Below are 144179 nucleotides of genomic sequence, written 5' to 3'. Positions count from 1 at the left end.
ATCATCTTCAGACGAGAAAATACATCCCTGCGCCGCCTTTTCTCATCATCTAACCCCCATGGAACGGAACTATGACATCGGGAATAGGGAGTTACTAGCTGTCAAGTTGGCGCTGGAGGAGTGGCATCACTGGCTAGAGGGCGCGGAGTTTCCGTTTATGGTTTGGTCTGACCATAAGAATCTGGAGTACATCCAGATACCGCTAAGAGGATAAATTCTAGGCAGGCTCGCTGGGCATTATTTTTCGGATGTTTCAGGTTTACCATTTCTTATAGCCCTGGTCGCGTATCTCTGAGGCTGAGGCTAGTCCCACCCCCACTGTGGCTATTCTGCATCCCGAACGGGTTGTGGCGGCTGTCACCTGGGGGGTGGAGTCCAAGGTCCGCACGGCGCTATGCAACGCTAGGGTTCCCGTGGGGTGCCCAGAGAGTCTGCTGTTTGTGCCCGAGTCAGTCCGAACTAGCGTCCTACAGTGGGGCCACTCTTTTAGCCTAGCTTGCCACCCTGGAGCGACTCGTACTTATAGGTTAATCAAGCAGCGGTTTTGGTGGCCGTCCATGGCTCAGGATGCTCGACGGTTCATGTCGGCCTGTCCGATTTGTTCTGCGGGTAAGGGTTCCAATCGACCCCCAGCAGGGTTACTTGCCGTTGTCGGTCCCTTCGCGACCCTGGTCATACATAGCGATTGACTTTGTTACTGACTTGCCTCCATCCATCTAATGGCAAGACGGTAATCCTCACTGTGGTGGACAGGTTCTCGAAGGCGACCCATTTTATTCCCCTTTTTTAGGCCATTTTATAGCCTATCCTCCGGATATCACCCGCAGACTAACGGTCAGGCTGAGCGTGCCAACCAGGATTTGGAGAGGGTTCTGCGTTGTGTGGCGTCTGCTGAACCGTCATCTTGGAGTTCCAGGTTAACCATGGTTGAGTACGCGCATAACTCCCTCCCGGTCTCGTCTACGGGTTTATCTCCCTTCCAGTGCTGTTTAGGCTACCAGCCACCTTTATTCCCCTCTCAAGAATCCGATGCCGTTGTTCCTTCCGCGCATGCGTTTATTCAGAGATGCCTCCGTACTTGGAGGATCGCCAGAGAAGCCCTCACTCGGACTAGCGAGAGAAACAAGGCGTCGGCGGACCGTCACCGTACCAAGCCCCCACTTTGCGTGTGTGGTCAGAAGGTCTGGTTGTCTTCTAAGGACATTAACTCCCGCACGTAAACTGGGACCCAAATTTGTTGGACCGTTTGTTATTGCTAAGGTGCTCAGTCTGGTGATGGTGCGGCTCAAATTAACCCCACAGTTTAAGAAGATCCACCCGGTTTTCCATGTTTCCAAGATCAAGCCCATCTTTCGCTCCTCCCTCCAGGCCCTGATCTCCGCCCCTCCGCCTCCCAGACTCATCGAGGGGTCGCCAGCCTATACTGTGCGGCAACTCATTGATGTGAGGTGTAGGGGTAGAGGTTACCAATACCTGGTAGACTGGGAGGGTTATGGTCCGGAGGAGAGATGCTGGATTCCGGCTCGCGACATTCTGGACCACGCTCTCATTGATCAGTTTCATCAGCGTTGTGGTGAGTCCTCCGGGGACGCCAGGAGGCGTCCCTGAGGTGGGAGGTACTGTCACGGTTCAGGGTGCCTTCTCGGCTCCTCTTGCTGTCTGTGTTGTCCTGTCATGTTCGGCAGCTCGTGGTCTGGGCAATCAGTGCTGATCGTGCAGCGGAAGTGCACGGATCACAAGCTGACTCTCCCCCACCTGTCGCTTATTCCCCCACTCCCAGATATGTCCCTGTTTTCTGTTCCTCGTTGTGAGTAGATTGTTTTGTCCTTGCTCGTGTTCTGTGTAAGAATCACGCATCATTATTCTGACCCTCTGTACCTTTGTGCTGCAGGACTCGTAGCACGGAGATCCAGCAGCTTGTGTGGTCCGCAGACTCTGCCGTCCAGCTCTGGAATCTCCGCTTCCCTAAGCGGCTGTTAAATATTGTTTATGTTATTTTGTGTTTTGTAGTGAGAATAAAGGTTTCTCCTTTCTCTAACTCTGTGTCTGAGTCCTCTATCACCCACACCCTGACAAGAATCAGAAACTAACGTAGAACAAACAGAAGAGAAATGCTGATTGAATGATTGAGCAATAGATAAAGAGTCATGTAATATAATATTGTTAACTCTAATTTGATTAATTAAATGTTTAACTGAAGCACTGAACATGATTTTAATTGTATTCCAAAAATACTTAGGGTTCTTACCATACTGAAAAAAACATTCTTTATAATAAGTAGATTTCACATTTCGTACTTTTGTCTTGTTCAAATTTCTCAAGTGCCTATATACTTCCCAATCAGCATTGCTTCTTGTCTGACAAAATGCTGACCATGCTTTATCCCTTAGCCTAAAAAGACTAATAAGTTCAGAATTAATCCAAAGGGAGATGATTAGCCCTAACCCTAATAGTTTTCCAGGGAGCATGCTTGTCCACAACATTAATGAATTCTGTATAAAGAAAATCCCAAGCATCTTGTACATTAGGAATTAAATTCAATCTATCGCAATTAATAGAAATCAAATCATTAATAAATGAATTTAGATTAAGTTTTTTATATTGTCTGATTTTAATTAATTTAGATGGGGATTTAGGTAATTTAATTTTCCATACACAAAATATAATAGAGTGATCACTAAAGCAGTCAGACATAACACCTGCCCTTAAAAATCTGTTAGGATGTGAAACAAGTATCCAATCAAGGAGAGACTGAGATCGAGCAGTAACTCTAGTAGGCTCAGTAATTAGTTGGGTAAGATTTAAACTATTAAAAAATAATAATTTCTTTATCAGATGATTTATCTAACCAATTTTTGTTCAAATCACCAAGTAATATAATTTCATTTTCACCAAAAATAGAATTAATAGTGGATATCAGATATTTAAATTTTAAAATAAATTTATTTAATTCTAAGTAAATCTATTTATCTAACATATTTACTGACATATTGCTTGAAACGTACTGATATAAAAATTCAAATTAAACTTTATTTGGATTACTACTAGTGCACAATGTACATTTCTTAATATTAAGCCTAAATGTGTTTTAATGTCACTATTGATGAGGATTGTATGATCTTTGAATAATATCGATCTTTAAATGCAAGATATTTAATGCAAGCTATTTAAAGTGTACTTGAAGTACAAAACAAATTCCGGAAATGTTTGGACGTTTTTTTAAATTTGAATAAAATGAAAACTAAAAGACTTTCAAATCACATGAGCCAATATTTTATTCACAATAGAAAATAGAGAACATTTAGAACAATAGAGAAATTTTACACTTTTATCCACTAAATGAGCTCATTTCAAATTTGAACATTATAGACAAATGTGTGGGTCACTTACATGCTATGAAGTTATGCATAGAAATGATTAGCTGCTCATAAGTCCTTTTAAGATGATTTTAGGTGCATATGGAAAAGGCAGTTTCTGTGCCATTCTGCAGACATGAGAATTTGTTCTGTGAAGACCAAAGAGGTTAAAAGGTCTCATAAGGAATTTCAGTTTGGTTCTTGTCCTCTAGGTGGGGGAAACCAATCTGAGGAAGCTCATGATTTCTATCATGCATTTACATGTGATGGTCATGCGGTGCATCTCTTTGACCATCAATTTTGGTTACTTGCCTCAAATTTGACAATCTCCTTCCTGAGTTGGGATTATCAATAAGTGTTCTTTTGTGTTAATGTTGTAAGCTGTTCTGTGAAAGAATTGTTGGTTAGGCTTATGTAACCACCTTTACCCTCACCGCCATAAACACCACAAATGGCATAGCATCTAGGGTGAAAGATATTAAGGGTAAAGTAGACCAGTGCTCTAGATTCTTATGGAGCCAAATGGGACAGATAAATGAACAGACAGACAAGGTAAGTATGAATGATGAAGAAAGTGTTTATATTAAAAAAAAATGGATGTATGAACTGGTTAACTTGCTTTTTGGTTTCAAGAGACAGATGCGTGAAAAACAAGAAAACAAGAAAAATAAAATACAATACTCTGATTCACAATGAAGAGAAATAAAATGAAATAAACTAAATTAAGCAAACTTCCTGTTTTTGATCTCTTTGTTTCACTGCAACATTTCACGTGTTTCACTTGTTAGGGCTTAATTTCCTTCTATATTTCCTTTTATTTTTCTAAAGTTTTTTCAGTAAAGCTAAATTGACTTTGGATTAGTGCTTCCTAAATTTTTAATCTGTTATTTATTTTTATAATCTTGCAATGTTTTATTAATTTGGCGAAAATAAACTTAACTGACTGATCCTATTTTGTTTCCTACTTGGACTCTAAAGTTTAACACACTCTTTGAATTACCCTTAACGTTATATTTGACTGGATTATTCAAATCAACAGCTCAATTCACAAACCCCAAAAAAACATTGAAATTTCAAATACAAAACAAATTCAGCTCGTTGTCTTTGGAAGTACAATGTTATAGTAAATAAACAAAAACAACCAATAATTGAAATTCAGTCAGTTCACAGTTTAAATTTGTGGGTCCAGCTCAACAGAACAGTCTATGAATTTGCAAGAATCGATCTCCGATTTGAAAATGAACAACCATCGGCATCCTGTGTAATGCGTGCGATCATGAATTGCAATAGTTCAGGCCTACCGTCCTGATGAACAAAGCAACAAGCAACAACACGAATGCTGAGGGAAAGGGTCACATCAATTCGCTCCGTTTTCCAGTACATTTGTTTTCCTCCATACGGGGAAAACTCGAACAACGGATCCGTCCCGTTTCTGTCTGCGTTTTAGAAGTGTTCGAGACTCAGTGGGTGGCTCGCCATCTTGATCCATGTGAAGATGAACTCCATGTCATCGCCTGTTTCGCGTCAATCTCTTGTAACACAAAAGACTCCAGTTTAAACAAAATAAACGTTTTACCAAACTTTCCGTTTAGTTTAACTCAAAGTTTCTCTTATTTTATCTCAAAATATCTCCGCCGATCTGTCCGTGCTCACTCATCTCCTTCCCCTCTCATCTCGATCCTTTCGTCATCACGGTGCGAGCGTTGTCTTCACCTGATTGGTCAACAGTGCGTTCCTCACGTTTTTCTTAAAGGCAACACTCCATATTTCACATGCATTTCATGTCAGAGGAAATGAACATAACAATTGACAGAAAAATAACAAGTACACATTTTATTACATCCATAATATTAAAAAAAATGAAATAAAATGCACTTTAATTTGAGCACCGTAGATTGAATATTAAACCTTTTAATATAATAGCAAAGAACTTCATTTTAAACCAACTTTTGTGTTTTTAGTAACCCCAATATAGTTTACCATTTATTTATTATCTATAGTTGTTTTTTGTTTTGTTTTTCCTAGGGGTTACACCCTCCCCTGTTAATTCTATGCACGTCCCTGTGCATGCAACTAACAGGCTGTGAGACTACAGGTTCAAGTGAGTTGGTAACACTGCTTTCAATGATGGAGTCAGTCACGGCTGTACTAAGGCTCTTGAAAAGAGACTGTACTATTGAGACCAAAGGATTACCCAATTCAGGGTAAGTGAACATCCGTGGTTTCTGCCTAACTCTATTAGACTTCCTGATGGCATTTCCATCATTTTCCATTTTCTCCTTTGCAGTTTCATGCTCACAGACTATTTCTCCTTCCTCTGCAGGTATCCTCTGATCAACCCACGTGTCAGAAGTGTCTGCAGGTAAGTTTTCATTAGCCTCAAACTCTACAACCTCTGGATCATCAACAGGTACCAGATTCAAGGTAGGTGTACTGTCTATTTTAGAATCCTGTGACTCAGGCAAACATTTGACAGGACTGTCTGCTGAGACAGATAAGTCATCGGTTGAATTGCGATCAACAGTGTCCTGCATTACTGGAATCAAGGGAACACCATTCTGCGACCTTGTTCCAGTTTCATAGACCTTAGTGAATCTGGTGTTCTTCTGAACTGGAAGATCTCTGTATGTCAACTCTAAGCAGCTATCATCATCGGAGTCAAAATCTGGCTGCTCTTGCACCTCATTACTCGGATTTCTACGGGCTGGAGGACGGTTCCGGGTCTTGGGCAAATCAACTACTTCCTCAGGTAACTGCAGCAAATCGCAAGGCAATAAAAGATCTCGGTGAAGAGTTATTAAGGGACCTTCTTTATCTTCTGGCCTAACAGTGTACACTGGAAGATTTCCCGCCCTTTTCACAACAACATATATAAGTGATTCCCACTTGTCTGCCCATTTGTGTTTACCTCTCAAGCATACAACTCAAGAACATGCTTATCAAAACGAGCTTTGTTCCTTTCTCCAACTTTAGCAGCACTTTTCATTGCCAGGTCATAAATTTTCTGCAATCTAGACTTCAGATTACGCACATACTGCAAATGAGTTTTGAACTCCTCTTTGTTGTGCAGAACATCAAAAGCCAGATCTATAGGTAACCGCGGCTGCCTTCCAAACATTAATTCATATGGGCTAAACCCAGTAGAATCATGTTTGGTGCAGTTATACGCGTGAACAAGAGGTTTGACAAAACTACTCCAATGTACTTTATCGCACTCTTTCAAACTTGCTTCAGACGGGCTGGTGCTAGGGATCTAATTTATGACGTTGTCTTGTTATCCTGGGCCTCTGTGGAATTTGGCTCTTTTTGTTTCGAAGTTCTGATCGAATCTTAAATTGTCTGATTTGCTCTGATATCTTACACCTGTGACATTACCTGTGAATTACCTGTGGTAATTCAATCCTCTTCTGTTCAGAGCTCATTATTTCAGGTTGAGATTTCATAGAGGCTAGCAATAGCAAGCTAGCTTTGAAATCATAAGATCTCACCCTCCCTGCAAAACACTCTCCAAAGCCACACCTCATCCAAAACACATGAACACACGCAGGCAGACCAGAGGCTAACCAGCGACACAATGAGAGATGGCGTTGGTGGAGGATTGAATGCTGTCAGATTAGCTCATGTCTCATTCACCGGTGAGAAAACATTAAATTAGCACATAATATTAAAGTGCATAATATTACAATAATAACCAGAGCCGATTATTCACGTTCATCTGTGTCAGGAAATAGGCTGGATTCAGATGTGGGTACAACAGAGGCTTTATTGAGCAGACAATAATAATAACAGGCGAGGAGCGCTCCCGCAGACAGCTTGCGTGGATGTGGGATCTCCTACCACACAGATGGGTGGATGGTAGCGGCTGGAGCAAGCCACAACAGCGGCAGTGGAGAAGAAGCCGGCAAGGCAGCTCGCTAATCCGAGCGAGAGGTTGAGCGATCCACTAACGAGTCTGCAGAGACCCAGGAACGGCGGAAGCCAAAGGGAGCCCACAGGTATCTGAGACTAGGTGCAGGATAACAAACTAGCAGCAACGAGCACTGGAGCCTGAACGGAACAAGACAGGACAGGTAACGATACAAACTCGAGACAGTCAGAGCAATGGAAATAACCACAACAGTCTGACAAAAGACAGAGTAACACAGGGAGCTATAAAGGGGACGCTAATGAGATGACTAGAACCTGGTGTGAAACAAGATGAGCTAACAAGCAGAGAAAGAAGGAGGGCGGGGAAACAATCATGCTGACAATGCGCACGTGGCGAGCTGTCAAAACAAAGCCACGTACACAACACCTGAACACAGAGACAGCAAACCCAGGTGATCAGACCCGAGACCCGACAGTACCCCCCCTCCCAGGAGCGCCACCAGGTGCCCCAGGAGGAGGCCTACCTCGTCGCCGACAGAAGTCCTCGATCAACGAACGGTCCAAAATTTCCCGGGACGGCACCCAGCATCTTTCCTCTGGACCATAACCCTCCCAGTCCACGAGATACTGAAAACCTCTCCCGCGATGCCGCTCGTCGAGTAATCTCCTAACCGTATAGGTAGGGGAGCCATCCACAAGACGAGGGGGCGGAGCGATCGCCGGCAGGGTTAAGGGGAGAAGAAAACACAGGTTTAACCCTAGAGACATGAAACACAGGGTGAACCCGACCAAGAGTGGGAGGGAGCTTGAGCCTGATAGCCACCAGATTAACCACCTTGGTGATACGGTACGGCCCAATGAATCTGGGCGCCAGCTTACGAGAAGGCGCCTGGAGAGGCAGATCCTTGGTAGAAAGCCATACCCGTTGACCGCACACATAGGTTGGAGGAGAGGACCGGCGACGATCGGCTGCTGCCTTGGTTCGTCCTGAGGTTCGGACCAAAACCCTCCTGACTTTCTCCCAGGTGCGGCGGCAGCGCTGAACGAAAGCCAGGGCGGACGGAACTGCAGCATCGGGTTCCTGTGATGGGAACAGAGGCAGTTTATAATCCACAGAGCACTCAAAAGGGGACATACCTGAAGCCGCCACTGGAAGGGAGTTACGAGCGTATTCTATCCAGGAGAGCTGTTGGCACCAGGAACTCGGATTGTTGGATGTCAGACAGCGGAGCATTCTTTCGAGATCCGCTCGCATTGCCCATTGGTCTGAGGATGGAAACCAGAAGACAGACTCGCAGAGGCCCCGATCTGTCTACAGAACTCTTTCCAAAACTGGGAGGCGAACTGAGGACCCCTATCTGAAACCACATCAACCGGCAATCCGTGGAGGCGGAAGAAGTGGGCACATGTGGGGCAGGCCAACACGAACTGTCTGACATCTGCGGCCAGTGTGGGCCACCAGAAGCGTTGACGGATGGCAAACAACATTCTCCGAATCCCTGGATGGCAGACCAGCTTGGACGCATGACCCCACTGAAATACTTCAGGACCCAGCACAGCCGGAACCGGCAACCTGCCCACCGGGCACCCTCCTGGCACTTGCACCCCTCGACCGGCCTCCTCTACTCGCCGCTCGATACCCCAAGAAAGAGCCCCGACCACCACCCCTTCAGGAAGGATGGCTTCGGCCATAAGCTCCCCCTCTGGGGCCCCGAACAGGCGGGAGAGAGCGTCGGGCTTGACATTCTTGGACCCCGGCCGGTACAAGAGGGTGAAGTTAAATCGGCCGAAGGTGCAGGTGCAGAGACGAAACGGGACTTTAATGTGTCAAAGGCTACCTGAGCATCCTGGTTCCACCTGAAGGACACCTTGGTGGAGGTTAAAGCTGTGAGCGGTGCAGCGATCTGACCAAAGTTCCTGATGTAGCGCCGATAGAAGTTGGCAAAACCCAGGAAATGCTGCAGAACCTTACGGGAGTCGGGGACTGGGCACTTGGCGACAGCCTCTATCTTAGAAGGGTCTGGTTTGATCCCCCTGGTAGAGATGATATGGCCAAGGAACGTAACGGACTCGGCGTGGAATTCGCACTTCTCCGCCTTGACGAACAACTGGCTTGAAAAAGCCAACTAACTGAAATCCATCTTAAACTTCTTCTTCTTCTTCTTCTAAAGGCAAGGCATCACTATTCTGCCGTACAAAGGCAAAAGACCTTAACTTCAATTTTGGTCAAAATGAGTTATTGCCTTTTTTGGAACAATGGACATCAGTTTTATCATGTGGAAAAATATCTTAAGTCAATTTTGTTATTTTCTGCTGAAAACAGGATGCTGTTTTTGCCATAACTTCCAAAAGCAGAGGGAAAGCAAAGGCAGAAACCCTTAACATCAGTTACAGTCTTTTAGCTTTGTTCCGCTGCACTCTAGAACGCTGGAATTCAGTTACGCTGGAGTTAAGGCACTCTGCCTTTGTTTTACCAACGTTAAGATTTTTGCCGCGCTGAAGTTACGGTGTTATGCACAAATGTATTGAAGCACTTTTGACACACCCATTAACTTAAATAAAGTGAAAATAAAATTGTTGCAGTGGTTGTTTTTTATCTAGCATAAAGAATGGCCTATTCTCGTGGGAAAATTATGTTGGACATGGCTTTGAAACGCAAACACGAAGATCAAGGTAAGGATATATGGATACATTACGTTTTTTTTTTTTAGATAAAATCTACTTCAGATTTTGTGCAATTCAGCTAGGATACTGGTAGCCTAGTTAGCTAGTTAGCGATGCAAACTTGGGCTAAGATAGGCTACTTGACACAAACAGACTACATGATATGGTGTGCCAGTTGTAAAACACAATAAATCAAAGCCTGGATATATCCAGCCAATCTGACAGAAAACAGCGCGAGTGGGTTGGGGACGCCTCACGACACACCTCCCCTGGCGAGGAGAAAACATTACACACAGACCAACCCAGCAGATATAACTTAGATCGCAGCTTACCTTTTTTTATTAAACATCCACTGAGAAGACAAATCCATTGTTTAAATCCATCATACGCCGACGGGCTAGCCTAATCTATCAAAGTGCAAAGATGTCCGGAGTTTGACATTCAATTTTAAGTGTCGCTGTGGGTGGGCTATTAGTAGGGTGACGTCCGGTTTATACCAACCACTATGAAATTGTCCCGGTTAAACAGTTAAAATGCTGACAGCTAAACTGTGTAAAAGTGTGACTGTATTGTAGAGGATTCCAACAGCGGACGCATAACTGCCGCTAAAGCTACTGTATGAGCTAAAAGACACAAACTAGCTAGCACTTGGTCACTCACTGCTGTTGTCGATAAAACAACACAGACGTGTCACGTGAATAAAGGTTGTGTTTGATCCAGTAGAGTTGTAGCCTTCTCATCATTTTTTATTTTGTAATATTCTATTGATGTAATATTAAGCCTTACTATACAGAACTCACTAAATGTTATTTTAAGGCTTTCATTGTTATCATATAAATGTTTGTATAGAGTGATAAAAGTCAAAATGATCAATAAATTATAAATTACGGTATTTTGCCTTGGTATGACCCATTATTGTTTTGCAGATAATACAAAGGCAGAATACATTAACTTCCGAATAAGGGTCAAAGGTCAAGTTTGAGCTCAATTTTTTTTTATGTAGATAAATATATTAATTATGACAACTACTTGGCAAATTTTCAGTGTCCTACCTGTCATACAATTGGCTGGACAACAAAAAAAACTTTAAAGTCATTTTTCTCAGTTTCACACTTTGGTGAGTTAAGGTCTTTTGCCTTTGTAGGGCAGAATTGTTATCTTGCATACTTATTATTCTTCTGCTTATTCTTATTCTTCTTCTGGACAAAACTTCGGTTCGCTACTCCTCCTGCACCGTTCGTCACAGACCCATGAAAGAGGCGTCAAATCGAGCAGCTTATTGAGGAATGGTGTGCTATATCTTTTATAAGCGATCGGGCGTACGATAATCGTACAGTGGGCAAAAAATCGGCCGAAAAATCCCATAGGCTTAACATTGCGGCCAACTTTGACGAGTCTCAGCTCAGAGCGAGAATTTCGTAGAAACATATGAATCACCACATTTAGAGAGGCTATCAAGCTGTGCGAGAACATACCCCGCAATGGGGTATAAGTTGTACCTCTGGGGCACAAGAGCGCCCCAAAATTGCCCCATTAACATTCTATGGTGAGGGACGGCCCATGAAACAGCACACGTTTTTCCTACTACGGTAAGTTACATAGGAATTTTGCATTGAACATAACTCTGCATCACAATATCACAGAGACATGGGGGTGGGCTCATTTTACTCAGCCAACCAATCAGACTCTCAGGATCATTATGAAGCTATCAAGCCACGCCCTAGCAACCATTTATAGCACCCTAGCAAGTGATCCCATAGACTGCCATATTAAAAGCCCAGACGGATATCTTTGGATCACGGTGTCATAGAGACATGGGGGTGGGCTCATTTGACTCGGGGCAGCAAACAGCCAATCATGAATCACCATAGACACTTCCTAGCCACTCCCTAGCAACCAATGTCGAGTACCCTAGCAACCCAAACCCAAACAGGCATATCTTCAAATCTGAATGTCATAGAGACATGTGGGTGGGCTCGTTTGACTCGGGGCAGCAAACAGCCAATCGTGAATCACCATAGACACTTCCTAGCCACTCCCTAGCAACCAATGTCGAGTACCCTAACAACCCAAACAGGCATATCTTCAAATCTGAATGTCATAGAGACATGGGGGTTGGTTTATATTATTCATACTGGCAAACAGCCTTTGGAGTATCATCACTGGCAGCTGCCAAGCCACTTCCTAACAACCAAACAGACCCTAGCAACCATTTATCAAGTCCTATATCTTTGCATCAGAATATCGTATAGACTTGGGAGTTGGATCTTTTGACTCATGCTAACAAATAGGACTTCCAAATATGCTACACATGCTAGCAGTGAATAGCTACATGCTAATAAGTGATTAGCTAAGTGCTAATTCAAACTAAGAACTCTATAAAACTCCATATTAACGATCAGTGACAACTAGTAACTGCCTAGCAACACCCTAGCAACCACCCCAGGTACCCTAGCAACCAACCCATTTACCTTAGCAACCACCCTGGGTACCCTAGCAACGGCCCTAGCAACCATCCTGGGTAACTTAGCAACCACCCCGAGTACCCTAGCAACCGCATAGCAACACCCTAGCAACCACCCCAAGTACCCTAGCAACCACATAGTAACATCCTAGCAACCACCCTGAGTACCCTAGAAACCGCATAGCAACACCCTAGCAACCACCCTAGAAACCACATAGTAACATCCTAGCAACCACCCTGAGTACCCTAGCAACCACATAGCAACACCTTAGCAACCACCCTGATTACCCTAGCAACCGCATAGCAACAACCTAGCAACCACCCTGGGTACCCTAGCAACCACCCCGTGTGCCCTAGCAACTGCCTAGCAGTGCCGTGGAAAACACTCAATGCCGACCTAGCAACCGAGTGCTGAGTTTTGCCACTGCAAGCACCACTCACATTTTCATCAGGAAATGTGCATTCTAGTTAGTGGTGCTTGCCAAAGGCAAGGCATCACTATTGTTATCTTGCATACTTATTATTATTCTGCTTCTTCTTCTTCTTCTAGACAAAACTTCGGTTCGCTACTCCTCCTGCACCGTTCATCACAGACCCATGAATGAGGCGTCAAATCGTGCGGCTTATTGAGGAATGGTGTGCTATATCTTTTATAAGCGATCGGGCATACGATAATCGTACAGTGGGCGAAAAATCCCATAGACTTAACATTGCGGCCAACTTTGACGAGTCGTAGCTCAAAGCGAGAATTTCGTATAAACAGATGAATCACCATATTTAGAGAGGCTATCAAGCTGTGCGAGAACATACCCCAATGGGGTATAAGTTGTACCCCTGGGGCACAAGAGCCCCCCAAAATTGTGCCATTGACATACTATTTTACTCATTTTACTCAGCCAACCAAAATAAATGAAATCTGAATGTCATAGAGACACGGGGGTTGGTTTATACTATTCATACTGGCAAACAGCCTTTGGAGTATCATCATTGGCAGCTGCCAAGCCACTCCCTAACAACCAAACAGAGTAGCCTAGCAACCATTTATCAAGTCCTATATCTTTGCATCAGAATGGCGTATGGACTTGGGAGTTGGTTCTTTTGACTCATGCTAACAAATAGGACTTCCAAACATGCTACACATGCTAGCACTGAATAGCTACATGCCAATAGTGATTAGCTAAGTGCTAATTCAAACTAATAACTCTATAAAACTCCATAGTAACGATCTGTGACAACTAGTAACTGCCTAGCAATACCCTAGCAACCACCCCAGGTACCCTAGGAACCACCCCAAGTACCATAGCAACCGCATAGCAACACCCTAGAAACCACCCCAAGTACCTTAGCAACCACATAGTAACATCCTAGCAACCACCCTGGGTACCCTAGCAACCACCCTGATTACCCTAGCAACCACATAGGAACACCTTAGCAACCACCCTGATTACCCTAGCAACCGCATAGCAACAACCTAGCAACCACCCCAAGTGCCCTAGCAACCTCATGGCAGTGCCGTGGAAAACACTCATGCCGACCTAGCAACCGAGTGCTGAGTTTTGCCACTGCAAGCACCACTCACATTTTCTTCAGGAAATGTACATTCTAGTTATTCTTAGACTAAATTTCTGAATGCATCTCCTCCTAGAGCTTTAACTCTACAGACTCCAAACTCAGCCCAGATCTTCAGACTGATCTGGCCGGGTGTGCTATGTCTTTTCTAACTGATCAGACTTATGGTTTTCATAAAACCGAAGATTAAAAATCATAAAAATCCCATAGACTTACATTGACGGAATGTTCAAATGAGCCAAGACTATTCAAACTCCAACTGTCAAAATTCAAACTTAAACTCCCAGAATCCTTTGAGACTCAATCAAGCTTCCCTTCTATGTACTATTTCTAACCCATTCAAACTCAATCTCATCTATCTAATATTTCTAATTTATCTATCTATCCTAGAAACATGCTAATAATGCTATAAACATGCTAGCGTCATGCTAAAAACATGCTAGTCACTTGCTAATCATGCTAAAAACATACTAATCATGCTAGAACCATGTCCGCGACATACTAGTCACTTGCTAATCATGCTAGCAACATGTTAATCATGCTAGCAACATGCTAGCAAAATGCTAATCATGCTAGAAACATGCAAGCGACATGCTAGTAACTTGCTAATCATTCTAGCAACATGCTAGTGGAATGCTAATCATGCTAGCAACATGCTAATCATGCTAGAAACATGCTAGCAACATGCTAGTCACTTGCTATTCATCATCTCTGACAGACTGTATTGCCTTTAAAACATTCAAACTTTAAGCTTTTAAAACTACTTTAAACTTCAAACTATTTCAGACTGAAAACCATCAAACTTAAAACTTTTTTAAACTTCTTAAACTTTTCAAACTTTTCTGGTCCGGCTTTCTCAAGCCAACTTAAAGTTTGTCTCGACAAACTTTTTTATCTAGTTGTTCTTAAAATATCAAGAGAGTTTTTTTCTATTGCAGCAGTTAGAGATCCATCCATGCTGGATACGTCCGGGTCGCTTCATGCATTTAGGGTTAAAACAGTCCATGTGACATCAGTGGCTCAACTTCAGTTTTGCGAGCTATGAGAATACTTTTTGAGCGCAAAGAAAACAAAAATAACAATTTATTCAACAATTCTTCTCCCCCGAGTTACGTCTTCCGCCACAACGCATACGCACGCTTTCCCCTAAGCGTAAACAATGCTGATTATGCAGATTACGGTCTGTAATCCGTAATTACAGGATTACAGACCCCCCAGTAAACTACACTGATTACATCGATTACGCTCTTGGGTACTCTCCAAAATGGCGGAAGACGTAACTCGGGGGGAAAAGAATTTAATAAATTATGTTATTATTGTTTTCTTTGCACTTAAATATTATTCTCGTAGCTTCGCAAAAATGAAGCGTTAACGTTAGTTCTGGCAGGTCACGTGAGTCAAGCTTGCATCAGCTGATTCTCAGCTGATCGTATCTACCTATAGGAATACAACACCTATCGCGGCATTCCTATATAAGCTCTCTTCCGTATCAATCAGCAGCTTTTTCCGCTTGCTCAGGAGCAAATCACCCTCCTCCATCCCCAACTCCTCCTTTCGCAGTCAGGACTTGTCTTCTGATATTCCTTGCTGAATCATACTTAAATACACTTAAATATCATTATGTACATTTAATGATATCTGCTTGTTCTGTTCTGTTTACCCTAGGGGGTTATTATTGTTGCTCTCCCTGCTCATTCATGACAGGCTGCATGGATGGGCAGGGAGTTTTTGCACAGAACAGAACCATACCGCCAAACCAAAACCTTATGCTAAGTATCTATCTTTTGACGATAGTGGTCCTGACAGAACTGAAGTTGAGTCACTGATGTCACATGGGCTGTTTTAACTATGTCCTTACTACATTTCTTGACCTGGGAACATTTCAGTTGTGTTGCTATGGAGGGTCAGAGAGCTCTCACATTTCATCAAAAATATCTTAATTTGTGTTCCGAAGATGAATGAAGGTCTTACGGGTTTGGAAGGGTGAGTAACTAATAAAGGCCATCTGCCTCAAACAAACAGTATTTTAAAGTTGGGAGACAAGGATGTACAGATTGTGAAACTCAACTTTGACTTTCTTATCTTATCTTCTTATCTTAATATCCACGTAAACACGCACATTCACGCACAAAATGGACGTGGCATTGCTGCTGGTGGCACTGTATACTGTACAAATGGTTGTCAAAAGATTACTGGAGTATGTTTTACAAGAAAATACTGTTTCTATCTTTCTACTTCAAAATTCATATTTAATTCAATGTGTCACTTGCCATTTTTTTGTAATTATTTGTGAAATTTTCTAGCATTTACGCTGAAAATTCACCTCTAAATTTTGTACTAATCATTGCAGGACACGAGAAAATAGTGAATTGTTTCATGAATTGTGTGTTAGCAAATGAGAAAAACTGTAAATCTTGACTGGGAGCTGTGTTTTTCCAAGGGGGAGTAGAGATGGGACAATGTTGTGAAACAGTAAGTTCTGACTATCTTTGCTTGGTATAATTACACTGACTGAAAATGTGCTGATCAGATAAATTCAGAATGACCACAGACAATGCAAGATTTTTGAGTATAGATCCAACCAGTACTGTTGCTGTTCAGACTGCTGCCCTTGCAGAATTGCGTGAGTTTTCGGCATTTTTATGAAAATGGAAAGACCTGTTAGAGTTTAATGTTTAGTTATTTTGAACATTTAAAATAATATTTATCTTACCCTAAATAACATACTTCAAGTCTTTAATGTGCAAATATTTATTGTAGATGTTCAAAATCTACCATCAATGTATTTAATGGGTTTATGCATTGAGACACCTTCCAGTTCAATAGCTTTCCAAAGGAGAGTCACACCGCTCCAAAACAAGGTGCAAAATATTATTTTGACCCTAAAGAACATACTTCAAATGTGTAATGTAGAAGTATTTACTCTAGATGTTCAAAAAGTACCATCAATGTATTCTATGAGTTTCTGCATTGACACATATTCTGGTTCAATAGCTTTCCAAAGGAGGGTCACACCACTCCAAAAGAAGTTGCAAAATGTTTATCTGACCCTAAAGAACATACTTCAAGTCTTTAATGTATAATTATTTGCTCTTTATGTTAAATATGTACCATCACTCTATTCTATGGGGTTCTTCAATAGCACACCATCCAGTTCAATAACTTTCCAACGGAGGGTCACACCACTCCAAAACAAGTTGCAGAATATTTATTTGACCCTATAGAAGTCTTTAATGTAGAAGTATTTACAATAGAAACAATTATGAGCAAAGTACAGTTTCACCTTATACCTTCAATGTGACGGTAATGGTAGAAAATGGTAGAAATTGAACATATAGAGTAAATAAATGTACATCAAAGACTTGGTCAGATAAATATTTTGCAACTTGTTTTGAAGTGGTGTTACCCTTCTTTGGAAAACTATTGAACTGGAAGGTGTGCCATTGAAGAACCCCATTGAATACAATGTTGGTACAAATTTAACATAAAGAGCAAGTAATTGTAAATTAAAGACTTGCAGTATGTGTTTATAACACCTCTCCACCCTACTTCAACCCTCCTATGGCACATTCGAATTTGAAAGCTTGAAAATTGGTAAAACTATTTATTTCTTCTTGAAATTATGCGAAAAAAATTATTTTTTTTCATTTAGGGTCATGAATGTGCATGCAAAGCTTTGACACAGATGTATTTTGAAAAGGCTTTTGTGCATCGCAAGCATGCATCAGTTTCCATGAAATTTGCCAAAACTCAACACAGGTAAAAAAAAAAATACAAAAAAATAAAATACAGAAAACCTTTATTGTAGCTTGTCAATAAACTTTAGAAAAATCATTTTCATAACTTCCAGGCTTCCATAATTTCCTTCTTGTAAACTCTGATCTGATATAATGTCTGATAAAACGTCCAACTGTATAACATTTAGTTGCAAATCATTTAGAACACTATCACTAAAATGGACTTTGTGCTTTGTGGTATGCTTATTTCATAAAGTCATCTGCTGACACAATGCCTTGTATGTTAGCAGGTACTGATACATACTGGTTTGCTGCTAAATATTTTATAGCCTTGCATGTTCAAAATTCAACAACAGCTGAGGTAATTGTGTGAACGTGTGTGGGTTGGGGTTGACAGTGGTTAGGGAGGAGCGCTTGTATCTCTTTAAATCATAGCGAGCCCTGCTTTCCGGCCCCTTTGCTTGGTGCCAGTGCGCTAGTGACCACATCTTCAACCTCTTCGTCATAAATCAGTTAAGCTGTTAGTCTATAACATGCCTGCTGAATTTGAACTTTGTCCTGGAAGAAAAATCGGGGGCTGCAACCCCTGTTTTATCATCGCTGAGATTGGTCAGAACCATCAAGGAGACATAGAAATCGCCAAAAAAATGATCCAAATGGCTAAGGTAAAGTACTGCTTTATCAGATGTGAAGTCTGATACTTTTCTGTGGGGCTGTAAAAGTCACACATTGTATTACATCAAATTTAATTTTTTTCAGTTTCAGAAGGGAGACTCCACTTTTTATACACTCTTAAAGATAAAGGCACCAAAAGTGGGTTTTTGAAGTGACACCATAGAATAACCATTTCGGGTTCCCCACAGAACCTTTCCGTCAACAGTTCTTAAAATACCCATTTTTCTTAGTGTAAACAACATTTTAAAAATCTAAAGAACCTTCTGTTGGATTGAAAGGTTCCATGGATGTTAAAGGTTCTTCATGGAATCATTGATGCCAATAAAGAACCTTTATTCTTAAGTGTATAGTCAATTTGGTGACCGTACATTCTCTTTTTCCTGGCCGGGATTTCTAAATTGCCTAAAATGCTCTGGTTTTGACTTTATTTTCCATTGCTGAATGACCGAAAAGTAGTTTGACCAATAGCATGCAGGCATTGTATATAATTGGCAAATGGTGAAAAGATGGGCTCTACAGAGAACGAGCAATGCAAATACATGTAATGAAGGAAAACAAAGCGAAAATCTGGCTATTTTAGGCAATTTAGAAATCCCAGTTAGGACACATCAGGGGGAAAAAAGGATGTATGATCACCCTACTCACCAAATTCACCTCTACTTCCCCCTTTGTCCCCATGCAGGACTGTGGAGCTGATTGTGCCAAGTTTCAAAAGAGTGAGATCGAACACAGATTCACCAAACACGCTCTGGAGCGTCCCTACACGTCCCCTCATGCCTGGGGACCAACCTACGGGGCTCATAAGCACCATCTGGAGTTCAGTCACCAACAGTACAGAGAACTGCAGCAGTACGCCAATGACATCGGCATCTTCTTTACGGCATCAGGGATGGATGAGGTGATCAAATGCAGATCATTTATAATATATAGCAAGAAAATATGCAAATGTCCCTCAAAGACCAAGTAGATTGAAATGCATCTCATAACTTTTCCTCTTCCTATCTCGGTCAGATGGCCGTAGAATTTCTTCATGAAATCAATGTGCCGTTTTTCAAAGTTGCCTCAGCGGACACCAACAACATCCCTTACCTGGAGAAAACCGCCAAAAAAGGTAAAACTCACTAAAGTTGACACCCATTTGAAATGAAAAGTCCATTTTCAGAAGCAGTCCTTACAACAAAATCAATCAAGTGTGTTTGCTGAAAACTCGCTCTCCTCAGACAAATTAAATGGCACACAGTGACAAGAGTCCACCGAAAATCAAACCTGTTTGACATTTATCTATTTACATTCAATAGACGCTATCCAAATTGTGAAACTGGGGAAAGTATAAGCAGAACTGAGAACTGAATCTCAATAGCTTCCCATGTGCATTTGAAGTCAGTTATTCTGGAGTAGTCAACCAGAAAAAATAAAAATAAAATAGGTATTGACGGTGCTTATTGGCCAGAGAACAGAGAGAATAAAACAGAAATCCTGGTGTGGATTTTCTGGATTTTCATTCTTACTGCGGATGACTGCGTAGTTAAGGTCCGCAGAGAAATCAAAATCAATGTATTAATGACTAAAACGTCAACTTTACTTTCATCCAGAAGCAGCCATGTCTTGAAGCTCACATTTTGACTTGTTTTTGTAGGTTGTCCCATGGTGATATCTAGTGGAATGCAGTCGATGGAGACAATGCGTTGTGTTTACCAAACCGTCAAGAAGCACAATCCCAATTTTGCTTTCCTGCAGTGCACCAGCGCTTATCCACTGCCACTAGAGCACGTCAACCTCAGTCTGATTACTGTAAGACAAGCCACTTTAATCTTGTCAACTTTGTAAATTACTGGCCAAAATGTTACATAACGCGTTTTTTTGATTTAAAGAAAAATGTGCATGAAGACGATTGATTACATTTTCAATTTTGCTAAATTTTGATATGCTAAATTAATACCAAATGCTTGAATATTTATTTTACATTTTAAGGCTTAATTTAATTTGTAAGTTAAGAATTAATAATTGTTTGAATTGGTTATTTGAAATAAGCATTTCTTATTATAAAAGGCAACATTTCTCATTTAGTTTAAGTTGAAGTACTAAAATAACTAAAACTATATAAATATAACAAAATGACTAAAACTTAAAGTGAAAACATTAATTATTAAAACGAATAATTATTTATTATTAAAAATTTAAATTAAAACAGAAAATATAAAAATAAAAGCTAATTCAAAATATTAACAACTATAGTGTATTAACAATATAAAAATAACAATGGTATTTTGATATGCTAAATGAATATATAAAATGTTTGAATATTTGGTTAAATTTAGCAAAATTTATTGTTCAGTGTTATATTATTCATTCCAGGGTTATTGTCATTAACTAAAACCTAAAACCATACAAAATAAAATAAAATAAACTGAAATAAAATTAAATATAAAACGGGAATAGCTAAACTTAGTTTAGTACTTCAAGTACTAAAAAAGTTTACAAAAAAACTAATACTAAAATGTAATAAAAACTAAACAGAACTAAACAAAATTATGAAAACAACAAAATTACTAAAACTTGAACTAAAATAAAAATGAAAACAAAAAATATGAATATAAGAAAATATAAATATATAAATATTCATGTTCATTGTTTTATATATTTTTATAAACTAATTTTGACAAGCTAAATCCATATATAAATATATTGGGTTGATTTTGCAATTCTCATCTAAAATGTTATTTTGATATACTAAAGTTAGATTTTTAGATTTTAGTGACTAACAAGAGATATTTACTAAATTTAAAGCATATTTCATCAAAAACTATGACTAAAAGGCCCCTGCTGATCTTGTCCTCCTGTAGCAAGAATTGTAGGTATTTAATGAGTAGTTATGAATCTTTCTATTTCTCTTTATCTAAATCAGGAGTTCCAGAAGGAGTTTCCGGGCATTCCCATAGGATACTCTGGACATGAGACGGGCATCCATGTGTCTGTGGCTGCTGTGGCACTCGGGGCGAAGGTCCTGGAGCGTCATGTGACCCTGGATAAGAGCTGGAAAGGAAGTGACCATGCAGCATCACTGGAGCCGGCCGAGCTGGCGGAGCTGGTGAAAGCCATCAGGACGGTTGAGATGGCAATGGGCTCGCCAATCAAACAGATGCTGCCCTGTGAGGCTTCCTGTCACGGCAAGGTCAGATACAACGCTCATTTTGACAGATATAGCAATAGTGATCAAATGGAATTAAATCACTGTCCTTTCTTGCAGTTGGGTAAGTCAGTAGTGGCCCGGAAACCATTGCAGCAGGGAGAGATATTAACTCTTGACATGCTGGCAGTAAAAGTGGCCGAACCGCATGGTGTGAGACCAGAAAACATCTTCAAAATTGTTGGCAAGAAAATCACGGTGGACCTGGAAAAAGATGCCACCATCACCGATGCCATGATAAAAGGCTGATGATTATACACTCCATAACTAAAGGGGCAATGAAGGGATCTTATCATGCTAATATTAATACTAAGATCAGAAATATGTAAAGATAAAGCCTTGTATTGATTTTGCATATCTAATGTCATGTCATAAGTTTGCTTCTTCTTTTAACCTGAGAATAAACACTTTCGGTTTCACTTTATTTTGATGGTCCCTTTAACACATTCTATTGACTATAAGTAATGTTGCACCTACATTTCCACTGACTCTCATTAGATTGTTAGTAGTGTATTAGTTGACTGGCAGGGTTAGGGTTAGAATAAGGTGACACGTTCTTGCAAAGTTACTTATAGTCAGTAGAATATCTGTTGGGAGACCAAAACAATAAGGAGTTAGTAGATATGAAGCAGACAGTCTACTAATACTCTTATGAGAGTTTGTTGACATGTAGCTGCAACATTACTTAGTGTCAACAGAATGTTCAAAAGGGACCATCAAAATAAAGTGTTACCACACTTTCAAGTAAAATCTCGCTCTCAGTTGATTTCAACTCAACTTTGGACTTTTTATCTTTGTGAATGCAGAGAACACCTTCATGAAACGTTTGGTGTGTATGTAAATGTGGGTTTATTCCGTATTGCCGCAATGGAAAACATCTCTAAGCCACATGTGGTGTATTTGGAGAAATGTGATTTGTAATTACTTGATTGATTGTCTGGCATCTTATTGGTTCCTGATTTTAGAAGCCAGTATTTAAGTCATGTGATGTATTGTAGTGTTGACGTATGTATTCACCCAAGTAAAGAGTGTTGATGGAATTTTTGGTGGTTTGCCTCCTTAATATATAACATAAATTGGCGACGAGGAAAAGTTATGTGAAGAAGTATGGCCCAAATCGGAAGATTGGATGAGTATAAACCAGAAAATGAATCCTGGTCTGCATATATCGAGTGAGTGGAACTGTTCATGATTGCTAATGATGTGGATGATGCAAGGCAAGTAGCGACGTTGCTGAGTATTATGGGAGCTTCTACTTACGGAGTGGTATGGAATTTGGTTCAACCGCAAAAACCAAAGGATAAAACATTTAGAGAAATTGTCAGTATCCTGCAGGCCCATTTTGAACCAAAACCATTGATAATCGCTGAACGCTTCCGATTCCAGCATTGTGTACAAAAGCCCCATGAAACGGTGCTGAACTCAAACAATGTGCGTCGAAATGTGATTTTGGTGCAAATTTGGACGAATTTGGCCAGAATTGGAAATGTTCTCTCTGTTAAGTGACACTGAAAAACAAAGGTTCCAGGTGAATTTTACTGTGAATCAGCAGGATTTATTGATGGAAGTTGATACAGGAGCTGCTGTGAGTATTATGTCACATGCAAGGTAAGCACTTATTCGCTCATGTGCCACTGGAGGGAGCTCGAGTAAAGTTAAAAACGTATACAGGTGAAAACATTCCAGTTTTGGGCCAATTCACAGTTACTGTGCAATATGAAGATCAAGTAAATGAGTTACCATTAATTGTAGTGGGAGGAAATGGACCAAATTTGTGTGGAAGGAATTGGCTCCAGAAAATTAAGTTGAATTGGAAAGAAATTCGATTTGTGAGTCAAACTAAACAGCCTGGATCTATTCAAGAAGTGCTTGAGAAGTATAGTGAAGTTTTTAAGAATGAATTAGGCACTCTAAAGGATATTAAAGCTACCATTTCAGTGAAACCAGAGGTTCCGCCTAAATTTTATAAAAGTCGTCCTCTACCTTTTGCTATGAAAGAACGTGTGGAGAAAGAAATCGATCGATGGGAGGAAGCAAATATTATATCTCCAGTAAAATTCAGTGAGTGGGCTGCTCCAGTCGTCCCTGTGATTAAAAAAGATTCTACAATTCGTTTATGTCGGGATTATAAAGTTACCGTTAACCAAGCTGCCAATACGGAAGTGTATCCCTTACCACGAATGGAAGAAGTCTTATCCACTCTCAGTGGAGGAAAGGTGTTTTCTAAGATCGACTTAGCTCAAGCATATCAACAGGTTTTGCTGGATGATGATTCAAAGAAATATACAACAATTAATACACACAAGGGACTCTATGTTTATAATCGTCTGGCATTTGGCATTAGCTCAGCTCCTTCTATTTTCCAGCAGATTATGGAAAATTTGGTAAAAGACCTGAAAGTTGTTGTATATTTGGATGATTTGCTAATCTTGGGTAAAGATGAGCAAGAACATCTAGTAACTCTCTGCAAAGTTCTACAGCGTCTACAAGACTCAGGATTAAAAGTAAAAACATGTAAGTGTGCGTGGGGGCAGACACAAATTGAATATCTGGGTCATGTGATAGATGGAAGAGGAGTGTATCCAACAAAGGACAAGGTGAGGGCTATTCAAGATGCACCGGCACCTTCAAATGTGAAAGAACTGCGAGCCTTTTTAGGCCTGGTAAATTATTATGGACGTTTTGTACCACACCAGAGCACCGTGCTTGCACCACTGTATAGGCTGTTGAAAGAGCAAGTGGTTTGGCAGTGGGGAAAGAAAGAACAAGGTGCTTTTGATAAGTGCAAAAAACTGTTGACCAGTGACAAAGTGTTAGTACACTATGATCCTCGGTTATCTTTGAATTTAGCATGTGATGCTTCAGCTTACGGAATTGGCGCAGTGCTGCAGCATACGATGCCAAATGGTGAGGAACACCCTATTGCATATGCTTCCCGTACCTTGTCTCCTGCGGAAAATAAATATTCACAAATTGAGAAAGAAGCATTGAGTGTCATTTATGGAGTTAAGAAATTCCATCAATATCTGTGGGGAAGATCATTTAATCTGATGACTGATCACAGACCTTTAGTGACTTTGTTTGGGGAACATAAGCACTTCCCAATGATGGCTGCGGCTCGTATTCAGCGGTGGGCTATCATCTTGTCAGCTTATGATTATCACATTTGTTATCGTAAGGCAGAAAATCATGGAAATGCTGATGGCTTGTCAAGAGTTCCCTTGCCTGAAATCACGGATGCTGGCACAGAAGCCATTTCAGCACATATCAACTTTTTTCTGACTAATCATCTGCAAGAGGCTCCCCTTAATGCATCACAGATTGCCAGAGCGACTAGAACAGATCAAAAGCTTTCTAAAGTTTACCAGTATGTAATGGAAGGCTGGCCAAGTGAAGTGTCAGAGGATTTGAAAGTGTTTCATGCTAAAAATGATGAATTATCAGCAGAACAGGGGTGTGTGTTATGGGGCACACGAGTGATTCTCCCATTCAAATTTCAGAAATCAGGAACCAATAAGATGCCAGACAATCAATCAAGTAATTACAAATCACATTTCTCCAAATACACCACACCACATATGTTATTTTGTTTTAGATTTACACAGAGGTGGAAAGTAACGAATTACATTTACTCGCGTTACTGTAATTGAGTAGCTTTTTTGTGTACTTCTACTTTTTAAAGTAATTTTTAAAATCTGTAATTTTACTTTTACTCAAGTATATTTTGTTTGAAGTATTGTACTTTGCTACATTTTAAAACATTAATTACGGAGTAAAAAAAAACAATCTGGCACTAAAAATCACAAGAAAGATGCAGACGGACAAGACAGGCGTTAATGGTGCAGACCCAGCTGAAAACCAAACCCTGTGGTATTCTGCTGAAGTTGAACTCGAAGGAAATGAAGTGAACCCCTGGCCATATTTATGCTCTATTATGCAGTGTAAGCTGTGTTTGCCTAGGGAGACCAAACTAGAGGCTTATAAAATCTGGACATCAACCCTTCACAAGCATGTAGAGGTAAAGACTTCCATTGTTGCATTGGTGGTTAAAATGAAGCTTTGCCAGTTTAGCAAAAGGTTTTGCACAAATTAGCCAAAGAGACAGTGATGCAGGGTAGGGGTGGGCGGATCGATCCTAATATCGATAATATCGATACCAACGTTGGTATCAGTATCGGATCGATACTAGCCTGATTAGATCGATACTTTAGGTTAATTTTCTCTCCTCTACACTTAATATATTGCTTAATACATTCAACAAAGAATAGACATATCTGAGTGTTTATATACCGCTCTTTTCACGTCTTGTATGCAAACATTACTGCTCCTCCCTGCTTTAGTGTTTTGTTATGCCACCACGTGACTCAGCGGCTCCAAGCAAGCGGATATTATTGGCTACAGCGAGAGATGGAACGGTAGAAATTCGCTGCTGTGGCAACAGCACCAAACTTATTCACCTTTTTCAATGTGGAAGTAAGCTTTTTGCATAGACTGAATGTGCGAGACTTCCACTTCATTAGGCACGGTAGGGAAATCATGAGTAAAATTGTTTATGCTATCCACGTGTGTTTATAATTAAGATAATTCATTAAAATAATATGGTAAGAAACACCAGTTTGCACTACCAAGCAAGCAGCAAAACGAGCTGTTTTGTACAGTTAAAATTGCTGGAAGCGGATGAGACTGGAAGCCAGACCCATTAAATTTACGAATTTGGCCTTTTACAGTATTACTGTCTTCAACCATTAAGCCACGTTGTTGTTTTTTCTTTATAAAGGTTTTCTATCAGAGGAAAACACTTAACATGCATGCACTTTGCGTTCATATCATGGGCTGCTTGCCTGCATATAGTTTGCATCTTCAGTATACTGAGTTGGCCTTTCAATATTACTTTCTTAATGCATTAGGCTACGTTAAGTTTTTTTTTTTTCTTTATAACTCTTTTCTATGGGAGGAAAATGCTTAACACGAAACTTTATGCATTGCTTTCATATTCTGGGCTCCTCTGCTTGCCAATTCCTTTCAGAAAGGCAAATAATATCCACATAGCTTTAAGGTGAATGTAATATTTTAGTCATATCAACATAAGTTATTGTTAATTTTCAAAGTATAATTGGTCATTTAAATGTATGTTATTAAAAGGAAAAGTATCGGTATCGGTATCAGTATTGGCGATACTTGCCCTGTATTTACTTGGTATCGGATCGATACCAAAATTTGCAGTATCGCACACCCCTAATGCAGGGTGTGCGATATATATCGTCTGCGATAATATCCTAATTGTTGTTTTAACGATGCACGATTTGACATTATAAGTATTTTGCAAAAACCAAACAAAACACTCCTACAGAGTGCAGTGAAGTCTAGTAGATTAGACTAGTGCGCGCATTTAGAGTGCGTTCTTTCACTGCATGATTCAGTCTGTTAAAATGCATTTAGAATGATCACAAAATTGAAGATATAGGGCAGAAAATGTGTATATTTATATCATTTCATATAGTAAATCAATATCACACGAAGAGTACCATTTTTTTTTTCTCTCCAAAAATCAGCATGATTAGCCTACAAAAGTTCAATTAAACAATAAGTTCATTAATAGACTTGCCTTTTAGACACCATATTACCCGTTTTTGCTTTATTTCGACAACAAAAATAATTCCAAACAGCCACCATAGCACAGTTTTGTGTCTCTGAGCAATGACAGTGTTTCATTCCTGAATGAATCAACCGTTTAAATGATTCAATTCAATCGCAATGACACCTACACCTACTTTTACTCATTTAAAGTATGATTTGATTTTTTTATTTTATATAATATATATATATATACAGTGGGGCAAAAAAGTATTTAGTCAGCCACCAATTGTGCAAGTTCTCCCACTTAAAAAGATGAGAGAGGCCTGTAATTTTCATCATAGGTATACCTCAACTATGAGAGACAAAATAAGAAAAAAAAATCCAGAAAATCACATTGTAGGATTTTTAAAGAATTAATTGGTAAATTCCTCGGTAAAATAAGTATTTGGTCACCTACAAACAAGCAAGATTTCTGGCTCTCACAGACCTGTAACTTCTTCTTTAAGAGGCTCCTCTGTCCTCCACTCGTTACCTGTATTAATGGCATCTGTTTGAACTCGTTATCAGTATAAAAGACACCTGTCCACAACCTCAAACAGTCCAACTCCAAACTCCACCATGGCCAAGACCAAAGAGCTGTCAAAGGACACCAGAAACAAAATTGTAGACCTGCACCAGGCTGGGAAGACTGAATCTGCAATAGGTAAGCAGCTTGGTGTGAAGAAATCAACTGTGGGAGCAATTATTAGAAAATGGAAGACATACAAGACCACTGATAATCTCCCTCGATCTGGGTCTCCACGCAAGATCTCACCCCGTGTTGTCAAAATGATCACAAGAACTGTGAGCAAAAATCCCAGAACCACACGGGGGGACCTAGTGAATGACCTGCAGAGAGCTGGGACCAAAGTAACAAAGGCTACCATCAGTAACACACTGCGCCGCCAGGACTCAAATCCTGCAGTGCCAAACGTGTCCCCTGCTTAAGCCAGTACATGTCCGGGCCCGTCTGAAGTTTGCTAGAGAGCATTTGGATGATCATATGGTCAGATGAAACCAAAATAGAACTTTTGGTAAAAACTCAACTTGTCGTGTTTGGAGGAGAAAGAATGCTGAGTTGCATCCAAAGAACACCATACCTACTGTGAAGCATGGGGGTGGAAACATCATGCTTTGGGGCTGTTTTTCTGCAAAGGGACCAGGACGACTGATCCGTGTAAACGAAAGAATGAATGGGGCCATGTATTGTGAGATTTTGAGTGAAAACCACCTTCCATCAGCAAGGGCATTGAAGATGAAACGTGGCTGGGTCTTTCAGCATGACAATGATCCCAAACACACCGCCTGGCAACGAAGGAGTGGCTTCAGAAGAAGCATTTCAAGGTCCTGGAGTGGCCTAGCCAGTCTCCAGATCTCAACCCCATCGAAAATCTTTGGAGTCCGTGTTGCCCAGCGACAGCCCCAAAGCATTACTGCTCTAGAGGAGATCTGCATGGAAGAATGGGCCAAAATACCAGCAACAGTGTGTGAAAACCTTGTGAAGACTTACAGAAAACGTTTGACCTCTGTCATTGCCAACAAAGGGTATATAACAAAGTATTGAGATGAAATTTTGTTATTGACCAAATACTTATTTTACACCATAATTTGCAAATAAATTCTTTAAAAATCCTACAATGTGATTTTCTGGATTTTTTTTTCTCATTTTGTCTCTCATAGTTGCGGTATACCTATGATGAAAATTACAGGCCTCTCTCATCTTTTTAAGTGGGAGAACTTGCACAATTGGTGGCTGACTAAATACTTTTTTGCCCCACTGTATATGTATAATTTTAAATGAGTATTCAACATTTTATGTCTTACATATCAAACCACTTTTTTTGTGTCTTACATATCAAACCACTTTTTTCTGCATTTGTAACTGCAGGTTAAATTAATTCATGTCCTGCATTACACTGTGTAAATACATCTAAATGCCACTTCAGATGAAGCTTTTGTGTTTCCTCTGCATTGCAAAGATTAATTTTGTTGATACTGATTTAATTTGCCTGGTAACAGCCTAAATGTCTTATTATTCTAAATAACCAATTCCTTTAATTAAAAACAATTAGCTTGAGATTTATAGGCCTATCCCAGGGGTGTCAAACTCAGTTCCTGGAGAGCCGCAGCCCTGCAGAGTTTAGTTCTAACACACATACCATGTAGTTTTCAAATAAGCCTAACTGATTAGATTAGCTGGATCAGATGTGTTTAATTAGGGTTATATCTAAACTGTGCAGGGCTGCATGTGGCCGTCCAGGAACTGAGTTTGACACCCTTGGCCTATTCCATTTTTTTCCTCCCTCCCACTGTTAAAATGTAACTAAGTAATTTTTACCCCTAGTAAATTTTAAACAAGCTACTTTTTACTTTTACTTGAGTAGATTTTTAGACTGGTACTTTTACTTGTACTTACACTGTTAAAAGTGCTGGGTTATTTCTGTAAACACATTGTTGGGTTAATTGTGCTGGGTCATAATTCTGGGTTGTTTGCGGTACTGTAAGCACATAGTTGGGTTGTTAGTGCTGGGTCAAATGACTGCAAGGGGTTCTTTCACCACTGAACACCTGGGTTGGGTTATTTTGACCCAACCGGTTTGTTTATTTTTCCTCTTCATCGAATTTTCTGGGTTCTTCACTCGTCTCATCGTCAGACGGTCAAGCAACTCGCAGCAAGCAGGATTATAAGGTAAATTAATATGATAATATGATTATTTACCTCTATTTTTATAAGCTGTGGTGAGAGCACACTGATTTCACGGTTAATGTGGTATTTGATCTGTCGCTGTGCGGGTTAAAGTTAGCGTTATTCTGTGAATGAAGTAGCCGCCTACATTTTTTGTTGACAAAAAAGGCCTCAGCAATCTCTTTATAGTTATATAAAAGTTATAAATATAGGCTATATATTAGTTATGTGTGTGTGAGTGTGAGCAAGCGTGCGCGTGTGCAAAGTTTTATATTTTAACGCCTCATGAAAAAGGTATGAACTATCCTTAGGTCAGAAATACAGGGGTAAGTTCAGTTAACTTACTGTCTGTGTAACGTTTCTGTGTGGCTTTGTAATGTTTTGTCATAATTAGATCTTTTCGTACTAAAATTTATCTTTTAAGGTCTTTTTTTTTCCAAGTAAATGTCTGCGACGTGCCGAATCCAACAATAATTTATTTTCGCGCTCTTTTTTCCTCATTAGTTACCCTTAACGTTAAACCACAATATCGCAGGTATGTAATATTATTCTTAAATGGTATGTAATATTCTTAAATATTTTACTTAAAATGTTGTCTAAAGTTAGACTTAATTTCTCATGGTGTTTGAGGTCTTTCCTCTGTTTTAGTGAATGCTTTTGTTGCTTTAATCAGAACACAAGTTTATCCAGGTGAACCGTAAGTTAGAGAGGCTATGCCTGCGTCCCAAAGTGTATACTATCCATCCTAAATTCTATGTGATAGTAGTAATTTTCAATACTATTTAGGGCAGATAGGGTGGATAGTATGCACATTGGGATGCAGGGCATGTAATGTGTTCTTTATATGTTACTGTTAGAAATAACAATTTGTATTTGAGATTGATGAATAATAGGCAGATCACTGGATTTCCAGGCTGGCATACTGTATGGTTTTGCTAGCTTTTAACCCAGTTTTTCATCCTTATTTTACAGAATTTGTTTTGCCTCCCGAAAAAAATTGAGAAATGGTGGATTCGCAGCAATGGGTCTGCAAGCATCCCAGAAATCTTGAAGGAGTTCCCCAGGCTTCTAGAAAAACTTGGCATGGTAAGAAATAATTAAGATTTTATGGTTTCGTTTACAGAAATTTGAAATGGTTAAATTGTTAGTGGGGTTGTGCAGATAGACGATAGTATAGTGTATTGACGATAGTCAAGAGATATCGCTGAGAGCTGATGTCGATAGTCAAGGAGATATTACAGGAGCTGCCCCACATCTTTAAAATTTGAGCACATTGTTTTCTGTGAGTGTACACAGCAGCAGCACCTCTACCAGAACGTCACTAACATCTTTGATTGTGAGATCAGTTTCACAGCTTGCACTGTATTATTCTTATGGTTTAGATGCTAAAAGGGAGAGTGCTTTCAAAGTCCTGCCCACTCTGCTTCCCCAATCAATATACAAGAACGGAGGAAAGGTCTTCAGACCCACAACCAGAATCCTGGAAGTCATTCATTTGACGTACAACCTGTAAGTTTCTTTTACTTTTTCTACTCTATACACAGTAGGGTACAACGGGGCTAAAGGCCCACCTTAAGAAAAAATGTGGTATTCACTGCGCTGCGCAATTAAAATGTATAATTGCCAAAAAATATATATGTTGTATTGAACATTAATGGAGCAACGGATTTTGTGTGAAAATAAATCATTCAAGTTGTTTATTTTGTTTAAAAATCTTATAAATGTATGAGGTGACAAAGGGGGCCTTTTACCCCACACACGGGGCACACAGTATTGATACAAATACTTCAGCTAAAATAATGTTTTTTGTTTTTTTTAATAATGTCTAAGTTAATACTTGTTAAAAACAATCACTTTAGCAAAGTTTGTTCTGTTTTCTGCTTAATTTCAAAAAAGAAAAGAAAAAAGGTGTTCAATAAATATAGGCCTATTGTCATTAAAATATGTTAATATAAAAAATATATTTTAAAATACAGAAATAGTCATTTTAATAAGTAAAGATTCTGAAAGTATTGAAGGAGATTCAATAATTGAAAATATATTTACAGTAGTAGGCTAACAACAAATTATATTTTATTATATGATAAATATCATGTTTTTAAATATGATGGTTTAATTTTAAACATTGTGATTATCTTTAATATGGACACATACATAATATATATGATATTTATAACAACACAATATATGATATTTACCATCTGAATCTAACCATGTCATGTGAACAAATGGAAAAGTCAGCCATCTATTAATTATCATGTTAATTACTGTGTGCCTTTAGCCCCAACAGCAGGGGCGCTTTTTACCCCAAATACATACTTTTACATATTCTTTCTTTATTTAAAAACTGTTGCTTTAATTATCTTAAGCAAAACTGAAAACCATAAAGAAGGCCTTTGTCTCAAAATATATGCATTATTTTTAGCGATTCTCATTTGCTACTTAAATCTACAACATTTAAAAAAACATAAAATATAAGATCAAGTAAGCACAGAATCAACTTTGCACTGCTGCGCATGATCGCGTCAAAGATCAGACAAATAAAATGGTGCATGTTGAAAAGCGAATGTTTTGCAAAGTGCTACGCCACGTTTTTGTGCCATCTAGTGGTTTAGATGAAAATAATATCAAAGGCCACTAGTATTTTCAACAGTTAAAAATGGTTTTAAGTCAGTTATTTCTATCTTTTGCTGTAGTGTCAGTAGAAATATCAGTTTACATTTCCAAACATTCATTTTGTCATTAATTGTAATAATCCAGTGAATGTCTGACAACAGCCAGTGCTCCACACAGATCGGATCTGATCATCATCCAGTCTGTCTGGAATGACATGAAGAAACTGAGACAAACTAAATCCAAAAGAACTGTGGCAACATCTCCAAGACGCTTCAAGAACCTACCTGCAAACCTACAGTACTGTTAAAAGTTTTAGACACTTGTGAAAAAATGCTGTAAAATGAGGATGCTGTCAAAAATAATGTCATAAATAAATTTTCTTTATCAATTAACTTCTATTAACTAAATTAAATCAACATTTGGTGTGATCATCCTTTAAATTTAAAGCAGCTTTTGCCCTCGGTGCACTTGAGCAGAGTTTCTCATGAGCTTTGCAGGAGGTTTCTTGAAGCATTTTGGAGATGTTGCCACAGTTCTTCTGGATTTAGTCTGTCTCAGTTTATTCTGTTTCTTCATGTCATTCCAATCCAGACAGATTGGATGATGACCAGTTCAGATCAAACAAAAATGTCACTGAATTATTACAATTAATTGCAAAATGAATGTTTGGAAATGTAAACTGATATTTCCTACTGACACACTACAGCAAAAGATAGAAATAACTGACTTAAAACCATTTTTTTAAATACTAAAATACTAGTGGCCTAAAACTTTTGCACAGTACTATATATATATATATAGTATATATACCGGGGGCTTTAAATACCCCATAATTTATGCCATGTTGGTTGGATGAAATTTAGTTTGAGCAACCTTTACCAGACCCAGTTCACAGGAAAACTCAGATGGTTTGGCTGATTTCCATAAAATACACTTAAACGTTATTTATTTAAGTCAACTTAAATGTTACAACTTGTAAAAATGTAAGTTATGTTGCAAGACTAAGTGTTGTGTAATTAACCGGTGGGGACCAACATGGTGATGCATTCCTGTACATTTTGTGCCTTGGTGACGAGACAGCGACATCCCACACCTTCACCATTGTTTCGGGCCATGCCATTGAAATGGATTTGTTGCTTGAGGCTGTTTATCTTTTTCAAGTCCTTTTTTTGTGCTTGATGTTAGCTACTGTTACGACCCTGGTCTAGGGTCAGGGAAGCCAACATAAATAAAGAATTCTGAGATCTGATGTTACTTTGTATTGGTGAATTTATTTTCTTATTTTAAATCTCACTTGTAGTAACACAGTAAAAAGGCTCTCTCTTCGGGATTGGGCAAAGCCAAAACAACAAACAAAACGTAACACTAACTATACCCAGGGAGTCTAAATAATCTAAATAAAGAAAAAAGAAACAAATGACAGCATTCTTCCCTGACTCCCTACCTAAACCAAAAACAGGAGAAAACGTAGTTTACAATAAAGAAAAACGGCACCCAATCCCTACAGCCTTGTTAGTAAACAAAAGAAAAGTAAACTTAGTTAAACAGTCGAAACCACGAGACAATCAACACTGTAACAGAGATCAAAATAAACTCAGTTATACACTACACAAATTATCCACTCAGAAAACACCAATATTATGTCACCACAAAGATCAATTCACAACACACAACAATGCCAACAACTCTCTCTCCCATTTTCCACTTCCAACGTCCCACTATTTCAAAAGACGTTGGATTTCCCCAGGACGAATCAGCAGATGCGTCTTCATGTCCAATTAGGGCGGAGTCACCTAAGAGCGAGAGAGAGAGAAAAAAAGAGAGAGAGAAAGAACTACGTCCCCAGACGTAACACTACACTAACATCTTCCTTCCTGGGAATTTCTCCAGCATGCAGTATATCATATTGATGGACATGAGTCTTCATGTGTGAAGTATTTGAGGGCAACAGTTTTTTCTGGCCACTTGTAACGTTTTAATTTTTTGTCACATGTATTGTCTGTTGTAGGTCTCTTTGTTTGGCTTAGGTTTAATGGCACAATGTTTGGACTGATTCTCCTGTGGCAATAATCAATTTTATAGTGTTATGATGCTGCAATGTTGACAAAGAATAGGAATCTACAGTACCTAGTTTACAAAGTTTTGTTTTTTAAAGAAACTGATCTACAAAAAACATTTTATTTGTGTCTGTAGGGATTGGGTGTAATGTGTAACAGTATAGCACCCATTCAAAAAAATCTTTAAAAAGAAATGTGAAAACTCATTAAATTGATATTTACAGTTGCATATTTTGTGTTGTGTAATTGTATTACAGAAAAATAATAATTTTACATTTCTTTGTGATTGTTATTTATTATTATTATTAGTAATATTGGTAAATATAAACGTAGCAAGGCAATGAAACAACAAATAACCCAATGTTTGGGTAATGTTTAACCCAGCAACACAGTTAACCTGACCCACTAGTTGGGTTAAATAAACAACCCAGCATTCTGGGTCTAATGGCTCAACCCAGCACTTGGGTCAAAACAACCCACGTGTTCTGTCCCATAGTTACCCAGCGGCTGGGTTAAGGTTGGGTTATTTTTTAACCCAGCCTTTTTAGAGTGTAAGTCAAATTTAATTAATGTAATGGTACTTCTACTTGAGTAGAATATTTTCGTACTCTTTCCACCTCTGGTTTTACACAAAATAAATATTGTGAAAGGAGTGAGTGTGTGACAGCATAACGATCACCAAGGTTCTTCTAATTAATGAGAGATCTACAGTTTTGCTGCTTATAGTCGTATCACAGAAATAGGCGATATTTGGTGTCTCATTCTGCATCCCAGTGTGTCTACTTACTATGCCCTTAAAGTATGTACTCTTTTGGTGAAGAAAAAGTACACACTTTTGAGTGTGTAGTAGAATAGTAGGCAAGCTTTGGGACATACTATCACATCATACAATTGACCTATCGGTAAGCCCCTCCCCTCAAACACAGATGAGCCAATGGCAGTCGAGTATCAGTTGCACTGGAGGCGGAACTCTGACATATCTTTAGGTTTCAGGGGGCATTAAACAGTGGAAGATCCGAAGCTCACATCGGTTTGATGGTGTTTATGCTACAAAAAATGCAAAAACGATGTGCCCGTGGTACTTGTAACACTGATTCCAGGTATCCTGAGAGGATAGGCAATAGAATTAATTTTATTCTATAAATGTTTATTTTCTGGTTGTCATACACTCATTAAGTTACAATTTTCATCTGCTCGAGCAGAATAATGTCATCTTGTGCTTCAGAAAGGTATCTCGGACTAAAACTAGCTAACAGTAAAGTTAGTGCAGTGCTATTACAAACCAGAATAGGTGACTGTTTTGTTCTCTCATCATGTACAGTTTAGGCTAGGTCAAAAACAAATAAATGAAGGTCTACATTTCAGTGTCTCTCCATACTAAAATGGTTAAATGTAAATTAATTTAACCGTACCCTGCGGTACAAGAACAGAATTGATCCTGCATGTTGTCATGATCCATGATAGTGTTGACTGTAATAATCTCCCGCTTGCATTGTGATCTGTAAACCCTCACTTCGAGTTACCCACCGTATTTATTTTAAAATATTTTATAAATCCCCCCATGGAATATTTAATTCCCATTTGGTGGCCTTCTGTGTCCAAAACTGTGCAAAAACATTGTGTGACAATATATTCATTTTTGTGTTTCAGAGGAAAAATCAATGTTACGGACGGACATCTCTCCATAACGGACGTGACAGTTCTGAAAGCGGAATTATTCCGACTATGGAAATGCGTAGCTATAAAATGCTTTAAAAACTTTAACAGAGACGTCTAGTGGGTATTTAATAGGGCTGCCCCCCTAAAGCTAATAGGCCTAACCCAATGAACTTCAATATATTCCACGCTCAAGCACACGCATAAAGTTTGCCACCAAGCACAGGCAAAAGTCGCCTAATGACTATGAATGTGTCGGAAAAAAAGGATACATTTTAATTGTTTATTAATAAACTAGGGTTTATGAGTCCTTGTCGGCTGCAAAGATGAAATAGCCTACACAATAATGACTCATCTCCATACTGGATGCGCTTTTAGAGAGAAATGTAACCTACATAGGCTACAGATTGCAATAATCAGGGAATATTTGTTTGTGAATTGGTTGGTTTAAAAGTAGGCAGTTTAAAAGTTCTATAGATATATTTCACATGTCTGTGAGGCAGCCATACGCTGAGTTTCGGGGGTGGTTTGTAACGCACTCCAGATTCAGAGATGGCAGAAAGCGTGTCCTGTTTGTTTTCATTATTTTACAAAAGCAATGTTTTGTTGTTATGAGGTTACAGAAATAAAATCAGTTTCCAACTGATTTTAAGTTGTTTCATTGTCAGGAAAAAATGCAACTCCCTGTCATGCAGGTGCATTCCCTACTCCACACAAACAGGTTTATTAAAATAAATCTTCACAAGTCTATCAGAGACAGATGCAGTTATAACCTATAAATTGAAGGCTATTTGACATTTTAAAATGATTCAATGGACCTGCTCCAATTCGTTGATCATTGATGTCGCGCTTAAAAAACTTGTTTTAATGACTAATTTATGGATTAAATAATTAAGATACAAAACAGGTTAAGTAAAATAATATATTACAAATATTTTTTTAAATGCTAGCTTAGACTGCAGTTTCACATTTTGCGTCGGCATAGCAAAGTAAATTAGGCTATTTTCAACATGTGATAATATGAAATAAGACCAAACAATGTGTGCAATGAAGAATTTTCTTTGTGCAGTAAATGCTGCCAGTAAGTGGCATTACAAAATAAAGTGCAGAACAAATCTTGACTCCAACCGAAGTCTTACAAACACTTGCTAAAATTTCTTTTTCACCCCAAGTCAACACTTGATTGAGTAGAGCATTTACAAATTTTTGGCCAAAAACACTAACATGTCTACATGTCTGCCGGTTTCAGACATGAGCGCTCACATGTCACAACGTTTCCGCCAGCACTAAAGAGTCTCTCAGATGGAGAACTTGTGGCTGGTATACATAGGTATTTGCGAGCCAGTTTGCTCAGCCTTGGAAAGTTAACCCTATGTACCTTCCACCAAGCCAAGGGATCTTGCTCTCCATCAATAGCAGGAGTCATGAGGTAGCTGTTCAGCTCAGCTTCCATGGTGTCCTCTAACTGCACAGATGAAGCAGGGGGAACTGCGGTGCTCTTGAAGAAGCTTCCCAGTGACTGTTTCCCCTTCTTCACTGTGGATGTTGATGGTTCTGTCTCAGCTGCACTTTGATGCATGCCATCTGTGGTGCTAAGACGAGCCCTCTTCTCCTGAAAAACAGAGAACTGTATTTTAAAAAGAACACTATTTTATGTTATTTTCTCTTATAACATTAATCATATTTTGTTGCTGTTGCACATTGATGCACATAAAATAAAAAAAGTTACCTCTTGTTCCATTTCTAACATGACTCTTGCTCTGATATCTGGAATATTCTCTTGCCTTATGTAGCCCATTTTAAATCGTGGATCAAGGAATGAAGCTACATCAAGAATCTCCTGTATGGCTGGGTCACTGTATTTGTCCTCCATATAGCCAAGGGCCCTTGACTTTATGGCCTTTGTTAGGTCGGTGTCATCTTCCTTTTCAACCAGGGTTTCTGTTTTCAGGGGATGCAGGACTGGCTTCAGGTAGGATACGCTGACATATGTTTCACCAGAGAGGGCATCTGTGAAGTCCTGGAGGGGATGTAGGGCGGCATTGATAGACCCAAGGACTTCTGTGTCCTGCCAGGTGGGAACTAAGTGACGTGTCTTCCTGTCTTCAGAGAGAACCTGAGACAAGGCCTGACACTGCTCCAAGACCCTCGCAATCATCTTCTGTCTAGAGCCCCATCTTGTTGGACACTCTGTGATTAAGGAATGCTCTGGCAGATTCAGATGTTTTTGTGCCTCACTCAGTGCGTTTTTATTTTTCCAGCTGTGTGAGAAATGGCTAACCAGCTGCTTACAAAGTCCTGTTGCCCGATTTACCCTTGCATCACCCTTCAAAGCATTTTCTAAAAAAGAAAAAAAAGAAAAAATAGTGTAGTTTTGCATTTTCCAGACTTAATGTAAACAAGACGTGTTTTAACAAGTGCAAAGTGCTTCACAGAAAGCAATGCAATTAACAATATGTGAAATATAAATCATAAAGCAGGAAAATTAAGTTATACAAACAATTAGTCTCAAAGTGATTATATTCAAAAAATATCATCTAAAAGACAAAAGCAATGCTTAAAGATAATAAACATATTGCAACTAACTACACACCCATATGGAGAGGCCAACTTACCAATGGCAAGATGCAGCCTGTGGCCAAAACACTGAAGTCTGGTCCATTCATTTAACTCCACAGCTTTGATGACGTTTGCTGCATTATCAGTGGTTATGCACGTCTGTCCTTCTTCATTCAGACCCCAACTGGATAAACATTCCCTTAGTCCATGCGCAATATTCTGTCCCGTGTGGTCTACAGGGAAGTATGCTGTCTGCAGACAGCGAGTCTTCAGCTCGAAGTCATTACTGATATAGTGCACAGTGAAACTAAGATACGGTTCGGTCGTCCGGCTCGACCACAAGTCTGTTGTTGTGGCGTAATATTCCACGTGTTTCAATTCCGTCTCAACTTTACTCCTACATTCAATGTGTAACTGTGGGATTGCAACACGGCTAAAATATGTGCAAGAGGGAATTGTATATCTCCTATCCAGTGTTCGGATGAGGTTTTTAAATCCCTCGCCAAAGCCACCACGTCCCCCACTTATTAGCGCTGTTATTTAGTTGAGCTTTTCCATAAATTCCATGCATTACCATTTGAGATTGAAGCATAAAGTCTGAATTTGGTTTACCAATCAAATGCATTTATTCTATATTTGACTTTTGAAGGATATGTGCACGCATCTATCAGGTGATCGCTGCCCAGTATGTCTACATTCACGTCCACTCTTCACTTTGTTCTGGAGTAATATGGAAATGGTCGCGCAAAGAACAATATTCGATAAGTAAAAATGTCAGCAATTCTGAGAGTGTCACATGTTGACCCAGTTTCCTTAGTTCTCCTCATTAGTTAATTAGCTCCTCACCTGTTTCTGTTTCCCCTTGATTACGTTTTGTATTTAAAGCCTGTGTTCATCCTTGTTTCTTTGCCTGCTATTATTTGATCAATGTGTTTTGCTACCCCTTGCTCCTGGATATTCTCTGTTTCTTGTTTTAGATTTTTATTAAAAGACTCTGTTTTGTTTATACTCCTTGTCGTGCGCCTCCATTAGTATAGCAAACCGTAACAGAATAGCAGGCCTAAAAAGTGAATTATTTTTAAAGCTCTGTTTTTCTTTCGGTTTATTTTTTGTTTTCCTCTCCCGGAATGGCCGAACCAGCCGTCCAACTCCTGTGCCTGGAACAGATGGACCGTTCGCTGGAGGACCATACAAGGGACTTTCTAGATCTGGCGTGCCTTACCCACTTCCCTGACCGCTCGCTATGCGTCTTCTACATCACCAGATTGAGCGAGCGGTGTAAGGCACGCCTGCCAACGAACGGTCCCAAAAAGGATTTCGCCGCTTGTGCGGAGTGGGTGCTGGAGAATAATGGACTGTTTTTCTCCGTCAGCCCCTCAGAGGACGATATCTCCAGCCCCACTCCCGAACCAGAGACCAGCCAGCCGTCACCCCGCTATACGGAGATACCGCCTGAGCCCACTGCAGACAGAGAGCCTGAGCCCCCTGCGACTGAGCCTCAACTATCCTCTGACCAAGTGTGCGAGCTGGCAGCATCGTCCGTCTTCGAGGGAGTCTTGGTGGTGTACGAGGGCTTGGAGGGAAGCCCCGCCCACACTCCTACGACTGAGGGTGAGCTACATCTGGTTTCTGGGAGTTATGAAGAGGAACTTCTGGACATCTTCCAGATGGACCTGATAGACTGGTTTGGAGAAGTACTACCCTATGCTCCTGAATCTCCTGCGCCTCCGCTGGTTCCGTCCAGCCCTGAATCTCCTGTGTCTCCGCTGGTTCCGTCCAGCTCAAGTCCTCCTGTGGTCCCTCCCAGTCTCCCTTTCCCGCCTCCTCTCAAACCAGCTAGTTCCTCACCTCCATCTCCGCTGATGCCTGTCAGTCCCTCAGCTCACCCTCAGTCAGCGCCTGCCATGCACTCTGTTCTGCCGGCTTGGCGACTTCCAGTCTCCAGCTCCGCCCAGACATGCGGATCCCCTGTCTCCACTTCTAGACTACACTTCGGTCCTACCGACCCATCGGCTCCTAGCTCCCTCGTCTCCACCGTTGCCCGTCATCCCACTGGCTCCACCGGGCTCCCTCCCTCGGGACTCCACTCCTCTGGCTTTGCCTCGTCACTCCATCCCTCCGGCTCTGTCAGGCTCCTCCTTCCCTCCAGCTCCACCTTCATCCTCAGTCGCACCAGCTCCACCACGGTCTTCCGGATCCCCGCCTCCGTCTGCCCTGTTCCACATGGGTCTCCACCTCCAGCAGCTAGGTCTCCGTCAGTCGGCCCCCTGGTGTCGTCGGCCTCTTCTTCACCATGGCTCCTCACGTCGTCAACTCCGCCGTGGGCCGCCATCCTGGCTGGTCTCTGGTTTTCCACCTGGCTCCTCCTGCTCCGGCCTCGTCCCTGGCTCCTTCCTCCATCGACTCCACCCTGGCCCTATGAACTGCCCTTCTCCTGTTCCACGCCCACCTCTAGAACCCCCACCCTCCCTCCTCTGTTGGACTGTATTTGTCGGCACGGGGACGCGCCGTTCCGGGAGGGGGCGACATGTCACATGTTGACCCAGTTTCCTTAGTTCTCCTCATTAGTTAATTAGCTCCTCACCGGTTTCTGTTTCCCCTTGATTACGTTTTGTATTTAAAGCCTGTGTTCATCCTTGTTTCTTTGCCTGCTATTATTTTATCAATGTGTTTTGCTACCCCTTGCTCCTGGATGTTCTGTTTCTTGTTTTGGATTTTTATTAAAAGACTCTGTTTTGTTTATACTCCTTGTCGTGCGCCTCCATTAGTATAGCAAACCGTAACAGAGAGAGAGGGGCTTAAAAAAAATAAAAACTCCAAATACAAAGAACAGAAAAAAAAAAAGTTAGTCAGTAAAATCCCAGCTATCTGGTTATTTTTCTAAAGCTGATGGAGTGCAAGTTGTTGGAACAGCGAGTGGACCGCGCACACAGAAAAAAAACAGCGTCATCGCCCACACAGATTTTAGGTTAGTTTGATTATTAACTGGATGTATGTTGGTTTTATGTATGAACAAACTCTGTATAGGCTATTCATTTAAGGGTTGGGAGATAATCCGGTAGAAATATATCAATCGTTTTGCACGTCAAGGTGTAGGCGATGCTTATCATTTAAACGCATTTTAAGCAGGTTTTTAAAACAAATGGTTTAAACTGTTAATAAACAATAAGCAGTGGGGCAGAATTCATTCTGGTAAATGAGCACATTAAGATGGTTTCAGCCTGATTTCGCACGGCGCGCACCTGCTCGTATTGTGACTGAATAAACTTTTCGCTCCTTGTTGTGCTTAAACATTCAAATACACAGTTACGTGTCAAAAATCCTCGTCTTTGCAAGTATCCTTGTAAACACAGTTACGAGAATAAGTTACAAACACAGTTGTGTCTTAAATGAACGTTAATATTTAAAGATAAAGCATGTTGTAGTGTTAGACTATATGAGATCCTATGATGAGATCTTAAAAGGATAGTTCACCCAAAAATGAAGATACTGTCATCATATACTTAAACTCAAATTGTTCTACACCTCTATGAATTTCTTTGTTCTCCTCAACATAAAAGAAGATACTTTGAAAATTGATCGCAACCAGTTTCTGGTCCCCATTGTCTCAAATACTGTATTTTTTTCATACTATGGAAGTCATGGGGGGCCCAGCAAGTACGAGTAGCTACTACACTTCTTAACCATCTGTCCGAACAGTGGTGGAGGTAACGAAACTACTCGCGTTACTGTAATTAAGTAGGCTAGTTTTTTCAGGTACTTTTTGGAGTATATTTTTAAAGCTGTACTTTTACTTGTACCAGAGACAAGTACAAATTAAGCAAAATAATCGACTTTGTTACTTTTAAATCCTAGTTTGTTGCTGAATACGCCCACAATTTGAATTGATATTCAAACCTTCACTTCAGTAGCCAATGAAGATATCCGAACGTAAATGGATCAATAAAAGCCCTGATATCTAAACCAGGAAAAGCCACCGCTGCAGCAGGTTTGAAGAGCTGATCAGACAGTGAGGGAGCTCAGCATAACTTATGGATGGAGGACTCAAAGTTTGGAGAAACAAACTACATGGTAGTGTTATCATAAATATCTATATTTTAGTGACCGTGTATACACACACACATATATGCATGAAAATTCTTATTTTTCAATTAAAGACTTATAGATTTAATATGGGCTGCTTTTGGTGCTTGACACCTTTTTATTGGTCATTTTGTGTTTCAAGAATAAGGTCCAAGGTTAAGAATTAGTACTTAAACATAAAATGTTTTTCTCTATTTAACAACATTACAATAGTGAAAGACGACTTCCCTTACTTGACCATGTGTCTCGCACGACGGGATGTTGGACTCATGAAAAATAATCACGTTGTTTGTATTCACCAAAATTGATTTACTGGAGTCAAAACACGGACGGAATTGGCGTTAGTGCGAGCGCCGCTTGCTGTGAGGCGGGAGTGACCAGCCAGCAGAGGATTGCCCAGCCTTCCTCGAACAGTTATGTTCACGATTTCTGATATATTTAACGTATACTGCGTGAGGGAGGGCTGTGACTGGATGATGACAGGTGTCATGTCGGTGATCATTCTCAAGTGTCGTGATCAGCACTGCTGTTGTTGTTTCAGTCAGTGGTTAGATCAGCGTAGCAGGCAAAAAATGGGACAAGGGAAGTCACGTACGGGACAAATCAATTAGGCTCAAAATACTGGATGTCCCGGCTAATACGGGACGGTTGGCAACCCTAATTACAGGTCAAAGCCATCTGATGTTCCATTTATCTAAAAATAAACAACATATGGCTCTTAAAACACTGCCTATGAAAATTCAGTGTTTTAAATAACTCAACTGAATTGAGGTCATTTGTTTTATAATTTTATTACTGACTGTGTACTAGTCCTTTTTTGTAAATTCAATTCAGTTTGAAATCAAATTTCAAATCATGCTTCCTTTTGCTGTAAGGTTTTGCAACAAAGTTACCCTATTTTAAAGACACAAATACACAGAATGAGCAAATGTTTAAGACTGAGATTTTTGTAATGGTAACTGATCAATGTATAGCCTAAAAAATCTGTTCATCATATAAAGCGAACGTGTCTTTTTAGAAGACTTGGATTAAACCACTCAAACCTTGAACTAATGAATGCCTTGAAAAAATGGATGGACAAAAAAAATTGAGATATTAAAATATCTATATGGAAGTATACAGTATGTGGTAGCTTTACCAATGGTATTGAAAATGATTCCTTGTGAAATCAAAAATGACCCTACTTTTTTAGTGCACTAAAACCCTAGTGGTATAGATGTTTGTTCATCACAACAGATTTGGGTACATTATGAGCAGAAACCTCAACATGCGGAATTGGATAGGATGGAAGATATTAAGCTTTTTGAGAAGGGATCTGTGTCTCTAGAGCATATAATGTTTTTCTGGAGCAGAGTCCGAAATTCTCAGAAGCATTTAAACAGTCCTGGGAGGAGGAATTGGGCACAGATACATCGGTGGAGACATGGAAATCCTGCATTGACAATATTCATAACAGTTTGATAAATGCACGTTTAGGACTGATACAATTTAAAGTTGTTCACAGACTCCATTTTTCCCAAAGTAGGTTGTCAAAATTTTCTCCAGATATATTATCTTTGTGTCCAAAGTGCAGAAGGGACACTTAGCCACCAGTTCCTCACGTCACAAACTCAATACTTTCTGGAATTGGCTGTTTGGTCATCTTTCTGAGGTATATAACAGAACTATTAAGCCGGATCCTATTATGGCATTGTTTGGTGTGGTGGCACCAGAAGCGGGGCTGGACAAATATGAAATACAAGCTGTTGCCCTCAGCATGTTACTTGCAAAACGTCTGATTTTACAACATTGGAAGTCTGAGGCAGTATCAACATTTGATATGTGGATTATAGAGTTGGGAAAGATTTTGCATTTGGAAAGGATTCGTTTTATTAAGGAAAGGAAAGAGCATGTTTTTTTGTTTTGTTTTTAGCATGTGGGAGCCAGTTATCAATTTGATGCGCAAATCTCCAAATTGTGCTGGTGCATCACAGTTGCTATAATGTTTTTATCTCTCTTGTCATCATTGTTTGTTTTTTTGTTGTTGTTGCATTTTGTTTGTTTGTTTATTGTCCCTCTTATATCAGCAGGTAACCACCAAATGTAAGAAATGGTTGTATTATGTAAAAATTTATAAAAGCAGGGAAAAAATAAATGTGTATACCAAATATGAAACAGTAGGCATATCTTTTTCTCCTGAAAATTAACAGGAGAAAAAAATTGCAAACTAAAAGCAACTTAAGATGTTAAAGAAATCTCTTTTGTGAAGAAAAAAAAAAAAACAGATTTGGAGAAATGTAGCATTACATCACTTGCTCACCAATGGATCCTCTACAATAAATGGGTGCTGCCAGAAAGAGCTGATAAACAGCTGATTAAAAAATTAAAAAATAAATATATAGGTTAAAAAAAAGACTTTTTACAATAATTTTTCACAATAATCCACAAGCAATGAACATGACACCAATCCATGTTGCCATCAAATATTGCTTTCTCCATTGGAAAAGTTGTCTCATATGAATTAAGATAGATATGCACTCCAAAACCATTCTAAACTGGGATTTTGACATCCTGGATGGCCTGATGAGGAGCACATTTTCAGCAAATTTTCATTTTTGGGTGAATTATTCCTTTAAAACTCATTATCAACTATGCACTAATTTAGAAAAATGAAAAATCACATTGGCAAACATATTTGCATTTGCAATAGTTACATTTACATCCCTTTTTTGAACATATTTGAGGTGTTTATACACTTCGATTGGAATCCTCTTTGGTATATTAGTTTTCTCAAATTGACTATCTAAAATTCAACTGATTGGGCATGTAGGCTCTTTAGTGTATTAGTAATTGATAAATGAAAATATCTTAATGTAGAAAAGCTGCCAATAAATGTGCTAATGACAATGTTCATTTTGAACTTTTTTTAATTGGAGTTTAAAAAAATCGTTTAGTTTCAGACCCACTTTCCAGATCAGTAGGATACAGCTCACAGCCTGCAATTAAACATTATTAAATAAACTTAAGTTTCATCTTCAACTTGCTCTACTACCTTATTTACTGCAAGGGTCATAATAAAAAAATCCTCACAGAAGAGCATTCCAGATTTAAAGTGTCCAAGCACTCTAACACCAGAAACTAGTTCATGTCTGGAGTAGTTTTGTTCTCCAAGGGGGCGATGTTTGATTCTAGGGATGCTCTTTTGGTTGTTCTTTTAAACGCCGTCTCATTTCTTCTGCATGGGCCTTGCTGCGCTCCCTCTTTGCCTGATACTGTGTGGACAAATAGAGAGCCAAATGATTTAGCCCAAGACAGCTAGACAAGTCAGAGGTTTACTTAGAGACTGATTTTACAAATATTTTTATTTAGTGCCTCAGGTAAAATGATTTATAGACTGAAAACAAGCATTTGAGTTGATAATAAATGTGTGTATTCATATGGAAGATGCTTTGGCCTAGTTTCCATCTGGTATTAAAACTCATCATGTGAATTGATAAGCCAAGACACAGCATAAATGAGTACACCCCTCTAAAACTTAACAAATTCAGCAATTACTCTTTACTTAGATGACATGTTAGGGATCTTTGGAGATATAATGTTCCATCAAGCCTGCTTGATCAATTACCAAAGAAGAATGTCAAAATTATTCAGCAAAATAAGATTTTCTTATCAAAGTGATAAAATGTTATGTTGCAAAAATGAGTACACCCTCCTGAAAGTTACTAAAAAAAAAAAAAAAAGTGTATAGGTTTAAGGTTATTTTTGATCAACAGGTAAGTATATTGAACCAAAACTTTTAAAAACAAGTAATTTCTTGACAATTAAAAGTGTTATATAGCCCATCGAATCATACTCAGACTTAATGTTGGCAGCAGTGGAACCACTTGGGATTGAACTGCCAGGTGACTTATTTTTTAGCATAAAAGAGGACAATGGTATAAGAGGAATACCAAATTATCGTTTTAAGTGTGAAAATATTGCAGTAGCACCGACATTCAAAAACAATGGACTTGTGATATGGCTCCTGAAATAATCAGGTCTTCTCTTTAAGTTTTCATTTTAGTGCTGAGTGAATTTTTGCTAGAAAAAGAGCAGGATAAATAACATGCAAGTGTCTCAGAGCCGGCAAAAGCTATGAAAAGAGTGACACTTTATCTCACAGAATATGACGCAGCCTGCAGAAGTGACATGCATGGTTGTTGTCACTAGAATTACCTATACTGTAGCCAAAGCAAAATAAACTCATATAACCTCTTCCAAGGCCCATATTTACAAAATAGAGACTTCTGGGAATCCATACTCTGGTCTCAAGAGACCAAGTCAATCATTTCTGATCCAAAAGCATCCAAAATGTTCTGGTGTAGCTAGCGGAGGTGTACAGTGAGAACTGCTTGGTACCCACAGTGACGTTCAGTGGTAGTAAAGCTCTTATATAAGGATGAATGAGTGCTGAGTTGTGCTTCATCAACGCTGTCATGAATTCACACACTACTGTGTGATGGAATACAAAAACTTGAACCAGAAGATGCCACCCTCTCCTCATTCCCTACATTGTTTGGCATTTTTTCAGCATGACAATGAAGATATTCATTCTCCCAAGGTGAAAATCCTTCAGTGGACATGTATTTCACTCAATCTTAACGCTCTTGAGCAGCTGTGGAGGATTCTGTAGAGACGAGCTGAGCAAAACTCCCCATCAGTCCTCCAGGAGTTAAACAGGACAGATGTGAAAATTTGTCATGAACTTGTACACTCAGTGCCAAGTTCAGAGCAGTATACTTAAAGTTCTGGAGGACACACCAAGTACTAGAATATTATACATTAGCTGAATTAAATCTAGGGTGTACTCATTTCTGCAATCCTTCATTTAAACAAAATTGGCTAATTTACTTATCTTACAGAAAATATTGGAATATATTTTGTTGTTTTTATTAAGTATATGTTTAATACACTTGAATTTTGCCATATTTCCATGAATTATATTAGTGATCTTTAAGAAAATACATCTTTATATTTATTCAGAGGGGGTGTACTCATTTATGCTGTGCACTGTATTATTCACCTATTATCCCACTCATCATGGGTGAAAGGTGACAAATATGCCCCACCCCACACTCCAATGTTATGAAAATAGCATGAAATTACCTTTGAGTAACCAGTAGATGGCAGCAGAGGATCACTCATTAGCTCGGTTGCCATTTCTAAGTCTTGCTTTTGGATTTATTACAAAATAACTGTATGAAGTATACTAAGTGCAGGAAGTCACAAAGTCTCATGTCCTCACCTCTTTCTTGAGACAGCCCCGCATTGCACGGTCCATATCATTACATGTGCCAAAGAACTTGAGGACATTATGCTATAGACAGAGCCAGACAATAATTACTTACATTCCTGTTTTCAAACCAAACATAAGATAAACATTTTTCACTGTCTCTTATTTGTGCACAGGTTTTATAACAGATTATCAGAAATAAATTATACAACCAGAATAAAATGTACAATCCAAAAAGTAACATGATGCACCCGATACAGATTTAAAGTAATAGTTTACTCAGAAAATATGTCATCATTTACTTATCGTCTTGTCTTACCTGTATGACTTTCTTCCAAAGAACACAAAGTTATTAAAGCATAGAAATTCTTCAGATGTCTTCCTTTTTTGGTCCACAGAACAAAATCATGAAGGTATGAAATTAAATTAAGCTAAATATATGAGGTAAATGATGACACATTTCATTTCTTGGTTTGCTTCATTCACAAAATTTAATTTTCATGTGAAAGTTAATTTTTGCATTACTGCATTGGGTCCCACTTTATATTAGGTGGCCTTAACTACTGTGTACTTACATTTAAATTAATCATTTGGTACAATGCACTTATTGTGTACATACATGTTTTTACATTGTACTTATATTTTTAAAAATACCTATATGTAATTACATCTGTAATTACATTTATAATTGCACTGTTGACCCATCCCTTACACCTTAACCCACCCTTAAACCTACCCACACCACCAAATCTGTCTCTAACCTTACCCGTACCCCAAATCAATAACAGCAAAAGTGTTTTGCAATACAATATGACCACAGTAAGAACATTGTACTTATTTTTTGATGCAAGCACATAGTAGTTAAGGCCACCTAATATAAAGTGTAACCCTGCATTGTTTGTGGATTGTACAATTAAGGAGGTGACATGTTAACTCTGAAAAGCATGTTTGCACGAGTATGTTTCCATACCTCCTTGTGGCACTGTTTGAGAAGTGTTATAAGTTGATTGCACTCGTCAGTATGTAGATGGGGCGACAGATCAGGATGCATCCTGAGTTAAGGCTGTATGTCTTGCAAGTTGTGACAGCACTTGCCCTGCTGGTGACTATCATTCTTAAAGTAAGATCAACGTACAGGGAGGGGAAAAAAGTAAGTGCCAAAAAATTTCACAATACTGTACTTTCCAGGCAAGTCATTCTCTGATTTGGATAAGTTGTCTTAATTCTTCTATGGATTTATTCCGTCTCAATTGCCTTTGTTCATTCATGTAATCCCTGATTCTATGATGGTATAATCATCTTCAAACAAAATGTTTTTGTGAATCATCTAATGTCCTTAAGACTGTTTCACAGTACTATACAAACAGTTTAAAGAAAAGTTGACCAAAATGAAAAAAATCTATCATTGTTTACTCACCCTCATGTCATTCAAAATCCATAAGACTTCAATTCATCTTTGGAACACAATTTGAAAGATTTTTTTCATATTCTCTTGTAATTTTTGTCCATCCATTGAAAGTCCATGCAACCAAAACATTCACTCTTCAAAAATATACATTGTAAAAGTAATCCATATGAATCAAACGTCTTCTGAAGAGATGCAACCTCACTGCTTCTTGCACCTCAAGCACAGTTGAGCTTCCGTGTTTACCATATTTGATGAGCTTTATGCATGTGTGTAGATCAATGTTCAATTAAAAATAAAAGCCTAAATTAAATCTGTTCCTCGTATAAAGTCAGCTTAGTTCACATGAATCATTTTTACAATTTTTCTTTTCTTATATATATATATATATATATATAAATTTTGATGCTTAAAGGTTTTGGTTGCATGGACTCTTAATAGATGGACATAAATAATTAGACAAAAATTAAAAATATCCTCATTTGTGTTCTGAAAATGAAGTCTTATCAGTTTGAAACAACATAAATGAGAGTATATGATAACAGAATTTTTACTTTTGGGTGAACTATTCCATTAATTTAAATTCAATCAAACATATTTGAAAACAGAAAATGTCAATTGTGCATTATTCATTAATGAAACTGACACACTTCTGTAAAACTGGCTCAGTTATCTGCCGATGCTGACAAAAAAGATTAGGTTGATTATCAGGCCAATGATATTAGTTTATCACTGCAGAAAACAAATTATGAAATTTGACATGACATTAAGGATACTACTGCCTCCCCATCCCATCCCATCACTCATTCTAAAATCCTCTGAAATCTGGGACACTTACCTGCAACAGAAGAAAACATTTATTAATATTAATCCATTCAATATTAAATAAGACATGAAAGTGGCATTCACAGAACTGTTGGTTACTATGACTTTACAATTCTCTTTATGACAAAAGACAGCAAAGTCACTTTTCACTCAAAATGTTATGTTGGACACAGAAGCTCTGACACTTGAGTCCAAAAAGAAAAAGAAAAAAAGCAAAGCCAAGCATCAGAGCTTCAACTCTATTTTTAAATGTATATACTCTTGAGAACTTTTCACACCGTGGTGGACAAAAACACATTAATTAGAGACCATTTAATTCATAGATTTATAGTCAGAAATGTCAGGAAAACACCAGAGCCTTTATGTAAATAGAGTGCTGCTTTCATTCTCATCAATGACATCACAAATATGCAAAAACTGTACAATATGAAAAGTCTGTTTATGCGTATGAATACCATGCAAACTAGCCAAGAAGTGCTTTTGTGTTCCAGCAACTAGTTCCCCACCTGAAATAGTATTTAGTCCTAGTGGCAACACAGTGTAATATCACGGAGCATCTCTTAAAACAGAAACTGTTGATTGACTTGTGTACTTGCTTATGAAAATATATGAAACACTTGCATAATTTTTCCCCAGTTGCACAGTGAAAAATAATTTCAATTTATGTTTATTTTAGTGCCAATATGTTCAAACAGGTGAATTACTTCGAGAATAATGTTTATCTATCAATCTATCTGATCATATGACAAAGAAGAGAAGAGATGTGATGTGAAACAAGCTACTGTAATGGGACCGTGAATGGGACACAACAGTTTGTTACGTGCTATTAATCATTTTGTCCAGCAGATGGCAACAGATACCACAAACCCTTTACAAATGATCCAAAATTATTTGCAAAGGGTTTTAAGCACTAATCCAAATTTCAGTTTTCCCACATCGGTACATTAGCAAAATCAACACGTTTTAAATTAAAAGATTCATTATTAAAATTCATTAATTTCATTTTGAATGGTGTATTTTGCATGTAGAGTTATCATCTAAACTAATTATCCCAGTTATGCTAAAATGCTTTATTAATATACTTTTAAAAGTACAAATCTGAATGGCATATTGTGATTGATATTTTAAAATGTAAAGCATCACAGCATAAGGCTGCAACATCACAAATAGTGGAAATGAATATGAACACCTCGTGAATTCTATTTTCAAAACGAACTTGTAACAGTACTGAGAACTTTGTTAGTACTAATGACTGGGTACACACTTTATACCTTTATCCATAGTTATTCTTCAGTGGTGTTAGCCGTACAAATGTATCTTTTGTGTAAGGTATGCTTGTTTATTATTATTTATTTATTTATTTTAACTGTTTTGCCACGACTATTACGTTAGCAGAAGCAGTCAATTGCACACTGAAGTTATGAAAGATTATCAGCTCACCAATGGTTTTATAGACGTTTCATCTGAGAACAGAGGCTGAATTGACAGCTCTGCAAATCAATTACTCCAATCCAGCTGTCTGTTGCTCGTGAAGGGCAGCGCAGTTCACGTGTTTACAGAGTGACATTCACGTGTTTACAGTGAATCAGAAAAGTATTTCGCTCAGCTCCTCATCTATATTTGATAGTCTGACAGAGATGTCGGTTATTAACTTTGTAATGCAATAACCCGTTTCAAAGCCACTCTATCCAACTAATCATTACATAAGTGGTGCCTTCCTATGATGCATTGCATTCCCTTTTTCTTCTTCTTCTTGTTTATTCGCGAATCGTTCTTTTGGAACACTATCGCCACCTACTGCACTGTTGATTATAGCGTTCCCTACTCTGGAAATGGTATTTTTGATTTACAAAAAACAGTCGATGAAACTAATTAACCACTTGGTTCTAACATCCTTGTAGACCAGTCAAATTAATAGTAAATAAGACTTGCGGACGGAAAAAATCCACGACCTCTTACTGCTGCCCAGTTGTAATGGGATAGATTTATTAATTTAAATAATCCAAATTTATATATTTTGTTTTTAAGAAAAACAATCCTTGTATGATGTAACTGTACAATATAATTATACTAATAAAATATAATATTACAAAATAATTACCATTATTACAAAAAAAATTAATAATTTCTAATATTAATCAAAACTGGGATTGAGAGCATTCGTGGTCATTCAATCCGAACGATATGAACTATGTATACTATGTTATGTTTCTTTCACTTCATAATGACAAGCAACATAATGTACATTATTTTGTTGTGTCGCAGAGAATGATGGGTAATGTAGTTTGAACGCACAAACCAGATTAAATAAGTAGTGTTTTCTGACAAGCTTCATCGCTGTTCTTTCTGAACAGAACACTAAATGTGAACAGATTAAATTGTGTCATCAACATTCCCAATTACATTCGCTTTCAATTCGTGAGGACTTGAATGCACTATAATAATTCTACTGCGTATGAAAGACTTTTATGTCATTGCCCGCCCGCTTTAGACCGGAACTTCCGGTTCAGATCTCTGTTTGATTTCTGGCGGTTTGTTTTGAACGTCTAAAACGCGAAAGATATGATGACCGTTTCTATTCATTCTTAACGTAGAATCCTTTCGTCCGTACGATGGACGCACAAGCCACATCTGTTCTAAACCGGATAATCCGGAGAATACCGAACAAAAATATTGAAAATCTTTTGAAGAAATGGAACTGTTTATCAGCAGAACAGTTGCGGGCCCTGGATTACACACGACCCAAATGGATGATAGTGGAACATGTCATCAGTTTCTGTGAGGTGAGGTAACTTACATCCATTTAAATGATGATATATATTTTTTTCAAGTGTTAACGTCTCTCCACCTGTAGCTGGTGTGTGGTGAGCGCACTGGCGCCGTTGTCCTGTGGCTGCCGTCGCATCATCCAAGTGGATGCTGCACACTGGTGCTGGTTGAGGAGAGGACAAAAAAAAGGGGGTCAGAAATAGGATTGTTATCCAGGATGTGGTAATAGTAAATTGTCATCCAGCAGACTTCTATATTATTTGCATAGCGGTGTTTTGAAACATGTCATGAAGTTCTTATAAAAATAAAAAAGGTTATGAAGCAACAGGACACTTTGGAGTTGTTATTATTATTATTCAATTAGTTCTGGGACTCCTATCAGAACAGGCAGCGAGTTTTACCATTAACTAAAATGATTGTTTAAAATTTCTCTCCCTTTTTCTCTTCCTGTCCCTATTGTAGGAGAACAGACTTAACCTGAAGCACATCACTAATTTGGAAATGATCTGTGAGTGAAATTGACTTTTTTTAAACAAACATTTATTGTAATTTAAAAGTAAATATCTGAATTATCCCACTGATCTTGACATTTTTTTTCTCCCATTAGATCATATAGAAAATCCTGATCAAGGCACCTGGTATGCATGCCAGCTTGCTGAGGCACAGGGTAAGTGTGTTTTATTTACGCATTTCATTACTAAATTGATTTGAAGGGAATGTACAATGAGCGTAATTTGGTACATGTTAAGTGTATGGTTCTTTTGACTTGTTTAGAGAAATGAATCCTTGTCTAAAGCGGTTCCTTTTCGTTTTCTCCACAGATGATGCAGTTTGTGTAGAGTTGACACAGTTTAAAGAGCACTTTAAGGCACACTTGCATGGGGTCATTCGGCATGTAATAAAACAACTTTGTTCGGCATTTAAGCTTTCAAATCCAACTAAACTTTTCAGTTTAAGAATTCAAAGTAATGTCACTTAGTAGTCTATTAATTAAAATCTTTTGATTTTGCTTTTGAAGATTTCCATTAAGATGAAGAAACATGAGGATGAGGCTGTATGGATTCGGATTGCATGGGGAGACAACTTCAGCAAACCCAACCACCTTAAGCCAACTTATGTTGTGCACCACCTGCACACTTCCTATGTGTTTATATCCAACCTCGTGGCCAAACACAAGATATTTCTTTGTCAGGTGACATTTGATATGTATATCCTTTTGGCTTTCCTTAGCCATCTTTTTTGGTGTGATATATTTTTGTTTGTTCGACTTTGCTTTAATTTGTAGTGTATAACCAGATGTCGAGGCAACTTGATGCTCAATAGTGCTCAATGGAAAAAAATAAAAATTCTCACCACAAAAAAGTAAAATCTAATTTTTGTGTTTGTTTTGTTCACTCACATTTATAGGCATTAGTAATAGCCACTAAACATGGCTCTATAAAGGACGGCCACCTGAGCACCAAGAGTCTCACTGCAATGAGGGACTTACTTCTGAGACGTTATCAGCAGGTAACCTATCAGGACTCTCCAAGTGGCAGCTTGTAGGCCAAATCCAAACGTGTGCTTAACTTTATAAATAAAATTTACTAAAATATTCAGCCTAATTAACTGCATGTGTTTGTTTGCATGTTTGCATTTTCATAGAAAAGTTTATCAAAATATACTTGTTAGTTATTAGATGTAAACAAAAAAATAATAATTCAAGCATATTTTTACACTATAGAATACACCACAAAGGACAAATGTGGCATTTCTTTAGCAACAGAAGTTTGATATTTCAGATATAAGATGATTTTTCTTCTCATGTGTAGAGGTAGTGATGCTTGCTTGTTGTTATTATAGCAATAACAACCAAGAGAGTGATTGCTTCAGTTTCAAAGTTGAGGATTTTAGTGTGCAACTAGGATAAATACTACCTGAATTTGTAAATTATATTTTTCCAGCAGTATTCTTCCATAACCTTTAGCATTTTCTTTTTCATGATTTTTGCACTTACACACAAATGCCATGACAGTCAGCAGCAGGAGCCATGTTCACTATTTCGAAACACCTGAGGTGTGTTCTGATTGACAGGGTCCCTATGCAGTGTTCACTGCTCCCTACTCCCTAAGCATGGGATATCCGTTGAAATGAACTTCACTGACAATAATCGCTCATTCGGAATGCCCTGAAACGTCATCAAGTAAGGCAATGACGGGGTCACACAGATTATGATATAACATAAATATTGTAATTTATTTTACTTTCAAATTTAAATTACTTATAAAATACATATACAATTATGTATCTAATAAATATAGTCAAAATGTATGTGTTTAGACTGTTAACAGATTGTAGTGGTGTCATCTCATACTTTCTTTCCCACACACAGCCTCAGAATATTACTTGAGGTAAATAAAAAATGACAGAGCCTCAGCTCTTTCTCGCCGGTTTTACTTAGTTTCACCTATTCATATAATACAAATGTAACATTCGTCACCATAACCATTCAGGAATACTTTAATTTGTATAATAATAACATTTATTGCAACCCCTCCATTGCAGAGCCTTTAAAAAAAACTCTTTCGATAGCTCTGCTCCATCATAAGTTCTACTGGTGCCGCGGTGCGCATTGACAGATTTTTCTTCTCCACTTTCTGTTAAGTGATGAATCGATGTTCCCTTGTTCCCCTATGCCATTCGCAGTGCCCTTTGAGCGAAACATGTTCGCTCCCTTAGGATTGGAGTCTTACTTAAGATGGCGGAATACCCTGTGAAGCTCACTTTACGGTCAAATGGAACGCACCTCTGCTTTTTCACTGCCTCACTTTTAGTTCACCGAAGACGACATAATTTCCATTTATGTTGTTCTTCCTACTAGAATGTGGACATACCCTGACCACTTCCTAATGTTGTCTAGTTCCAAAGATATCAATGTCAAGAATGCATTGAAGGCAGATATTGGAGAATGAAAATATTGTTAAAATTTGAATTTTCTAATGAATTGTTGTTTGTGATTTTTTTTCAAAGTGACACAGTAAACGCTTGCAAATTTTATTTACATAAATACTAAACTTATTTTATGTATTTTTGTTTGTATTTTAATTATAAATTTTTTCTATTATTATGTTTTACTGATAGGCTTTTCCAAATGAACAGTCAAGGATCCTACAGGACAGAAACACCCTTTCATCCCGTATGTACATGTTTTTGTTTTATTCTTATGTATCTTACATGATAATCAAAGCTGTTGATGTGAGGTGATAAATGTGGATAATCTCTCTCCAAAAAGAAATGAAATGCTACAGAAAACGTATCAATTCACAATTAGAGCTTTAGGATCATGAACCAAGGCATAAAGCACACTAGATATAAGTTTATAACTAAATGGAGTAGTCCTGTCAGATATCAGATTTAAATACTATTCTAAATTGGCAATAAAATTTGTTCAAAGCAGATTGCCCACATTACACTTTATGGAACTTCCAAAAAAAAAAAAAAAAGTGTTCTTTGTGTTTAGTTAGCAGACATTCTTATTTAAATTCATCACTGTGCTATGCTTTGCTGTTGTGAAAGCAGTGAGTGAATAGATGTAATGTATCCTTAAGTTATATCCTGTGATATAACTTAACTATAATTAATCTATGTAGTTTTGTTGGTCTTTCCTTGTCTTTTTTATAGATCCCTGTATTGGAAAGGAACACAGTGACCATGAAGAGATGAGACATCAGATGTCCTGTGAGGCATTTGGACACGGCCCTTCACCAAAGCTAGAAACAGCAGTGTATAGAGTGAGTGTGTAAACCGCTGATCTCACATAACCGCCTTTAGATTGAATATCAGTAGTTTATTTGTTATATAAAATTACATGTTTCATTTCAACTAACCACAACAAACGAGCCTAAACAAGCCTCTTGAAATTCGTAAATGGGCTTTACTACACGAATCCTCTGTTTTCTCCTAGCTTGAGACAAGGTACAGGGGAAATGGCAACCACACCCTCAGTGACAGAGAGGAGTTCTTCAGAGGGGTGGTCAGGTTCTCAAGCAGCAGTCTGCTAGATTCCTTGCGCCACTGTGTTGCTTCAGGTGAGAGGTGACGGGTACCTTTCACTTGACAGAGGTCAAAATTGTCTGAAATTGTCCTCAGGGCTTTGTTTTTTGCTTCACTGCAGTTAATAAAGTATTTCTTTTTCTTTTGGCAGGCATGGCTGAAGGTCCAGTTACTCCACTATTGTCAGCCATCACTCAGAGAGGAAGGAATTATTTCGTGATCACAGACAAAGGTCCTGGTGTCTCCAGCCAGGCATCAGCACAGAGAGCCTGATCACAACAGACATTTTAGAGAAAGATCAGTTCAGTCGGGATGTGCATACATAAGAATATATATTTTGCATCCTGCAAACAAAAAAACATTAGAGTAGTCATGTGTATAGTCTATCATTGTCATAAGAGAACTTGTCTGAGACAGCTGCAGTGATCACTGATCCAGCAAGGAGAGACTAAATGTTTTTACAGTTAACCTTCGTAATATAGCATGTATTATTTTTAGTATCATTTGAGCATGGTTTAAATAAAGGTTTTGATAGATAAATGTTTTCCACCAAATTTTTTGTATATGTCTAAACAACTTGGACAAACTTATTTTGTAACCATGAATCCTTATTTTGCAATACCACATTTTTGGCTAAGATAAAACTGGTAACTTGGTATCAAAGAAAAGCAAATCTGAAAGCCTCTGACATTGTCTGAAGATTTGCTTTGTTCTATAAAAGAGTACATGTTGAAAATACACTAAACCTGTATATCAACAGAATTTTCTGGGGCCTTTTATGAGCCAGCACCAAATAATGGTGTGAACTACTTTAAGCGGGACTAGAAACGCTACTTAAAAATTAAGATTTTCATAATTAAATGTAAATTAATATATTAATACATATGTGAAAACATAATGTCTGTTTTGAGGGCAAGTACCACAGAGAAAAGATGCATGTCAAGTTTGATTTCTTTTCAGTTTTGTTAGATTGAATCTCCGTGCCAAGAATATTGGACTCAGTCTCTTTACCAAATCCTGTCAGAAGATGAGTTTTGTCTGGGATCCGAAACCATTCAGCAGAGATTTGTCTGAAACCAAAATCAGTTAACAGCAAGTCTTACCTGATATCCAAAATCAGTAATGCTGTCTATTTAGTCTAAAACTATTAACTGAGAGGCTGACAGATAGAGGGAAGAAAAGAGAAAGCTACTTTGACACAATCTGTATTGTGTGAAGCACTACATAAATAAAAGGTTTTTTAGTTGCTAGTTGCATAGGCCTATGCTTTAACACTCAGACCAGCACACAAATACAAACAGCTCCAATACAATAGCTCCACAAAAAAAACACCATTCAGTAAAAAGTGACTTTTTAATATGACTGAAAATATTTAATGTGATCACAAATTTAAAAAAAAATAAACATTGTAAGTTACACTTTTATTTCCACATGTAAGCAGCAAATAAAACATAGGTACAGAAAGCAAGAAAAGAACATTTGAATTATCAAAGAACTTTATGATTGACTTTAGTCTAGCCAGAGTTTAAGCACTCTCAAGAACTCCCATTATAATCAGTGTTTTTTTTTTGCAAACATAACACTCTCAGGGCAGTCAAGCATGTCCTCTCTGTCTACAAAACCACACTGTTGTAGCACATGCAGAATGAGACTTGGCATTGGCTTGATCTAATAACCATGAGCGTTCCGTTAAAGATGTCATCTTGATGGCAGAATATGTCTCTGCACAATCCCGATTTCTGTCATATCAATAGGACCTTCACACATATGCCAGTCATCTATGATGTTTGCTCTGCTGCACCTCCATACCATGACAGACATTTGCTTTTGCATCTGTCGCTTAAGAAAGCGCTGGTCCATTTGGTCTTTGGAACTGGGAGCTCGACATCAATTTTTCCCAGAAACAAGTTTAAATGTGGACTCATCTGGCCACAGCACACATTTCCCCAGTCTTTTTGACTATCTGAAATGAGCTCAGACCCAGAGAACCCGGCGGCATCACTGCGTAGAATTTACATATATAGACGTATACATTTATTGATGCAGCAGCAGATTTCTCTGGATTCTTTTGTCAATTAAATAAAAGTTAAAGAAATTTAACAAATCTCAGATTTTGATTTAATTGCATTTTACAAAATGTCTCAACTTTTACTGATTTGGGGTTGTATAACAGCTGCAATAAATTAATTTTATGTCCTCCAGAAAATTAATAAATGTAACTTTGACATCGTCTCTTTTGCCTCTTTTCTCTTCCAGCAACATCATTTTAGTGAAAATTAAAATTTCATAATTTGTAGTTTTATAACCTAGATGTCTTCTTTCGTCTTCTCTTTTTACACTACCCATCTTCCCAACTCCTTTTACAAAGAGCTTATGTCGTTCAGCGCCTCTAAGAATATGATCACCAAGCCGTTTTGTCCACAGAATGGCCATCTATAGGCATGTGCTCCTGCCAAGATAGTCACATATACTGCACAGAAAACTACAAGATATTCCACGTGAGTCTGACAAGTTCCTCTGAGCGGCCAGACATGTGAATACCACAACCCAGGTTGTGAAACCAAGCCTTTGCTTGTAAGAGGACATTGGCCAAAGGGGAGCATATTCCACCATCTCACTAAAACAGGTCAATGTCTACTTTGCTGAAAGTGTCTCAAGTCCTTAACTCTGTTTAAGAGTGCAGCCTCTATTACCACAATATCACAACTTGGTGTGAGGTTTGTGTCGCAAACAAGATGCATTTCCAGTATGAACTGAGATAGGAGTTGGAGAATGGAGCACATGTGTTTGACCTTGAGGTGCATCCCCATTATTACTAAGTCAAGCTTAGTTCCCAAAAATGTATACAACGACTTGGAGCCAGACAGCTTTTCCCTGTGTTCGCTCAGTACATTCTCAAACTGTGTTACTAATAGACAACCATCAAGTTCAATAAACAGACTCTGCTCATTTCAGTGGGGGGAGAGTACTGCTTTTATGTGTTTGTGAATGTGCTCAGGGCTGATGATTGAAGAAAACTTCAAACTAATAGGCCATCCCTCTGAATCAGACCTCATGAAAGTAGGCTATACAACATTTCACAAACCTGTGTGGAAAATAATTACTTCTGAGAGATCGTTCTGTGCTGGTGCTCTGACAATGGCAGTTTCTATTAAACACAGGGTGGGGTCATGGAGCCTTTGCTTGATAACATTTGCTTGAATGTTTTGCTAGAAAATGGAAATGGGAACAGATGTATCTCACTGAGCATTGCACTGGTGGCATGCAACAGACAAGTAGAGTTTATTTAGCATGGAGGATTGTAGTCCTGAAGGAGAAAGATTCGAGAGAGGATAACACCCGCAATGCTGTGCGAACATAAAATGAAAGGGAACTGAGAAATGGGTTTCGCAGGTCCTTTTTTTAACCATGTTCATCCATGGAAATCATCGAAATATAGTAGATTTTGTGTCAATAATGAAACAAATGTTTTCTAACTTGTGTGTGGGTGATCACATTATGGTCTGTTCACTTTTGTTGCAGATTCTACTTTGAAACATTTACAACCTTTCAGAATTTTTTGTTTTTGAATGGGAGAAAGTGCAACGCGCAATATGGATAGTTGGCGATATGACCAAAATCATATATGTAAGGGATAATGCATAGCTAGCTGTGCATTGAATTGCCAAGAACCTCAGCAGAGTGCATTAAAATTGTTTAATGTACAGCTAGCTGTGCATTATCCCACTAATACTATGGTAATTTGGCAGCATTGGCAAGTTAAAGCTGTTAATGATGTTTCCAGTGCGATATTTGACCATAAGGGTAAAAATGGTGGTTATTTTCGTCAGCTATGGCTCATTAGCTGTAGCACTTTGCCCGCTTCAATTCAGACACAGAGATGAAGTACGGCCCCAGATAGCACACATATGTCAGCAAGATGTCTGGTAACGATCACTTCATCTGGAAAGCGTCTGCTGTGTACAAACATCTTATAGACATCTTTAAGATGTAAGTTTTACATACATTCTAAATCATAAACAACTTAAAGACATTTTCTAAACGTTTATTTGACATCTGATAGGAAACAACCTATAGACGTATTACAGATGAGCAAACACTCTAAAAAAAGACGAGAAAAAGACGTCTCTGTGATGTACATGTGGTATCAGGGGTAAGATCACATTTATTTGAATTATGGATAGAGAGAAAGAGAGAGCGAGAGAGAGAGAGAGAGATGACAGTTGTGTGTGTGCGTGAATTGCATCTGTGCGTCTCTCTCTACAAACAATGAAGTTGTGAGTTTTGTTACTTAAACAGTTACTTGTTGCTGAGGATGCAGCAATCCAGAGTCTAAGCTATTTTATTAATAAAAGTCACGGGGCAGTGTTGACAACAATTTCTGTACTCCTGTACTCCTGAATGTTTCTGTGTGTCTCATTCTCTCTCTCGGGCTATGACAAATATTTTTTAACTCTATTTTAAAAGTCATTAAAACCCTGTATCACAATGTCATTAGCTCAGTTTAATTAGCTTTTGGGACAACAAAACTACATTTAATATTATTAGCCAACAGTGTTGGGCTAGTTACTCAAAGAATGTAATATATTACTCATTACTAGTTACTCCTTTCAAAAGTAATATTGTTACTTTACTTATTACTTTCTGGCAACAGTAATTAGTTACACTACTAGTTACATTACTTTTTCTTCACGCCCCACAGAAGTTGTAACTGTGTATCTTCCAGATAAAATTCTTCTAGAATATTACTAACAACATATTTCTGCCTCATCATTTGACCAAAATCCACATTGGATCGCAGTCAGAAGTTATTACAAACACTCAATAGTGATTGATAGTGACATTCAAGTAGAAGTGTTGTATTCGTCTCATTAATTGTCATGTGTAGCTTGAAGTAATTTTTCCGTTACCCACATGCAATTAAATTTCGTTATGTATTTTATCAATTAATTATTAATATAATGTACCACATGCTGATCAGAGGGATGTAATGCCAGAGTAAAGTAAAGCCATTATAAAGACATTCCGAATGTACTGTTATATTGCTTTTTATATTACAGCAAACAAACAGACTAAACAAACGACAACATCCAGATGTTCAGTAACATTAAGATTTAGTGTGTGTATTTCAAAGATGTGGCTGTAAGCCATGCTCTCATTTATTATTCTCTAGGTGATCTCAGGTTAAATCTGACAAAACAACAGCAAAGTCCTGTTGTCACCGAGAGGACACACAGCAGAAGAAAAGAGTCATGCAGGACACACTGATCACGTTTGCCCAGTTTAATATATTTTAGAGAGGCGATGCGAATGCAAGGGACATTTAAAAGAACTGACACTGTCAATAGATGCAATGTTTCTAGGTCAGTTGCTTAAATATTTTGTATGACTTTAAGTTACCATCCAGGTAAATTAACTATGTAAATGTAAATTCTATTAGCTTGCCACAGCCATATCACCCTGCAGCCCAAGACTGGTTGCCCACTGAAGCTAAGCAGGGTTGAGCCTGGTCAGTACCTGGATGGGAGACCTCCTGGGAAAACTAGGTTGCTGTTGGAAGAGGTGTTAGTGAGACCAGCAGGGGGTGCTCACCCTGCAGTCTGTGTGGGTCCTAATGCCCCAGTATAGTGACGGGGACACTATACTGGCAAAAAGCACCGTCTTTCGGATGAGACGCTAAACCGAGATCCTGACTCTCTGTGGTCATTAAAAATCCAATGGCACTTCTCGTAAAGAGGAGGGGTGTAAGCCCGGTGTCCATGCCACGCTGAATTGAGGCAATAATTAAAGCAAAAGGAGCTCCTACCAAGTATTGAGTATATATACAATAAATGAACATACTTTCCAGAAGGCCAACAATTCACTAAAAATGTTTTTTTTTTTTATTATGAAGTATTCTAATTTGTTGAGATAGTGAATTGGTGGGTTTTTGTTAAATGTGAGCCAAAATCATCACAATTAAAAGAACCAAAGACTTAAACTACTTCAGTCTGTGTGCATTGAATTTATTTAATACACGAGTTTCACAATTTGAGTTGAATTACTGAAATAAATGAACTTTTCCACGACATTATAATTTATTGAGATGCACCTGTATGTCTAACTAAACTCTGTATCGTTAAATACAATTGTCACTGGCCTAAATCAAGCAACAAAATTTTCTCCATTTTGATCCATTTTTACCTGTTTAATGTCACCTGCTCACTCAGTTCCCTAATGACCACGGCACCTTTTTTCATTAATTCATTAATGCGTGTTCTGTAAATCTAATACATATTGCATTGCTGATCTAAAATGTATTATCAATAATCCGAATCTGGATTATCAATAAAGTGGACTGACTTGTCTTAACGGGGTTTTGGTAGGCCTATCCTTTATAAGCTTCTAATATTGTTTCATCCCACCTTGTGTTTCATAACACCTTACCATATTCAAAAACTTTGTTTTGGATTCGTTTTTAACATTCATAACTTCACACCATTTCTAACCTTGCTTCCCCCCCCCCCCCTTTTTTGTATGTTAGTAAGTGTGATTTGCCCAACAATGTTTAATTCCTTTCTTGCGTTGTAAATGATCATTATTGATTTCATTTAAATAATTTAAAATAATTAACTTTTTTATTCACCATTTATATTTCTATATCAATCTTTCTGTTAATCAAAAACCCTGATAAAGCATCGTGTTATATATCGTGTCTGAAAGCTAGACAATATAAGTTGTCTTATATCCCATACTATTTCTGACATACTCCACGCGCCTGAGCTACCGACAACTGGCCGTTTGGGAACGTTCGATTTGATGTAACGTTAACGTTATCCAAGTAATGGTAGGCTAGACACAATGTAAAATGTTGCAGACTTTTGCAAGTAGTTTCAGCTCATAAACCTTTGGTGCAAACTCGTCTCAAACACAAATGTTAAGGTAATACATATAGTACAAATTATGAACACCCAGCAACAGTGGGCGTGTGCTTGCTTTCTATGCGTCTTCCGGAAGTAAACGTGCAGAATGTCTGTGGTGAGTTGGTTGCTATGCGACGTGTCCCGGAAGTAAATGTCTGCGTTGTGGCGTGTTGAATCATGGCTGCATCAACAGTCAACAGTAATAGCCGTCACAAAAGGCAAAAATGCAGCGAGAAGCTGCCTTTACAAGACAGAGAGATTATTAAACCCTCCATAACAGAGCTCACCAAAGAAGTGCGGACCAACATCCTCTGTACGGTGGAAGGATGTGGGAAGATTCTGCCTAACACTCCAGCACTCAACATGCATCTGGTCAAGTCCCACAGAATCAAGGTACAACACTACACCAGAACCATGCTAAATTTGTTATTTAGTGTTTTTACTTCAGTTCTGCTTCATTTTATAGGGTGAATCTTATTTCACTTCTATCTTGACTCATTTACAGTCCTTCATGTATGTCTTTATAATATATTTTTTTCTGATTCTGACTGATGAGAATCATTAAAAAAAAAAAAAAAAATGTATCCTACTCCAAATACATAGCTATAACATGCACCAGATTTGCCATATAACGGCACTAGAATAACAAACGACTTTGTACTTTTAGTTAGTTGAATGCAATTAATCTTTATAGACCCCAGATAGGAAATGTTTCTTAAATTATTCTGCTTGTCTTCATGTGCTATAATATAAAGAGAAACCTCACTGTCAGAGCTATTCCGGGGATGTTAAGCATCTCCTTATCAGCTTTTTTGCCAGCTCATAGCTGGAATTGGCAATGGATTGAATAAGAGCTGCTTGACAGGCTGACAGCCTCAGTGACATAACCCAGTTTGCAACACAGAATGATCCAGGGCTGTTTGCCAGACATAGATTCAGATTTCTGAAGTCTTTGTGGCACAGCCATTTTTGGATAGTTTGTGGTTTGGTCTTAGTGACTTAGGAGTCCTCTTCATTACTCCTAATGTTTCACAGATTTAGGAGCTAGTTTTAGTGCTAAAATGCTTTGTGAAATACTCTTAGAGCAAAAATTTAGGACTGACACACCCATTATTTTTAAGATTTTCTCCTAAATTGGCGAGTTATGAGCTACTTTTAGCCTTGAGATGTTTTGTGAATACGGGCCCTGGTGTCTGTCTATTTGCTGTGCAGCATGGGAAGGCAGTGTACTGTTGTTCTTCTTGTTGCAACCTGTTGATGAAAAAAATACCAAGTCTGACCTGACCATTCAGACTGAAAAGTATTAAAGGAATAGTTCATCCAAAAATGATCTTTCTTTCATCATTTATTTACTCTCATGCTGTTTTATTTATGTTTTTCTGTCTTCTGTGGGAAAATTAAAATATTTGAAAAAATATGTTATTCTGAATGTGATTGCTTATTATGATTAAAACGGACCAAAATTTGATGAAAATGAATGATGGTGCTGTTAACACTGAGGCATCACGTCACTAATGCCTCAAAATGTTGTGCTCATGCCATCACAACTTAGATTTTTCTTCCTCAGGAACACAATTTATCTGCCTGTGGTTTGGATTTCATTGTGTTCAGTGACCCACACTGAGTGGATTATTCTCCTCAGGGTCAATGCGATGGCTTTTCATAAGAGTGTCTTTCCTATTCCCATAGTGTGTTTCTTATTGAAAGGGAATGTCTCAGCATGCAACCTTGGTTCCCTGAGTAGGGGACATGATGCTGCATTGCTTGCTATTCTTCTCAGTTTTCAGTATGGTCTACTTGATAGAAAAATCTGAGTTGTGATTCTCATAGCTACAGATGCAGCATCTCATTCCGTATTCAGGGAATAAAGATTATATACAGAACCAAGATGTTTTCTTGCTACTTGCACAAAAACCAATATTCTTTTTGCTTTTTTGTCATCTTTTAAAGCTGTTTCTCACTGTATTTCTTTTGATTTCAGGAGGGGCTGGTCAACCCTACAATAAGAAAGGACATTAAGGAATCACAAAAGCTCTACTGTTGCCCAATAGAAGGCTGCCCAAGAGGACCAAACAGACCCTTTTCTCAGTTTTCGCTTGTTAAACAGGTATTTGCCATTGCTATTTGTCTGGAGTTTGATTTTTTTCTGTGTTATTTTACTATTCCTTTGGTAAATTGACACTAATTCATTTTTTATTCTTTTCTAGAACTTGATGTATAATTTATGTCCTGCTAGGAAAACAGCTGACTAACATGTTTCCTAATCTTGCTAATGGTGTAGCACTTTATGAAGATGCATGCAGAAAAGAAGCACAAGTGTTTGAAGTGCAGTAATGGCTACAGCACTGAGTGGGACCTGCGGAGACATGCTGAGGATTGTGGGAGGACATACAGCTGTACATGTGGTTGTCCTTATGCCAGTAGAGCAGCACTGCTGTCTCATATCTACAGAACGGGCCACGAGGTTCCCAAAGAGCACAGGTACTCGTTTTATCTGGTTAAAAGTTAAAACTGGTTTTGTGGTGGTAAATATTGCAATAGGAAAACATAAAAAGAGCATGGTATATTTTCCTCCTTGGCTTGCATAAATCATAATACTAATATCCTCTTTCAAACAAATAGCATGTCTGACCTAGGATAATATGTGGCTCAGGACAGTCACTTCGTCTTGCTCGACGTTATTCGTTATTGCTAACTTATATCCCAGTGTAAGGTTGCTAATCATACTGTACGTCTTATTAAAATGCAGTGTTTGTCTTAGGTATCCACCAGTGAAGAAGAGGAAAATGGAAAGATTGTCAAGCAGTACAACAAATTTTATGCCTGATGAACTAATTTCAGACTGTAAGAAAAAGCTTGGCGAAGGAGCAGTCCCTACTGTAGTTGTCTCTGGAACCTTGGACACAGCACAACTCAACACTAACCACCCCAAACACACCCAGAAGCTCCTTCTCCCAAAGCCCAAAGTGGCCCTAGTCAACTTTCCTATTATGCAGTTCACCCACCTGCCTGTTCTCCTACCCTCCGCGGAAAGTAGTGCCTTGAGGTCATTGGTCTTGTCTGTGGATGCACAAGGGTCCGTAAGCACTGTGCATATTTTGTCACCGTCGGTCGGTACAGTGGTGTCTGATCTGAACAATAAGACTTTCAAAGAGGCCTTTCCTGCACATACATCAGGCCCAGAAACAATTAGCACAGGAGTACAGGTCAATCTTGAGAGTCAAGCTTCTATGGGAGATCCAGTGGATCTTGGATCTAGAAACAAAAGCACTTCAACAAACATTCAAACTTACAGATCATACCTCAACAAAGGGATGGATGCTGGACCATTGACTGTTTCCCCCTGCTGTGAGGCCTCGGTGTCCTCTTGCTCTCAGACAGACATCAGCGTGAGTGCTCAGATTCAGCTGCCTGTTAATGTGCAAACCCAGACACTACCCTCACGAATCAAAGCCACATTTTCCATTGGAGCGCAGACAGATGTTTTCAGTTTCTCTTCCTTTAATGTGACCAGAGAAACACAAACGAGCTGTTCTGCAGCCCCAGTGGATGAAAGCCAAATGGACCAAGCAATGTGCACGAATCTTTTCGATACTGATACTCTCAGTGTCTCCACTCAGACTGCAGCGGCTGATGCACATTTCAGAACCAGTGGTTTAGAAGATCCTCTGACCAGCACTGGAGCTGGGCTTTTTGAGGACAAGACTGCCGCATCCATGTGTTTTGGGGCCCAGACTGACATTTTGCACCAAAACACAGTAGCAGACAACCAGACTCAGACCATGATACTTTTCCGTGACCTTGAGAATATACTTTCTGACAGCATGACTGGGGCAGCTTCAAGCTGTGCTTCGGGTTTAGTTGCTACGCATGAACCGCATCATACTGGTATTGACTTTGACTTTGAAGAGTTCCTTAATGCGACACACATTCAGACTCAGACAGAAGAAAGTGGTTTAAACAGTCTGAACACAGAGACAACTTTGGAACTCCTAGACATTGAGACACAGACTGACTTCCTGCTCTTTGACAACCTTGGTAACGGGCACAACAGTGACGTTGGAACAAGGGTGCAACCAAGTGATCTGGAGCTTGAGATGTTTGACACTCAGACCCAGACAGACCTTAACTTCTTGCTAGACACGGGTGGGCACATGCCCCTTGGCAGTATCCTCAGACATTCTAGTTTCAGCATGAGCACAGAGTCCTCAGACACAGAAACACAGACCGACGTCAGGCCTGCTCCACTTTCTCTGCCTTGCTCCCATGATGGGCAGGTGAGGCTCAGCACTGCTGAAACCCAGACCATCTCCAGCTCCTTTCAGAGTCTTGGCCACCTCTTCCACACTAGCAACGAGACCCAAACTGCAGTGAATGACTTCCTTTCAGCAGACTTGGCCTGGAACATGGAGTCTCACTTTAGCTCGGTGGAAACCCAAACGTGTGAGGAGCTCATCTCACTATTTCAGCACAATGACAAAGCCAAAAGCTGAAGGCTCCATCAAAGGTGATTTGGTTGATTAAGTCACATAATGAAAGAGTCAATCCTAGGATCTCCCTCAGCAAGTGTGGCAGAATTTCAAAACAGTTCCTCACAACCATCTAGAGCTCAATCTGTCAGGTAATGGTGTGTAATCGCAGAATTTTATTTTAGACACAAGTACACAATAAGGTATTGCATATCTGCCCAAGTCTAAGGATGTATAAGTATACCTTTTCAGCACTTTATCACCTCACTATTAATGATCAACAGATATCGGTAGTCCTTAAAGTATTTTGTTTGTTGTAGTAGGCCTCTTGTGGCAATGTGTAGTAAGTTCGTACTGATGTTACTCAGAAATCAGACAGAAATGATAAACATTCATTCCACAAATGTATTATCTCGTAGGTATCATTTCTAGTCTGATATTGTTTAGATGTCTTGAGTCTTACTGTCTTTGTACATGCTGGGTTTTTTTTCTAAACTTGGGCTGTTTGTTTGCTTTGTGGTATATAAAAAATTGTTACATTTAATAGTGCAATGCGCTTGACCCATCTAATAGCCACTGTGAGTATATTTAGGTCTTGAATCATTACAAAATTCATGCAAATATTTCTTGCTGACTGTTATGGCATAATTTAATAGTTACATCCTAAATCAGTTGAATTGACATCTTATGCATGTTTCAGACATCACATTTCCTTCAAAAGCAGAGCCGAGGATTTGTTCTTGTTTACTGTGATTTGCATTCTGTACTGTGAGTAGATTCAAATACGCAAATCACAAATGTTTACCGAAAAACAAAACCTTTACTTTTCCTTTGAAAGCAAGTATCAATTTTGATGGAGTATATTCATCCCTCCTTATGATTTTAAATAACTGTTTACATATTGTGTATAAACCTTTCGTTGATGCCTTAATTTAAGTGTTTATATGCTTTTGGCTGAGATAATGAAATTACAGTGCTGCTTAATGGAGGAGATTTAGAATTGATGTCCTTTGTGTTATTTTCTTTATTGGAGTTTTTTGTGTGTATATTTATTGTTTTGGTTCTTAAGAATGTTTCATCTCTGTGTGTGAAAATTCACTACTCATTTGCCTTAGACACTAAATATGAAAGGCAACCATAGCTTTATTTTCATTTAGCGTGTGTGTGTGTGTGTGTGTGCGTGCGTGCGTGTGTATATATAAATGGGATATGCTACGAATTATTTCTGAAATGTCCAATTTATTTGTACTCCTGTACTTTATGTATATAGTGAAATTTCCACAAGTAGAATGTAAGTGACGCAGTGTCTGTTCCCTTTATGACGTCACATTGGCTGCTTCTCAACATTGTAACTGCAAAAGAGCTTTAGTATTTTTATGCCAAACACTAGGAACTCTTGTATTCAGCCACTGCATTAATTGAAATGCTATTTAGATCTTGGAATAAATACTGCAAGTAAATACATGCTAATTTTGTGTAAGCAATGATGATGTCATAGTGAAAACTATTGCTATAGAAAACCTGAAAGAATCCAAGTGTTTCTCTGTAAAGAGTGCATGCATATTTTTGTGCCAAGAATAACTTTTGTTGCTTTTTTGCTTTTTACCATGTCTTATTTAATTTAGTATAGGACATAATTTATAATTAGGTGTAATAATAATTAAAAAAACGATGATTATTTTTGTTCTTTGGAGGCTGGTCATGTGTATAATCTAGCTATGTTCTGTTGTTTAGAGGCTATGCTGATGCACATGAAACTGGAAAATAAACTGCAGAAAAGAAATCTTTGGCCATTAATTGAATCAAGCATAATACTGCTATTTATATTACATTAATACAATAATATGTTTGATTTTCTTCTATTCCCTTTTGTTGTCCTGAGCAAATATAAGTGTCTGCAAATGACTGTGTCCTAAAGCATATTATTTTGGCACATTCAGCTGGACACAGATTTGTAGAACATTCCATGGTTGTGATCAATTTCATGGAATCAAAGACCACTGAAGGTTGCATTTTTTTAGTTTTTTTAATTATCTCTTATGATCTTAGTATTCAAAGCCATATAAAAATGGCACAGGATATAAAGTACTATTCAATTGTATATTTGTAAAGGATCAACTAGTCTACACACCTGAATTCGGCTGTTAATCAGGTTATTATTATTTTTATATATTTTTTTTTTGTGAATGTTGAATACTGAACATGCATCGTAAAATAGCATGCTGCTGAGTAATTGGATGCTGCATTCTCAGAAAAACCATCAGACTTCTCTTTATCTCTTTATGTTTTGTAGTCATCTTCATGTAGCACACTTTTTCAAGTGAACTGAAGTGTGAAGCTTTTGTTCTAAGTCTCTAAATGCTTATTTGACTCCAAACAGTATGGTGCAAAAAATGTACAGAGAGTTCAAAGATCAATAATAGTCACATCGGCATGTGAAATCTCGTTCCAATCAGCATTAGTCGATGAGCTTCAGGTCTTCTCAGATCTCTTGCTTTGTGGCTAGAATACAATCTATAACTGATGTTGCTCCTGGTAGAAGGCCTTGTCAATTCTTCCTGCCTGAGGTTTCTTCCCAGGGCATAGAACGCCTGGGGTAATGAATTTGACTCAGTGCTGGAGGGTAAATCATATTTTGATATCTTATTTTGAAAAGTTATGTTAAAAATAGATGGCAGGTGATTGTTTTCCTGGGACAGCCAATGCTTTGTGCAGGGAGATCCCTTTAACCTGTAGCCGTTCTCTTCTGGAATAAAGTCTGCGAGGGCCTTGAAGACATTTCCTGGGTCACCATCGACACTCAATCTTTCACCAGCAGTGACAGCTCCAGTGGCATCAGGCATCATGGCCTTGGTGACAACTTCTGCTGGATGGAAATCTGTTGGCTCCACTCTTTTAAAAAGACTGTAGTTCCTCAGGTTTCTGGACTCTTTGACAGGCGGCAACACACTAAAGCTTCTGATGCTAAGAGCAACTGTATTTTCCTTCAGGATTTGACACGGTTCTGTATGGTAATGGAAGACTGATGGTGATTTTTGTGTATACTGTTCATCTCCAGACAGCAACTTGCTAATTAATGGTTCTGACATATTTTGCAGAGATAAGCTGAGAGAGTATAATTCATCTGAAGAGGAACTGTCAGTTTCCTCTGCAAGATCTAGAAGGTTTGGGGCAGTCTTTCTGAAAGTTTTCATTGCATTTCCAGCAGAGCAGTAGATTGGCAGATCAGAAAGATTAAGGTCCGCACAGAGGAGACAATGAGAGTCTATGATGTCTTGCTTGTTTTTTTTCCCCTTTCTTGGCGGTTGAAGAAATACACCAAAAGGAGGAAATCTCCCCCAACCTTCAACCTGTTAAAAAAAAATGCAGTCTGTGAGTTTCTTACTTTGAAATGATCAACGAATGCAAACTTTACACTTTACACGCCCTTTACACACAAAATGAATTTACAGGCTGTTCAGTGCTGCATTTACACAGACATTACAACTTATTAAGTTAACGTTTTATGAAATTATGGATATACAAACATAATAAACAAAATAATGAATGAAAATAATCATAAAAAAGTTTGGAACGTTAAATAATGCACTGACACGCTAATGCGGCCAAACTAGTTATGCTGTTAATACAGTGAGAGTTATGAGGGACCTGCAAATAATTACAAATGGGTGATCTTTTGTTTAAATTAAAACCCATTTGTAATTATTTGTGTGTTCCTCATTCAATCCCTTACAGAGTATAGGGTTCATAACACTAATCTATTTAAATAATAATAATAATAATATAAATTCCTTATTATAGATCAGTGGATAATAATAATAATAATGGTAAATTTATATAATTCCAAAACGAATGTATGGTTTAGCTTCAATTAACGACAAATAGTGATACAAAGACGGATAACGTCTGATAAACATAAAGGATACAGCAATATCAATGGATAGATCAGTTAGTTCATGGGAAAGCATTGTCAGAATATGTGTGTTTCTTTTTCCGATGTGTTTTTTTTTTTATCACAAGCATGATAAGGAAGGATATAATTCTTGTCATCTACAATCTAGTTCAGATTCGGTCGTGTTAACTTGACTCACAGCGTCTTCCCAGCCAGTGCGGTTCTGAAGCAAATGTATGCTGTGCTCCCTGCAACAATCCTCTTCGCTGAGATCCAACAACACATTGACATGCTGTCTGCCCGAAGACTCCGTGTTCCTTTTTGTGCTGTCAGTAATCGTATGCTGTTTCTCAGCATCAGTACAGTCTGATGCATGGACTTCAGTGCTATTCATTCCGGACTGCTTCAGTCACAGCCAAAGCAACAACAACAAAAGAGACTTCTGTAAAAAATAATATTGTGTTTTACAAGTTAGCTCTTAAGTTGCATCTGTAGTTAAGGAAAACATGTTTAATAACACCCTAATTAACTAGCCTACTGAAAGACTGCATGAAACAGCAAACACATGTATGCGTAAATACATGCATCGCGTGAATAACAAACATGCAATAAGTAGCCTAAACAACTTACGTTAGTTTTGACAACACTAACATCTTAAACGTGTTACTGCTGGGCAATATAAATAATAGAGGCATAAACTGGTAGCCTATTGCATTTCTGTTAAGTAAAATGCGCGAACGGATGTTTAGAGTCTTGTTGTCATGATAACCGTGAGAGAGGATGACGTAGTGGAAAAAGACGATCCGTAATGTCGGTATTAATGCAATGGCGTGTTTTTGTACACTTGTTGTAAGTAGGGTAGCCTACATATTGTTAATGAAACAATATATTGTTTAAAAAAATTAAAGTCGTAAAAATTAAATAGTAGTCTAGATTACACTGCGTGATAGTTTGGGTAATTTATTATTTTAATATGGTCTTTCCATTTAAGGCATCACGACAGAATCATTATTTATTTACTTATTGCATGCTTCATTTTCTTAATTTTGTGAAAAACTGACAGGTCCTATATGCCATTTAATAAAGCCAGTCGCATGAATCCCTAATTGTTGCAAAATGAATACCGATGAGCATACAGGCACATTATTTGATAAAAGGTATCAATAATAGTTTTTTGTTGTTGTTGTTTTTGTTTTTTTAAAGAAAGTTCACTCTAAAATGTTATTGCGGTGTTTCATCTACTGTGAGACGTGATCAAGCGCACGGACTGCTTGTGGCTAAGGGGGTGTGTCTAAATTGTACGGTGAGGGATGGGCTTATGAATATTAATTATTGAAACGCGCCGTTCAGGTTCAGTTGATTGGCTGAAAGGAATGAGTGCTAGTCGGCTGACCAATACGCTTACTTTGGCTTATGAATATTAATTATGTTTCTTGACCTCGCGATTGAGGAAGGTTGGCGAGAAATGTCGGCTTGACCTAATTAATATTAATGACCTAACGCTTTGCCATAGTAGGATTCAGCCGGCAGCAGCATCTCGGCAAAGATTGGTTCAAAGATCCGCACTACCATCAACCATAGCTTCCCGTAGCCTACAATGCGGAAGGACACTTAACATCAGATCTCGACTGAAACATTCTCAAAGGATTTTGCAGACTCTTTTATGGAAGCCGAGGCTGCTGTGGTAATGCTGCCTCCCAAGAACTGCATCCCTAGAAACTACAGTTGTATCGCTGGGCTGTTCGGAAGCTTGACAGCATCAGAGCAAAAGCTGGAGGACGGAGAAGAGATGGAGGGAGAGGAGGGCAAGAATGGGGACTGTGAATCGTTAGAAATCAGCGTAGTGAATGAAAAACCGAGAGGAAGGGAATCATACCTGAAGCCACCGCATAGCCCGACTCAGCGCCGCAGGTGCAAGTCTCTCCCCACATCAGCAGAAAGAGCCAAATTAGAGATCGCACGAAGCCAGAGCCCAAGCAGTCAGAAAAAGGTACGTTTCGCTGACTCTTTGGGCTTGGACCTGATTTCTATCAAACACTTTGATGACACGGATATGCCTGAGGTACCAGACCGCATTATTGACAAATTCAAAAAAGCCAGAGCTCTCCACTTTAACAATTTCGACAAGTCCAACACATCAAGCCAGTCCGTGTTTATGGAGCTGCTCTTCACAAATCCAGGATCCCTGCCAGACTTCCTTGACAGAGTTTCTGCAGTGAAGGTTTTACTGGAGTCTGTTCAGGCTGATGAGTTCAGCCTCTCGGGGTTCGTGCGGGTTCTTAACTTGGCTTTCGAAAAAAAGGTCTATTTGAGGTACACCTTAAATAACTGGACGACATTTATGGATATTCTGGCGTCGTACGTCCCCCATTCTAGCGACGGGCGGACTGACAAATTTAACTTCAAAATCATCACCCCGACCTTTCTGGAGTTTGGAGGAACGCTGCAGTTTGCCATCAAGTACTGTGTCGTGGGAGGTGAATTTTGGGACAACAACAATGGGAATAATTACAGAGTAAGAAGGCACAGATTTAAAATTTCTCCTCCGAGGGAATGGGAAAACGGTTGGATCCACTTTATTTAGTGCGCGCTTTGCCTTTCCGCCATGGCGATGCTTGCTCGTGAATATTAATTTGGTGACTTCCATCGACGAATTGGCTAAGTAATAATCATGAGGCAATTCTTCTCCATAGTAGGATTAGTAATCCATGAAAAACGTATGTAGCATACCACATATTCGTAAATGTAACACCGTTGTCTGTGCTTTGTCATTGCTTAAATAATGGTAGAGAATAGGAAATTAAATTGACGTCAAAAAAGGTAACCACATGTAACATTAAGCATATTTCCATCGTTGTAATACACCGATTGTTTAGCTGCAGTAGGTTACATGGAAGGTCATGGAGACAAGACCCCTTCTGCATTCATTAAAATGAGCAGCACCATTTTAATGAACCCAGTTTACATTTAGCTTCAGTGCATTGTGCTGTAATAGGATATTGTGTAATAATTACATAATCCACCGTGAGCCTGTTACTCTTCAGTTCAAGTGAAATCATGGTGCTTCAGCATCACTGTGCTTGTCTCACATCAAACTGCAACTAAGGGTTTAGGCTACCTCTGAGGAAGATTTTTGATACCATAAGAAATTAAACCTTTAGAAGAGCATATGCCTTGGATCCATGTAAAAATTGCAACCAGTTCCGCTCTGCCTGTTGCGAGCAGGCCTTGAACAAGTGCCTCTTGAGGCCATGGGTATTAGCAATACATGTGCAGCAATTAAATATTGCCTACAATTTCTCTTCCTCAGAAAACATGCAGGCTGTTGACTATTTTGTTTTACTTTTCAAGTCATCCAAAAATTGACCCTGTTTATATTTTTAAAATATATAGTAGTTGGTAAAGTCCACTCAAGAATGAAAATTCTCTCACCATTTGCTCACCCTCTTTCTTTCTTTCTTTCTTTAGTTGGACACAAAGATTCTTAGAAAAATATTCTATCTTTTATACATTAACACATTAACAAAAGGGGTCATTTTTTGGGGTGGACTATCCCTGTAATGCATGTTACTGGTCTTATTGTGAACAATTCATCCTTGCATGTTTGCTTTTCTTGTGATATGCTCACTTGACATCTAAAACGCAGTTATGTTCAGCGACGATTCCGGTTGAAAACACTTACTTTTCACAGTCCAGTCAACAACTGATTGATAAAATTAAGTCGTGCCTGTCGTTGCGCATTTTCACTCTAAAATATGTCACAATACGATAGTAGTCAGTCGCAACTTCTGTTTCAGAAAATGCTTTTGTATTTAAGGCCCTGATTAAATAAAATTATGTTAACATTCAAACCACATCAGTCTTAATAATTACTATTAAGCTTGTGTATAACTTTTTATACACTGTAAAAAAAAATAATAATAATTGAGCGAACTTAAAAAAATTTTTTTTTACCAGCTTCAGCATATTTTTGAGTTTGCTCAACTTATTTTTGTGGGAGATTGTCAACTTTTTGTTGTATAAACTTGAAACGACAAGTTGAGAAAACTCAAAAATCTGCTGAAGCTGGTTGCCTTAAAATTTTATGTTGGCTTTTATTTTATGTTTTTTTTTTACAGTGTAGGTGATATGTAATTGTTGAAGAAGGAAGGTGTTCTGCAGTTTATATAGCCTACTTCTTTTCTGTGTGTGTGTGTTTATTCTTTTGCAACCCTGCTGACCCAACTGAGTATGATGGTCATGCTTAATTTTCAAATTTTTATAGTGTTGCTTCTTTCTCATGGCTATTTCATAATTTTTGACTTTTCAGTGTCATTTAAATCACTTTTTTTTCATACCTTCTCCCATCAGCAATGACATATCACCTATGAATTAATATACTTAAGCTTAATAGTAATTACTAAGATTTAATGAATGAATAAAAAAAATAAAATTTTGGAAAGAATATATGATCAGAATATCGATTATGCATGCACTGTATGTCTACCCCCTGCCCACTCAACATTTTTATGAAAAAGTCATTATAAAATGACAGACATTTGCATGACAGCACGACACTAAAGTGGCTCTGTATAATTTTCCCTATGTTAAAAAAAATACCTTTGTGAAAAAAGGTAAAGTTTTGTCATTTAATAACTTACATATAATTCAAAGTTCATTACGTTTCTGTGGGTTATATATATAATGTCTGATGAGCTAGCCAGTGCTTTTTTTTCCCAGGAAAACAATTTTCTGCACAGCTGCTACGCTATAGTTTTGTGTCTACTGTATATCACTGTGGTATCTTGCTTTAGACATCATACATACTTTTATCGCTAAATATATTTAATATACATCGATTTATTTATTTGGTAACTGTTTAATAAGTAGAATCATATACAGCCAGTCAGGCATTGTCACAAAATAAACTCCTTCAAGGGGTCCTGATCGGGTACGTCGGGATCCTGGTCAAATAGGGGGTTATTTTATAATGATAACCGGCTGTTTATATATAATCTTGTACTAACCTAAGACCAAAAACATATCTACTGTGAAGAATCTCTCATTCTTCCAACAATTCCAGGTTTATTCTCTTTTTAATCAGATGATAACAGTGAATTTTTATTTATTTTTATTTTTTTAACAAAACCAAATGAGTATTTTCAGATTTTCAGGGATGATTAACATTTAAAACGCCCAGACCTTAATAAAACAAGCTGTTGTACTGAAGTGAAGTTATTGGCTTTCATGATAAGACCATAACAATAGAAAGTGTTTAATATACCTCACATTGTGTAAGCTAATAAATCTTGGCAATTTGTGTTGTTTTATAAATGTTATTTTTACTTACTTAACATGAGTGTAGGTCAGTGAAGTATTTCAAGCCATACCTGAAATACCTTAGATTTGAAGATTGGGCATCTCAATTGATTTCAGTGACAAAAGCACACTGAAAGAATTATGTCCAAGACTTCTCCATAGTGAAGTATTCACCTTGTCGAAAGTTGTCATGAGCATTGTAATGTTTGAAGCGGATGTAGTCCCCCCCCAGCGACAGCTATATTTGATGATTGAACATAGAAAATCACGTCACCCAAGCTTTCTTCATTAGTGCCCTATAAACATTTTGACATCAGTCAAAAATTGTTAAGCACTTTTATTTAAGACTTTTTTGATCTTTAGCTGCACTTTGAGTAGTTTATTACTGAATGACAAATGATTGTAAAGCTGAACCTTTCACAAAGTATTAATAGTGCATCTACACTTTATAAAGTTATATACAGCATTCAAAAAGAATTCAGATACCTTATATATTTCATTGTTTATTTAATAATACAATTATAGTTATATATTTATAATTATATATTTTGTCACATTTCGTTATGTTGTATCCTTATGCTAAAATGAATCATCTAAAAGATGATCCTGAGAAGTGGAGTGCACCTAGTCTGAATATTTAACCTATATCAATGTGATATTTCAATAAACTTGCAAATGTGTTTTTTGGTTTGGAGCATCTGTAAGCATTTTAGCATAAGGCTGCAACATAAAATGTGAAAGAAAAAAAAACAAAAAACTTTTTTGAATACTTTCTGAATGACTCCTGCACAAATAAACATCCTGCTTTTCATGAACATCCACAAGCTATACCTCTTATATGCCATGTTTTCTTCATCACTGAGTTTCTTCTATAGTCCTTTTCTCTTTTAAACTAGGGGTTTGGGACAGTTTGAAGGCAAGTTGAAGGAAAAGGCTTGCTATTTTAGGTTTTGCTGTAATTATGTATTGTTTAAAATAGTTTGATCTTTGTGGGGAAAAAATATATGTACTGTTATGTACAGTAAATATGTACTGTTGTTTTACAAATGACATTCTGTGTTTGTTTTAACCTATGCAATTCCTGTCTTTACTGTTTCTGTTTTGCAAATGTATCGGTGTGTGATGTTGTTAATTGTTGTTTTTCTTTGGAATAGTAATACTGTATGTCTTCTGCTTGCATGTACAGACATCCTGCATCTTTATTTATATGGTGAAGATCTAATGTAGCATAATTGAGTTAAACAAGAATTAAATACATTTTGAGGTATCAAAATTCACTGTAATACCTCATTGTTCCTCAGCTTTACCCACTGTGTAGAGTGTTGAAGAGGGAAATGCACACACCTCAATTCTCTGTGTTTGCTAATAAAATGCTGTTACAGTATAAAATGCTGAAGTGAAGTCATTTGAAGTTTCATAAACTCCTACTTATTACTTTTTGAAAGTCACTTACAAAACCTACATAAGCATTTACTTGGACTAATGGGGCTCTGTCTTCTAATTTTATTTATAATATAATAAACATTTTTGGTGATTTGGCAAACTAAGGTTTTTTTGGTTCCTCTCAATGGAACAAAAACCTTCCATGCTATTATAACTGCAATGTCACAGATATAATTGAAGCTTGCCCTTAAATTCTTTGCATTCTGCATCTTCAGAACTGTCTGATACACTGAGATGCAGCCGTCTTCTAGAAGATTTTGGAAAAGAAAAAAATATATATAATTTTTGTCTTCATGACTAAATACAGATTAAACGAAAATGTGATTGGTGAAGTACCAACCAGCAAATTTTTTCATGAACATACATTTTTCTAAGTGTAACAAAAGCAAACAGTGTAAAACTGGTGCTCTCAGTGAAAAAAGAAAAAAAAAAAAAGAAAAAAAAAAAAAAGAAAAAATTACTGGGGCTGATTGCATAAAATCATTAAAAAAAAAAAAAAAAATTAACATACAGACTAAGTTTATGCAAATAGACTTTTTTTTTTTTTTCTCCAGTAAAGTGTATAGACATTTAATCCTAAAACACAACACAATATGGAATTTAAAATATGGGTACAACACCTGTGACAAGTCAATTTCACCACACGATGATTTACCATGCAACAGATTTAAAGCCTCTCAAAAAGTAAACATTTACGCCAGTGAACATATCAGTGCCATCTAAATTGCAAGTCCTTGTGTCATTGTTCACAAACAAGATGTGCAATATAATGGTATACATTCCTGATTTAAACAGCCTATGTTTTGATGACAGTGATTGAAACTGCTGCACTTTTTTTCTGTATGATATCAGTTACAACAGATTAAAGTTACACATTACTCTATGTGGTATATTGATTTAATTTACGCCAATTTAAATATCTGAGCTTGAATAATTCCAAGTCTTCAATATGTAAGGAATAACTGACGATGGGCCGTTGGATTATTAGAAAAATAATGCACACCCGAGGTGGTGATGCGGTCACGACGCGAAGCGGCCGTTACACCTCGGGTGTGTATTATTTTCTAATAATTCAACGGACCGAAGTCAATTATTCCGCTTATACTACGGTTGCCACACCTCAAGACATCAATCAGATTATATATTTCAAGGCATTCGTCCAGTATTTCTACTTAAATCGCTATTGTGAGTAGGATTATTTCTTCCGCATCTCATCCAAGGCCTCTGTTGCTAATTCCAAAACGTCATTTTAAACCTAGTAACGGAGGCTTGAGCCGTTGATAGCAGATTAATGTAGTTAATACAGTTAATAACTAGGTTATGAGAGAAAGAAAGAGAGAGAGGGAGAGAATTACCTCTGTGCGTCTCTCAATAGCGTTCGGCAGCAATGTCTCTAGTTATAGTGAAACTTAGTTCCTTTTGTTCACGAACAGCGCCCTTGTTGTTACCTCGCTTGTGAGAAGTCATGTAGTTTTTAAGTTGTTTACTGATAAAATCGTCAGAGTAGCGTTAACAACATTAGCGCGATGTATGTTAGTGTGTGTGCAAACTGTAACTGTTATGTATGTGCGGTCTGTGAGGGAGAGAGAGCGGGAGAGATAGAGTATGTGCTTTCCGAACATAATAAAGCGTAATTTTGTGGCAAAAATATGGACATGATCTGTCGTTTTTATCCTTTTATTTACTATATTTGTTTATTTGGACAGTGTCGTTGTGGGTCTTGGTTATTTTGCTTTTAAATAACAGAAATCATTTGGCGAAGTGATATGGTCATGTAATGCGGTCAAGAGCTGCCTGGAACTACGTTCGCCGTGCGGTTCCATGAAAATAATTGCACACCATAGACATACCTGTCAAGTATCCCGTTTTGGCCGGGAAAGTCCCGTATTTTACCCTTCTTTCCCGCCGTCCTCCCGTATTAGTATTTCCCGTAAATCTCCCGTATTTTAACCTGCGTTATTAAAAAATAATAACACCGGAGTAAAAAAAAAACATTTCCAATCTGAGCTGTCACTAGCCTCGCGATAACTGCCATCTGCAGTAGCCTACAGTGCTGTAGGTGGCAGTTGTCGCGAGGTTAGTGTGTGAGGTCAGATGATGAGTGACAACGCGGGAAAAAAACAAAACCGAGACGGACAATGGAGGTAACAACAGTGACGGAAGGCACTCCTGCCAAAAAACAAAAACCCTCGTGTAAATACCGCGATCAATGGGACAGCGAATTTAATTTTAGCATGGTACGAAAGATTGTTACAGAGAATAGGATGACATTAGACAACAGAACTGTTTGCGCTTTACTCTCATGTAAAATGAACCACTCTGGCCCAGCCCACAAATACACTCCTTCCAAAACAGTCATAAAGAATGCAAAGTCTGCAAGAAATTTGTACAATAACTCACTAAAAGAGTAAAGAAAAGCAATATGAAATAAAAATAATGTGGAATGAAAATAAAATGTAAAGACAAGCAATGTTAAATGAACAGAAAATATGCAAATAAGCCTTTAAATAAATGCTCTTCATATATACCCTTTTGTGTTTTCATTTGGGCTATAACACCTGTCTTAAAATGTAAGGGATACTGGAGCTTGGTTGGGGTGGTGGGACTGCTTGTTGGTGGGCGCCGAAAAATTTCCCTTATTTTCAAATCCAAAACTTGACAGGTATGACCATAGAACGTTCGTCAGCCAATCAGATTCAAGCATTCAACGGCCCCGTAGTATAATGATGAATGCGTTACACCAGATATGCATTAGCATACTGTAAGGATGAAGAGCATTTTCAGTAAGTGAAAAATAAAGAGTCACACCGATATTCACTTAGCCCAGCACTTCGTTGTATTGCTATTATTGATAGGACTTAGAAATCAAATGCAGCACACATGATTTAATTGAAGGCCACTAAATGTCTATCTAAAATTTTTATTATGATTTAATAGCAAGTGCTTATTTTGTGTAAAAAAAAAGAGCCATGCAGACACATGGAAGGTCTCAGTAGTTTAATTCAACAAAGATTCATTCTATTTCTCATATCATACTCCATACTCCACAGATATAAAGTGTTGCAAAACAGGTAGTGCTTTACACAGTAATATAACTTTATGGCTCTGCAAGCAAACATCAGAGAGTTTCATACTATAAATAAAATCCACAGACACAATCAACTCTCAAAATAAACCATAATTTAATTTCAATTTCAAAACCAGTGTTTCTACATTGTAATCAGATTCATAGTAAAGCTTCTAGCAGTTTTAGTTTGCTTGCTTACAGTGTAACAACTTCTAAAAGTTTGCACATTAACTCATTATTCTCTCTGTACACGTACAACTATTAAATTATTTTCTGATCTCATCTTCATTTCCAGTGCAGACAAACAAGACATTCATCTTCCGTTTATTTGACGGTAGAACGTGAAAAACAATTGCTTAACTAAATTTACGATTTCAGTGCATAGCAATTACATGAAATAATCCAAACGCTAATGGCCATCTGTGTACCTGCCACTACACATGAGGTCTCTGCATCATAAATGCTGGTGTCGACGTCTATATGGAAACAAGGTTGATGTCTCAGAAAATCACAGTTCACCCTTCTTATATTTACACTATTTGAGTGAGCAGCTAAAGCGAAGCTCCTACACTGATTATTTGATGCATCACAGTAAGTGGAAGCGTCTAGACTGTGGGCTTTTCTCTCTCACTGCCCACACCAGATTTTTTTCAGATCTTCTATTTGTGCAAATGTGATTTTGATGACAATTGTTTTCTAAAGGGACCAACTGAGGCACACGAAAACCAGCACATGAAGCATAAGAAGGTAGCCCATGAATATGTAGCGTGACTTCCCCCTGGATGGCAGTAGTTTGGAACAGCAGAATATGCTCCTTCCTTTGAACCAACGCTGGCACAAGTGAACACCACTCTTCATCTAAAAAAAAAAAATAATTATAATAATACCATATCAAAATTTAGGCACCTTTAAAACTGATATTAAGCATTACTACAGCATGTGAGTTCACTTGTAGGCAAAAATGTGAAAGTTACTGTAGCTTCAAATTCAGGAATTTCAGTTGCAAGAAAGAGTTTGTGAACCCTTCTGGATTTCTGCAATGATTACTCATAAGCAGGGCTGTCGATTTAATGCATTTAATTAATTAGTTATGGTAAAAGTAATGCATTAAAACTATTAACGCATTTAACACACCCTCACCAGACCTACCTATGTCATCTTACATTTGGTAACAAACGTGCAGGAAAACAACTCTCTGCATGATGTAGCCTATAGAATGCAGTTATACGCCCCTAAAATCCAAGATGTAGGGGCAAAGATTTTCGTCTTATATTATAGCAGTAATATCACATGAGTAATGAGTACAATATCACAAGAGTGCTGTTTACCGATTTTATACAACATGATATGTGTGTTGGAGCAGGGTTGGAACTAAACTCAGCAGGGCTGCATTTACTCAACCTCATGTCATCTCAAACCTGTATGACTTTCTTCCAGTGACGACATCATTTTACATTTTTAGGGTGAACTATCCCTTTAATAACCCTTTAAAAACCATTAATCTCATGGGATTACCTATGTGATTACAATTTGACTGTAAATGCATTCATGCTTCCTCTGAGCTGCAGTACACAGCCTGTAAATATATATTTAAATACAGATTGGCCATTGTAGCCTAAATAATTATGCATAATTTCTATTGAATCAAATAAAATATTTATTTCTAAGGCCAATTTGATGCATTTCTGCTTTTACACAATGACTTTAAATTGACTTTTGTGGGTAATTTCTTAGCCAAATTTGATGAGAGATTCAATTGCAAATAACTTGATTATTCACCACATTATGTAATTTAATTAGAGTAACCATTTTAATTGCTTATAACAGCCCTAATCATTATGAAGTCTCATCTTCATCTAAAATCAAAATGAAAACCAAATACTTTCTGACTACTGAACACACAAACAGTTGAACTTTTCAATGAAGACAAAGAATGATCACTCACAGGGTGGGTTCGAAAGTTAGTGAATCTCTTGATTTTCTCTCTCTCTTTAAATTGCAACTGTAATTCTTTTAAGAATGAACAAGCTGACCACTTTGAATAGGTTTTAATGGTGTTAATAGCTGGGGGCAACGACTGGAAGCTTCATTTATACATTAATTTATACATGAAGTACCTTGTGCATGAACAGGTGCCGGCTTGGGCGAAGAACAAGATCTTCATACTGTTCCTCGTCTCTTTCTAGCTGAATACTAAAGTCCCTTTGAGAATGCCGTAACTGGTTTGACTCCATGCTGAAACACACACACACACACACACACACACACACACACTACAGTGAATATGGAATGGTGCACAAAATACTAGCAAAGTTGGTATCAGCAGTACTAAATGGAGTCTTCAAGCAGTGAGGATGATTTTGTTAAGGAGCAGCGGGAATATCACGGGCGATTCAAAGTTTACTTCAGGATGTCAGTGGCTCAGTTTGATGCTTTGCTAGCGACACCAGAGCCACATATTAAAAAGAAGACCACCAATTTCTGTGAACTCAGTGTGCAAGGATCTTTACAGTGCTTTGTGCTGCGAGATGAAGTGAATGAACTTGACAATCGCCATTCTGGATTTTGGCTTGTGCGGCGGCTCTGAATTGTCAAAACACCTCTCAAAATGCTTGCTATGGATGCGAAAATGCAGAAAATCGAACCCGATCAGAATTTTTTTTTTTAATGACAGACGGACATTTCGGAGGCAGTGTGTAAACGTGATTGACATATCGTGAGGTCATATTTATTTTTCAATGTGCGAAATTTCGGACTCGCAATGGCGTTAACTTTTCTGTCTTTAGCTCCACTGAGGAGCACAGAACACTATTTAGAGTCCCAGCCTCAGAGGAGACGAGAGCAGTGGAAATTTTGATTTACTTGTATATTAACTGTATATTACGCTGCTGCCACACAGATCACTTCTTTCCCAGCTAACTCGTGTGTGTTTGACAGTTTAAGACATGAAAGAGAACTTAGTTTAGTACTCACCTGCCGTGTGACAGCCGCTTTCTGTGCGCGAGTTTCGGGTGTATATCAGAAGTTTAATATAAACTAAGATGGTTTAAAATACATGATTTCAGCATGATAGACACGATAATCAAAACCAAACAGATGTGTTTTTAGCAGAGTATCTGAGGTACGAACTGTAAAGGCACAGAAGAGACAGACGGCAGTGCGTAAGTGTTTTAATACTCATTCTTAGCTCTGTTGTTTAAATTAATTCCTTGCTGCTAGGAAAGAATAGTTCGTTTCCTACCTATTTCTATTCTGCTTTTTCGTTGTGGTTTATATTTTTGATTGCACTTACTGATCATTATAATAACTGCCCTTTAGCTTAAACTCCTTTCCTGCACTTGAGTGCAAAGTGTTAGTTTCGATTTGAGCCATTGCCCTGCGATTGGCTGGTGGTTGTGCTAATTAAAAGCGACCACAGCGACTGTAAAAACTATTTAAACTGTTCGGGCACTGTTAGACCCCGGGAGAAGGCGATTAGTCACCAGAAGAGACAGACGGCAGTGCGTAAGTGTTTTAATACTCATTCTTAGCTCTGTTGTTTAAATTAATTATTTGCTGCTAGGAAAGAATAGTTTGTTTCCTACCTATTTCTATTCTGCTTTTTCGTTGTGGTTTATATTTTTGATTGCACTAACTGATCATTATAATAACTGCCCTTTAGCTTAAACTCCTTTCCTGCACTTAAGTGCGAAGTGTTAGTTTCGATTTGAGCCATTGCCCTGCGATTGGCTGGTGGTTGTGCTAATTAAAAGCGACCACAGCTTTTTTTCACTCTAGACTGTGTATTTGTTTGAGGTGTGTGCGCTGACGCGGAAGCGTCTGCGGAAGCGTTCAGCCGTCGTGTTCAGCCTCCTCGTGTGAAGACCGAGGAGTGTAAAGACCTGCGACTTTTTCCTGTGCGACTTGAACCGAGCAACGACACCGAGCTACACACTTAAGTATCTTTTTTCCTTCCTCACTCTGCTCTCCTATCCTCTTTCCTTCTACCTCTATCATGTGTCTCCAAAACATTCCGGTTCTCTCTCAGCCACGCTCTAACATCACCGCAGACGGCAACGTAATCCTGCTAACCCACGCCCTATCTCTACATCTTCCACTACACCTCTGGCTTTCTCTGTGGGTCTCTGGAATTGTCAGTCAGCCGTCAACAAAGCTGACTTCATTTCTGCCTTTTCTTTAAAATCCACTCTCAGCATCTTGGGCTTGACTGAGACCTGGATTCGTCCAGAAGACTCAGCAACCCCAGCTGCTCTCTCTACTAATTTCTCTTTCTCTCATACTTGGCGTCAAGTTGGTCGGGTGGGGTACTGGCCTGCTCGTTTCACACAATTGGAAATACTCAACCCACTCTACCCTTTGCAATTACAACTCATTTGAATGTCATGCCATTACTGTATCAGCTCGATAAAACTCCAGATTGTGGTAATCTACCGTCCCCTGGACAAATTCTAGCCACCTTCCTAGAGGAGCTGGACGGGTTGTTGTCCTCTTTGTGGAGGATGGCATTCCACTCTTAGTCTTTGGTGATTTCAACATTCACCTAGACAAGCCTTATGCTACAGACTTCCACTCGCTCCTAGCTTCATTTGATCTCAATCGCCTTACCACTACTACTAGCACGCACAAATCAGGCAACCAACTTGATTTAATTTACACACGCAATTGTACTGCAGATAACATTCTGGTACAACCGCTACATATCTCAGACCATTTCTTCATTACATTTACACTACATTTTGCTACCCGTGTGCCACCAACCCCCCTACCGGTTACTTTTAGACGAAACCTGCGCTCCCTTTCTCCTTCCCATCTTTCCTCTGTAGTATCCTCCTCTCTTCCCTCACCTACCCATTTCTCATCTCTGGATGTAAACGCAGCTACTGAAACTTTATGCTCTACCTTAACTTCTTGTCTAGACGACATTTGTCCTCTCTCCTCTAGGTCAGCACGGACTGCCCCTTCTAACCCCTGGTTATCTGATGTTCTTCGTGAACATCGGACTAAACTCAGAGCGGCAGAGAGAAAATGGCACAAATCAAACAACCCGTCGGACCTGAGTAGGTATCAGTCTCTGCTCTCATCTTTCTCTGCTGATGTCCACACTGCCAAATCCTCACATTTCCACAACAAGATCAACAGCGCTCCAGACATGCGTAATCTCTTCAGAACATTTAATTCTCTCCTCTGTCCCCTCCACCACCTCCCACCACTTCTATTACAGCTGATGACTTTGCTACTTTTTTTACAGACAAAACTAGATCGATCAGTGATCAGTTCTCACCTCCACGCACACAGGACCCCCAACCAACCACATCCACTGCTAAACCTCCCATTTTCTCCTTCTGTCCCCTGACGGAGGCTGAAGTATCCAAACTTCTCCTCTCCAACCATCCTACAACATGTCCTCTTGACCCAATCCCTCGCACCTTCTGCAAGCAATCTCTCCCACGCCTACCGACACTCACACACATCATCAACACATCCCTCCTCACAGGCATCTTCCCCACTGCGTTCAAGCAGGCTCGGTAACCCCACTGCTCAAAAACCTACATTAAACACTTCTCTTATAGAAAACTATAGACCTGTCTCTCTCCTTCCATTCATAGCGAAAACACTTGAACGTGTTGTCTTCAACCAGGTCTCATTGTTTCTTTCACAGAACAACAAACTGGACGCTAAACAGTCAGGTTTCAGGAGTGGCCATTCAACTGAGACTGCACTTCTCTCGGTCACTGAAGCCCTGCGAATTGCAAAAGCCCATTCCAAATCATCAGTCCTCATTCTGCTGGATCTATCTGCCGCGTTTGACACTGTCAATCATCAGATACTCCTCTCCACTCTCTCATCACTGGGCATCGCTGGAATTCCACTTCGCTGGTTTGAATCCTATCTCACTGGTAGGTCTTTCAGGGTGGCCTGGGAAGGGGAGGTATCCAAAGCACATACACTGGTCACTGGGGTTCCTCAGGGATCGGTTCTTGGACCCTCCTCTTCTCCACATACACTACATCACTGGGTCCCATCATACAGGCACATGGATTCTCCTACCACTGCTATGCTGATGACACACAGCTCTATCTCTCCTTTCAACCAGATGATCCAACGGTAGCTGCAAGGATCTCAGGTTGCCTGGCAGACATCTCGGCATGGATGAAAGAACATCACCTCCAGCTCAACCTGGCAAAGACTGAGCTTCTTGTCTTTCCTGCCGCTCCAACTCTACAGCATGACATCACGATCCAGTTAGGTTCATCAACAATTACCCCATCAACTTCGGTCAGAAATCTTGGTGTAATCTTTGATGACCAGCTGACCTTCAAAGACCACATTGCAAAGACTGCTCGATCTTGCAGGTTTGCACTACACAACATCAGAAAGATCAGGCCCTTTCTGACGGAGCATGCTGCACAACTTCTTGTCCAGGCCCTTGTCATTTCTAGGCTGGACTACTGCAATGCTCTTCTGGCTGGACTTCCATCAAACACAGTCAAACCTCTACAAATGATTCAGAATGCGGCGGCACGACTGGTCTTCAAGGAACCCAAAAGAGCCCATGTTACACCTCTCTTTATCTCATTGCATTGGCTACCAATCGCAGCTCGCATCAAGTTCAAGACACTGATGCTTGCTCATAGAACAACCACAGGCTCAGCACCCGCCTACATGCACTCACTATTAAGAATCTACATCCCTCCAGAAGTCTGAGATCTGCTAGTGAGCGACGCCTCGTGGTACCATCACAAAGAGGCTCAAAATCACTCTGCAGAACATTCTCGTTCACCATTCCTGGCTGGTGGAATGATCTTCCCACCCATATTCGGAGTACTGGATCCCTGTCAATCTTCAAGCAACAGCTGAAAACTCATCTCTTTCGACACTACTTGACTTCAACCTACACATAAAAAAAAAAAAAAAAAAATCTTTCTCCTTACTTATTCCTTCCCTTGCTAGCTTGTACTTATTTAAACAATGCCTGAGACTTGGTGTTACAAGCACTTCCTTTGTCGGATTGCCTCTTCAAGATGAATCGCTTCATGTGTTCCCCAAATTGTAAGTCGCTTTGGATAAAAGCGTCTGCAAAATGACTAAATGTAAATGTAAATGTAAGTTAGCGGCACAGACTCTTTAAAATACGTCCATGAGTTTTACACACTAGTCTGTTATTGTGACGTCCCTAAACATGACGCGGCACAAAACGAAAAGTGATTCAAAATGGCCAAGGTTTCTAGACCTTCTGCCGTCAGTCTGAAGGTCTGGCTATATGAGACTAGGGCAGCCCCATCACATTGCCTTAGACAAGACCGGCACCGTTAAGGACTTCCCAGTAATTAAGTGTAAAGATACAGCAGCCATTAAGTGTTCATGAACATATTGAAGACTTTGAACCCTGATTACTTGACAGACTATCACGAGTATGGGTAGTGGTGTCAAGGCTATGATTTCTAATCTGACATCACAAAATGTCAGACACCAATCTGACAACACAAAATGAAAAAGCAATAGAAAGGGTGAATAAGAAATGCTTGAGGTTTAAAAGTCCTACCAAGCAGCACTGTGTGATCTCAAGAGTGTCTGTTTCATATGCCATGGGATGCTCTTGAAATACTATGATCTTTTCAGAAGCTGCAGAACAACATGGGTTACAGGGGAAAGCTGGATTTGATTTGATTCTCTACAAAGTACAACAGGATGTCCAAACGCTAAAGGGATAGAGGGTTTCATTCTTTCCAATCTCACATGCTAGGAGAAGCATTGTGATTAAATAGCTTTTTATTTGATAGCGTCTGGTAAAAGCACTTCTATTTCATTTCCAGTTTACAGAGAAAGTAGGCTTCCCTATTGAGCTGTTCCAGAATGTTAAGCCGCTCATGCTGATTTATGCAAGAATGGGTTGGATGCTCCAAGGCCCTGCTCCCTAACAAGATCATAAGCATATTGTGCTAACATTTTACAGGTATTATTTGCTCATTCTCCAGCTTCAGTGGACTTTAGTGCACACCGCTTGTTCTGTGATTTATATTATGAGCTTTTAAAAAAGTGATTTATTAAACGAACTTTTCTTTTGTACCTCTTAACTTTCTGTTCTGTTAACCGCATGGCTTCCTCGGCAACCTCTCTCCTTGATTTCTCCGCCTCGAATCTGGAGTTTAACTGAGACAGATGAAACTCTGCCTCAGCCAGCCTGGACAAAACATTTAAGAGAGTATCACACAAAAAGCTTACAACATGAGTCATCTACAAACATTGTCTGTCTGTCAAACCTCATCCTGAGATCTCCACTATCTGATCCACTTGGGTTAAAATCGGCATTGATTGGTTCCTGAGGGGCTCCTGGTGGGACTTCTGTGTAGACTGAACCCTGTTGAGAAATTAACAAACTTAAACATATATAAGACTTGATCATTTCAAGGCCCTATCATATCAGTTCCTTTTTCAGGGCCAAGCAGCAGTTCTTTCTGTCAGATTTCTTCTTATTCTTCATCTGGCTGGGTGTGTATGTCAACATATGCTAAAAATGATGAAACTTTTACATATCAAATTTATCGCTGGACTGTTTAAAGGTTAAAATGATGAAAAGTTAACAACATTGAGCCAAAACAAGAAATGAGGCAACACTTGTGTGTGTATATATATATATATATATATATATATATATATAAAATGGAAACTGGTAGGCTTCATAGAGGAAGCATTACCTGAGTATACATTGTCAAGTTTGTTGAGTGCTACCATTTCAATTAAAGCACGAAAAAGTCATGTGATTACTGAACCACTGCACTGCAGCACCAATAAATGAATAAATAAATCAGAATCAGTTTTTTTTACCACTGACTTTTGAACCATTTATGATACTCATAAAATCAGATACAAGGAAGAAACCTTCCTATTTGGCACATTATGAAAATTGTAATTTTAAAATGCATCAACAAGACTGAAACGATGCAGTTCAGTGAGTTATTTGAAAACGTAAATTTTTACCTATATGACAAGTTACATTTATTGATCAGCTGATATTAATCGTCTTCAATTAGATACTTACAATAACAATGTTCATTATAGAACGTAAAGAATCAAAAATCATACATATCAATATTCAGCTAACGCCACAATTGCCAACAACATCACATCCAGTCACACTGTAAGGATCTGTCATTCATGATATCTTTTAGCCAACAACCCAGTGACAAAAAAATATGGAAGTTCAAATGGAAAGGCACCAAAACTTTACTGGACAAACTGGAATGGTTAGACTCCACCTTTACAGAAAGACAAACTCACCTGTGTGTGTGAATACTGGTTTTGAAATTGTCTTTCCTGCCAATAGCAGCGATTCTGGAGCTCACTAACAGTCTGCTGTGTGTCTCTGAGCAACTTGGAAACGGTGCTTAACTGGGAGGACACCCCTTCCTTTTCCTCAATTGCCTGTTGCAACTAGTAGATATACAAGGATAATAATACATGCAAAGATATAAATGAAAACAATTCATGGCAGTAAATATAACACTTTCTTTTGCTTTCCAGATGAAACATTTGGATGCGTACCTTGATGTTGAGTTGTTGGAGGTTAAAATCCCTTTGCTGGATCTCTTGCTGGCAGTGCTGCAGATGGCTATGCAACTGGACCCAGTGTTCTGTAGACGCATCTTTTCCCAGCAAAGCCATGGACTCCTTTAGAAAGTTTTTGTAAAACAAGAAAAGTTTGAGTGCTAAAACCAAATTAGCCAAAATCTCCCTGAAAAACTAAAATGTTTCTGCATCATCATTCACCGCCCTAAAAATATGTACTCTTTTTGTGAAGAAAAAAAGTACATGCTTTTGTGTGTAGGCAAGATTTGAAACATAATACCTCTTTAACGGATCACTTTGTCACACAGTTAAGTGTATCTATCTAGGTATTTAGCACTAACCAGGATATGGTGTTTCTCTCTTTCCATTGTCTTGTCTTCTTCCACTTTGCTGGATTGCCACTTGTGATGTTGTAGCTGGTCCTGAATTCTCTGAATCTGATCATTGGAATTTCTGCAGATCTCTTCCTTTTCCAAGACCAATTTACAGATCTCTTCTTCCTTTAATGATTTTTCATTGATAACTTTAAGCAACTCTTGTTTGGTCAAATCATATTCCTCTTGAAGTTTCTTGTATTGTACATCCAGTTTCTGCATTTGTGACTGAGCAGCAAACGTGACTTGTTCCTTCTCAGTTTGTGTTTCCCTGAGTTGTGTGATCTCTGAGGTTAATCGCTCTATTTGACAGGTTAGTTGTGAAACTGTGTTTTCCAGTTCTGATGCACTACCTTGCAAGTGCAGACACTTTTCCTTCTCATGCATCAATAAAGAATCCTTTTCATTAATGATGCTGATGAGATGGTTATTTTTTTCTTGTAAGCTCTTTAACTCTCCTTGAAATTGAGCAATTTCGTTCATTTCTAAGTTCAGTCTGGCTTCACATGATTCTGATTGTGCCATTAACGTCTTTTTAACCAGAGAAAACTCTTTATCTTTATTTAACAGCAAACTATCTTTTTCTTGCAAAGCTGTCTGCAAATTCTGAACTTCTTCATGTAGCTCAGAGATCACTGTTATTTTCTGGGTGATTTGGCTTTCACTTTCCAACAGTTTGACTTGCATCTTATTTACAGACATCTCCTGTGTTCTGAAAACTTCCTCTTTCCCTTGCAGATTAAGTTGTAAAGCTTCAAGCTGAGAGTGTTTGGATTGTAACTTTTCTGCCAAAGATGCCAGTTCGACTATTTTACTTTCCAATTCATTTCGTAGGCATGTGGTCATCTCTTGTTGTCTAAATATTTCTACCATTGAATTCTTCAGTTCAGATTTAATTATAATGTTTTGGTCATTCATTGCCTGGAAATTATCTTGATATTCCACAACCTCTATTTGTTTCTGTCTGAGCTCCTCGTTTAATCTTACATTTTCTGCTAAATGCTCCTCTAAAGTGCCTTTTAAATGTGCATTATCAGATTCAAGCTTCACAATATTTTCATTCATAATACCAAGCTGACTAGTTAGTGAAAGCACAGACTCATTTCTTCTGTACAATTCCTCTGAGTGATTGTGGCATTCAAGATTTTTCTCTCTTAAAGTGCTTTCTTTCACTTCCAAGGTCTGGTTCAGTCTGGAACACTCCATTTTCAGAGAACTCATCTCTTGTTGAAGGGTAAAAACAAGTTCTCTTTCATGACTAAGTTCGTTTTGTAGCAAACGACATGAATTTGATTCTTTCTGCAGCAGTGTGTCTTTCTCCGTCAGACCTGATTTATGATTATTAGCTTGTTTTTGAAGAATAGAGAGACTATCTTGTAATTGCTTGAGTTGATGCTGATAAGCTTCCATTTGTGTACGTTGGTCTGCTAAGGTCTTTTCTTTTTCAAAAACAATATGTTTGTATTGAAGTACTTGAGAAGTATTGGATTCAAGTTCTCTGCTAAGATGATATACTACTTCTTTGGTCTCACCGAGACATTTTGAGAGGGCTGCACATTCTAAAGACTTCTCCTGCAAGGTCTCAACTCCAGACTGCAGTTTCTTTTCTATATTTTTGTGCTCCTCTACTTGCAAAAGCAAATCTTCCTTTTGTTTAAGCAAGCCTTCTATGATTTTACGGTTTTCCACATCTTGGGTTTCAAAAATTAGGATCTTGTTTTGTAGATTCTCCCTCTCCTTAGTTGTTTCTGTGAGTGACTTCACCTGTTCATTTGTTTGTTTCTGAAGGTACGTATTCTGTTCATCAAGACTAGCAATTTTAGAAGCAAGTTTTTCATTTTCTTCAAGTGTTTTTGCAACCTTGTTATTCATTTCAGAAACAACTTGGGCTAGTGTAAGCACTTCTTTTTGTTTCTCTTCAAACATTTCTTGTAATTGTTGATTTTGCCTGCTCAATGTCTCATGGAGTCTAACAACGCCATCTTTTTCTAAAAAAATATTAGCCATTGACTGTTTGTTTTGCTCAAGTTCTTTGTTCAATTCATTTCCTTTGAGTGTTAGCGCTTCCTTATCTCTTTGCAAGTGTTCTATTGTTTTAACACTTTCTGAAAGCTGCTGTTCAACTTCAGATATTTTGCTTGCCAGTCTTTTCTTTTCTTCCGAACCATCAGAGAGGGACTGGACGCTAGCCTCAATTTCCCTTTTCAATTGACAATTGTCATTAGTGAGACTTTCGACTTGTAAAAGCAAGTTGTAATTCTGATCTTGCACAGCTTGCATTTGCTCCTTAGCATTATCCAGGTGCTGCTTTTGTCTTGCAAGCTCTCCCATAGTCTGCTCAAGCGATTCCTGAAGTTCCTGATTGTTATTATTCGTCGATTTAATACTCTCGATTTTATCAGACAAGTCTTTCTCAAGGTTTTCTTTGGCTTCATTTTGAATCTTAAGTTCTTTGTTAAATCTATCTCTCTCAGCTACTGTCTCCTCTTGAACGATCTTCAGCTTATCCTCCAATACAGATATTGTCTTTGACTTATCTTGGACATCTTGCTTAAGCTTTTCTTGACATTCAACCTGCTCCTCAAGTTTTCTAGAGAACATTAAAAGCTCACTTTTATATTTGCTGACTTCAGCAAGCAACTTATTACGTTCATCCAGGAAAGAGTCTTTTTCATGCACTTGATCTCTATCCAATAGCTGGTCTTTGAGATTCTTATTCATCTTCTGTATTTCCATGCGGAGATCCTGAATTGTTTTCTTGTCCTCTTCTGTTTGCTTTGTTATTTCTATAATTTCATTACTCTTTGACTCACCATCTTTTTTCGATACTTTTAGATCAGTTTCAGTTCTCTTCAACTGTTCAATCAGCTGAGGTATAACGACATTAAAGAACTGTTGATCAGAAAGCTGTGGGTCTCTAAAGATTTGAACATCCTGTTCAATTTTAGTCAGCACATTCTCTTTGAACTTCATTTCCTGTTTTAGTTCGTGAATTTGCTCTGAATATTCTGATATACTGGATGTTAGTGCCAATATATCTTTGTCCTTATCAGTGATGACATCTTGAAGTCTATCTATTTCACGCTCACAGCTCTGCAAGTCATGAACCAGTTGTGCTCTTTCTTCCAGATGAGCAGTGTTGAGTCTGTCAAGATCATCGTTTGTTTGAACCAGATCATTCTGTAATGATTCTACAGTTGTCTCTTGTTTCTGGACCTGAAACAAGAAAATGGAATGTCAACTTAATCAAATAAATAAATAATATATTTTGTCAATGTAATTGTGAAAAAAAAAAAAAAAGTGAAATGGGAGCCAGTGAACAATCATGTCTGTAAGATGTTACCTTGTCTTTCAGCACACTGAGTTTGAGTGTCAGATCTGCAACAGTTGCTTTCATCTCTGAGTTTTCCTTCTCAAAGGTGCTGCATGTCTTTGTAACTCCAGCCAGCTGCATGGGAAGGTAGTCTCAATTACTCGGATGTGATTCAATAAATCACATATACTGTATGTCATTTTTTTAAATATGTGACACTGTTCTTGATTCTTGGGTCTGGACTAAACTGTTTAAAAAACTAAAATGGATACTGAATGCAAAAAGCTCTAAAATGCTTGTAAAAATCACAAACCCACATTCATATTTATTACGTTATTTACATTCGCTTGAGTGGTGAAGAGGTGTTATATTTGGACACAGGCACAATTTTTATTATTTTAGCTGCTGACCAAAACATATTCAATTCACTGTTATATAATGAATGTGGGCTTATACTCTGATCTTTAATTTGAGGGTATTTACATCAAAATTGGAGGAAAAGTTAAGGAATTACAGCTCTTTGATATGTACCACCCCCCTTTTTCAAGGGACCATAAGTAATTGGACAATTGACTCAAAAGCTGTTTCATGGACAGGCGTGGGCTATTCCGTCGTTATTTCTACATGGAGTTCCAGACTTAAGGCAGTCATTGCCTGCAAAGGATTCTAAATCAAATATCAAAAATGAACATTTTACTCATGATTATATTTATTTGTCCAAGGCGAATTCATCTGCGATAATGAACGCGATATTGCATAGCTTGTCAGTGAACTACGGCTCTGTGTATTAAATGGCGCTCTATTTGAAAACAGGTGATGGAGATTTAGCGCTATTCACGGAACCGGCTTTACTGACGAGATGCACATGAATATCGTGTTCGATATATCGCCCAACCCTAGGGTGACTGTGTATAAAAATGGTTGTAATTCCTAAGCATGTGTGTTATATTTTTGTTCAACCCCTTGAATTAATTTATATTTATATTATATATACAAATTTAAAGTTTCATTTTATGCAAGTAGGTAAGAAAAAAAATGAAACATATTTCCAGATAATATTTTCTTATATTTGCTTTTTGCTTTAGTACAGTGTCAGTATAAAAGCCTATTTCATTTTAAAATAATTTATATTTAGGCTATACTTATAATTTGATGCCTAACATTTTTCTCACACAGTATGAGTGTAAAAAGGCCCATCTGAAGCTCTCTACTGCAACAGCAGAGAGCAAAACAGATCTCTTATTTACTAGGGGTGTAACGGTATGCGTATCGTGTATCGAACGGTTCACAGGCAGTTCCAAATGGAAGTGATCATCCCTATCCCCTTGGAGTGGGGACTTTGGAGTGCGCATGGCACGTGCGTGTCATTATGTAGTCGTTTGGAATGCACTTGAAGGGAGCGTAATTTCCTCATTATCTTCAGCTGGGATGTTCCCGTGACAACGCAGCACGGTGTGCATCAGCAGATGTCGCCATGTCAAAAGTCTTTTTATTGTTGTTAGCATAACTGTTGCAAATAAACATACATTTTATATTTTAAATTTTTTTTAATGCTATATAATATATATAAAACTTTAAAATGTATATTTTTTTATGCGGGTGTCCGTCAGTGAATCTGCTGACGCACACCGTGCTGCGTTGTCACGGGAACATCCCAGCTGAAGATAATGAGGAAATTACGCTCCCTTCAAGTGCATTCCAAACGACTACATAATGACACGCCGTGCCATGCGCACTCAAAGTCCCCACTCCAAGGGGATAGGGATGATCACTTTCATTTGAACTGCCTGTGAACCGTTCGATACGACTGCATGCGTTACACCCTATTATTTACATTGTGTCTGTTATAATAAAATTATTTTTTAGCTTGTATAACTCCGCACTGAACAAAAACTCAGGCATTTTGAGCAGTGAGTGGATTCAAGCTTAAATGCCTCTGATTGGCCATTGCGTTCAAGATATCAACAGTCTGCGATTGAGATATTGCTCAACGCTGCATAAATACATTGTAAATAGGAACCTTTGATGCTCTACAGAGCACAAATAAGGACTGGATAGCTTGCCAGATTAGTTTTGCCAAAATGCTATTATTACTGCTTCACCTAAGGGTGCTCTTGCTTTCTTTCACTGTCATAGAACCGGGCCTGAAACGGATTATTATTACACTTGGCATCAGTTTTACTGAGGTCAATGCTTTTGTCTCTCTCTCACACAAGACATTTAAGGGCAAGGGATTCATCAATAAAATAGGTTAGGAAAGCTGCACATATGCAGTAATCCACATTCACATGCTCTTTCTTCTGCAATGTATTTTCAATAACTGCATAGCAACAGTGCAATTACTTGATCTAAAATGATGCTTTGTAATTAGTATCAGAGGCTCGGCTGTTAGTAAGATGCGACAGTAGTTGTTTCGTGTCATGGCTGTGTTATTTCAGTTATGTCACTTCTCTTTATATGTTTTGTTCTTTAATTTATTTTACCTACCAATACTTAAGCACGAGAAGTAATAATGCACAAATTACAACAAAGAATCGCAAGCCACACACAACAGCATGAAACAGTTATAATAATTTGTTACATTTATATAGCACTTTTCTGGATACTTAGTTAAAGGGGAAGCTAACATGACAGATTCAGTCAGATTTAAGTCATAATACACAAACAGCCCTGGGCAAAAAGCAAGCATATATATATAATAAACTTCACATTTCAGCCTTTAAACCATTTTTTAAGAAAATGGATTACAAAGTATGAACTATTATATTAATGTAAACAATTACCAAGCAATTATTATATTAATTAAATAACAAATATATTTTACTCTCTTAATTAGGGATGGGTATCATTTACATTTTATCGATACCAGTACTTATCGATACTGTTATCGTTACTATTTGGTGCAAAAAGATATGTGAAAAGTTGTTGAAAATATGATTGTCATCATTTGCTCACTCTCAAGTTGTTTTAAACCTGAATGAATTTCTTTCTTCAATTAAACATAAAAATTATTTTGAAGAATATATTAATTTTTATTCTTGTACTGAACACAAGAAGATATTATGAAGAATGTGGATAACCAAACAGTTGCTGGTCCCCAGTGACTTCCATATTTTTTTTCAGTAGGACCCAGGCAACAACTGTTTGGTTACCCACATTCTTCAAAATATCTTCTTTTGTGTTCAGCACAAGAATAAAAATTAATTCAGGTTTGGTACAACATGAGAGTGAGTAAATAATGACAGAATTTTAATTTTTAGGTGAACTATTCCTTTAATGAAAATTGGCAGCATGTTTAGTTCTGTCCCTTTAAGACCTGCACCCATCTGTTTCTCTCGCAACTGTTTACTTTCACTTTAGACTTAACTGTGTTTATATGTAAACCTTGTGTGTTTTTGACATTATTAGCGCAATCAGACGATAACTAAGTAATCATGTGCTGTTTGACCGGCCTTTTATAGCATACGTACGCTTCAGGTGCATGCGCTCTGAATAAGCGGATGTCAGAACATCATGCGAATTAAATGTTTAACCAGTAAGGCTTTAAACTAAAGCACACACAAATAATGTACATTTGTGATTGCGAATAAGTGCAGTGTTTCATGAGTGTAACTCCCCTGAATCAACATTTGATGTGATTGTGAACGTGTCTTGCGAGTTGCAGTTGGAGCTGGAGCCGGGAGACATAGTAAATACAACGCATTGCTTGAGGTAGATGTTGTGTTTTGTTAGTACACTGTAAAAGATGCAACTGCACATTTTCCAGTTTACGCAACTTTTTAGTCTCAGATACCAAAAAATGCTATTTTCTTGAAACTACATAAAAACCCTTGTCAGACCAACAAAATTACACCAAATGTTGCCCCAACTAGTCAAAAACAGTTGTCTGAACAAAGAATTTCATATTGTTGAAATTAAGGCATTGTGAGTTCCCAGCATGCATTACAGCATGAATAAATTATGCAGTTACTGTTATAGGATTATTTTTTGCTGTTTGCTGAATTAATTTAAACTTTTTTTTGTTGTTGTTTTGTCATTATTTTTAGTCATTTGTTGTACTGTGATGTAAAGAGCTAATCTTTTTAACATTTGTTGATTGCCACCGTTCTTGAGGTTTGTGTGTCTAGTTTTGAGACCTAGAGAATGTTCAGCCACTCATATCTATTTCCTGGATATAATAGTTGTTTTACAAGCAAAGACAATGTTGTCTACCTATTAGACTTATCCATTAAGATTTGTCATTCGTAAATAAACAAAATCCACAATATGGTGACTGTATAAACATAATTTTTTTCTTCCAGGAAAAATTAATTACCTTAAAAACAGTAATTGTGGTTTCAGTTGTTGTGACAAGAATTTTTATATTAGCAAAATAAGATCAGCATTGCATGAAATAACAAATTTACATTGGCTGAACAAAGTATCTTTATTGAGAATAACTAAAATACCATTGTTGAGAGAACTCAAAAGTCTTACTGCATCAAGTTGCCTAAATTTTTTACGTTTTCTCAACTATTTATTTTTTTACAGTCTAAATGTTTCATTAGATTACTGGCGTTGCATTCTTTGTTCACTATTACACTACTGCATATATTGCATCTGACACTGGTGTCGCTTAGTTTTGTAACGTGAGCCCATACTTTCGAATGTTTCACTCTTGCCGCCTCTGATTGCACACAAACACACACCGCACATGCGCATGGATATCACACGCACGTCGAGCAAACGACGGCCAAATAATTCAGTGAAGGAAAATACCAAGCAGCAGCTTCTAATTCATCATTAACATTGAAGTATAAGGAGATAAAACAATGCAAGTATCGATAACAGTATTGTTTGTCCTGAAGCTTATTGGCAGTCCGGTATTGACCAAATTACGCACCGGTCCAAAAAAATACTGGTTCTCTGTACCCGTCCCTACTCTTAATTGTTTAGATTTTTGTAATGCATTATCTTCTTGTTGATCCATTATTTCACATTTACAACTCTGCTTGTCTGCAGTGTAAAAAAATTGGTTAATTTTCACATTAGTCTGAACAAAAACAGCAGACAGTGCTTATTGAAAATGCAAATTCATCTGACAACAGGTGGCACTTTTTAGAATGGCAGAAATATAGCAGTTTACCCCGGTAGCCACAGTACACAAAGCAGCGCTGCACCTGACTTTAAAACGTGTAGCAATTATATTTATTCAATGAAATCAAAGCCTTTAAGTTTATTCATCACATTAAGCCATATCACAATTCTTGTTTCAAATTTTTCTTTTTAAATTGCACTTATTGGACATAGGGTAAACGTACCTATTATGCTCACGTACCCATTAAGCACACTTCCATATTTGAGCTCAGATTATTTATATTTATATTTATATATATATATATATATATATATATATATATATATATATATATATATATATATATATCTATATATATATATATATATATATATATATATATATATAAAAATGTATTATCATACTTGATATCTTAGCCAATTGATGTGTTTGTTACTACATACATCCTGTAATTTCAAGTCAATCAGATCATTGCACACTGAGATATTCGTATCCATGTGTTCACACTGTTGGGCGGCCATTTTTAAAGCTGTAAAGAGGAGCCCTTTAAATGTGCATTTTTTAGATATTTAAGCCTTTATTTTGGGTAAGTTTACTTATTGTAAAATGAAGAGATTAATGTTTAGACTTTTGCATATTATAACCTGCAACTTGGATGTGGGAAATAATTACAGTTAGATCCAAAAGATAGTTTTAGCAACACAGCGCAGACGCTACAGAACACAGTTAGCTGACTAGCTGTATATGATTGTGTGCTACGCTAATATATTACTTCACAGGCATTACTGGCTTGTACTTTTAAATCCATAATATTATAAATTTACAGTTTATTGCTGGACTGTGGTTTTACACTGCTGTAATTTTTAAAGATTTCATATTATTGTAAGGTGAGCTTAAAGGGTGCACTACTATGAAAATCACAACTTCAGTGTGACATCAATAAGAAAAAGTATAATTTCATAGATATTGTTAATAATAGTTGTTCATAACAAAATACGTATGAACTTAATACATGACCAAAATTATTATTTTTGCAAAATCTTGTCGTTTCAATAAATATTACATGAAATTTATAAAACATTGTTGCTGCTCCAATTAGTTCAGTGTGCTCCCTTGAAGCTCTTCCACATTGAATGTCTTTGTTAATACTTCATAAATAGACTTTAAATATTAACTGATGGTTGTCACACATTTTCTATGGATTCTGTCAACTCAAATTTACAGACTGGCTCTGGCTTTTGCCAACTAGCATCAACTTCTCCAGACTGTAAATCGGTGAAAATCATGTAGTGTATTCCAGCCTTAAGAGACTATAGATAAGCTGACATCGATTTAATAAGAGGCTTCATAATGAGGCTAGTTTCTGTGTTCATCCCCATGAATGAAATGTTTTATTGGTTTGTTTTATTTGATTTTTGAATACGTGTAACTTAGCTGAACGCAGACTAGTATAGATGTTGCAATGTGCTTAAATGACACTTCATTATGAATATATAACTGATCAAAATTGAATGCCTTGTTGCTTGATTTTAGTGTTGTTTTTCATGATTGACTTTTTACCATAAAAAAAAAAAAAAAAGCAATTATTCTTTAAAAAGGTTGTTTAAAATAAACAAGAATTTTTAATAAAACATGTGATGTGAGCTTAATGGGAACAGGGGTACGCTTAAAGGGTAACCGAAATGCACCCATTAAGCACAGCCAGACTTTCAGCATTTAATGATGTATATCTTAAATGAAATGCTTTTGTCATTTAAAATAAAATTCAATATTTTTGTGAGAGAGATTAATATTTTAACAACTTTGTACTGAAACCAATATCTTGTGCATTAAAAATGTCTCCATGTAGATTTTGGTGAGCTTGATAGGTACGTTTATCCTATTTATTGTCATCTTGAAATATATGTGGCTGACAGATGAAATAAAGGTCAGTATATGCCCAATCATCTAGATGTGTCATCTTGTTAAATATGTACTCAATATTACAATACAGTTCATATTTACTCACATTGTGTTCAGTCTGAAGCAGTTTTTCAGTTATTTCTTGGTTTTGTTTTTCTTTTGTCTCTAAAGCCTCTTTCAGACTGTCAATAAATTCCAGTTTCTCTGAGGTTCTGGCAAGCGTGTGCTCCTTTTCCATGAGCGAGGACTCCAGACACTCCTGTGTGCTGCTCAGTCTGATTCAACAGATATGTTAAAGATTATTTTTTCTGCTATAAACACAGCACAGTGTATAAATGAGATTACCATGGCTACAAAACAGACAAGAATCTGAGTTGGAATGTTTCTGCAATTAGGCACCAGGACCTAATTTTAAATAATTACCCTTTGAGTTGTTTGTTCAGGCTGGCAATGAGAAGTTGATGCTTTTCTGTGTCTCTTATCTGCTGACTGCGAAGGTTGGCGACCTGTGCCTGCAGGCGCTCAGATTCATTCTGATGGATAGGAAGATGACAGATCATAACAACAATTCAAGCAAAATAGCAAAAATCCACCACACGGCCCAACTGCGTGTCATGTCGTTATAGATAAATGTGTGCTTAACCTAGGGCTGCATGATGATGACAAAAATCAGAATTGCTGATTATTGCCCTCAAATACTGTAAGAATACCAATTAATACACATCAAAAACAAGCTGGAAACTAGTTTGCTGTCATTTAATGCATCAGTACATTAAGGGTTTCATTTTCATTTGATTAGGATAAATTAAATTAATGTTTTATGCCGTCATCTGATTACCAGAAAAATTAAGAACATTTTATAGGGCTCTATTATTGTTTAAGAAAGGACCCTATACAAAAAAAGAATAGGTTTAAAATACAGGCCTGTGGGTCTTAATTTCTTTTTATTAATTCACCATTTGTAAACTGCGTTTACTGTTCATTTTAGAAATATCAATAGCTTTTGTCTTAAAACTATATTCACTGAATGTAATAAAAAATAAATTAAAAAAATCGAGAATCGAATCGAATCGAGAGCTTGCGAATCGAATCGGGACATCTGAATTGATACCCAGCCCTAGACCTTATATCCTCCAAAATGTGACCCCATTCACCTCAATTGTATGGGTCTTACTATAACCCAGATTTTTATTTTTTAAACATTATTATTATTACAGTACATGCATAATTATGCAAGTTGGTATTCTGGCCATATTTTTTTACATTTTACCAATTCCAAACCACGTCAAACTTGATAATTTTGTATTTAATCATTTATAAGTAATATGTAATTGTTAACAACGGCTGGAAGTGAAAAAATGCCCGACCCTGCTCCAACACACATTCCTGTGGTTTTTAAATTTTGAAAGACTTGATTATCTGAATCAGGTGCGTTTAATTAAGGTTGAAGCTAAATTCTGCAAGGCTGCGGCCCTCCAGGAACTGAGTTTGGTGCCTCTGTCTTAGCACAATAAAAAATAAATAAATAAAAACATTCAAATTTGAATAAATTGTATGCCGAAAGTGTCAGCTCACTGACTCAGTTCTGCACTCTCACAAAAACTACTAAAAATAATCTACAATAATTCTTTGATGCAACTGGAGTACACGTCAATATCGTGCTATAATCAGGAATGCACATAAGTTTCTCAGTCTGGTTCTCATGAGAGTTTGGTGTTCACCCTGAGTATAGTGTGACCTACCATAAAAATTAAATTAATAATAGCTTTATTTGTTTATTTTATTTCTTTTTTTTTTTTTAATAAAAAAAAAATAATAAAGTGTGATAATACCATTATATTTTAAAACAGAAAGAGAGCATTAAATAAAAGTACAATTATTTAACAGTACACTTGAAAATACAATGCTAATATTCACATTTTAATTTCCTTTTATTTCTTTACTTTTTTTAAATATGAATTTTCATCATCTTCAAACCTAAACTCAGCAAACTTTTATTTTGAAAGGTTGCCGGCAAGCGAGTATATACTCTGCAGGTTTCAGTGCTGTCAAGTGAAGCTATAAGGCTTTTTGCTCTGAAATGCGCAGTGCATAGCCTAGATTTATGCTTTCAGTTTGAATGTAAATCTTATACAGTTAATGCACAACATGGTGATTGTGCATTAACAGCTATCAACCATGTCGGTATGCAAATGAGCAGTCTGAACTTATTTACCCAGTGCATTACTAATCACTTATGTGCATGCCTGGCAAAAATAGTTACTTTTTACAATTACATAGTCTTGGCAGCCATTTCCGTAATCACAATTATATTTTTTGACTACTCATGCAGCCCTAGCTTAACTCAAACGGTTAAAAACCACTGTTGACACACCCTGTGTGTGAACTGCACACTTATTTATAGTGTGAAGGGGACAGTGTTAAAAACAGTACAAACAGTGATAAGTACAGTACAAAGAGAAGTTTCCACGCTCAGACGTGCTTTCAGAAGCTTACACAAACATAAACAAACCTGAGATGTGGAAAATGCTCGACCACCTTCATCTATACCAAACGTTGCCTGCGTTAGAGGAGTTTTGCACATAGTTCACTCAATATACAGGTCATTAACTGGCTATCCAAAACTCATGGCGAGATGTAACATGATTCAAACTGTCAAAAATATGTTTTCCCTACAATTAAAGAAAAATTAAAGACTTGCATCACTCAGCATTTATTTATTTTTTTTAGAAACAGCTAAAACAGACCTTTTGACAAGCCCCAGCACCTAAAAATTTTAGTGACAAATCATACATAAGCCACTTTTGCTGTCAGTCTATTACTTTTTAAGATTTTGTAAGTTTGTTTGTATTTTGTGCCTCTGTTTAAATTTTTTCCTTTAATACATTTGTCCAGTTTTTGTCCTTAAAACATTCTTGATAGTAGAACTACTTTCTTATGCATCCCATTCTAATCTTTCGTTACCAATTCTTTCGAGGCTTGAGCCATAGACATGCAGTTATTAGCAGGGAAATTATGGAAATTGATCAGTATCTTTTAAATGGCCTTTGTAATACAGTAGTTTGAAATGTTTTGGCCAAGTGATATGGAACTGTAAAACGGTCAACAGATTTGGAACTACTCATAGCTGTATTTTTCAAGAAAATTAATCACACCTAGGTTTTAAACATTTTATTTCACTGTAAATATTTTTCAGAAATAGTTATGGTTAGTTACAGGAAAGGATTTAGTGGCTCAAAAATATCTATATACTGTATAACATTTTTTTATGTTGGTTTTTGATGGAAAAAAATGGATCAGGCGAATTGCTTCTGTGCAGATTATAGGAAGGTAAATAAAGTGACTAGGCCTGATTCATTTCCACTTTATTTAATGATTCCTGAGGCAATCCAATCCAATAATTTAGTGACTGACAGCTGCAGTAAGTGAGGGAGCAGGCTTAGCGAAGGGTCAGTTGGCAAGCAGTGTAACTGCAGAGGCTGATATTGATAGCGCCGATATACGTACACTCCAAAAAGTTTCTGTGTACCTGTAGTAATTCAATGCGAGCCTGAAGTTGCAGACGATCCTCTAGATCTTGGCACTGTTTCTCAAGGACCAAAATCTGTTCCTGCAGTTGGTTTCTCTCTAGTTCAAGCTCCTCAACAACAGACTTCAAGCCATCTAAACAAGAGAAAAAAAAATGGCATATATCTTAATTTATTCAATTGATAAACTTTCCTTGAACTCTCACCTCTGTCTCCAATCAATTTTTATTTAGTGTAATTTTTGTGCTAATCTTAAATGTGTAATGAACAGCATATTACTATATAAAATGAGTTTTAATATTTAATTAGCCAACCAAACGCAAAGCATCCACGAATAAAACAAAATGTTCCCAGTAGAAATTTATTACAAAAAAGCGACGTTTCGGTCCACTGACCTTCATCAAGCTGGAAAAATGCAAAAAGCTTGGAAAAATGCAAAAAGTTTCAACATTGACATTAACTACTCATTTGAACTCTCGTATCGTGGTTTTCAGGGAAAACTTCACTCTCTTGGTCATGTCGCTTAACTATGCTATGTTATAAATATAAAAACTTTTTTTTACTGAAGTATTTCTTCTGTGTGCAGTTGCGTTCATTTGTTCTGATTTCTCCACAAGACTGTTTCACATACAGACAGGCTACATGAGCCTTAACTCATGAGCAGTAACCTTGTTACTGTTGATTATTCATTATCAATTGCGGTTTAAACTGAATAAAATCAGAATCATTCTCGCTGAAATTTTAATTTTAATCAGATTAGTTGTCCGGTTGGGCAAGTAAAAGTCTCTTTCACTTGTCCCTTCAAAAATCCACTTGTCCCAAACAAGCTCTGTTACTGTAAGCTATATAAAATTCAACCCGCCAAAGTGGCTAGTGTGATTGACCATATTACCCGCCACTGCTGAAATCCAGCCGCATTTGGTGGGTTGGTGGGTGCTAATGTCAAGTCACGCATGTAATAATAAAAGATAATGTTACATGCACTTTTCATTCAATGCACTTTATTTTATTATCCACTTTACCCTTGATTTAGTATTTTATTACTATTTGTGACCCTGGACCACAAAACCAGTCATAAGAAAACAATTTAAAAAATTGAGATTTCTACATCATCTGAAAGCTGATCTTCATTTATGTATGGTTTGTTAGGATCGGACAATATTTGGCCGAGATACAACTATTTGAAAATCTGGAATCTGAGGGTGCAAAAAAATCTAAATACTGAGAAAATCACCTTTAAAGTTGTCTAAATGAAGTTCTTAGCTATGCATATTACTGATCAAAAATTAAGTTTTGATATATTTACGGTAGGAAATTCACTAAATATCTTCATGGAACATAATGGATAATTTTGACCCATACAATGTATTTTTGGCTATTGCTAAAAATACACCCCAGCGACTTAAGACTGGCTTTGTGGTCCAGGGTCACATTTAGTATTTGTTACTAGCTAGTCTGTTATTACAATATTTTATTATAACAGTTATGTCTTTGTGTTGATACAGAAGTGTTTACAAGTTGGCTAGAATCTCATAAAAACCTTCAGGTAACCAGATGATAAATCCCTTCCAATTTACATATTTCTTGATGTGATCAACTTGGACAACCATTCTTAGTTGGTGCACAGAGATAAAAAAGACGGAGATCATCACACTCAAGTGAAGTGTGATCAAAATAACAAGACCAAAAACTGCACACGGCAAACATTTAGAACATGGACAGTGTCTAGTGGGTTTCACACCTGTATCTGCAGCACTGTGCTGTGGCCACCATCCACCCATGTTCTCTCCATTCACAAGAACATCGCAATCAGTGGGGTCTTGCCTACTATGAAATTCCAAGTCCTCCTGTAGAAAGAAATAGAAAGAACATACATTATTATTATTATTATTATTATTACCACTACTACTACACATCACTTAAAAAAAAAGAAAATAAAAAGAAAAATACTTCAAATGAGTAGTAACCCCCCACACCCCACAAATCTGCAAATCAGGACAACAACAACAAACAAACAAAAAATAAATAAATACATACATAAACTACTCACCCTCATGTCCTTCCAAACCTGCATGGCCTTCTTGCATTTTTCCACATCTTCAAACTTCAAATTTAAGATCAGTTACAAAATATGTGAAAATTAATAGCCTTTGACTATACTGACAGCCTTTACACAGTGCATCTTCTTTATACACAGTGTTTGAAAGTAATGCATGCGTTAGTGAAATTAGAGACTGGCAACTGAGGACTAAGGGTCTACTGTGTTTGATGGAAAAAAGTCAGTCTGAAATGATATGAGGGCAAGTAAATGATTTTGACTCATTTCTGACTAAACTATTCTTTTAATTCAACTTTGCAACAGCAAAAAAAAATAAAATAAAAAAATAAATAAACAACAATAATAATTCAAATAAAATAAAAAGGTACTAAATACAGTTTGGTGACAAATTAAAGCAAATATCCAAGTGGACTCACTGTGGGACTGGCTATAGTTTGATGAGCATGAAAATTATGTGAAACATATGATATAGCCTTTGCAGTTACCATATTTTAAGCCAATTAAAAGAGCTTCTGAACTTGCATGTTAGACACCACCATTATCAAAACACCAGTTGAGGGAATATCTTTTGGAAGAGTGGTGTTCCACTGCTCCAGTAAGAAGTAATCCAATTTTTACAATCAATACCAAGGTGCATTGAAGCTGATCTACTAAGAAAAATTTCCTTTAATTTGTCACTCATCTGCACGCAATTTACCTAGACACTTTAGTTCATACCTGCAGGCTGCGTGGGGTGAAATATTTGGGCTTCCTGCTTTTCTGTGTGCAGAGTCCACGGGCCTGGGCCAACTCCTCCTCCACTTCCTGTTGCCGATTGGCTAATGCTGGATCGGAGCAGCCAGGAAACAACCAGTCATCCTCAATCAGTTTTGTGCCACAAGACAAAGGGAATGGATCAAATATGTTTAGGGCAATGAAGGGCAGAATACAAAATCAGGATTGAGGAGAGACAGCCGGGTAATTCTAGTGCAGATTAGAGAGCGGAAAAGGGCCGGAAAGCAGCAGGTAGCAGCACACATTACAAATTCAGCTTCTGTGGACTGTGGACCAGAAGACTAAAATACGCAAGACACATATAAGCCATAATGATAATTACAGTGCAAACTACAGCGATAAACAATTTTTTGAGGATTATTTTTAGAAATTTTAACAATTCACCTTGGTCTCAGCAATAAGTGGGTAATACCACCTGAAGTGTCTTTCAATCAACTATAGCATGGAAGCGAAAGTGGGACACCTTGAACAAAGTGGTGCATGACTATAAATATGATTCATTAAGAAATCAGTCTAGACAATTGCATCACCATTGGGTGAGCACATCTGTAACAACAACAAGGTGAGAAAGGAAAGTGATCACTTTGATCATTATCCTTAAATTAGAGCAAGACTTCATTATGGGCTCCTCATTATAGTCACTGCAACAATGCATTAAAATCAACATCTTCATTAGCACAATTGACCCCATTCTGTTTTTCTTAAGCACAAAGTATACACTTTTTATGCGTACACAAGGGACTTTGTACGTGCAGGTCTCACATGCGCACTGTTTTTGCAGTAATCAGTTTGCAACAGCGTCCCAGGCCGTTGTTTCACAGTAGAAAACGAAACTAAAGAGACGGAACAACAACAACAAAATAGCGGAGACTGCAACAACAACAGACGCTCACATTGACAAGCGCTTGTGAGCAAGAGGGTATGAGACAACTCAGCTTTGGTTTAAAAGGGTTCAAAAACATTTGTTATTGGTCATAACTTGACAGGGAAAAACAGAGCACTGCATATAGATGATTTCTAGAGTGCCCATGTTCGCACACAACATCAAATTGAGTATACAAAAACAAAAGTATACTTGGGGCTTTACCATAAAACAGAAAATGAAGAAACCCACTGACAGGGTCAAAGAGATAGTTCACCCAAAAAAAATGTAATTCTGTAATTAATTACTCACCCTCATTTCGTTCCAAACCCAAAAGACCTTGGTTCATCTTCAGAACACAATTACGATATTTTTGATGAAATCCGAGTTTTCTGACCCTGGATGGACAGCAACGGAACTATCACATTCAAGGCCCAGAAATGTAGTAAAGACATTGTTAAAATAGTCCATGTGACATCAGTGGTTAAACCTTAATTTTATGAAGCTATGAGAATACTTTGTGCGCAAAGAAAACAAAACAAAAAAAATACTTTATTCCATAATTTCTTCTCTTTAGTGTCGGACTTTGATGCGCATTCACGAGAGTACCACGATGCAGGCGTGTGGTGTTGCTGACGCAGGAGCTGGCATTCTGACGGAGATCCCGGTTGCGCTGCAGCTTGTTTGCAAGCGGAAGAATGTACACGCATACGTCGTGGTACTGGCTTTCTTAATTTGTGTTCCAAAGATGAACGAAGGTCTTACGGGTCTGGAATGGCATGAGAGTAATTAATGACAGAATGTTCATTTTTGGGTGAACTATCCCTTTAAGGCATATTGATACAGGGCAAGATGGATCTATGCTTTCATGTAATTTGCGCCAAATGGAAACTTTCCTCACAGGCAGACTTGCCAGTTTCTTGGAGGTTAGCTGACCTTGTCACCTAGGTACCTAAAGGTTTGTTGATTAGGCCCTTACTTTTCTCCATATACAAAACACTGCATGGCAGTTGGCACATGGTTTATGTAACAAAGTATGTTACATGGATGGCATACAGCTTTACATTTCAGCCAGACAATCCAACAGTAGCAGCACAGATCTCTTCCTGCCGGGCAGACATCTCAGCAAGGCTAGGAGAATACAGACTCCAGCTCAACCCCCCTCCCTCTGCCAACACAAGACTACTCCAGACATGCTGTTCTATGGACTTCCAGCATGTGCAATCGAAAAAAAATCAGGGGACTGGAAGGAGCACCACAAAATGTTCCTTCTGTGAATCATTTTTGTGTTTATTTTGCTTTGGATCATTGTCCTGCTTGCAAGACCAACAACCACCACTGCCTAGTTTAAGCTTACTGGCAGAGACAGTCAGGTGTCGATGTATAGCCACTTAAACTGCAGTGTGCTACTGGTAGGAAACATTAGTTATTCAATTAATCTTCATAAAGTCTATACCATTTGAGAGCTTAAAAGCAAGAGATTCATCTCCTGAAGTCTTTCAATCAGTACATTACTGTGTCAGTACATTAGAAAGTGGTATTTGGACAAGAGACATTGTGTTTTAGCATTCCGGTTTGCAATCAGGAAATTTTAGGCTGCTAAAAGTTTCAGTCCAAGAATCCAGTACACACAAGCATTCAAACTGTCAATTCAAAACAGTGCTAATGCAGAGAAAACCCAGCCAATTACATCAGGGATGGCAGTGAGAAAAAAGAAAAGAAAAAGTTTTGATGGATAAATTGTAGTCAAGATTAAGACAATATGAAGTGACACAGAGGAGCCATACAGTATGTGTGAGTCTGCTATTAATGAGACAAACAAACCACACATGCGCGTTCTTGGCATATTGATCACTAACATCGTAGTTTATTTTCTAGTTTAGAATTATCACAATTAATCTGTGAAGTTGCCAAATTTCTTGGCTGGTGAGTGTTTTATAATGAATACTGACCAAAGAATTGTGTTTTGAGGCGTCTGCGATGTTTAATGGTGTTACGTACATACGAGAATCAGACTGAATAATCACTGAGTTTTGATATATTTGAAATGTTTCTGTTTTTCATGCATATTTTGCTATGTTTAGTAATTCTGAATGTATCCCTACAATAGTTATAGGCGGTCAAATGAGGGTGGCTGCTTTAGTGGTATTTTGGCATCACCACATCGTCCTGTTTGGCATCGTACCTTGACTTGAGCTTAACTGTATAAAAAAGCTCTAAACAAAATGTAAATTGTATTTTTCCTCTCCTGTTTTTGCTGTTGCACTGTATACAAACACTGTGAATAAAGAAATAATGCAATAAAGTTTTCATATGTGCTTTGGTGTGCACTGTATTTCTAACAGGAAGAACAATGATGGCACACCACAAGTCCAAAAGTAGTAAAATATTTATTTATGTTCTTACCATGAAGAGCTTTTAGGCTTGAAACATCACCTGTGGTGAGAACATAAATGTTTTTCTACTTTTGGAGCTGTGGTTTGCCAACTTTGCTCTTCCCATTTGAAATTGTTTTTATTGTTGAGCACCCACATTAAGCTTTTGGCCTGTTGGATGTGCGCACTTTGATCTTTGTGCTCTGTATTTGTGAAATATATGTGACCCTGGACCACAAAATAAGTCTTAAGTCGCTGGGGTATATTTGTAGCAATAGCCAAAAATACATTGTATGAGTCAAAATTACAGCAAAAATTTTAACTTTATAATTCAGAGGTGTGATAATGTTTGACATAAAAAAACAAACACCATGTAGACAGCTGACAAAGGTCTGTTTTATAGCAGAGACTTGGCCAGTGATTTTGTAGAAGAGGGGGAAAGAGGCAGAAAAAGGAGGATAAAGCAACAAATGAAGGACAGGACGCCATGAGCCAGCCTCGTCTGTGCTGCCAGAATTTCCTTAGGAGAGGATGAAGAGTTCCAGAAAACTACTGGGAGCACAGACGGAAGCAAACAATGGAGGCGATGAAACCTGCATGCACAAAACTGATGGGAAACTGTTCTCAGTGGCTGCACCCATCATGCAGAGCAGGAGCAGAGGCGGAGATGGGGAGGAGGAGGAGGGTCTCAGGGCCAATAGGTGGGAGAGAAGTGTTACAAAACAAATGTAATCAAAAAACAAACCAAACATTTTGAAAGTAAGGCTCGTTTCACACTAGAGGCATACATGGCACATATTTTTCTACAGCACCCGTGTTAACAGATTAGAGCATCCACACTGTGCACTAAAAAGGCATGGCAATGCACACCGCTTACGCTCTGCATATGAGCAGCTTCTGTGCTGCTTCTACTCTACTTAAACATCCAGTGTGAAACGGGCATAAGAAACCTAAACATCTCATTTTTTTCAAAAGTGATTAACCTCTTTTACAATTCATAGCAAGGACAACAGAACCTGATAATAAATAAAGAATAAATAAACATTTAATGTATCCAAGGTAATAAAGAGTGCCAAAAAACAGACAACTAGAGAAAACACATTAAAATGTATATGAACTCATGGGAATGTGTAATATGTATATGGAATCATGGTCACTGAGGTGCTCAAAGTTTGGCTGGCTTATAACACACAATAAGGGGATGTCCAGGTAGAATGTATTATTGTATTTCATGTTCACGGTTTTTAAATGTTGTTCCATGTACCAGTGGTGGACGAAGTACACAAATCAAGAACTCCTTTTCAATTTTACTCGGGTAAACGTACAAAAGTATTGATCGATGAATGTTAATTTTGTATATACACTACTGTGTATACAATGTACACTACTGTAAAAGCATATGGGGCAAATATACAAAATTTTAACACCGCAAACATACTAGTTTAAAACTCATTCAAAACTGCTTCAGCAGAGGGGAAGATGCATGGGCATTACGCATTTTAAGGATCCGTCTCGTTTTTACTTACATTTTTTTTTTTAAACAAATAAAAAAAAAATACACCGTTGAGACGATGATTCACCAATGTGGACATGTCCGCATTCAAGCATTTCAAACAGTGGGCTTAAACAGCTTGCCCTTATATAGTTCACAAACAGCTGACAGTTGTGACCTAAATATGATTTTTATTTACAATAATAAATCCTAAAACTCAGCATTAGTGAATTACTTTTCATATCATCAGTCACACGCGTGCTCAAGCTCTAAAGATCTCCTGGGCTTGGCTCCTTTTGAGTCAGACTTGTGAATTCATGGAATTGTTAACTGGAGATTCGTTTGGACCAGATCATTTGAATCACTGACTTACTGACTCGAGAACAGCTGCAGTCCGATCAGTCCAATTTGAGAATGAATCATTCAAGTGCGATTTGAGAAATGATTTAAGAGGTTCACTGAAAAGAATCAGCTCATTCACAAATCAGACACTGCTATCTAGTCTCGGAGCGGGGGCGATTTCTTCTGTTTAAAATAACGAGGAACGACATGTTTTTTTATATTATGCTTTGGAGTGTAGTGAAGTAAAAGTAAAAGTTTCTCAAAATAAAAATACTCAGATAAAGTACAGATACTTGAAAAATATACACAAGTACAGTAACAAAGTGAAAATACTTTGTTACTGTCCACCACTGCTATGTACACATCCATTTAAAACCTGACCAAGGGGACAAGCATTAATTGTGAACCTTGTAAACAGATGGCTGCTTTCAAATGCTCATGTATGCTTTGTATGTGTACAATACAGCTGTGCATGGCTGTATGCGAGTGGTTAAATGAAGTCACATTAACATACTTGGTTGATTTAAATCCTAATCTTAAATTTCAAATTTAATTCCATTGTATAAATAGATACCCCTAGTATGCATTTAGTAAAAAAATAAAAAAAATAAAATAGGACAAGCCGCATTATGATGCATCAAGAATCACGTTGTAATTGAATCAATAACCCATGAATTGTAATCAAATCGAATTGTGAAGCCAGTGAAGACTCACACCTCTACTGAGCAACCTTTAATGCAGCACTCAGCTCAAATAACACTTTCAGACAATACTTTAAGGTTTACGTACCACAATATTAACATAGCTAGCACCAGTATGCCCTTCAACATTCGACCGTATAGACATGCACTTCTATTTAAAAGGATAGTTCACCCAAAAATGTCAAATTCTGTCATTAATTACTCACCCTCATGTTGTTCCAAACTCATAAGACCTCTGTTCTTCTTCGGAACACAAGATATTTTTGATGGAATCTTAGAGCTCTCAGACCCTCCATAAACAGCAAGGGTCCTTACATGATAAAGGTTCAGAAACGTAGCAAGGAGATCGGTAAAATAATCCATGTGACATCAAGGGTTCAACCTAATTTTACAAAGCTATGAGAATACTTTTTGTGCGCAAAAGAAAAAAACCGGCTTTATTCAAATCTGTCTCCTCCGCGTAACCCTAGCGCCATTTTGGAGAATATCCACTGAACACAAACAGCGTATGCTCTTCTGTGTAAGCTGCGCCACACGCATGTGTTGTTTTTGCTCAAATCAAAGTGTACGTACAACGTAGAAATCATACGCTGTTTGCGTTCAGTGGATATTCTCCAAAAAATGGCACTAGGGTGACGCGGAGGAGACAAATTTGAATAAAGTCGTTTTTTTTTCTTTTGCGCACAAAAAGTATTCTCGTAGCTTCGTAAAATTACGGTTGAACTCCTGATGTCACATGGATTATTTTACCGATCTCCTTGCTACGTTTCTGGACCTTTATCATGTAAGGACCCTTGCTGTTTATGGAGGGTCTGAGGGCTCTCACATTTCATCAAAAATATCTTAATTTGTGTTCCGAAGATGAACGGAGGTCTTACGTGTTTGGAAAAACATGAGGATGAGTAATTAATGACATAATTTAAATTTTTGGGTGAACTAACCCTTTAAGTCTTAGTTGATAGTCATGGTTTGTCTACCAAACAGCTGTTGATACTTGATCTATGAATTTTAAAAATTTGTGAATGTATAGCATAAGCATCCTCACCCTCTCTCTCCTCCTCGATGTGGCTTATTCTGAAGGCCATGACATTCTTCTCATGACCCTGATCTCGAACCCTTTCTGCCTCAGTCACCATGGTAATCATTTCTTGCCACTCCATCACCTGAACATCATCCATGCTGCCTGTCTCACTCACCTGTTATCAGAAACATACATATACTATACTTACAATACAACAACATATCATATCAGCAGGGCTAGTTAAATAATACTGTTAACTTTTAAAGTGCCATTTGACCACTGTACTGACATAAACATTAAATACAAAAAATGCTTTTCCAAGGAGAGACCCTAGGAGATAATGTTATTTACGTCTATATAAATAAAAGACATTTAAATGATAAATTATAAGTTTAAATTATAATAAACACCCCTTCCCTGTGGTAATCACTTTAATGCACAAACTTGTGTGGTATATTACTTTTATAATTACGTCAAAAAAGCAAAACAAATAAATATATCATTGCCTGTGATGCTGCTCTCTCGGTCACCTGCTCCAGGTCGGCCTGCATCTTCCTCTGCTGTTCCTTGTATTCCATAAGCTGCTTCTGCAGTTCATCTATTAATGTCCCAAGAAAATCTTAACATAAGACAACATGCAATTTAGGGATGTGCACAAGTACTCGCATACTCAGGTGCTTGGAAGTGAAAGTAATGATCAATCATCAAAACACTGATCCATACATGACATGACTTCTCACTGAATTAAAAATTCTATACACAAAAACATCACTTTCAATTTTGGGTCATTCCAAGTCAAATTAACCAAATTTTAGACTTCAAATAGAAATGTGCTTTAATGTTATTATAGTTGTATAGTTTAGTAAATATAAAAAAAGGAAAAGTCAGTGGTTCATTATTTATATTTATTGTGGATGATGTTATAACTATAGCAACCGCTTCTCCATTGCCATGTTTTGCTAGAAAGCATAACGATTAGTGAAATGCTTGGTGTAAACTATTAGGTAAGAGTGACGGTTAAGACGTTTGTTGCAACACTTTTAAAGAAACCTTCTGCCTCCAGGCCCTGGTTCTTAAAAAAACTGTTGTTTTGGTATCTTCAATTTAAAGGCTCTACATGGTTCCGTTCCTGGGGTTAGGGGTATTCTGTGGCACTGCTGGTGTTTTGAGACTTGGGCATTGCAATACTACTATAGAACTGGAATACCATGCAACCCTAATACACAACTGTGGTCAAGCCAGCCACATTTTGAAAATCGTTTGCCGGAAGGTCAGAAAGACAAATTTTCTGAGCATTTCTTTCAGTTGGCCATTACGATTTTGTGAATATCATCTCCAGACATCAATTTTGGCTATTACTGCATCTGTTGAGTGCTTGAATAGAAAAAAAAAAACATGTCCATCCCTAACGCAAATAAATGATATTTTAAACTAACTGGCTCCACCTCTTCATACCATTTTTTGCCTTCACATCTTCATACAGCTCCAGTTTGCTGAGCATTTCCTCTCTCTCTTCTTGCAATTCAGTAATGCGACTATGTAGGGACGTGACATCAGGGGACATGTCGAGACATACTCCAGACTGAAGTCAAAAACAGAAAGCAGTTAATTTAATTTAGCTGGATATTCATCTGTGCAAATCTAATGAAAAAATAATATACTTTGTTACCTGAACTTTTTTGAGTTCCCCCTCGAGCTGCCTGATCCTAGATTTGGACCATGCTTTCATTTTTAAGAACTTTGCTTCTGCTTTACTGGCCTCTGCTTCTTTCAGCTTCACTTGGGCTGAATTGGACAGAACAAAACAGACTGAAATATTAAAACAAAGCCACTGACAAGGAACTACACAGAGTTTTAAAAAATGCAACGAAAGGACACAGAATATCTTTAACTGAAAATAATAAACACCCTTTTACTATATAGGCACATTATAAGATGCACATTATAAAACATGACATATGTGACCCTGGACCACAAAACCAGTCTTAAGTCGCTGGGGTATATTTGTAGCAATAGCCAAAAATACATTGTATGGGTAAAAATGATCGATTTTTCTTTTATGCCAAAAATCATTAGGATATTAAGTAAAGATCATGTTCCATGAAGATATTTTGTAAATTTCCTACCGTAAATATATATATAAAAATAATGTTTCATTAGTAATATGCATTGCTAAGAACGTCTTTTGAACAACTTTAAAGGCGATTTTTCTCAATATTTGATTTTTTTTTTTTGTGGCACCCTCAGATACCATATTTTCAAATAGTTGTATCTCTGCCAAATATTGTCTTATCATAACAAACCATACATAAATGGAAAGCTAATTTATTCAGCTTTCAGATAAATCTTAATTCAAATAAATTGGCCCTTGTGACTGGTTTTGTGTTACAAGGTAACATATGTAGTGCTTTAACGCTTCAAATATTTAAAATATATTTCATTCACATCAAGAACTAGGCTCTACAAGGCATGAAATGATCAATGAATTGATGATTATCATGATCAATGAGATCACAACACAATTTAGTGCAAATTCAAAAATGTTTGATGTTTGTATTGAATTGTACCCAACAATTCATTATATTATTAAGTATATTATTTTAAGACACCTAATATAAAGTGGGACTTTTTTTTTTAAATCTTTTAATCATAATGAACATACTGGGCTGCTTTTCCCAAAAGCATTGCTAGCTTAAGTTGATCATAGAACCATTGTCACCAATGAAGCTACGATTATAATGGGAAACACAGCCCTGTTTGATAAAATCATGAATAAACTTTATAGGAATATAAATGATACAGATGTAATGCTCTATAACAGATTAGAGCTACATGAAACTGTAAATTAAATTACTGTATTGTCCCGAATATAAGACGACCCTGATTATAAGACGACCCCCCTTTTTCCAGATGTACCTTTTGGAAAAAGGCTTTTTGAAATCTAAATCTTGTTTTTTTTTTTTCTCTCTTTCTCTGTAAAACATTTTTCTTAAATTATTTTCAAATTGCATATTTTTCCTATTTTAATTTTTGTTTTGAAAGTATGGTAAATACTGGTAAAATGTACTAACAATGACATTGAAAAATAAACACTTTTTGATATACCATTGAAATAACAGGTAGCCCATCTGAATTATATAACATTTAGGCTATCCATCTCATAGCCTGCCAAAATTTTATCACAGTAGAAGTGAAATCTTATTGTAGTCTTCAAATCTGGGTACTGTCTTATGTTTTAAAATCACTTACAGAGGAAGTTTGTTCCCATCAGACTAACATGACAGTCACGATCATGCTTCTGTAAGCTTTTCTTTTTCTTTTGTTTTCACTTGCAATCTTTACAACACACATTACATTACATATTTCATGGCACACTCGTTTTATGCGTTGTTGGCGCCACCTATTGTTGTGGGTGTATTACTGACATGTCAAAGCCTAGAGCCCGAATATAAGACTACCGCGTTTTTTCATATGTATTTCCAAGAAAAAAAACATTGTCTTATATTCGGGTCAATACGGTAATTAATTTGGACAGTATACTGGAAGCAGAGAGAAATGTGGACTTCTATCCTAAACCTTATTTTACAATGTGGTGTTTTCCCAAAAAAAAAAAAAAAAGACAAATTACTAATTTTGGGCACATCCCTAAATGGAGACGTTAGACACTGCTACGTTAAGTGATAAAAGTTTATAGATCTTTAAAGAAAATTTTTAAATTCCAAGTTACTGTGACGTGCTTAACCAGCATTGAGTTCATTTGAGAAAGAAAGGTCAAACTGTAGACAAAATTCTTTAAGCATGTGACATGATTGTCTACCTTGCAGCTCTGTGACTCTCTGAACTGTGATGCAGGTGGATTGGCTTGCTGATGCATCTGCCGGCTGTGATATAGAGCGCTGAAGAGTCTCAAGCTGTCTGCGTAAGGCCTGCTCCTTCTCTGACAGCTCAGTCTCGTGTTTATCAGCAGCACTGAGCAGCTCTGCTTCATGTTTCTCCAGCAGATCCTTGATCCGAGCCCGAGTAATGTGACGTTCTGCCTCCAGCTTTGACTGAAAGTTTTCTCTCTCACCCCGCAAGAGCTGTATTTGTTCTGTCAGCTCCTACCAAACAAACACACACAACTCATTTTACAAATCAACTCTGAGAACTGTAAGCAATAGGGACCGACTATATAAATGTAATTATTTCCTTATGTGTGCACAAACATACAGACACCAATCACACAGGAAGCTACATACTATAACAACCAAGGAAATCGAAACCTTTAAAAGATCATTCATATAAATTCAGTTATTTTTTCATTATAATTCCATGTATTAAGGAGTATATATTTTGTTATTTTCATTATTACTTCTTTTTTTTTCCAATGTTGTTTTATTTTCTCACCCCATAAAAATTTGACAAAAAAAAAAAATATATATATATATATATATATAAATATATACAATGTTTTTATGATTTTATATATATATAAAAATCATAAAAACATTCTGTGAAAAAGCTTAATGGACAGTACAAAATAACTAGATGCAATTTTTATGATTATGATTTGCTTTGTAATAACCCTTGTTTAATCTGTGCAAATCATGGTCTAGTGTAAAACTGCACTGGTAAATCATTGGTATTTTATTTACTTTATGTATGTTAAGACGACATCATTTTTGTGCAGTCACATGACATCTGACCCCAAAACAAAGCACAATGAGCAATACTGTCAGCAAGCAGAAGGCAGACTAGTAAAAGTGCAATATAAGTTAAACAATAAAAGTTCAAGAATATGGAGGTTTGGAAGGAAGCCAAGTTTAACTGGATTTCCAACCTAAGATAAATGTTTAATATCCTGCTATGCACTTTGAGACGGCTGGGCAAAATGAGCAGGACAAAGCCTCTCTCTCTAGTCTAATGTCTTCTCCCCACATTCCAAAGCAAAGTAGTAAAAGATCGGAAAAGTGAATTTTATGTTTTTCCTGATCACAAAATTATGATGGTGCGCAGTGAAAATAAACTGGATGTGCCTTACCTTACTTAACAAGTACACAAGACTATCTGAATAAATCCATCTTTTTGCTGAGTAACCGATTAGTGGCACCATGATGGATTCTAACTTCCATTTGGGTGCTTTCGTGTTCCGGTCTCCATAGAAATCCATGTTAAAACGGGGTAACAAAAGATTGACTGAATTTAAGCTTTTTCAATTTAACTGAATATAAAAATGTGCACAGGGTTAAGCTGTGCTGTTGTTGGCTGCCACATTAACGGCAAGAAGCTTAAGGAATTCCTGTACAGTACTTGTTTTGCATAACTTACCAGCAAATATGTCCGTGTCCGGCACTGTATGAATGGCTTGCAGTGCTTAAGTTAAAATACTGTGTGTGAAATAATAAAATAATGTGTGCACTTATCATTTAGTGGACAAAATCCTGCGGACTTCGCTTGATTGGGAGCTGTATTTAGGATATGTGCCCTCATCTGTTTTCAGTGCAGCTAACCGTGGGTCGCTTCATGTCATCTATGCACTCATTAAACTTTGACAGACGAGTTAATGCAAAAAGACCGTCATTGAGACACTGTAAAGCAGGACTGCCCAAACTCGGTCCTAGAGGGCCGGTGTCCTGCAGAGTTTAGCTCCAACCCCAATTAGACGCACCTGAACCAGCTAATCAAGCTCTTACTAGGCATACTAGAAACGTCCAGGCAGGTGTGTTGAGGCAAGTTGGAGCTAAACTCTGCAGGAGACCAGCCCTCCAGGACAGAGTTTGGGCACCCCTGCTGTAAATTGATGAAACTATGGTGCCATGTGCTTTTTAAAACCATTTTCATAGGTTTAACGCTATATTATTGGCTCTGAAAATATATTAATTTGACTAGAAACACCAGAGACCAGAAATGTAAAGCACTGTTACAGTCAGGCGAGACTTCAGGGTTCAGAAAAAGGTGGAAATGACCAGTAATATGTAATTTGCAAAAAAATGTGATTGAGAATTTGGGAAGAAAAAATACATGAATACATGTTTGCCATAAAAAGTGATGTAATAAAGTCATTACATTTTAAGTAAGCCAAGTGTTGCCATTGCATAGAATTTCATGCATTTTTAATAAACTAAATGTAAAAAAAAGCATCATTGACCATTTGAGCATATTTGTAAAATGGAAAATACCGTGGCTTGGTCATCTTTACTGCTGAGTGCTGCATCCTTTTCCCTGATCAACTCTTTTAAATGGGCCACAAGTTCCTCCATCTGCGTTAGCTGCTCAGTGACCTCAGCAAATCTCATATCGCTGCCCGTGTCCACCTGCGGGGAGCCAGGAGCCTGAGAAAAGCAAAGGATCTATTAATGCTGTTGAACATTTATGCATTGCACAATGTAAAGGGGTGAGGGTTCTCATATTACCCTGAAGAGTTTTATTTAGCTATAACCGAGTGACTTGCTCACTACACAGTTGCTCACGAAACAAATATGCTGACATATTTGCAATTACTTAAAATTAAAAGACACTCTTCACTCGTAGACATTCCCACACTAAACATATAAGGCTGATTTCTCATCATATGCATCACAGAAAAACAATCTTCATTATGAGATATTTAAACTAAAACATGTGTAATACTCACTCCATGCGCAGAGCCGGACTCATCTGCTGAAAACCACCTCAGCATTGTTTACCCAACCAATGGCCTAAGATCTTAGACAGGAGGTTTTAAATAAAGTAAACCAAGACTACACAAAACTCAGTCATCCTACTGGATGGTTCTTCAAGTCTGGTCCGGGAGGTGCCCTGTATTAAAACGTCAATAAGTGTAAATGTCTATATTTTAAATAAATAAGTTGTAAACAAATGTATAAACGTTAAAACATCTAACGTTATCTATCATATCTAAAATAAGTATTATAATTTCATTATAGAGCATCACCTGATTCGAAGATTTCTGTATTCAGTCAGCAGCGAATGATTATAAATTAATATCTAAACAAAAAAGCCGTCATCAATGATTACAATCTAGTCAAACAAAGAAGAAAAAACATTCTTGGCGGAACAATTCGCACATCATACGGTGTCAGAAATCTAATCCTAATCGCTTAAAACTGAAAGTATGCCGTGCAGCTACTAAGAATATTTAAAAATGAAATGTCAGTTAACATAATCTTACCTTCCTCCAATAACATGGACTTCTATCGCTTCACATTTCCAATACAGTGCATTTCCAAGACGAACTGTTCACTCGTACATGACAAATATACATATATGTTGTATTGAACAGTAGCGAACCTATAACCTTATTGTCTATGTTTACCAATGTGATAAACACTCATCTCGTTAATGCGCAAGGTTCTTCTTCTTGTTTAATGGCCGTTCGCTGCTTTGGAGCATTACCGCCACCTACTGTACATTGGCACGATGACGTTTATGTCCGATTGTATGTTTTGCCTGTCTGGTCTTATTAAAAAATAATAGTAAAAGTTTTTCATACGAACCAGATGAATGAACCATGGAGAGGGAAGTGTTTTTTTGGTGCTAATGAGTCTTTCATCCAATTAATAAATATTTTAAAACACCTCAATAATAATAATAATAATAATAATAATAATAATAATACAATTTAATATTAAGTTATATATAAGTTTAATACGTTTATTTTATATAGTGACTTTCTGCAAACTCAAGGTCGAGTTTATCAAGGAATTTTTTCACTGTTATTTTTCTCTCTGTAATACAAATATTGGACTGTTAAACCTAAAGGGGTCATCGGATGCCCATTTTCCATAAGTTGACATGATTCTTTAGGGTCTTAATGAAAAGTCTATAACATACTTTGGTTAAAATTTCTCAATGGTAATGTAAAAAACACCTTTTTTACCATGTCAAAATCAGCTCTGTTTTTAGCAAGCCATTCTAGTCCATGTTGCTTTAAATGCTAATGAGCCCTGCTGACCCCGCCCCTCTCTTCCATGGGGTGATGAGCAGTTTACTTTAGCCACGAAACTGGCTAACTAGCACATAATTAGGAAAGGCAATTTGCAAAGATTCATTAAAAAAACCCTAATACTCACTTCTTCTGTAGATGAAGCTGGATCACAAATGATTCGAGCGAACATAGACACAATTAGGCACATTGGGGATCGGGCGCATTCCCTTCAAAGCAAAGGTAACATTAATCCTCTGCGTCTTCAGCGGCTCAGATGTCAGGAGTAAATGACAACTGCTATGTTCATTATTACATCCAACAACAAAACACCTCAATAGCTTAATCGGAGACATTCTTGTCTTCCCCTTCACCGGAGTCGACACAATGGCGGACAGCTCTCAGCTCACTCAGGGCGGGTCTAAGGTAAATTGGTCTTGTCAATCAATTATCGTGGGAGCAGCCTGTAATCTCAGAACAGCCTGATTTGAGAAAGGGGATTTTAAAATAGGGATTTAAAAAAAAAAAAACACTGGTTGGATTTTTATCATTATAGGATGGATGTGTACACACACTTCCAACACACATTTATGTTCAAACAACTTGAAACAAACAAAGTGAATTTTGCATCCGATGACCCCTTTAAAATTCAAGTGGCTTTTTTGTTACGGTAAAAACAACAACTACAAAATGATATTTAAATGCATTCTGTGCTGATGTTATGTAGCGTTAGTAGTCTTTTTCCAGGCAGACTTAAAGAAATAAACACATACAGTATGTCTCTTGGAAGTCCTGCAGAATTTAACCAATCAAAACTCCCAAAGTATTTCTCATTTTGTGTGTCTTATGCTGAGATTATCCTGAAACTACACACCCTTAGGATGCAAGAAATAAAAAATTAGGAAGCAGGAATTCAAGGAAATTAATTTGTATATTTGAATATTCTTGATCACCCAAGCATCAATTCAAAGGGTCAACAGCTGCGCTCTAGGGATTTGCCCTTATGTTGTTGAAGTTTGGTTATTTAAGAAATGAATAAAGCAAGATGCCCTGCTGAAATATGCTAAATCTATGGTTTATTTAAACAGCAAAGATAAAACATAAATTAAAAATAGCTGCCGATTACATGCACCATCTTTCGAGACATGACTGGGTATATCTGCTGTTTTACCTCAGTTTGTAGAATACATTATTTACACAAATCATATCGACTAGCACTGGCCACATATCACATACTCTGTCTATCCATTTGTTGCATTTTTCTTTGTAAGGTTCCACAAGATGCACAAGCTGATGAGTTTGTTCATTGCTCTTCTTTAAAAAAGTTCTTGATCACAGTGAAGGAGTTCTAAAACATGGTGGTGGAGGCCACGAATGTGACAGTGCATGGAAAACACTGGGCATAGCTTAAGTATTTTTAGTTGTTAATAAAGTAGTTTTTTAGAATTCATCTTCTGCTGACACTCCTCCATCTTGATTCTGGAGTTATATATTGCTTTGCGTTGATGCGCTCCGTTTCCACAATGGTATAACTTGTTCAATTTAAGATGGGCTTTATAGACTTTACATGTAAAAAAGGTCTCACTTTCAAGTGCTGTGGCCAACACTGAACCTTCATTGAAACAATCTTTCGCCAAAACTGTGGTCCAAAGAACCGATGTATAGCAAAGACTATAGAAATACAAAGACGGTTCACTCCTATACTTTTGAATGGGAGAAACGGCAATGCGCAATATGGCGGAATAGTCCCACCTTCTAAGTGAAAGAGCCAATCGCCGACTGGTAAAGTCCTTGCGTCACTGCAGCGGCCGTTAGAAGCTCTGGTTCCTATAGAAACCTGAGGCTAGACCAGCCAATGCGCTGTCATAAGCGAGTTATAACTGCACATGCGCATTGGCTGGTCTAGCCTGAAAAATAAGATTTTTTTTTAATGCTATTTGAGCATTAGAAACAACATTCATGGGTCAGTTAATTTAAGATTTTGTTGCTGATCTGAAATATGTAATTTAATTGTGAATTGTGATTTAATTGTGTATTGCCTGCATAGCTCCATTGTATTATTGACAGTAAGGTATTTATTTATTTGCTGGCTAAGGGTCCACTCAGAATTATTTTTAACTGCAGTGCATTTGACAGCTGAAGATACAATTTCATGCCAGTTATAGGGTTGGTATTCTCTTTTTGCAGCATGTCGTTGGTAGGATTGAGCAACATAAATAAATAAATAACACAGTATAAGCATAAAACATCCTGTAAGTTTCATAACTCAAAACGTTCTTGTTAGTAGCATATATTGAAGCCAGTCTGTCAAAACAACAGCTTGTGGAATGTAGGCTACCACTCTATTATGTAATAGTGTGGGTAAACACCGCCTCCGCAGAAGAAGATCAACGCCTGCTTCTACATCGCTGCCTATTTAGCCCCACCCACCAATTCACGAACATGTAGTGTAAATAAAGAGAGGGGCTAACGCAGGTACGTGGAAACCAAATGATAAAGATGGCTCATAATACAACAAGACAGTTGCACTGTGCAGTGCCAAGTTATGGAAAAACGATCTTTGCATTGCCTTCCTTCCGATCCCAACGTTAAGAAAGAGTGAATAAATTTTATTTTTAACTTTTATCTTTATTTTTAATGACCCAGACTGCGTCATTAAGAACTTGGTCCTTTGTTCACTTGATTTTACTGCGGATTTGTTTACAAACAAGGAACAATTTGATGCAGAATTTTCAAAAAGATTGAAAAACAATGCTGTGCCGACTTGGATCCGACAGTAATGTCGCAACTCACAAGTGTGAGTAAAGGCGCGTCCACGCCATATTGTAATTTCCGTTATAACGAGATCTCAACTTGTAAAAAGCGTTTGTTTCCTCGTAGAACTTGTAATTATATCTTGTGAACTGGGAGCTTTCTGAGAGCTACAACTTGTACTACCTGACCACCTCAGATTCATTAGGCATTATACTTGATTGAGGCATTGATATTTCCGAGTACGAGTCCAAGGGTGTGAACAGATCCAAGTTGAACGTCACATGTTGTCATCTCAAAATCACAGTAATCACGATATGGCGTGAATGCAACATAACTGTTCTCACAGTTGGGGTAGTCGTGGCCTAACTGTTAGAGAGTCAAACTTGTAACACGAAGGTTGTGGGTTTGAGTCTCATGTCCGGCAGGAATTGTCGGTGGAGTGAATAACCAGCGCTCTCTTCCACCCTCAATACCCTCCACGACTGAGGTGAGACCCTTGAGCAAGGCGAACCCCCAACTGCTCCTCGGGCGCTGCAGCAATATGGCTGCCCACTGCTCCGTGTGTGTGTTGACCACTGTGTGTGTGCGCACTTGGATGTGTTAAATGCAGAGCACAGTTTCTGAGTATGAGTCACCATACTTGCCCACAGATCACTTCACTTTGCTTATTGCTTTGTCTCTTTTTACAGATCATTTGATATCTATTGAATTATTCATGCATTTTTGACCTAAATCACAGCAGTGTCCATCTATGAGGAATGTACGCTGTCAGACATACACTATATCTATATACACTATAGCTATATCCAATCGTAGCAGTGGGTGTTTATTTCCAAGTCTACAATCCGCCACACCTATTCAAACAGAGCATTCTGCTGAGGGGGGTTAAAAACAGGACAGAAAAAAGCCTATTAGTTCTAAATTATGATGTTTTTGATGTAAAAAATCTTGATAACATTATAAGTGGACCTCAGAGAACAGTACACAATAAAAAACAAAGGCAGTTCATGAACCCTTAAGCCTGCTCTCTTTAGTCTAACTCTTGACAGTAAATGCACATACACACCTATTTTTGATTGAAGAACCACCAGTGTAGGCCACCAGTGTTTCAACTTTTTCTTGAAAAAATAAAAAAAAAAAAATTTCTTCACTACTTTGTCAGTCACAATGTTACTCATTAAAGCAATGTTTATTGTATAGATGGAATTTTTGTGTGTGAAATGGCCATCTACCCAGAGTTTTCTCTGCTTGTGACCCAAGATGCTGGGATAGGGTCCAGCATCTCTGCAACTCAACATGGGACAAACAGTTTGGAAAAAAATATGGATTGATGGATGTATTTACTTTCCCCTAAGTAATATTGTTGGTGTGGTATCTGTACTTTTACTTAAGAGTGGAATTTAAGTTAAGCTAACTTTTCACCACTAAATGGATAAAAATAATGTTAATATATTTCATCTTGGTGGACTATATGCTATACACATGACAAGCACTACTACTACTATTAATTCTGCTACTGCTGTTGTTATTGCTGCTGGAGAGCAAGCACAGATATCTGCTGTTGCCAAGACATATAAGAACATGTAAGATATGATTCTGCTGCTGTTGCATGAGTACACATACATAATATCCCTCAACAAAGAAGAGAATAAACAAATTGCATGAACACAATACAACTTAATGAAAGCCCCCAAAATGCTCATCTACTGCTAAGACATAGGGTAAACGTACCTATTAAGCTCAACAAAATCTACATTGAGACATTTTTAGTGCACAAGATACTGGTTTCAGTACAAAAAGTTATGTTAAAATAAAATATTAATCTCTCACAAAAAAATATCTAATTTTATTTTAAATGACAAAAGCATTTCAATTAAGATATACATTATTAAATTCTAAAAGTCTGGCTGTGCTTAATGGGTACATTTTGCCAGTCTGCAGATTTGAGTTGACAGAATCCATAGAAAATCGATCAATTTAACTTAAAGTGACAACCATCAGTTAATATTTAAAGTCTGTTTATGAAGTATTTACATAGACGTTCAATGTGGAAGAACTTAAAGAGAGCACACTGAGCTTAATTGGAGCAGCAACAATTTTTAATAAATTTCATGTAATATTTATTAAAATTAAAGGATTTTGCTAAATAAATCTATTTCATGTATTAAGTTCATACATATTTTAATATGAACAACTATTATTAACAATATCTATGAAATTATATATTTTTTCTTATTGATGTCCCACTGAAGCTGTGTGATTTTCATAGTAGTGCATCCTTTAAGCTCACCTTAAAATAATATGAAATCTTTAAAAATTACAGCACTCTAAAACGACAGACCAGCAATAAACTGTCAATTTATAATATTATGGATTGTTAGATTTTACTGTATTTGGCTGAGCAGTAGTTTGGGTGGCTCGCCAATGTACTAGATTTCTCTAATACATAAAATAAGTAAGCTTGACCAAAGTTCTTGTGGGGAGAAGAATTTATTGAAGGTAGCAGTGTAGCAGTTCTTCAGCAGTGATGTTAGCATGTCAATCCTTCAAACAATCTTAACCCCATGGAGAGCCAATGATAGTGTAACCTTATGATGACCCGATGTTGACCTAAGAGGCTAATTATATGGGCCATTTGGTTCACACTTTTGTAAACATAAGTACAGCTGGCTACAGTTGATTGCAAATACATTTGACTAAAGTTAATTAAAAACAAATAATCTTTCAGGATGTAAAAGTACAAGCCAGTAATGTCTGTGAAGTAACATGTTAGCGTAGCACACAATCTTATACAGCTAGTCAGCTAACTGTGTTCTGTAGCATCTGTGCTATGTTACTAAAAGTATCTTTTGGATCTAATGTAATTATTTCCCACATCCAAATTACAGGTTATAATATGCAAAAGTCTGAACTTCAATCTCTTAATTTTACAATAAGCAGTGAAACTTACCCAAAATAAAGGCTTAAACATTTAAAAAAAAATGCACATTTAAGGGGCTCCTCTTTAGGTGAAAGTTTTTAGACAGCTTTCAAAATGGCTGACAGAGTGAACACATGGAGACTCATATCTCAGTGTGCAATGATCTGATTGACTTGAAATTATAGGAGGTATATAGTAACAAACATATAAATTGGTTAAGACATCAAGTAGGATTATAAATTATTTTTTCTTTTTATAATCTGATCTCAAAAATGGAAGTGTGCTTAATGGGTACGTGAGCTTAATAGGTATGTTTACCCTATGTACTGCTACTGCTTCAAAAGGACCATGTAAAATGCATGTTTGCCTGGGCCAGCTTGCCTGAATGCTGTAATACTAGTGAACTATTGCTGTGTGTACCTAGTTACTTTAGTCTGATACCTTAGGCTTGTTGTTGATGAGAGAAAAAGATTACAACAAAGATTACCCCAAGATTTCTGACTGAACCTGATAGGATTTTTGTTGATAAACCTAGCTGGATGGTGAAATAGTTCTATACAGTCCAAGTGGCAGGGAAGATGAGAAGCTCTGTCTTTTTTAGGTTGAGATATAGGTGATGTTCTTTCATACATGCTGAGATATCCATCAGGCAGTCTGAGATGCATGCATTGGGTCATCTTGTTGAAATGAAAAGTACAGCTGTGTGTCATCAGCACAGCAATGAAACTATGTGAATGAATAATGGGTCCCAATGATGTAATGTATAAGGAGAGGAGAAGGGGTCCAAGAACTGATCCCTGAGGAACCCCCGTGACACAGACAGTGGATAGATCCAACAGAATGACAGCTGTTTTGTCAGAATGACATGCCTTTGTGAGAGCAGGAAAAGAGGATTTTGTTAGCCGTGGATGTGGACAGTCTGAGTTTGTTGGTATGTGAAGCTGAGAAATGAATGCTGATGCTTACAAAATCATCAGCTGTTAAAGAGCTGGTGTGAGGTGGAGGAGGGGTCAGAGGAGAGAACTGAATGTTTTAAAGAGACTGCCTGTGTTGAAATGCAGCTTATCTTGTTTTCCTAGGCAGACTTGACATATTGGCCTAATATTTGTATAAGAAGATTGGTCAAAAAGGACACAATGACATAAAGTGAAAGCAAATAACATTTTGAATATGAATGATTAATGTTAGTTTAAAATATTAAGGTTATGATCTGGCTCTGTGGCTTTAGTATATTTTAATTTTCTTGTATTTTTTATTTAAATTGTTTTAATTCATTTTGGAATAGTTATCCTCTTTGCTAAAGCTTTTTCTGGCACAAAAATAAACAATAAAAAAACAATTCAAGAGTGTGTACACAGTGTTAATGTCTAAAGTGTCATGTTACAAAAGTATAGTCAGTAACACTACAGTCTAATCTAAAGGGTTAACTCAAAAGACATAAATACAACAAGGTATTGTATTTTATGAAGATTAGACTCCAAAAAAAAAAAAAAAAAATTAAACTAAAACATAACCTTATTATAACCATAACTCTTTATTATCTTTATTACTACATTCAGTATTATGGAAAAGAACCATCATGACAGAAATTAAAAGCAATAATTTGAGACCAGAAATGCATCACATAACTGTACGAGTAAATAATAATAATAATAATGACTATGCACCCGTTTGTAAGGAAGGTTGTAAATTAACTAATTTCTCTGCCCAAAGCTGTCACGTCACGTGACAAAAGAACGAACGACTCAAACCCGATGACTCGGGAGGTGAACGAATCAATTCTCTTTCCGGCTCTGACTGCATAGATTCGTGTATGCGGCTGTCACGTGATGAACGAACGACTCAAACCCGAAGACTCGAAACAGGTGAACTAATTCCATTACAGAACCTATAGGATGTTGCAAAGCGGCAACCTCCCGCTCCCTCTCTTGAAACCAACACGGAAGTGACTAAAACTGCAATTCATCGACTGGCCGCTGGAGGCTGGCTCCAAAAGGGAGTCAATCCCATAGACTCCCCATGTTAAAATGCCCAACTTTACAGCAGAAAAAAACATGTTTATAGCCTGGTACAAAATTTTTTTTTGGTCTATATAGCTAATTTTGCCCTTCGTGACAACTGTGAGGGGGGTGAATTTTTTTTATAACTCATCCGTTTAAATTATATTAAGCCTTAAAGTTCTGCATAATTAAGGGCGTGGCCACTTGAGTGACAGGTGGACTGCCGCTCTGCTCCAGAGTGTGAAACTCGCTAGAGTGTGAAACTTTTGTATTTGTACAGAAAAAAATTATTATAGGTAGGACACTGGGCATCTGGCAATTAGATGTTTTAATAAAAATGATCTCAAACTTGATTTTTACGGCTATATTGATATTGTACTCTGCTTTTGCACTGTCTGCAAAATGGTAACTGATGTTATACTGTGTTCTGCCTTGGTTTCTCCGGGGCTTTTCTCCATGATACAACATGTTAAACACGTCCCAAAATGATCAATAACTCATTTTCGACCAAAAACGAAGTTATGGTGTTTAGTCTTTGCACGGCAGCACTGCTGTCACTATAGAGGGATGTGGTTTCAGCTCAGCTTCACCCACGTCCCGCCTTTTTGCCCATTTTCGATTATCCGGGAGTGACGCGCTTCCAAGATGGCGGCGGCCGGCTCCGCCCACTTTAGGCTTCAAAAACGCTTTACGGAAACCTACGGGTGACGTCACGGACACTACGTCCATTTTTTTTTTACAGTCTATGGATGTTGCGCATGCGCGACTGAACGAATCACTCCCTGAGACGACTCGTTCTTCCCGAGTCACATTAAAGATTCGTTCAAAAAGAACGAATCGTTCAAGAACGACCCATCACTACATTTTACCCGGGATTATGAAACCCTGCTCCGGAACAGGGTTAGCACCGCATTTGTGGTGTTAACCCCGCATTACGGTGCTATGTTTGTTCAGTGTTTTTTTTTATTTCATTTTTATTTAAGTTTGTTCAGTGTGAAACGGAGCGGTGTTTGCTTGTTGCTGCTGGACCCTTGGCAACAGACAGCCAATCAGAAATTGAGCAGCGAGGCTCATGTCAAGTCAGTAACAGGAAACGCGCGACCTGTAAACTGCAGCCGGTGAGAAGATAATATCAAAAGATAGAAAGAACTGGAGTGAATAGGAGACGGTATTATTCTTATGGTACTGTACAAGTAAACAATAACGTATCTCCACACTTAAAAGAAATATTCACATACTTTGATCCTAGTTTTCTTTCTTTTGTCTTTGTTTTCTTGCCTTTGTGCGTCATGAGGCCGTTCACATGTCGCGCCTAAAAACGCGTTTAAAACGCTAAGCGCGCCGCTTTCTCCTTTCCAAAGCGCTGTAGCTTGCAGTGGCGTCTGCCGTTGCTAAGCAACCATGACCCGCGCTCTTCATGAAGACTCAGAAGTTTCAGCAAAGGATAAATTGATTTCCAGCAGTAAATCGCTTGCAGTAGCTCTGCTGCTAAATTTATTTTAAAATGACTATCCCTGCCTGTACAGCTGATCAGCTGTTCCTCGATCTTCGCTGATCTAAAGACATAAGCGGCGACGTTTTTAATAACTGGCAAGACGCGGGAAAATCCGGTTGCCTGCTGTGCTGTTTGTCCAATCAGAGACAGTGACACCGCAAATATGCAAATAAGAACGTTAACCGGGGTTTTGGAATGTACCCTGTGAAACGTCTGTTAATGTATACCCAGGGTAAACAGTTACGTTAACCCCAGGCATAGTATGAGCAGTGTGAAACTGATTACAGATAACCAGAGGTGGGGGACTCGAGTCACATGACTTGACTCGAGTCGCAAATTTAAGGACTTGTGACTTGCTTGACTAAATAAAGAAAATGACTCGACTTGACTTGGACTTGAGATCCAGTGACTTGAGACTTGACCTTCATGACTCGGCAGGACTTGACTTTATAACAACTCTAATTATTATTATAAATCATTACGACATAATTTGGTAAACAAAACGCAAGCCACTGACTTGACACAGACTTAACAGAATACAAAGTAGTATTTTGCCTATTTTCAAAATGTTATATTTAAAACATTTAAAATGTGTAATTAAAAAAGTAAATTTCTGAGGAAAAATGAATAAGGTCGTGTGGCAAAAATATATTTGTTCCTGTTTGATACAGTGATTTGACCCTTATCAGGACTCGACTTGCTTGATTTGTTTGTACTGTGACTTGCTTGAGACTTGAACATGTGTAACTTGCCCCCACCTCTGCAGATAACCCAGGATTCCGCTTATCCAGGGTTTAGGATGACCCAGGGTTAACAATTTCAAGTGTGAAAAGCCCTATAGAGAACCAGGAAGGAGGATGATCGGGTGAGTATAACTGTCCTTGGAAATCTTCTTAGAATCTCGAAGCAGAGAATTAACAGACTGACTTGTCTTTACAGGGATTGGAGAGGAACAAAGACACGTCGATGAGGCACACTCCTCAGGAAGCTGGAGACAAGGGAGAACCAGGAGATTCAGAGAACTAAGGAGGAACACAAAAGGTAAGTCTCTTCGAGATCTGTACAGCGACAGAGAGTCCACTTCATAAACACTAGACCAGACAAATGTGCTGACTCCGGTGTGTGCCTTTGTACTAGCTGCTGATGAGGTGATTGGATGAGTGACAGGTGCAAGTGATCAGAACTCCGGTGATAGTTGTGTTTGGGTGGAGGTGGAGTCTGGCCGTTCTGTGACATCATAAGGGTCAATCTTTTTTTAAATTGAGATTTATTCATTTTCCATTGCTGTATGATTTGTTAGGATAGATAGGACAATAAGTGGCCGAGATACAACTATTTGAAAATCTGGAATCTGAGGGTGCAAGAAAAAAATCTAAATATTGAGAAAATCACCTTTAAAGTTATCCAAATGAAGTCCTTAGCAATGCATATTACTAATCAAAAATTAAGTTTTGATTATATTTACGGTAGGAAATTTACAAAATACTGTATCTTCATGGAACATGATCTTTACTTAATATCCTAAGGATTTTTGGCATAAAAGAAAAATCGATAATTTTGACCCATAAAATATTGTTGGCTATTGCTACAAATATACCCCAGCGACTTAAGATTGGTTCTGTGGTCCAGGGTCATAAATACTGGTAATATATGAAAATGCCAAGGTCTCTGGTAAGAGGCGGTTTGGATAAGTGATATTTATGTTCCATCTGGTTGAATGAGCAGTCTGGTGTCAATGACTTCTAAGAATGCAGTGAGGAAAAGAGCAGGAATCCTTTTCAGCAGTCTTGAACTCGAAGCACTGTGGGATGCCAAAATCCTGGAGCACCAAAGTGTCCTAAAATCTGGAACTTGCAGATTTTCTCCTGTGGAACTCATTTACATAGTCCAAAACACTCAATTAGAACAGTGTTTTTAAAGGTTCGCTGATTAACTTATGAAACAATTACCAGAATACTTTTAGCAATGTTCTGAACACATAAAGAGTTCAAACATAATGGAAAAAGATTGAATTGTCATGCGTGCATTCTGTTTTATGTAAACAGCTGAATTTGTGTAAGGGTCATTCCACAAAATCGGTGCCTTTTGCGTCCCTAAGAAATAATCAAACATAGAATTAATATAACAACAAATAAATGTACGATTTAAAAACTTAACAATACTATGTATTCTTACATCAATATTACATGATAAACAAAGTCAATTAAATATTATTTTTAAATCATTTTAATAGCATTTATGCTGATAAGTGTAAGGTTTTTGGCCTGTCCCTCATTATGATTTTTCTTTTTCCGTAAGCCTATGGGAGGAAAACGCTTAACGCGGAATTAAACGGATTGCATTCTTATGGGCTCATCTTCTTGTCTGTATATGAATTACTAATAATGTGTAGCTATTCTGCCCTCACTTTGCTGTCTCTCTTCCCGAAGTTAGACAGATAGATAAACTCTTTCCAACATGTAGACTTGTGGGAGAATGCTGCTTTATTCCACACCACGTTGAATGTGTATGTTGAAACAGAGTGAAACTACAGAAAGGAGGAGAAGTATACTGAAGCTATAGTTATCTCTAACAACATAATAATATCTCCTTTTAGTGTCATTTATGCTATATAGTCCTTTCATAGCTTTATAAACAATAAATTCATCAAATTGAATACAAATTATCTATAAAAAAACTTAGACAATGCTTTCTACAGATGATCACAAGATGAATGGCTGCTGCAAGTTTGTTGTGTGAAGTTCTACTTAAAAAAGGTAACTAACTGAATTTAACTGACTTAGAATGTTACTATGGTAACTATATTTTAAAGCAAGGTACATGACTAGGTATCAGAATTAATCACTACAAATATTAAACTCAAATAGATGATCCAGAACACTCCCTGCCTGGCATCTGTATGGATATCATCATTTTACTGACATATAGTCCACATTATTCCATTTCTGAAGGCAAGAGAAGGACTGTGTCTGAGATAGGACGTAGGTAGACCCTTGGTATTCCATCCTTTATTGTCTTCACCTCAACCTTCCTGACTCTTCCATCCTTTCCTTGAAACCCCTTTAGTACAATGCCCATGGGCCATTCACTTCTTTTAACTTGACTGTCCTTAAGCAGAACTACGTCACCATGTCGAAGGTTACGTTCTTCTTGTTGCCACTTTCTTCGAGTTTGTAAAGTATTTAGATACTCACTTCTCCATCGATGCCAGAAGGTGTTGGCTAAACTTTGAACTTGTCTCCACTGGCGGATGTTGAGGTCCTTTTCATTAAAGTTTCCATCTGGGGCTAGAAGTGTGCCAGTCTTTTGTGTGAGAAGTGTTGCTGGGGTTAGGATGAGAGGATTGTTTGGATCCATTGATACTGGTATTAATGGACGAGCATTTACTATAGCTGAAACCTCTGCTGTGAATGTGATGAGGACTTCATGGGTGAGCTTTGCCTGACTGACTTTCAGCAACATAGAATCAAGGATGCGCCTGGTGATGCCTATCATGCGTTCCCAGCTGCCTCCCATATGCGATGAGTGTGGTGGGTTGAAACTCCAAGTCAGTGCATCCATTATGACTTCAAAAAAATCCTGTATTGTAGTATCTGTACTGATTTTCAGTTCCTTGCATGCCCCAACAAAGTTTGTACCACAGTCAGACCTTATCTGTTTAGCTGGACCACGAATGGAGAAGAATCTCCGTAGAGCATTTATGAAGCTTGATGTGTCCAATGATTCAATCATTTCAATATGTATAGCTCTTATGCTCAAGCATGTGAATAGTACTGCCCAGCGTTTGCTATTAGCTTCACCTCCTCTAGTTCATCGTGCTGTGATCTTCCATGGTCCAAAAACATCCAGTCCGACATAAGAGAAAGGGGGATCAGTACTCATGCGGTCTACAGGTAAAACGGCCATTTTTTGTATTTCTATCTTTCCTCTCAATTTGCGGCAAGTGATGCACTGATGGATAATGCTACTAATTCTTCATTTGCCACCAATTATTAATTATCAGACCAGCAGCTCTCAAAGTACCTTCTGTGAAATGGCGTCCTTGATGTTGAACCTGGGAGTAATATTGTCGAATGAGTAAGGTTGTAATGTGACTACGACCAGGTAAGATTAAAGGGTTCACTTCATCTTTCTCAAAGGCTGACTGGGATAAGCAGCCACCAATCCTGAGTAGGCCAGACTCATCTATGTATGGGCTCAGATTGAAGAGAGGACTGTTCTTAGATATGTTTGTTTTTCTCTCAAGGCACTTTAGTTCATCCTGAAAGGTCTCCCGCTGCAGGCTACGTATTATGACCTCCTTAGCATTTTGTAGCATTTTTCTACTGAATGTGGTTTATGACAGACGTACCATCCTCTGCGTTCCTTTGATTTGTTGTCTTTGCTGAAAGAGTGAGCAATGTGTTTTAGTCTTGAAATAGTGTGTAGAAGGCATTGCCAGTCTGAAAACTTCTCAAAGTATGTAGTGTCAAGTTTATGGCAGACAACTTTAGTGGCACAAACGCTGACCTCGGGGCGAATTTCATCATCAGATTCAGGATCAACTAAATCCATTGGAGTTGAAGTTTCATGTTCAAGTGACTTGTACAGGAATGCTGGCCCTGTTAGCCATGTGCTCTTCATTAGGTTTTCAGCTAAGATCGATCTTGAAGCATGATCAGCAGGGTTGTGGTCAGTAGGAACATACTTCCATTGCTCTGGGCATGTGGATCTTCTTATAGACCATTTCAACGGATATTCTGCGGTTTAAGGAAGTGACGTCTTTGTTCCTTGGACATTTCCGGTTAGTGTTTGAGCGCATTCAAAACAATGGCGGCATGCGCTTGATGCACAGTGAGATTGCGATAATTTATTTAATCCTGCTGTTTAAAATGTCAAAATTAAAATTAGATACTTGTTGCTCGGTGGTTGGGTGCTCCCAACTGGAACTAACATTAATTTATAAATAATCGGAAATGAAAGGGTTTAGATTTCCGAGAAACGCACCTGGATTGCAACAGTGAGGTGAGAAGCAGAATAGCAACTAGTATCTCTACGATTCAGGTAAGAAAAAGTTCTTGTTTTTTCCATTTGATTCTTTGTATTTATTTACGTTAACTCTTCAAGTATGATGCAGCATTGTGTTTTCGTCATTGTTTACATATGCGCCTAACTTAGCATTTTGATTCTTGTTTAGTGAAAAAGTCCAAGCTTTTATTTCCGTTTTATTGCAAGCGTTATGTGGGCTATAATTAAATATGAGTTCTCATTAGTTGTCTAGCTATCTTGTCAGCAGATAAATGCAGTGAGTAACACGTTATAGAAATGTATACTGTAAACTCAACTGCAGTAGTTTACAAAAGCTAACGATAAAAATTGTTCATCACTTATGCTTCTCTAATGTTAATTCCAACATGTACTGGTGTATTAAACATTAATAGTATTATTTATAAATATTGTGCATTAAATTAAATAATTGTTTTTCTACTTTGGTCTTTAGGAAAGCCATCATCTGTAATGTAAGACATCTAAGACAGTGAGTGCTACATGGAGACGGGAAGAACAGCTGGTTGTCCTGCAGTGCCAAACCACATGTGACCATATGATCACCCAGACGTGTTTGAGAACTTGAGGATGAAATGCAATGTAGTACTCAAAGCTGCTCATGGTCAGCCTGCTGCTTTTGATATTGATCAGATGTCTCTGTCTCTGTCTTTTGTTTATATGCAGTACTGGTCAAATGTCTGGACACATTACTATTTTTTTTATGTTTTTAAAAGAAGTCTTTTATGCTCATCAAGCCTCCATTTATTTGATCAAAGATACAGACAAAATCAGTAATATTGTTAAATATTACAATTTTAAATAATGGTTTTCGGTTTTAATATTCTTTATATTTTTTTCTGTGATGCAAAGCTGAATTTTGATAAGTTCGTAAGTAACACTGTTTGTCTTGCTTCAGTTTAACCGAACATAAGATTGATGTCATCCATTGTACGAACAAATGATCCCAACTTTTTGGCTAAGGAGTTAATTGTAAGCATCCAGACTGCGATAAGCGTTTACCGCCATCTCTCGTGTACATGCCCGCAGCATCAATCAGAGCCGCTATGAGCCGTCTGGAAGACTACTTTTAATGTTCTTTGTAAGTTTGCACGTTAGTCATATTTAAAGGGTAATTCCAATCACCATTAATTAAGTTTTTTTTAATACCGTAACTTGCGTTTTCGCTAGACTTAAAAAGTACGCGCTGTAGGTTTTGACAGATCTAAGATTTAAAAATGGCGCTACCGGAAATGCTTCAGGACCAGACATGCGCAGTAGCGTTCCAACGCCTTTGTTATTGTTTACGTCCTTGAAATGGTCTATACGCTGTACTCGGTTGTTCACATAAAATCTTCTAGATTCATTTTGGATGTATTCAAGAACAACTTTATTATCTGAGTAGAAAGTGACAGAATCAAATTTGACATCAATCTCATCTGTGACATTTTCAGCCATCTCAACGGCAAGTACAGCTGCACATAGCTCAAGTCTTGGAATTGTAATTTCAGGGCGCGGAGCGAGCTTGGCTTTTCCACAAAAATGAAACCGACGTTTACTTTGCCATCTGTATCAGTGGTCCTTAAATAGGCAACAGCAGCAATGGCAGTGGTAGAAGCATCACTGAAAACACACATTTCTTTTCTCTGTGCGTTGTTGAGACTGTCGGGGGTGTATGGCCATTTTTTCCAATTCTTCCAAAGAGTCTCTCCATGATTTCCATTCTTTGAACATCTGTTCTGACAGAGGAGCATCCCAATCACATGCCTCCATGGTGAGCTCTCTGAGCAAACATCTTCCTTTAATGATTACAGGTGCTGCAAATCCAAATGGATCAAATAGGCTGTTAATTGTAGATAAGACTACACGTCTTGTGTATGGTTTCTGATCATTTGACACCTGAAAGGTCAAAACATCTTTTGAAACATCCCAGCTAACTCCTAAACTTCTCTGCATATGGGGAAAGTCAGCTGCAATGTCCAAGTCCTTCATGTTCTTTGCTAAGTCGTTTTGAGGTAATGCTCTAATCACTTCCACTTTGTTTGAGGCTATCTTGTGTAGGCGATTTGAGGCTGCTTGCATGGCTTGGGGATTTCATAGGAGTGTGATGGCTTCTTGTTCTGTAGGAAGGGATACCAGGGCATCATCAACATAAAAGTTCCTCTCAATGAACTGTCTTGCCTCTGAACCATGGTCTTTCTCTCCTTTTATAACTGCTTTCTTGAGCCCGTACATAGCCACAGCTGGTGAGGGACTGTTGCCGAAGACATGCACTCGCATTCTGAATTCTACAACTTCATTTTCTAGGTCGTTGTTTTTGTACTAGAGGAAACACAAGAAGTTACGGTGGTCTTTTCTGACTGCAAAGCAATGAAACATTTGCTGGATGTCAGCTGTTATGGCAACTTGTTCTTTCCTGAAGTGCAGTAACACCCCAAGTAGGCTGTTGTTCATGTTGGGCCCAGTCAGAAGAACACTGTTCAAAGACACTCCTTAATATTGAGCGCTAGAGTCAAAGACAACCCTAATTTGACCCGGCTTTTGTGAATGATACACCCCAAAGATAGGAAGGTACCAGCACTCTTCATTGTCTGAGAGAGGTGGCGCAAGTTCAGCATGCCTGTTTTCAAAGATCTTAGCCATGAAGTCAAGAAAATGGTCTTTCATGAGTGGTTGTTTTTTCAGCATACGTGTGAGTGAATGGAGACGGTTACTTGCCTGTTGTCTGTTATTAGGAAGTTATTAGGCGAGGACTGCGAAAGGGAAGTGAAGCAACCCAGCTATTTGTTTCATCTTGATAGACTTCTTTGTGCATCATCTTCAGAAAGGCAAGATCTTCCATAGATGGAGCTAGTTTGTCGTCATCCTTTGTAGACTGGAAGATGTCAGCCATGTTGCTCTTTGTGTGTGTTGTTGCAAGTTTGTGTTTCAAAGGTAAGGTCAGTGAAGTCCCATGTTCATTGTAATGGCAAAACTTCTGTTTGATTTTGATATTGTTAAGACATGGTCTCATTTGGCTGTGGCGCCCATTCATGAAAACACTTTTCTTGAAAGCACTAACTTTGACTGGTTTGTGGGCCCCATTCAGACAGACATCTCCTACTATTACCCATCCCAAGGCTAACTTCTGAGCAAATGGAGCGTGTGGAGGACCATTGTGCTGTGTGCCTCAGCGTCAAGTGGAGGTAAGCTATGAGCTATTGGTTTGAGATGAGTATGGTTCCAAGCAGCATTAGGAGTTGTAATCTCAGTTGTCATGTAGTTCGTTACACTCAATGAGTGTGGGAAGTGTGAATCTAGCACTCTTATCGTTGGATTCTACAATGAAACCTTTTGCTCTGCGTCCCAGGATTTCTGATGTGCCGGCACATGTTTTCATTGTGTAAGGAGATGACTTTTCAGTTACAATGAATTTGTCAAAGAAAGCAGACTTTGCAAATCTTTTTAGAAAGGTCTTGCGTTCATCTAATGGTTTCTCCCTAAATCCTCTGCATTTGTAGAGAGGGTGGGGTTTCTCATGAATTGGACACTGTTTGCTGAAGTCTTCTACTACCAGCACAGACTTTCCTTTAGGAATTGCATGGTCTACTTCTGTCTTGTGCACAGTAACAGGGAACCTTTAGGCTCTGGAGGAAAACTTCTGTCCTGTAGGTGGTGTTGTGTTTGGTACAGTAATTGTAAAACTGGGGTCATTTCTCATATTTGCTTCATTCCTGATGAAGGTGGAAAAGAATGAGAAAGGAGGAAAGCTAACATTGTGTTCTCGCTTATATCTAGACCCTTGTTGCATCCACTCCACTTCTCCTGAAGGGCAAACGGCAGTTTTTCAAGAATAGGGGCAATGCCTCGTGCAGTGTCCAGATAAGACAAACCAGGGAGGTATCCTTCCACTTTGGCAGACTCAGTCTCTAATAATAAATCTGCTAGTTCTTTGAGACGTTGAGGTTCTCTGTTAGAGAGTTTGGGAAAACGGTCTATTTTATTTAAGAGTGCAGATTCCATCGCTTCAGCTGACCCATAGCACTGTTCCAGTCTTTCCCAGATCCTGCTGAGTTCTACAGAAAGGTGAGTAATATGAACTGATCTTATTCGTCGAGCATGCTCAGCTGATTCTGGACCAAGCCACTTAGATAACAAGTCAAGCTCCTCACAAGGCTTTAAGACAAAGTCTTCGATAGCATTTGCACTTTGATAGCACTTCGATAGTTGATTTCCATGCCCAGTAATTCTCTGGCTTGTCATCAGACTTCATGAGACCAGCAGTGAGTAAGTCTCTGCGTGCTAGGAACTTGGCTAAATTTAGTATCTCTGAGTTTTCAGGCTTTATGCATATGGCTCATTTCTCATGTTTGGTGAGTAATACCCAGGGTTTAAATTCGGCCGGGGCCGTCCGGGGCTAAGCCCCGGCACATAGACTCCAGGGCTCGACATTAACGCTTCATTAATGCCAGACAAGTAACATGATTAACACATCACTAACCAAAAATAATTATGTAAACACCAAAACGCAAGTATTATTCTGATTTTATTACATTTAGAGTAAGTGGTGAATAGTGGATATAGCTACTGTATGCATCTATTGACAGTATAAGGTTGCGCTGCTGAGGCGAGGTTCACACAGCCTCTCCAGGAGAAACCAAAACGCGCAACACTAAGAAACTCAGCATACTGAGGTAAAAATTCAAAATGGAAAGTTTTTATATTTAAAATACAGTTAGTTAGGCAACATCACTCACCATTACGACAGTTTAATAGTTCTATAAACAGTTCAATGAGCAAATACAATATTAAGGGACTCAATATTATACGACTCAATGACTCACTCATTAAACGCTCACGACTGGTGTTTTAATTTAGTTTAAAAGTATAATTTCCACCATCATTTCTTGTTTGTATATTACATTTTTGTTTTTAAAGAATCTCATAGTTTAATGTAGTTGTATTTTTCAGTGTAAATAATTTAATTTGATAACGTATAGATAATAACAATCACATTATTATAATTTAATTTATAGATCAAATGTAAGAATTTGAAATTGAAGTTAATGAGATTAATGAGAAAATGCCCTCTATAAAAGGTAAAAAAAAAAAAAAAAAAGCCCTTGGATAAAATAAAAAACATGCAAATTTATAACCTATGTCACAGCTTATAGAAAACCAATGAGAATATTGCATTAGAATAAATCATATTTGCAAAAAAACAAAACACACACACACACACATACATAATACATATTTCCATTGTCCTCATTTGTAAGTCGCTTTGGATAAAAGTGTCTGCTAAATTGTTAAAGTACTAAATGTGTATGTGTGTGTATATATATATATATATATATATATATATATATATATATATATATATATATATATATATATATATATATATATATAATTTGCTCGATACCATAGAGCCCCCCCCCCCCATAACAAATCCCAATTTAACCCCTGGTAATACCCATTTGAGGTATAGCATTTTGATGGATGAGAATAATGAGTTATTGTGTCTTGACTCTTCGCTTCTTTTTCAGGTGCTTTGATGGGCTCAAAACTGTTTTGTGGGTCCTGCAACTGAAAGAGTGTCTTACCAAATGAACTGACATGTGGTGGTGTTTCTTGAGAAAATTGAATAGACTCTCTGAGATGGGAGAGCATTTTGCTGTTCTCTGTCGTCTGACTGAAACAGTGGTGTGACGGTCTTGTTTGATACATGATGATCTCTGCTTTTTTATGTATATTGATCATGAACATATTTGTCAGTTCGCTTAAGTGAGTAGAGATTTGAGTTGATTTCTTTACATTCATGTTCAGGTGATTCTTCTATGTCAGCTGCATCAACTATTGCCTCAAAGGCTGCAGCTTCAGCTAAGGCTGCTTCTGCCTCTTTCTCTTGCTGGAGTGCTTCTGTAGCCTCTAAACGAGTCTCTTCTACTTTAAGTTGTGCTTTCTTTACTTTTATTTCAATCTCTCTTTGTGCATATGCTGCTCTTGTACGGGTGGCTTCAGCTTTAGCTCGTGCCTCTATTGCAACAAGACTGACAGCTGATCTTCTTGAATATGTTGATCTGGATGACTTAGATGAGTGTGAACGTGAACACACTGACCTGTTCACATGGCTCACATTTTCCTTTGAAAGCATTTTACTGTAGATTCACTGAGCAGATGAGAAGTAACACAATAATATCTCCTTTTAGTGTCATTTATGCTATATAGTCCTTTCACAGCTTTATAAACAAATTCATCAAATTGAATACAAATTATCTATAAAAAACTTACAGACAATGCTTTCTACAGATGATCACAAGATGAATGGCTGCTGTTTGTTGTGTGAAGTTCTACTTAAAAAAGGCAACTAACTGAATTTAACTGACTTAGATTGTTACTATTTTAAAGAAAGCTACATTACTAAGTATCAGAATTGATCATTACAAACATTAAACTTTAAGTTTTGTCTTTTAAAAACACTTACAATTAACGCATTAAGCCAGGTTAAGTATTTTAGAATGTTCCTGTCAAGGTTGCATTCGTTACTATAGCAACAGTAGACTCATGATTGT

General features: G+C 37.9%; 8 protein-coding genes and 2 long non-coding RNA genes across 25 annotated transcripts; 6 read left to right on the top strand and 4 right to left on the bottom strand.

Annotated features, from left to right (window-relative positions):
• The first annotated feature begins 18046 nt into the window (after positions 1–18046).
• LOC131524664 (sialic acid synthase-like) lies at positions 18047–21850 on the top strand. The gene is made up of 6 exons (XM_058751902.1): positions 18047–18322; positions 19015–19230; positions 19344–19443; positions 19969–20123; positions 21238–21504; positions 21580–21850. Exons 1-6 carry the CDS (start codon positions 18191–18193, stop codon positions 21766–21768), a joined length of 1059 nt encoding a protein of 352 aa, XP_058607885.1. The 5' UTR covers positions 18047–18190; the 3' UTR covers positions 21769–21850.
• Positions 21851–31205: 9355 nt separating this feature from the next.
• Positions 31206–39230, bottom strand: LOC131524405 (E3 SUMO-protein ligase ZBED1-like). Its single transcript, XM_058751519.1, has 4 exons — positions 38766–39230; positions 37880–38490; positions 33459–37762; positions 31206–31328 (listed from the first exon to the last, which is right to left on the bottom strand). Exons 2-3 carry the CDS (start codon positions 38306–38308, stop codon positions 37379–37381), a joined length of 813 nt encoding a protein of 270 aa, XP_058607502.1. The 5' UTR covers positions 38309–38490; positions 38766–39230; the 3' UTR covers positions 31206–31328; positions 33459–37378.
• A 6450-nt stretch (positions 39231–45680) lies between these two features.
• Positions 45681–52065, bottom strand: cmc2 (C-x(9)-C motif containing 2). 2 transcript variants are annotated; one of them, XM_058751520.1, is made up of 5 exons: positions 51714–52065; positions 50225–50286; positions 49014–49084; positions 48056–48127; positions 45681–46043 (listed from the first exon to the last, which is right to left on the bottom strand). In XM_058751520.1, the coding sequence occupies exons 2-5, from the start codon at positions 50253–50255 to the stop codon at positions 45960–45962; spliced, it is 258 nt and encodes an 85-aa protein (XP_058607503.1). In that variant the 5' UTR covers positions 50256–50286; positions 51714–52065; the 3' UTR covers positions 45681–45959. The 2 variants fall into 2 exon arrangements, with proteins under 2 accessions (XP_058607503.1, XP_058607505.1); XM_058751522.1 differs by lacking the exon at positions 50225–50286 and having other exon boundaries at positions 49014–49157; positions 51714–52057.
• A 685-nt stretch (positions 52066–52750) lies between these two features.
• On the top strand, positions 52751–59270 carry cenpn (centromere protein N). Its single transcript, XM_058750552.1, has 10 exons — positions 52751–53056; positions 53505–53550; positions 53650–53709; positions 53864–53937; positions 54061–54234; positions 54450–54551; positions 56163–56217; positions 56703–56812; positions 56986–57109; positions 57226–59270. Exons 1-10 carry the CDS (start codon positions 52886–52888, stop codon positions 57345–57347), a joined length of 1038 nt encoding a protein of 345 aa, XP_058606535.1. The 5' UTR covers positions 52751–52885; the 3' UTR covers positions 57348–59270.
• A 4781-nt stretch (positions 59271–64051) lies between these two features.
• Positions 64052–70556, top strand: atmin (ATM interactor). Of its 2 annotated transcripts, XM_058751579.1 has the most exons (4): positions 64052–64369; positions 65958–66083; positions 66258–66457; positions 66738–70556. In XM_058751579.1, the coding sequence occupies exons 1-4, from the start codon at positions 64154–64156 to the stop codon at positions 68467–68469; spliced, it is 2274 nt and encodes a 757-aa protein (XP_058607562.1). In that variant the 5' UTR covers positions 64052–64153; the 3' UTR covers positions 68470–70556. The 2 variants fall into 2 exon arrangements, with proteins under 2 accessions (XP_058607562.1, XP_058607564.1); XM_058751581.1 differs by lacking the exon at positions 64052–64369 and having other exon boundaries at positions 65956–66083; positions 66184–66457.
• Positions 70557–70711: 155 nt separating this feature from the next.
• Positions 70712–81034, bottom strand: si:ch73-103b9.2 (uncharacterized protein LOC100150067 homolog). Of its 7 annotated transcripts, none has more exons than XM_058751584.1 (3): positions 80929–81034; positions 72537–72779; positions 70712–71795 (listed from the first exon to the last, which is right to left on the bottom strand). In XM_058751584.1, the coding sequence occupies exons 2-3, from the start codon at positions 72729–72731 to the stop codon at positions 70869–70871; spliced, it is 1122 nt and encodes a 373-aa protein (XP_058607567.1). In that variant the 5' UTR covers positions 72732–72779; positions 80929–81034; the 3' UTR covers positions 70712–70868. The 7 variants fall into 7 exon arrangements, with proteins under 7 accessions (XP_058607567.1, XP_058607571.1, XP_058607566.1 ...); XM_058751588.1 differs by having other exon boundaries at positions 72537–72776; positions 80929–80949; XM_058751583.1 differs by lacking the exon at positions 80929–81034 and adding an exon at positions 80434–80728.
• On the top strand, positions 73831–79008 carry LOC131524451 (protein phosphatase 1 regulatory subunit 3E). The gene has a single exon (XM_058751589.1). The coding sequence runs from the start codon at positions 74001–74003 to the stop codon at positions 74919–74921; it is 921 nt and encodes a 306-aa protein (XP_058607572.1). The 5' UTR covers positions 73831–74000; the 3' UTR covers positions 74922–79008.
• Positions 81035–82060: 1026 nt separating the features above from the next.
• si:ch211-220f16.2 (golgin subfamily A member 4) lies at positions 82061–122882 on the bottom strand. 8 transcript variants are annotated; one of them, XM_058750718.1, is made up of 24 exons: positions 122682–122882; positions 122445–122530; positions 122145–122308; positions 121690–121842; positions 119349–119631; positions 117201–117316; positions 116987–117113; positions 116038–116150; positions 115555–115706; positions 108682–108832; positions 107956–108009; positions 107647–107752; positions 105908–106041; positions 104891–104938; positions 102802–102911; positions 102485–102653; positions 95430–95534; positions 92054–95302; positions 91689–91814; positions 91425–91577; positions 90407–90504; positions 90214–90327; positions 84263–84380; positions 82061–83003 (listed from the first exon to the last, which is right to left on the bottom strand). In XM_058750718.1, exons 3-24 carry the CDS (start codon positions 122187–122189, stop codon positions 82842–82844), a joined length of 5886 nt encoding a protein of 1961 aa, XP_058606701.1. In that variant the 5' UTR covers positions 122190–122308; positions 122445–122530; positions 122682–122882; the 3' UTR covers positions 82061–82841. The 8 variants fall into 8 exon arrangements, with proteins under 8 accessions (XP_058606701.1, XP_058606700.1, XP_058606704.1 ...); XM_058750717.1 differs by having other exon boundaries at positions 108682–108833; positions 115556–115706; positions 122445–122497; XM_058750721.1 differs by having other exon boundaries at positions 108682–108788; positions 115556–115706; positions 122445–122497.
• Positions 86630–88793, top strand: LOC131524017 (uncharacterized). Its single transcript, XR_009266905.1, has 3 exons — positions 86630–87202; positions 87805–88042; positions 88240–88793. It is a non-coding gene; the product is annotated as an uncharacterized LOC131524017 (long non-coding RNA).
• Positions 122883–133349: 10467 nt separating the features above from the next.
• Positions 133350–138326, top strand: LOC131524018 (uncharacterized). The gene is made up of 3 exons (XR_009266906.1): positions 133350–133468; positions 133543–133644; positions 138083–138326. It is a non-coding gene; the product is annotated as an uncharacterized LOC131524018 (long non-coding RNA).
• Positions 138327–144179: the final 5853 nt, after the last annotated feature.

This window comes from Onychostoma macrolepis, chromosome 18, assembly GCF_012432095.1.
Source record: "Onychostoma macrolepis isolate SWU-2019 chromosome 18, ASM1243209v1, whole genome shotgun sequence".
NCBI lineage: Eukaryota > Metazoa > Chordata > Actinopteri > Cypriniformes > Cyprinidae > Onychostoma > Onychostoma macrolepis.
The sequence above is the reverse complement of the archived record's forward strand: the minus strand, read 5'-3'. Positions and strand labels throughout refer to the sequence as shown.

Coding starts and splice junctions, on each gene's coding strand:
- LOC131524664 (XM_058751902.1), top strand. CDS start 18,191: ATGCCTGCTGAATTTGAACTTTGTCCTGGAAGAAAAATCGGGGGCTGC. Junction 19,231..19,343: donor CGGCATCAGGGATGGATGAG/GTGATCAAATGC, acceptor TATCTCGGTCAG/ATGGCCGTAGAATTTCTTCA. Junction 20,124..21,237: donor TCAACCTCAGTCTGATTACT/GTAAGACAAGCC, acceptor TATCTAAATCAG/GAGTTCCAGAAGGAGTTTCC.
- LOC131524405 (XM_058751519.1), bottom strand. CDS start 38,308: ATGATTGCGAGGGTCTTGGAGCAGTGTCAGGCCTTGTCTCAGGTTCTC. Junction 37,763..37,879: donor TGTTAGAAATGGAACAAGAG/GTAACTTTTTTT, acceptor TCTGTTTTTCAG/GAGAAGAGGGCTCGTCTTAG.
- cmc2 (XM_058751520.1), bottom strand. CDS start 50,255: ATGAGTGATGGGATGGGATGGGGAGGCAGTA. Junction 49,085..50,224: donor GATGGGATGGGGAGGCAGTA/GTATCCTTAATG, acceptor GGATGCATCCTG/ATCTGTCGCCCCATCTACAT. Junction 46,044..48,055: donor GGGGCTGTCTCAAGAAAGAG/GTGAGGACATGA, acceptor TTGTCCACACAG/TATCAGGCAAAGAGGGAGCG.
- cenpn (XM_058750552.1), top strand. CDS start 52,886: ATGGACGCACAAGCCACATCTGTTCTAAACCGGATAATCCGGAGAATA. Junction 53,938..54,060: donor TGCATGGGGTCATTCGGCAT/GTAATAAAACAA, acceptor TTGCTTTTGAAG/ATTTCCATTAAGATGAAGAA. Junction 57,110..57,225: donor GCGCCACTGTGTTGCTTCAG/GTGAGAGGTGAC, acceptor TTCTTTTGGCAG/GCATGGCTGAAGGTCCAGTT.
- atmin (XM_058751579.1), top strand. CDS start 64,154: ATGGCTGCATCAACAGTCAACAGTAATAGCCGTCACAAAAGGCAAAAA. Junction 64,370..65,957: donor TCAAGTCCCACAGAATCAAG/GTACAACACTAC, acceptor TTTTGATTTCAG/GAGGGGCTGGTCAACCCTAC. Junction 66,458..66,737: donor GAGGTTCCCAAAGAGCACAG/GTACTCGTTTTA, acceptor TGTTTGTCTTAG/GTATCCACCAGTGAAGAAGA.
- si:ch73-103b9.2 (XM_058751584.1), bottom strand. CDS start 72,731: ATGAATAGCACTGAAGTCCATGCATCAGACTGTACTGATGCTGAGAAA. Junction 71,796..72,536: donor GCACTGGCTGGGAAGACGCT/GTGAGTCAAGTT, acceptor TTTTTTTAACAG/GTTGAAGGTTGGGGGAGATT.
- LOC131524451 (XM_058751589.1), top strand. CDS start 74,001: ATGGAAGCCGAGGCTGCTGTGGTAATGCTGCCTCCCAAGAACTGCATC.
- si:ch211-220f16.2 (XM_058750718.1), bottom strand. CDS start 122,189: ATGCTGAGGTGGTTTTCAGCAGATGAGTCCGGCTCTGCGCATGGA. Junction 119,632..121,689: donor GTAAAGATGACCAAGCCACG/GTATTTTCCATT, acceptor TTTGTTTGGTAG/GAGCTGACAGAACAAATACA. Junction 90,328..90,406: donor AGTGGAGATCTCAGGATGAG/GTTTGACAGACA, acceptor TGTTTTGTCCAG/GCTGGCTGAGGCAGAGTTTC.